This window comes from Lepidochelys kempii, chromosome 1 (genome assembly GCF_965140285.1).
Source record: "Lepidochelys kempii isolate rLepKem1 chromosome 1, rLepKem1.hap1, whole genome shotgun sequence".
In the NCBI taxonomy this organism is placed as follows: Eukaryota; Metazoa; Chordata; order Testudines; family Cheloniidae; genus Lepidochelys; species Lepidochelys kempii.
This window is the reverse complement of record NC_136380.1, coordinates 322,179,772-322,305,777: the sequence shown is the minus strand read 5'-3', so window position 1 is coordinate 322,305,777 and position 126,006 is coordinate 322,179,772. Positions and strand designations below refer to the sequence as shown.

At 42.6% G+C, this 126,006-nt stretch overlaps 1 protein-coding gene across 7 annotated transcripts; it reads right to left on the bottom strand.

Moving 5' to 3' along the window:
* Nucleotides 1-42,965: 42,965 nt before the first annotated feature.
* On the bottom strand, nt 42,966-117,634 carry CERK (ceramide kinase). Of its 7 annotated transcripts, none has more exons than XM_073328361.1 (14): nt 117,007-117,468; nt 99,615-99,656; nt 93,947-94,060; nt 92,685-92,807; nt 88,782-88,907; nt 87,819-87,882; nt 75,863-76,008; nt 62,580-62,654; nt 61,473-61,625; nt 55,033-55,138; nt 53,215-53,285; nt 48,905-49,113; nt 46,280-46,488; nt 42,966-44,849 (listed from the first exon to the last, which is right to left on the bottom strand). In XM_073328361.1, the coding sequence occupies exons 1-14, from the start codon at nt 117,146-117,148 to the stop codon at nt 44,750-44,752; spliced, it is 1,680 nt and encodes a 559-aa protein (XP_073184462.1). In that variant the 5' UTR covers nt 117,149-117,468; the 3' UTR covers nt 42,966-44,749. The 7 variants fall into 7 exon arrangements, with proteins under 7 accessions (XP_073184462.1, XP_073184460.1, XP_073184467.1 ...); XM_073328359.2 differs by having other exon boundaries at nt 48,905-49,116; nt 117,007-117,467; XM_073328366.2 differs by lacking the exons at nt 99,615-99,656; nt 117,007-117,468 and adding an exon at nt 117,569-117,634 and having other exon boundaries at nt 48,905-49,116.
* Nucleotides 117,635-126,006: the final 8,372 nt, after the last annotated feature.

Here is a 126,006-nt window from a genome sequence, read left to right as displayed (position 1 = left end):
AGACATGCCCTTAGACAACCCCTTTCCCTCAACTATCTATACTTCATTGAGATCTGCTCTAGTCCCAGGAGCAGCCTGAGAGTGGAAGACTGCAAAGAGACCTTCTAGGCACCCTAGTCTATAGTTTGCTGGGTTGTGTGTTCTGGGCTGTGCTTTGCAATATAGACTCTCACCCTTTGTGTCTTTGAGAATTTTGGTGGAAAACAGTTTGTTTGTTTTTTACCAGCCCTCATTTCTGCTTAATAAAAAAGGTGAATTTTAAATATACATTCCTAACATTGATAAATATTTTCCTGCAAATGTACTGAAAACCACCCCAAGAAAAGGCTGTGTAACTTAAAGTTGGTGGTAATGTGACATTTGCAGAGTGCTGAGTTTCATGTTTGCCATAGTAACTAGGTGAGCTGGATTTAATAGATGTGTATAAAAAGTATTATGTAGCATAAACCAGATGTTCTAGCCAAAATACATGTTTCATCTAAGAAAGTTAAAATAATAATGGTTACAGAACTGCGCACACCAAATTTGACTATGGGCGGCTGTCCCTGAAGGTTTGTCAGATTTAAGTCATCTGGGAAACCCGCTAGGCTTTGTTTATTTCCAGCCTCTGTAAACAAAATCCCATTGCAATCCAAGCTATGTAGGTTTCATACAGTCTGTCTCATCTATGCAGGTGAAGTAGACACATAAACTTTCTTTAAGTGGTCATGGAAATTATGTGTGTACATCATCCACATGTCTGTGGGAGAAAAGACACTGTGATCTTAGTTGCTGCAATCTGATTGTCAATGCCTCCGATGAGTGATTGTTCATTACAACTATCCTCTTATTAAAGCTTCCCTAACGTGTGCAAAGTGGAAATGGGCACCACCCTCCAAACAGGCCCAGGAGATCCAATACTTCCTGTGTACTACAGATAAGAGCACAGCTGCAGCATGTAGCTGGCATGGTCAGCTGGGCAGTTACGCTCAACAACGCAGAGCTGTTAGGTTTGCTCACCAAGCCAGGCAATCAGGACCAGGAATTTCAATTTCAATCCATTATGCTACTAATTTTCCAAGAGGGCAGAAAAAATCTGTAGCTTTTTCTTGCTACAGAAATGGAAACTGCCATAACCCAAATCCACTCTTTTGACAAAGGACATGTAACCGACACACGATATGAGGCAACACCTGGACCTGTCCTGTTTTTTTTTGTTACAGAGCTGAATCATGTTGCAGAGGCTGTAAAAGCCAGTCCCACAGATTGGAGATTATGGAAATGAAAGATTAGCTCACCAATTTGAGCACATAATTTTGTTGTTCTGAGCAGGAGTCTACATTGGGGGGATGGGCAGAAGAGAAGAGAGAACCAGTGTGTCACAATCTGGGGTGCAGTCCAGACCAGTGAGAGCTTGTGTCACTACTTGGGTTATAACTGAGTGCCCCACAAATGCTTCCGCTATGCGTGGCTCCCTGCCTGAGGGACACACACACACGCAGTCAGCATGCACTTTGTGTTGTGTATGCTGTACAACTCTGATCCAACCACTTTGAATCCAATAGCAATTAATCCTAAGCCTAACCCTAACCAGTCTTGGTTAATGTTTGCAAGTGATCCCAACACCCTTGTCCCCAGTCCTGAACCTTTCCAAACCCATGTGCTCTGCAATGTCCAGCCCTCTCCTGCAGCATTCAGAGAAATAATATGGTCCATTTGCTCCTTTAAAGTGACAAAACCCAACTGGCATTAACATTCACTTTAATTCAAACACAGGGCTCTGGGTTTAGATCAGTGGTAAAACAAGTTTATTAATACAAGAAGATAAAGATAGAAATGGTTACAAGCAAATTAACATGAAAACACAGCTCTAAAAGTCTAAAACTTAATCTAGCCACATACAGACTTTGATCAAGACAGCTTTTCTCACCCACAGTCTTCTAGCAAGATAGTGGCTGACCCCTCCCCCTTGTCAGGATCTCAGCCCAAAGTGCTGGTTCCTTTGTTTGCTTAGGTGAAAGAGAGAACTTGGAGCTTTCTTCCTCTTTCTTTTATAGTCCTTTGCAGTGGATTCTTCTGAAGGTTACCCCTCAAAGTAAAGTTTATTCAAGTTGGGAGGAAGGTGACATGGAGTCTCATGTGGACGGAAGCTCCATGCTCTTTCTCCCACCTCTGGTGTTTGCTGAAATGAACTGAACTGAAATGAAAATTGTTCTGTTTCCTGCAGTCTCCCCTATTGTTAGTTTACTGCTTCTATGTATATTGAGGTAAACCCACATTCCTTTGTTTAGGCTAGACCTGCTTAACAACCCCGACATGCTTGGTTTAAACATACTTTAGTCATAAGTCCAACACATATCCAAAACTCTTAATACACATCATGTACATACATCCTGCGAGAGTATTAATGAGCAATGAGTTGTTAGTTTTCAAAGGATACCTTCCAAGGCATATTCTGTACAAAGATAATTACAATGGTGTGTAGGGTGTGAATACAGGGTGCCTCGGGACACACAGTGAACAAGTGATCTATAGCGCAGTCACTTTGGAATGTGCCTGCTGACACTCCAGTATAGTTTTGAGGCAGAGCAGCCTTAGTTTAAGGAAAGAGCAAGTTAAACTCCCCCTCAAGGTGTGGACTGGAGGTGTTCATCTTTTAAATGGCAGAGCTTATTTGACAAGCAATTGTAATCTATCTACACTATCAACGAATCAGATTTACAATGTTGCTGCTAAAAACTTTCAGGTTGAGTTTAAAGCTATTTTACAAGTGCTTGTGTCCTTGTACACATAAAGACATATGATGGTAATAGCATGGACCTTTGAGACAGCATCGTTTATGTCAATAATGAAAGCCAGTGCAGGAATCACTGGTTTGTAAGGCACATTAACTATCCTCCAGGGCAACAGGTGGCAGAAGTCCTGTTAAATACACAAAGGATTAACATTTAGGAGGGACGCCCTGGGCACAAAAGCTGTACAATAGGGGGAAATAAGCCCATATGTGATTAGGGTGATTATATTTGTAGGAACAAAAGCAGAGTTACTTTTATGCAATGTACTGTTACCAGGTACAGCATAATTAGATCTTTAAATAAGCTCCTGAATTTTGCGTATCAGGGGGTGGTCCTGTTTGTTAGGGGGCTTATTCCTTCACCCGCTTACTTCCCTGGTCCTTCTCACATGAACAGAGAGTAACAATACCCGAAGTCCAAAGGTGCAAACAATTTGATGTTTATTGGGGTGAACTTCCAGCAAGCATGATTCCAGTTTCCTTCCTTAGTGTCCCCCTTCCCAGCTCTGACACCACAGAGCCTTACCTGTGTCCCTGTTCCAATTCTCCCCCTTAGCAAAACATGATTCCAATTTCCCCACCCCCGTTCCCTGTTCCCATTTCCCCCTCCTTCTGATTGATTGCAGACTATATAGTAAAACTTGAGTTCTGCTTAGCTATACCTTAACCAATCATTTTACTGAAATGTAACTAACCAGTCCTAACATATTGTAACATGATTATTTAACCAATTATATCCACCACCTTAATTAGTTTACACCCAGCAAAATTAATTATACAGCAGACAGAAACAATCACAGAACCAGACAGAGATTATACAGACAAACAATAGGGAAATGGGGACTACAAAGATAGAAAAACACAGAAATGAGGATTTCATATCCCAGCTATTGATAAGTGAGTTCTTGCCAGACAGGGTGCTATCAGGCTAAGTTTCCTTTTATATTTTCTAGTCACTTCCCTTTCTCTGGAGGTGATAGGCATTATCAGGACAGGACTATATTCCTAACAGCCCAATAGCTCCTTATCAGTGTGACTAGTTTGGAATGTGAGGATGTGACCATTCACTTCCCAGCTTATTGCTGCCTGTGCTGCTTAGCCAAAGGCCTTAGCCTAAGAACACGGCTTCACACTGTCACAGTAAGAGAAGGCCCTTACATTGTCAGGCAGGGATTTTGATTCTCTCTTTTATACCTCTATAACTAGCTAAGTGATAAGAATACACCTCAATTCTTAGAGTATAGGCCTTTACAGACAGGTCTGAATATCTATATCCTAACACTGTTGCCTTTGAAATTAGCAGAAAAACTCCCAATGACTTCACAGGCCTTGGCTCAGCAAAGTTTAAGCATATGAATAATTCCATTGTAGTTAACAGGATACCTGTGTGCTTGAAGTCAAGTTTGTTCTTAAGTGCTTTGCTGGGCCAGAGCCATATGGAGCAGGAGTTTGCCCAAAGAGTTGTAGGGTTTTTGTTAGCTCTTAGCTTTACAGCTCTACTGACTTTAATGGGTGTCACAGAGGGTCAGCCTTGTTTAACACTGTGGTCGATCAATATGTAACTGGTTCTAGGGGTGACATTATGAGTTGTTTGTGCAGCCTTTTCTATAGTTTTATGAAAGAGCTTTCATCTACAGCAGCTTCTTTCCTGGAGTAGAGAGGTTACATTCAGAAGACAGTAAGTTATTAATAAAGCACAGCCTGAAATATCCAGGCTTTATTTCAGGCTACTTGATTTCCAGGAGGTTACTGGCTTTAATGTCTTGCTATTTCAGTTCAGCGCATCCCTCCTTTTTAGATGACCACATTATCTGTCAAGTACTTTTGTATCCCTAATTGCTGTACTGTGAAGTTTGTGTTCTTCAATAACTGGTTTCTAAGGCTGATGGTCATTGTCCCTGTATAGGCAAATCTACTTCCAAAAGGACCACTTGTTTAAATTTGTGATAGATATTTAAAGCATGCAATGGCTGCTTTGAGGATCAACCAGCAAGCTAGTTGTAGTCTGGCTACTCATTTCCCTTGAATCTATTGAGGAAATAAGTGGGTAAATGTAGTTTAAATAAATGGCATCTACCATAGAAGTTACCTTTTGCCTAGAAATTTAGTGTGCTGTTTATTGTCTGTCTGATTTAGGGCTAGTTCCTTCACCCATTAGTATTGTTAAACTCGCAATAACTACAATGGAAGTAGCATCAGACCATTTCCTTACACTGTGAATGCTTATGAACACTGACGGAGAAACATATCATATCAAATTAATAATGATACTATTTCTATTCACATATGTGTAAGCATGGTTATTACTAGCATAGTTTCTCTGCGGTGTCAACAAGGCAGAACAGAACTTTCTACATCAAAGGTAAAGTAAAGTGCCTTGTCTAAAATAAACTGAAAGCAACACATGTGTAAATAAAGATAATTAAAAAAGTCCCAAACAAAACACTCTCACTGCACACACTTTTCCACTGTGTCCACACTTTTCCGTCCAAACAGATGTTAGTCTCATAGCTTAATGTGCTGCTGGAAGACATGCAGATATTAGTGTGATGAGCACAGTACAAGAACCTGTATAGAATAGCATAGACATTGAAATTTGCTATCTGTAAACATTCACATTGGTCAGGTTTGCTATGAAACCCCTTAACCCCATTGCCATAAGGGGAGGGTGGGGCTGTAAAATTTTCCTTGGCCCAGCCAGGGCTAAAGATTTGTTGTTGTCCTGTTGTCAGGCTACTCTCCCTTAAGCAGAGAGGAGGCTGGAAGGATGGAACTAAAGCAGCAGCCCCAGATGTCTCAAAAGAGGGAATCTCTGGTTGGTTCGGTATCCCAGAGACTGGATGCCTGGGCAAGAGGAGATAGCTGAATGGGAAGAGAGTGGGAGGGCAGCAAACAGAACCAGAGAGCGGGGAGCTCCAGCTTCCCTCACAGAGTGACTGTTTTTTTCAATTTTCTCAGGTGGTAGCGTTAGGTTCCCACAGAACCTACCACACCACTGTGAAGGGAGTGACTGTCCGATGGATAGGTTTCAGAGTAGCAGCCGTGTTAGTCTGTATTCGCAAAAAGAAAAGGAGTACTAGTGGCACCTTAGAGACTAAGCTCAAATAAATTGGTTAGTCTTTAAGGTGCCACTAGTACTCCTTTTCTCTTTGTCCGACGGACAGTTCAGCTGACTCCCTCAGCTGCCTCAGCCTGCAACCTGATCAAACAGTTACCTCAGCCAGGAGGAAAAGCAGAAAGCTTATATCTAAACTGGTTACCCTAGTGTGGGAGCATTCAGACCATCCTTTGGAGCTGGAAATCTATGTCTAAAACCCAGACTGCTCTGCGAATCATTCGACCCCTCAGAAAAGACTGGCACTGGACCACAATGTCTGCAACATCTAAGTGCACCACCAACAGGGGCTGGACTTGGGACTAACATGTTAGAAGGTTAACTTAGCAACTAGAGTCAGGGAGACTTTGAGTGGGTGTGTTAAGTGACTGGAAAAAGAAAAAAGAAATGTATGGCATCCGCTATGGATGGCTGTGTGTATATATATATTTTAAAAATCTAGAAATATTGACATATTATTATTTAGTATAACTTGTTCTTTGCATTTTTTTGTTTATAATTTCTATTGGTTATATAAAGTTTATTGGAGTTGTTCAGTAATTTGAGAATTGTGTCCTTATGTATGATGTGACTACAGTATCCACTGTTAAGGTAGATTACCCATTATTTCCCTGGAGGCACTGCCATTAGTGTAGCAGTTCAAATAATCCAGTCAGCAGAATCATGAGTTCAGCAGGGAAACCCACCTGGGCAGAATGACCAGGACCTCAGGAGGTAAAGCATACCCTGCGCATCCTGAGTTTGTATCCTGGAAGGCAGCAAGGGGGAAAGAGAGATCTGAAAGGTTTGTGGAAAGCAAGCGAAAAGGGGCTGGAATTTTGCAAAAGGAAATTCATTCAAAAATTACAAAAAGTATTTGTGGGAAATGGTTTGCTGAGTATACCATCTGTAGTCACTACTGGATCTTCTAGATACAAGTCATTGGTCTCAAACGGTAAGGATCTCAAGGGTCCTGTATTAATCCTAGCTATGAGATACTCTAGGAGGGAGAGGCCTATTGCTTCACATTATAATCATCTAATCTTCTGTTGCTTCACTCATTACAGCAGGGGACATCTGTAATCTTTTCAGATAAGAAAATTTCAGTCAAGAACATAGCTGTCCAGTGAACTTCTTTTGGTTACCCAAAAATCAAAAGAAACGCACCCAAGAAAATTCCATTCAAAAGAGACAAATAATATAGGATCATTCATTTGGTTATTCTTGTCAGTTCTTAACCATTAGGGTAACCATATTTCCTAAAGTAAAAATGGGATGGCCTGCGGCTGACCCTCCCTCCCTGAACTCCGCAACTTGACCCCCTCATTGAGCACCACAGTCACCTGGGGCTGACCACCTCCCGCAAGGTCCGCACCCTGACGCACACACCCTTTAAGCTCCACAGACACCTGGGGCTGGGGCTGACCCTTCCACCCTCACCTCTGTGCCCCATGCTGCCTGCAGCTGGGGCTGAGCCCCTGTGCCCCATGCTGCCTGGGGCTGGGGCTGATTTCCTCTACTGAGCCCTGCGCTGCCCGGCGCTAGGGCTGACCCTCTAACCAGCCCCACACTGCCCAGGGATGGGGCTGACCCCCTCCTTCCAAGCCCCACACCGCCTGGAGCTGGGACTGGGGTTGAGTGCCCAAGCTCCATGTTTCCTGTGGCTGGGACTGATCCCTGGGTTTCATGGTGCCTGGGGCTGGGGTGGACCCCCGAACCCTGCTGCCTGGCACCTCACATCACACTCCAGCCCATTCCAACTTTTATGGTAAACTGGGCATTTGTTCGTTTGCTCTTCCCAACTTATTAGTTGGGAAGATCAAATGGGACAAATGTCAGTTTTTGTCAAAAAAGTCGGGATGGGGATGACAGAGCTTAAAAAGGGGAATGTCTCAGCCAGAATGGGATGTATGGTCACCCTATTACCCATTTGTATGGAGTGGTGCTCGCCTTTCAGAGAAGTGGCTAGTCTGGCCTCCCTGTTAACATAGAACTTGAAGCCGTGGACTCTGTGAATCTCATTCCTATGTTTACAAGATAGCTGATGAGTGGTGTCAATATCCTGCTGTAACTGAATGCACCCCTGTACTCACACCTGACATGCTTTAATAGGCAGCAGGTTTAAAACAAACAAAAGGAAGTTTTTTTCACACAACGCACAGTCAACCTGTTGAACTCCTTGCCAGAGCATGTTGTGAAGGCCAAGACTATAACAGGGTTAAAAAAAGAACTAGATAAATTCAGGGAGGATAGGTCCATCAATGGCTATTTGCCAGGATGGGCAGGGATGGTGTCCCTAGCCTCTGTTTGCCAGAAGCTGGGAATGGGTGACAGGGGATAGATCATTTGATGATTACCTGTTCTGTTCATTCCCTCTGGGGCACCTGGCATTGGTCACTGCCGGAAGACAGGATCCTGGGCTAGATGGACCTTTGGTCTGATCCAGTATGGCCGTTCTTATTGTAATAATCTTTGTACAAAATATCCCTTGTGAGGTATCATTTGAAAAGTAAAAACTCACTGGTCAATAATATCATGATGAAATTTGTGTAGCAAGTTATGAATTCCCTCTAAATGATGTTGGTAGCCCATGTTCAAGTCCACATAGCCCCGACTAGGCAGGACTGGTCAAGCAGGCCTTAGACAAAGGAATATATGTTTATCTCAGTTTACATATACATTGTAAACTGTTTACAATATGTATATATGTCATGTATATGACAACGAGAAAGGGAAGACAGGAGACAAAGGAAATCAGCAAACAGGTGAGAAGAAACAGCATACAACCTCTTCCACTACCAGATCCCCTGCCTCCATCCTCACAGCTAGAAGGAACTTTATCTAGGGGTAACCCTGAGGAAAATACATTTCAAGGGGTAACTGAACAATAAAAGCGAGGGGCAAAAATGCCCCAACTGTTCTCTCCCTATCCATCTCTCTCTAGTCGCCGAAGAGACAAAAGAAACTTTCACTGGACTTTGGGAGCAGATCTTGGCCTCAGTGTTTGGTCAGCAATGCTAGAGGTAACGTGGTAAAGAACTTCACCTTGAACCAAGTCTAGTTTGTTAAGTTCAGAAAGCATTTTGTCTTTATTACTCTTATAACTATTTCTGATCTTAATGCCTTATACTTATACTCACTTAAAATCTGTCTCTTTTTCATTAAATAAACTTATTTTATTTAATTAAAATTAATCCAGTGTTGTGGATTGTCTGAATAACTTCATAGCAGGCAGCAGACTGTTTTATATTGATCCCCTTAGTGGGGCAACGGACCTAATATATCTGGACTGTCCAGGAGAGGGCTGGACAGTGCAGAACACATGTTTTGAGGGGAAAATCAGGGACTAGGAGTGCACTGGAGTCATCCTGCAGGTAGTAACCAAGGCTGCTGGAAGCCAGAGTGTGGCTGATGTTTGCTAACTGGCTGCTGGGGTCAGGGTTGCTGGACAAGGGCAGTAGCTGTACACAGACACTAAGGATGTACCTTGTTGGGAACTACAGTAGCAGAGCATTGTGAGATACTCCAGGTAGCAGAGCAGGGGTGACAGCCCTCATTGGTCTGGCTTGTACCCCAGAATGTCATACCTGCCCAAAGGATAGGAAGGAAAAAGCTCCCATTTCAAAAATAAGCTTTGGCTTTAAAAGTAATTCCCACCTCCCGTCCTCAGGTGCCCTGGTGTCAAGAGGCCTTCCTTGGCAGCCTGGTGTACCATGTTCTAAGAGAAGTCAGCAGAATGAAGACGAAAGACTTGTCTGTGCTTTAATCAGATTGTCTCCTGAAATCATGGTCTTTATTCATCTTTTTATAGGAGCAGCTTTTACCGTCTACCCTTGACTAGACTGGTGATAAATCACAATGTGGGCTGTAGTCGGCTCCCGTTGTGTAACACATGGTTAATTCAAGAAGCAGCTGAAGAAATCTTCGTTCTTGAGTCTGGCTTGTGTTCCTCTGTGACCTACCTTATTTGGAAGAAAAAGGGCTTGGGTGAAAGGGGGAAGGTGCACTAAATTAAGACAGATCAGTAACTCTGAGTGGGCTGGAATTTTCAGAGAGGATTTTAGATTCTGAATGTCAGTCATTAGCAGCACCTCAACAAGACAGAATCCAGACAGCAGAAAATGAATATTGAGGAGACTGAAATTGTGTTGAAAAGGTCAGCGGTTCAAACATTCTCAAGTTAAAGTACAGTAGAAAGAGGTAATAAAGAGATGGCTTTTCAAAAGTTTGATTCTATCATGCTATTCATAAAAGATCTCATCTGGGGGTTTCATATTTTTTTTTCTTGCAAGCTTGTTCATCTTTTTTTAACTCAAAGTACTGAATGGGGGGAGCAGATGGATGTGATGCCTGCTGTGCTTGAAGCAGTTCAAAAATACTGCTTGTCCAAAGGAACAAAAATAGCTATGCTAGTTCCTGATAGAAATTTAATATGAGAATCACATTGGTAACAATGATCCTGTGAGATGTGGGTGATAATAATATGTGTTTGTACTGCCCAATGGGGCCGCAGACTAATGCATGAGTATTAGTATTTATTTATATTAGTATTATATTTATATTAGTAGTAACTATTATTAATAAAATGAAAGAGGGGCTCAATCTGCAAACTCTGCAATCGGATCCTGATTTGGAATTTTTGAGTTCAAGAATGTTTGGTCCTAGAGAAAGAATCCATTTGTAAAATTTGCATCTGGATCTACATGCAGATTTGGAACACATCCTCCATATTTCAAGGGTATTTGCATTAAGTATTATGGCCCAGACCCATCTCAAATCCATATTAATAACTGGTATCCGTGCAGATATATATATTTTCAGAGAAACAGCACCATTTACAGTTTCTTCACCAGACAAACACTGCTACCAAAATGTCATAACCAACAACATCTATAAACCCCTCATGCAGCCTGTTACAAGGAAATGCCTTCTACCATGCAGTGACACCTAATGTCAAGGACATTAGCAGATAGCATTCTGTTTGTGACATCTGACTGACATGTTGTCACAAGGAATCTCTGGTTGGCAATATGAATTTGTGGATGAGGTTTATTTTAGGAAGTGGGATGACAATTTTATATTTCTGTCTGGTTTTGTAAAATGAACAGCACTGTGCTTTTTATTTTATTTTTTTAATATCCCACCTAAAATGTCTTTAGTTGTTTTAAGCAAAAGAAAAAAATTTCCCATGATATGCTGTAGACACCAGGAAACTCTTTTAACCTTGCAAATCTTACAGTGCTGTACACTAAAGTATCAGAAACTAAACTAATTAAACTGGAATGCTGCTTTCTCTCTCTCTTATAGAAGAGGGGAAAAGATATAATTACTGGAGAGGGAAAATAGCACTGAACATAACTGAAAATTATGTGCAACCCAGGAGCATTATGAATATGAAATCTTTGTTGTACAAATTATAGACTACATATAGTTCTGGACATCTACCTTTTAGAACAATGAAGACAAATTACAGGGAATTCAGAGAACAATGAAAAATAACTGAGGGACTGGAGAGATTGATTTATGGAGCAAGATTAAAAAAAAACTAAATATTTAAACTGCCCCGAACAGTGCTAAGGAACTATAACTGTCTACAAGTATTTGAAAGCTGTAAACAGCAAGGAGGCAAAGGGGTTGTTTAGAGTGGTTCTAAGGGGTATAATTAAGAATACTAGGATGAAATTGAGCAAAGGGAGATTTATGTTGCCAAAATATCTAACAGTGAGGTCTAACAGATTGTGAAATAGCTTCCCAAGTAAAGTGGTGGAAGCCCCATCTCTTGGATGATTTAAAAACAGGCTGGACATAGTACTTTCAAATATACTGTCAGGAGTATAGAAAAAATAACCCAGTATGTCTTTTCTATCTCCAGTTTATATGATCCCTCAATTTTTTTGATAGTGTGGCCCACCTCCCCTTCCATCTGTGATTATGTGGACCACGTAACCCCCCATTGGCAATTGAATAACATCCCTGTGCAACTAACATGAACAATTAGAATAAGGAAAGAATTTAATGCATTATTAGCATGTGGAAACAAGGAGGAAGAGTCAGCAGTATGTGACAAACCAGCTACCACAGTTCAGAACTACTGCTGAAGCTTATATTTAGTTTCTCCTTATGAATCTTGCAACCATAAAATGACTGCAAAAATTCTGAAGAAGGAAAAATAAAACTACCAACCCATCAATGTTCATTTGAAATGTCTAATGAATTCACTGTGTTTGCTCCCTTTTCAAGTTCTGCTTCTGCATGCATTCTGATAGATGGAGTCACTGGCATGCGTGCTTGCCAAAGCAGCACATTTTAAGTACATATTGCAGAAAGTAACTTTTGTTCCTTTCATTGCCCCCAAGTCCTGGCTTTATTAAGCCTGATCTGGCAGGCTTAATATAACCAGGCACTTTCCACTGATATCAGTATGATGACTTGCAGCAGTAAGGACTGCACCTGGGGTCCTTCAGGAAGGAAGGTGCTCTACGCATGAAGGCAGTAGTAGTCAGTAGTAGTAGTAGTATGTATTGAAAGCAGTGGGAAATGATAGTTTTGTAGCTAAGATACAAAACCAGGAGTCAGGAGACTAGCTTCTATTCCTGGCTCGGCCACAGACTTTCCTTTGTGGCCTTAAAGAACTTGATAAATCTCTCTCTGGGCCTGAGTGCTTTCATCTGTAAAATGGGCATAATAATGTTTATCTACCACAGAGATCTGTTGTGAGGCTCAGTTCATTAGTGCTTTTCCTGAATTTAGACCCAAGTAGTTAGAGTTAGATGGGATAACTGTTATTACATTTCAAAGGTCTTTAAGAGCCTCAGGTGAGAAATGCTATGGAAGTGGAAAGGATTATTTAATGTCTTTGACTGCCTATTAGGCCAGCTGCTATGTGGAGAGATTCCTTTTGGTGTCTATCAAGCCATGAATCACCTTGCTTGTTATTAGTCGTGCAATGTTAGACCTGACAAATCTTGCTGGGAAGCAAATCTTGGTCTTTGGTAGCAGCGGGATGCTCTAGGCAAGTGATGTCCAGGACTATAGCAACAAGAGCTGGCTGAACGTTAGATGGTGTGCATCTGAAAGCAAAAAGAAAAAAGTGAAAAATGTTATTAGCCTTCAGGGCCGTCCCACAAGATTTTGGCACCTGAGGCGAGGAGCTCAAATGATGCCCCATGGTCCCCTTGCTTGGGCCAAAACTTTGAAAGGTCTCAATTCTGCTTTCTTCCTGTTCTACTCCTCTCATGGTACTGCTCTGCTTCCTATCCCAATAAAGGAGAACTAATAACTTAAAATGCCTTGTTCAAAATTTTTAAGTAACGCTTAACTTTCAGGTTTCAGAGTAGCAGCCGTGTTAGTCTGTATTCGCAAAAAGAAAAGGAGTACTTGTGGCACCTTAGAGACTAACCAATTTATTTGAGCATGAGCTTTCGTGAGCTACAGCTCACTTCATCGGATGCATGCCGTGGAAACTGCCTGCATCCGATGAAGTGAGCTGTAGCTCACGAAAGCTCATGCTCAAATAAATTGGTTAGTCTCTAAGGTGCCACAAGTACTCCTTCACTTAACTTTCAAATGCCTGAACAGCAAATGTAACTTTTCTTGTCTTCATAGTAAACACTGGCATTTTATCTGTTTGAATAATCAAAGTGGTGCTTTCCATGCCTTCTTGGTTGCAAAGATTTGAACTGCTTTCTGAAGGTCCACAGTCTGGGCCAGCTCATGCTTTATTGAGACGGCTGAAAGGCCAACCAGCCTCTCCTGTGTCATTGTGGAGCGTAGATGTGTTTTTATTAACTTCAGCTTGGAGAAGCTGCGTTCTCCACTGGCAGCTGTTACAGGAAGTGTTAGAAGTATGCGCAGAGCAACAAAAGCATTTGGAAAGAGGATGGTCATCTGGAATATATGTGCATAAATAAGAACAGCCTTTGTAGTTGATCCTGCTGAAATGTAACTTGAAAGGGCTTTCAGTTCATCACCTAAATCACTCGCATCAATATAGTACATGTTATCATATGTCAACACTGTCTCTAGTGCCCTGCATTGGTGGTGTAGGTCTTCTTCAGGTAAAGTGAGGAGTTTTGGAATATCATACAACATCCCAAATATACTGCTGTGTTCCTTGAGCTGCATGAAACGTTCTTCAGCTGACTGTATTGCACAATCTAGTATCTGGTTAAAGAATTCAACTTTGAATTGTTGTTTGCGGTCTCTTATGGGATTATCCCATGCCTCGTAAACAAAATGTCGTCGTCTTCTTCATGACGCTTGTATTCTTGAATGGGTGGGAAAATAGCTTCAGTGTGAAGTTCCTCTGCCAACTTTTGTGCACTCTTCAGAACATTTTGAAATCCCTCATCTGACCAGCCAGACTGTAGGTATGACTTTGCTTTGTCCAGTTGTTCCATTGCTCCAGATATATCAAGGTCAACGCCTTGGAGTCTCTTGCTTACAACATTTATTTCAAACAGTTTGTCATGCCACAATACTAAGCCACACAGAAATTTGAAGTTATGTATGTTTCTGGTGATTCCATTTCCCTCTGCCGCTGTCCTCCCACAAACAGTTCCTGTCATAGCATTATTCTCCATAATGGCAACTATGGCATCATCTATCTTCCCAATTTGGTGTTTGATAGGCTTTATTGCCTCCACTTGACTTTCCCATCGTGTGGCACTCAGTGGTTTCAGTGTCAGAGAGGATGTTGCTTCAAAATTTGCCATCGATGAGTTGATGCAGAGAAAAATACATAGATGCTTTGAATTACATTAAAAAATTCAGCAGCCTCACTAGAAGCTGATGCTGCATCACTGACCACCAAGTTCAATGAATGAGAACTGCATGGGACAAAAAAAGCTCCAGGGTTTAATTTTCGGATCTGTGTCTGCACTCCTCTGTTCTTTCCTCTCATGTTGGCACCATTATCATAGCCCTGATCTCTCATGTCAGCTATCGTAATTCCCATATCTTCCAGCTTTTTAAGAAGCACATTTGTCATATCAACTCCTCTGGTATCATCAATGTCAATAAATTCTAGAAAATGCTCTCTGACAGTCACCATTGCAGGGACATTTTCACTACGTTCTGTTGTTAAAAAATGCACCATTAAAGTAATTTGTTCCATATGGCTGATGTGAGGTGTGCAGTCCAGAATAACAGAGTAATATCTTGCTGACTTCAGATCTGCCACAATCTTCTGTTTGACTTTTGTTGCCAGTAACTATATGATCTCATTTTGAATTGTTTTTCCAAGGTAGTGGTGTGTGTACATTTCTTGGGTGGTGACTCTTCTTACATGCACCTGGAGTACAGCATCAAACTGAGCCATCAGCTCCACAATTTTAAGGAAGTTTCCATTGTTTGGCACATACAGCTGATCTGAAGTGCCACACAGTGCTAGGTTTTGGGTAGCAAGCATTCTCACAATGGCAATGAGCCTTTTCAGAACATTTTGCCAGTAAAGAGACTCTGATGTAATCTTCTCTTCATGCTGATCATCTATGGTGGCCTTTAATCTTAGTCTCATCTCAAGCTCTTTCTACCTATGGAATGCTCTCTGGTGATTTCCTGCCTTCTCATGGCATGCCATATTTCTAGCCAGAGTTTTCCAGTCCTTTGTTCCTGTAGAACCCAATGTGGCTGGAACATTAGACTGGAAGAGTTTGCAAGAAAAACAGTATGCAGCATTCTGGGTTTTTGAGTACATAAGCCATGGCTTCTCCACTTTGTCACTATTGGGGATTTCACACCAGTAATGTGTTGGATGGAAACTTCTACTTTCATTGTCTTTGGGAAACCCAAAGTTTTTCACTTGCTGTGGCCCATGCAGTACAAGGAAGTTCCTCAGGCTACTGCTCAAGTGGGTCCACAGTCCTGGATCATACAGATTTAAGGAACTAAACTCAGCAGCAGCTGTTTCTAGTGCCTCCACTACACTCTTCTCTGATCTACACTTTTCTTCAGGAATGTGCACAGTTACATCCATTTGAGATGGAGATATGGATGCTGCAGTAGCTGCCAGGTCACCTGCACTCTGACTGGAAGATCAGGCATCTCCTCACCACTCAGATCCTCACTGCGGTTGGAAGGCTCACCGTGAACATTTGTGTCTATGTCTGTCAGGAGAGCTCCTTCCTGCTAAGATAGAAAAGCTTCCTTTGCTGCTTCTTTCTTTTTCTGAATGCTGCCCCAGAGGGGCGTTTTCTTCTTTCACTCATGACTGCCGTTCTGTGCCAGCTATAGTGGCTCTCAGCATTCAGTGGAAGGGGACAAATCAGCAGGCTGGTAGCAGGGCCTGAGTGAGGGAAGATACCAGCGTCTTAGGGGCCTAACTGGCTCCTACTACTTCAGTTGACTGCCTGGTCTCCTCAGTGGGCTTCAGGGAAGCAGCAGGAAACAGGAAGTTCCCTGAGAGGCTGGTGTTAATCAGTCCAGGCTCCTGGGGGTGCTAGAGAGGTACATAAGAGGCTCCTCCTCCTCTCTCTCCCTGCAGCTCCTGCTGCTTTCTGTTATTCCTTCTCACCTTTTCTCCTGCCTGCCTGTTATGTCTCTTGTGCCCTCCTTCCTCCAGTACAGCACTCCACCATCTCTGTGCATCTAGAACAGAGAGAATACAGATGCACCAGCAGCAGACACAATTTTCTACACTCTGGGTCCTAGTGGCACTCGCCACACACAGTCTGGCACCTGAAGCAGCTGCCTCAGTTCGCCTCATGGTAAGGCCAGCCCTGTTAGCCCTACAGCCTTAAAACAATCTTTGCAAAGGAATAACAGTTATCTCCTCTGACACTAACTACTTGGATCAGGCTGTCCTGATTTTAAAAAAGAGAACAGTCAAGTAAACCAAGGGCAGCCATTCTGAAAAGTAGGCAATATCGTTACAAAACTGAAACCCAGAAAATTATGCATTGTGTTGAAAAACAGAAATACAGAACAAGGCATCAGGCTTCAATATACAAAATTACCAACCTTCTACAAGCCAAAAATGGTACTGACTGCTCAGGCAATCTCTACAAGTGATCAATACTTGGACTCTGTTTAATAAATATTCCATAACATTGGAAATACATGTCTAAGCTGTAATGTGCTGCTAGCCACTTGAAAAATTAGCAATGGGAAATGTAGATCTGTCAAAGAGCAAATTAGGGAGGTTCTTGCAATTATGTGAGTTTATTTTTTTTTAAAAGTAATGTCAGGAAAGGCTGACTGGGAATTATATGTGGGAAGAAAGTCAGACAAGAGGAGATGTCCAAGAAAGGTTCTGATGATGGATTAATGTTATTTTGCTACCTTCATTCCATCATTACTACCATCAGCATATGACAGATTGATGGCTGCTGAAGTCCAAGTGTCTTAGAGAGCTTCTTTCTTCTCTAATATTTCCAACTGGCGGACTGCATTGCTCAGTGAACCACAAAGGGTTTTTCTGGTTGAGATAGCATGTAAGCATCGTCTTGGAGGCTGTGCTGGGGAGAACACACGCTACATGTATTTAAAAGGTTAATAAGAGACCTTCTAAATCAAATACCCTCACACACCAGCCTGCTTCAAGCTCTAGGAAACATAGAGGCTGCTTTTATGTTTTGTTAAACTCACTTTGCAGCCCTGAGATGCAGGTAGATTGCTGGGGCAAAGAGAAGGAGCACAGTGGTTGGGGACTGTAGACAGCTGGCACAAGGTAGAGAAGCACCCAAGCTGTTTTAAACTAGGCCAGAGCCATGGCTGGGGCAAAGAGCCAGGAACCTGTGACCAGATCTCTGGGATTCTCCTTCCTGCTATCACCCTACTATGCTGCACTGTGCTGAGATTGCTTTGAGGAACGGTTCTGTGTATTAGGTCTTGCCTGCATGAACAGCATAGTTTGCAGCAATGTGGGGGTGGCAATCGACTGTTCCTGTTTCAAAGAGGGGTAAATGAAAGTGCATTACAGAACTTCTAGTGTGTGGTACAGGGTCCATGTGGACATTTAGTGCTCAGCAGGCTAATGCATGGTAGATTTATGCTCCAGCTTGCCGTATTTATCTAGACCAACCCTTAGCCTTTAATGTGTCTTATGGTGCAATAAACACCCTGGTTTTAAGAAAATCTCTCCATCTCAGGCCTTCTATATCCCACTACTTCTGTGGTGGGCAGGGTCATTCTGATACCCAACCGGGGACTGTACTGCAAAGGGAGTATATTTAAAAGGCAAAGGTGATTTACCAAGCCCTTGTCTAAGGGAACTCGCCCATCGGTCTCAGAATGCTCCATCTGAGGAGCCAAAAGCAAGAGCAGCCCTGATACTGTGGTTATGTGGGGCACATAAGAAGTATGTAGACTGAAGACCCGGCAGCCCTTCTGCCCTGCTAAAGGTCAGTCCTTGATTGCTTCAGGATCTTGTCTCTGGCAAGGACCCAGGTGCATCTGAGGTGATCAGGTTCAGCTAATCATCTGTCCTGAAATGTTCCTGAGGTCACCACAGACAGACCCACTCAGAAAGGCGCTTGCAGAGTGTTTTTGTAAGGACTCCTCGTGAGACCTCAGTTTCCCTCCAGATCTGCTGTTTGTGACTACCTAACACAGGGCTGCCTCTCCTTGACTTTCCTCCAGGACTCTTCACTCTTTCCCCTCAGGTAAGAGTCCTTGGTTTTTGATTAGTTCAAAAAGTGACCATTCCAATTCTTCAGAGCAGAGCGGGTGCTAGGCATAAGAAGGAGATATTTGGGAGATATTGTTTCAAGCTTCAAAATATTGTGTCTTCGTAACTTTCTAGTTCTTTACAGTAGAAACTCCATATCGATATTTAGCTATTCCTTATCCTCAAGATACTATTTTCTGCACCAGGAAGACACTTCCGGTAACACCACAAAACTTTCTTTCCACGGTACTGAATGTGACGAAGCCAATAGAATACCTCTACCTTCCTTGCACATGACTGAGAGGAAAAAATTAGGTCATTCCTTTGAAACATTGAAGGTAAATTAATGCAAACTTTAAAAAAAACCTTAAATCAAACAAACATAAAAATGTGTACTTGCATTTTGACAGATTGTTATGTTGTGATTTATTGAAAACAGAAGAAGTTGAACCAGTGTACCTTGAAGGATCATATCACAGCAGTCATTAGATCATCTTGTCTGCTTCAGCTACTTAATCAAGCATGAGTCCATGAAACCACCCGGGTGGTTAAGAAACGTAAGTGACGATGTGAAGATTAAAGGAGCATATCAACACTAAAACAGTTGGACAGTGATGCATCCTGATACTTTTCAAATGTGACCCTCAACGACCACAGCTGCAGAACCCGTCATGTTGCCTTAGTGACAAGTATCTACTTAATGTAATTTTTCACTTTTGAAGATAGGCTGCAGTGACAGGCAGTGGCTGCTTATTGTGGCACTTCTGCTGCACATTGTTACACTTACATGTCTTGCTGCATATTTGTGCTGTCCCAACTGACAGGTGCATATCTTAATAAGCTCTACCAGGGGTAGAAATTAACAGACAAGAGAGCCCGAAGCAGTGGAAGCATCTGGTAGAAAGAAAAAATGTCCTGTATTCCATATGCTGTCAAGTGTAATTAGAGTTGCCAGTTGTCATTGCTGCCAGAACTTAGCTAAATAAGTTACTCGGACGTTATCTAGCTGACAAAAGTCATAGCCAGTCTATAAACTCAAAAGGTAAGATAATAACAAAATGTTAATAGTTAGTCTAATTATTTACTACCTCACAAGCTAATGGGTGAATAGCTAAGAAGTTTAGTGAGTTGCAAAACAGTTTTAATAAGTGTGCTTTTAAAAACATTTACTGTCAGCAATAGATATGTTAGTGGTAAGAGGATGTGTTCTTTGGCCCAGAGAAGAAGTATACAATATGATGTCATATGTTTCATTTCATTTCTCTTAGAATGTAATACACAGCCCCAGAATTTACTGCAGATCTGTCATAAAGGGAAGGTAACAACCTTCCTGTATACAGTACTATAAAATCCCTCCTGGCCAGAGGCACAATATCCTTTTACCTGTAAAGGGTTAAGAAGCTCAGGTAACCTGGCTGGCATCTGACTAAAAGGACCAATAAGGGGACAAGATATTTTCAAATCTGGGGTGGGGGTGGAAAGGTTTTGGTCTGTCTGTTCTGTGTGCTTGGGGACACAGATCAAGGAAGCAAGCAATCCAACTCCATTAGAATTAGTAAGTACTAGCAAGGGAATGCGTTAAGCTTATTTTTGTTTTGGCTTGTGATTTTCTCTGTGCTGAGAGGAAGGTGTATTCCTGGTTTTCTTTTTGTAACTTTAAAGTTTGGCCCAGAGGGAAATCCTCTGTGTTTTTTTTAATCTGATTGCCCTGTAAGATTATCTTCCATTCTAATTTTACAGAGGTGCTACTTTTACCTTTTTTCTTTATAATAAAGTTCTGTTTCTTTTAGAATCTGATTGGGGTTTTTTTTAGTGTCGTGAAAAAACCCAAGGTTGGTCTGTGCTCATCTTGTTTGTTCTCAAGCCTCCCCAAGGAAGGCGGTGCGGGGGCTTGAGGGGAGTAGGAACTCCAAGTGGTCCTTTCCCTGAGTTTGTATAAATCACTTGGTGGTGGCAGCGTTACCTAACCCAAGGTACAAGGGAGAATTTGTGCCTTGGGGAGTTTTTAACCTAAGCTGGTAGAAATAAGCTTAGGGGGTCTTTCATGAGGGTCCCCATGTCTGTACCCCAGAGTTCAGAGTGGGGAGGGACCCCTGACATCCCCCTTTACCACAGAACTGTGCTTCAGGCACTAAAGCTTTCATTTCAAACCATGTTATGATTGGTTATGAAGAAAGCCCTCCATATGTGAACCAAGCACAAAACCAGTGCAGTTCTATGCAATGCAGTCTTTCAGACTCTGCAGACAGTCCCATACAAGAGCTCTGACAGGGGAGAGCTGCCCACACAGCTTCATGGGATGCTGAACCCTCATGATGACAATATAAGAGTCAATACTGTTACTGCTGATCAGCTTGACAGTCGCACCAAGTTTTCTGGAACCGGAGGCGTGACGGAATGCTGCATGCTGGGGCACTCTCATGGTGGAGAGCTGGCTGGAACGACTTCATGTCACTCAAAAGGAATATTTGTTGGAACAGTGATGTTTGCTAGATACACCTTGCTTGACAAAGCTGGTTAGAGTCAGTAGTTTCACTCTGTAATGGAATCACAGGAACCAACACTTCTTAAATGGTGCAAAAGAGGCTCACTCTGTAATATGGTGACACAGAGCTAATAGAATGATTATGTTACCGCACAATGTTTCTCTCAATAAAAAGATTATAAACTATGTTGTAATGAGTATTGTTTTGTTTCTGAAATTTACACGGTAATGATTTGTAAACTTGTTAAAACTTTCTAAACAAATAAATAGTGAGAAGAAAAAGAAAGAGAAAGAAAGAAAGATAGTTAGTAGTGTGTGTGCTGAGCCCCTGTTCTGAGCACAAGGGCATTCAGCACATATTGTTGCAGTAAAAAGGAATTTGGTTTTTGTTTTATTTTTCACCTTTAACACAATCATCACTTTGTCTTATGACCTGTCCTTTTGAAACATGGATGAATTTTTAGAATAATTCATGAGCAGAGATCTCACACAAAAGTTGAGCGGGGTGGAAGCAGGCACAGCTCCTCTTGAGGTCAATGGGCATTGCACCTGATTCTGATAGGGTCGAATTAGGCCCTCCATCCATCCTGTTGCACTGGGCTTGTTCTTGTCAGTAGTTTTTCCATCATTCCTAATTGGCTGTTAATGAGCTGTCAGCAACGGCTGCTCATTAGGTGGCAGCAGATATTGAAAGTTTGCTGTGACTAGACTTGAAGTTTATCTGAAATATTACAGAATAAATGTCAAGCTGATAACTGTCATTACCCTTTTGTCCTGATGTACAGTACACATATAATGTGATCTACCCTACAGATGAGGTGACTTTAAGTGCCTTTAAAAATATTTAACAAGGTGAACAGAGGATTTATAAGTTCATATAAAGGCTGATGTAAAGCTCTGCTTTGATATTACATTACAGTACAGTTTAGTATAGTCCTGCATTGACAAGATGATATCAAATATCTCTTGTGGCCACTTATTATTTAATAACAAGAAATTGGCCAAATGATAGTGGATCAGTTGAGAGGCAACAAAATGTGTATTTCTTAAAAAGGATTAGAGAGAGAGAGAGAATTCATATTTGGATACTCCACCCTTCATCCGTTCCTTGTCTTCTTAGACTGTGAGTTCTTCAGAGTATGGGCCAAGTCTCCCTAAGGTTTTGTACAATGGGAGCCTGCTCCTAGTTGGTGCCTTTGAGGCTACTGTAATATATTAATGAACAATTAATAATTACCAAGCACCATAACTGTCAAAGGGAAGATGTGGAATCAGGATTAAAAGCCAGGAAGGGGATGGGCCCCAACAGGTTCACTCTCAAGAAAGAAGTTTAATGTCAAACATGCAATAAGGCAAGACAGCAATCATTTACCAAGGACCATTTCTGCATGACACAGGAATAATGTGACTGTTTTCAGATGACAAGAAAAAATCCTATTGGATGAGACCCCAAAGTGAGGTGCTGAACCTCTTGTGGTCATTAAAGGTTCCATGTCACTTTCGTTGTGGACATGCAGGAAGAAAACAAGATATGAGGAACAGGACTTAATTAGCCCTCATCTTTAACTTAATTCAGTTGGGAGGGCTCCATCTGGAGGGATAGGGTTTATATACCCTTCCTCAGAGGCCCGGGGCCATTAGCTTACCTGAGCACCTTCAGCCAGCCCACCAGCTCAGTTGATGCCTCTCCCCTTCACCCAACCACCCTCCCTCTGCCCACCCAAGGGCAGTGGGGAACCCTTAAAGGAGCCACAACCCACCTCTTCCTGCTGATCAGAAAAAGAGCAACCCCTCCTCCACCAACACACACGCCTATACTTTTGAGGTAGCAGGGAATCCATTTTTTAAGAGTAAGGATGTTGGGCGGGTGACCTCACAAGATTTCAGGTCAGATAATAATGTTCTGACCTGCCTACATTTTCCCTGTGTGTTCAGTTGGCTATTAGCATTCACTTTCTATCCTAACCTGATGTTTAGTGTTGCTGGAGAGGCAGAGGAAAGGGTTTGTGGAAATACTGATGTATGCTCAACGGTTGCGTGAGACGGTAATAAATAAAGTAGGGATAAAAGAGGCTTATGGGGATAAGCAAGGAGATTCATGGTATGATGTTTGAGGACATGATTGGCACAGAGATCAAGGCAGGAACATGATGGAAAAGAACCCAGATAAAAAATATTAAAGAAGCATAAAAATGAATAAAGAAGGGTAAAGTAGCAAATACAATGCAACTAGCAAAAAGAAAGTGAAGAGAAACACTAGCTTCTTTAAATACACTCTAGCTGGCCCAGTGCCTGCACATAGGAGTCTTGGGCTCTGAAACAACTTCAGCATTTTTGCTAGGGCTTGGAAAGTCTTTAGAGAGCGCAAGAGGAAAGACACAGTGATTAGCACTTTTCACCAACCGCCAACTACTGGATACCAGTGCCAGGTTGTGGACATTTCTTACCTTCCCAGTTACAGAGTAAAGTGAAGCCATCACAGCATAACATGGTAGCTACTATTTAAGGACATGATTTAAAAAATAATTATATGGGGAAATTTTTAGAATGGCTAAAGAGCTGGGGTGACAGGCTTTGGTTTTACAATGCAACTGGCAAAAATGTAGCAGTATCTAGTCACTCCTCTGGTAAAATGGTGGTTCCCTCAGCAGTTATCCCTTGCCGTGGTCAGTAGGAGTGGGATTCGCAGTACACTCAGACGTGAGCCTCAGGAACAGTTTAAAATAGTTATTTTAGCACATGCATAAAGGCAGTAGGGCAAGAGCTGAAAGTTAATGAGAGCTGAATGATACTGTTGCAGGCTGAAGAGGGGACAGGGGGGTCAGTGCGTAGAATATGGGCCTGGAAACTGGGAGGTCTGAGTTGTAAGTGGCTGTGGGGTTTGTTACAATATTTAAAGTCTTTATTATCATTTCACAGGATTCCACCCAAGAGATCATAGACTGCAGCAGAGAGAGAAAAAATTCAATGTTTCAATATGAATATGTTTTAAAACTTGCCAAAGACACGCAAGGTACCTGATGTTTGTAAGAAGACACGCTCCTCTTAAGGAACCTCTGTGTTCATACTGTTTTGAGTTGAAGCTGTCTGGGGTTAAACATTTGGAATGGGATAGTATTCTTATTTGTAAAGGGTATTTTTTAAATGTTGCACCCACACATTTTGGGTGCACAAACATAGATTTAGTTAGACATCTAACTGCCTTTGTGCTTTAATTTTAGGATATTATGTTCATTCATCTTTAACAAACGCTGCATGAAGTTTAATAACTTACACTGGTTCATCACCCCAAGTGATCTGTTTGGTCTAGCTTTCTTTTTTTATGAGGATAAAGCAATAAATCTGGCAAAATAGCCATTTCCAGAACAAAAGCACAATGTGTGTAAAAATCTCACAATCTAATAAGCTTGGACTTAACATTTCTTGCAAAGAAAACCCATCTTTTTTCTAAAAAAGTGTTTCTGAAAAGTAATTGAAGCGCTTAAAAAAAAAAAAAAAGACAGCAAGCACTTGTGCAGTTGTGAAGATGAAGAAAGGCAGCTTGGGGAAAGTATCCACTCAATCCCTCTGGATTTTTTTTCTTCTGCAAGCGTACATGGTAACAAGCTAATGTAGGATTTTGACTGACCGCACCAAAGCTCTTGGCATTCAGTGGCAAGATGGAATGAACTGATTAAACTGTCTAAAAAGTGGAGCAGCTGTGTGAAAGCTTATTCAGAGAGACTATAGCACCAAGGCTAATTGGCAGTTAAATTTATGTTGCTGTGTTGAATGAAAGTTTAAGAACTGAAATTTCCCAGCAGGTATTTCCCCCTGTTGGCCTTTTAATTAAAACTCTGGTCTGCACTGACTTGGATATAGAAAATAAAGGTAAGACCTGTTATTGAAGGGTGCTGTGGAGGACATTGGTTATTTTTGTTTCACAACAGCTGGGCTTCCACTTACATTGTGTAGCCATGGGAGATAATTTCTGGGAGAAATGAGGAAAGAACAGGGCTAGAAGGCAGGAAACCTCATACCTGGCCTTGGCAAAGAATTCCTTTCGGTCCTTGACCAAGTCACATAGGCCAATTTCTTTTATCAGTTTTGGGTAGCTAATGTTAGGTATCTAAATCCACATTAGACAATTACACTGAGTGGCCTCGTTTTCCAGCTGTGGATTTCACAGCTGCCACTGAAATCAAGTTTGAAAGAATTAGCCTTAATTTCACAAGGAAATTTGGGCTTTAATAAAGAAGTCCCATGCACTCTAAGCACAACATAAGCCCCAAACATGGGTCTTTGAATTCTGATCTGCACCTTCTGAAACATGTCCTCCTTGCTCCTCCTCAGTCGCTTCCTTAGCTGGCAGAGGCACTCTGCCATTGTGTAGGGAGTTCCCCAGAAGGCCACATCTGCAGAAGTACAAGAAACAATAAGCAGAAGCATGATTGTTAGTGCACTCACAGCATCGAATTATAATAGTAAAATACACCTCTTTATCATTGTTCCTTGGCAAGCACACAGCTCAGCAAGTGCCCTAAACATGGTAAATTCGGCCCGGCGGAGGAGGTGGATTCAATAGGGGGCAAAGGGTCTTGATGTTTTTTAAGGGGATCACTGCAAGTGACTAGGGACAATATTGTAAATTCTGCCACCATTTTCACAGGCCGGGGGGGGGGGTCATCAAAACCAATATCTCACTCCTGAGGGTAAGCAAGGATGCAAATGTGCATCTCCTGCATGTGTGTCACTTCAGACTGGGTACTTATGCTGCTCACCTGTGTGTTGCTTTGGTCCCAGCACAAGTGATTGCCGATTGGTGGAGGAAAGTTTCCTGCAATGGGGGAAGGAACAAAGCAGCTCTGCCTTGGAACCTTAGGCAGAGGATTTGGCAAGTATTTCCATGAAAGTTTTCTAGCAATCTCTCTAGATGATTTCCATGAAATCTCAGTGTGTATTAACACTATATGTGTGTACAGTGAGACCCTGATCTGTCTTGGGGCCCCTAAGCACTACTAGAATACAAACAATAATAATATGTTCAAAAATCATGACTCAGGACCCAAAAATCATAAGATTAAAACTTATGAGATTTTAAAATAATAATAAATTTGGGCTGCTTTTTATTTGATGTCTGGTTTTGGGACCTTTGAGGGTCACTCAGGTCACATTTTCAAGCTTTGCTCCACAGCCATGAGGACTAAAAATAACTTACACTTGTCTAAAGTGAAAGCTGAGATTCTCACCTAATCACATAAATAAAATACCACCTATGGCGAGAGTTGGCAACAGTACTGCAGCAACTGCCCCCTCCCAGCTCTTCACCTGATTGAGACTTCATGGCTTCTGATGACATATCCATGTTACACAGGAGTGGTGCTCAAGGCTAGGAAGGCAAAGGTTAGTCTCTATCATGGTCCACTGCCTCTGAAGTCAGACTGGGAATTAAGACAGCGCTCTGCTTGTTGGAGTTGTGTGTGTGTGTGCGCACACATGTGACTATGCAGCTACATAGGCTTAAGAATGACCCTTTTTTTCCTTTATAATTTTTCCCCAGGTCTACCTTTATTTAAATGTAGGGTTTGGGGCGTTGTGAATAGCATGGTATGATGCATTTAATTCCACTTCTGTCTTGTAATATACATCCTGTACATTATTTACCCCTTACCTATCACAAATTATTCAGTAAAGCATCATTTGGGTGTCAAAAAGCTTCCACTAAGTATGAACTATATAGTTATTATTATTATTTATTATTTTCTGTTTTTATGAGTTGAACTTTTATATTTTCTCTCAGTGGATTGTGCAGTCAGTACAACTTCTGATTTATGTGGTAAGAAACAAACACAAGCTAATAGCAAAGGTGCACATTGTTGATAGGGTGTTGTGCCTTCAGTGCTGTGTGTACTACAGTTCTTGTTTTTCTTGGTCACAAGAGATGACAATATTAAGGAAATTACTTTTGCTGCACTGTAGTTGTGTCTATGTGCAGAGTTGCTGCTGGCATTCTTAGCACCCTCCCATCTATGCTGGCTCAGAGAAGGCCTAGATGTAGGGTGACCAGATAGCAATTGGGACAGGGTGTGGCGGGGGGGCAGGGGGTGTGGGGGTGATGGTGGTGGTAATTGGCGCTTACATAAGAAAAAGCCCCACATATCAGGACTATCCCTATAAAATTGGGACATCTGGTCACCCTACCTAGAAGACACAGTGGTACAAATGCTGCTGGCTAATCTGCATACACAGAACTTGTGGTGTATGTGTGTGGTGGTGGGGAGTTAGGGGACATATTCCCCATCTCCAACTTTTTTACTACTTCATTGATGTCTCTCTCAATGGAGCTGTACTTCCAAAAATACCAGGCCACTTAATTTGGGTGATGACTAGGGACTTAAGTGCATAACTTTAGGCACCCAAGTTTGAAAACATTGATTTCCCTCTCAGTGCAGTTGCTGGTCTCCTGCTTTTTATCTCCCCTTCCTCCAAAATTAATAATGATATGGGGGTGCTTGCTCTCTATATTCATAAGTATCAGGAAAATGAATTTGTATATGTATAGATAGATACATCTGCATGGGATCTACATTTGATTTTATGGCTGTCCCTACCATCCCACCCTACCCCTTTGTATGTCACTTGTTTTCTTAGAGGCAAATGTCTTCTAAGCATAGACTTGCTAAGTGTTTATACAAATCCTAGTCCAAAGGATCCCTGATTCTGATTAGGGTTGTGCCACTGGTATTATCACAGTGTCAGTATTACATAAGACTACTAGCCCTACTTCAGTTTCAACCTTGCAACAGAAAATTGCAAACACAATAAGTGTTGCACCAGACCAAGCCCACAAGGAGGGAGACCAGGATTTTGAAAACATAGCTCACAATAGCTATAAAAATTGCCATGCTGGTGAAGGGTCATCCTTATGCATGAGCACATTCAACGAGGCAAAACCAAGGCTAAATTCGTCTTCCATACTAATTCTGAGCTCAGGTTGTTAGTACGCACATAAACTTGTTAGGGGTCTGTACAGTTAATTCATTTCTCATAAACAGTGAATGGGTAGTGGAACACTGGATAGCTATTGGACCATGAAATTCTTTAACTCTGAAATTGTGCCAGTGGGCTGGGGAGGTGCGGAAGAGCTAGGGAAGGAGTCCCTAATAGAAAGGCCATTCTTGGACTCATGAAGTCATGCAGAATTTTAAACACCAGGTGCTTGTTACACCTGTGAGTAATTGCTGTGCTGTTGAAAAACCAGATTGTTCTCTAGGGATGCAAGTGTTCTTTACTCTGTACCTGGGGAAAATAAATGGCTTCTTTCTCTAAAAAACCAAAAATGTCATTTAGAGCTCAGCAATCAGTCTTAAAAGGTGGTACTTGTCTGACACAGCTATAGCTTCGGGAATGCATCCAATGAAGTGAGCTGTAGCTCACGAAAGCTTATGATCATTATTATGATCATAACTGATGATTATGTTAGTCTCTAGGGTGCCACAAGTCCTCCTTTTCTTTTTGCGGAAACAGACTAACACAGCTGCTACTCTGAAACCAGTTACAGAAGTGGCATTCTCCTCAGGAAGGAGTTTGCATTGTTATTATCATAATTCCTGCAGGTCTGGCTGGCTGGCAGAATGCAGAGCAGCTTTAATCACACTTTTAAACAAAAGTGGCAGAAATTTATGCTAGGAACAACAGTGGTGTCAGCTGTGTTGGATGCTGTTACAAACTAACAATCAGCTGTCAGATATGCAGACAAAATAAAAAGAAGCAGGCCCCTCTTCAAATGGTGAGGTAATGTTATAAAAATATAAAGAACACAATTAAATTTAAACAAACATTTGCACTTATAAACGGCTGCCACAGAGGCCTCCTGGGGCTTTGATAAACACGTTCAGATTGTCAAGTGTGACTGCAGGAAGATTAGATAGAAAGGTATTTTAATGATAGGGGACTGGAGAGAAAGGTACCATCTCCTGCAGGCATACTCCCCAGTTCTCTAATATATAAATTATGTCCCTTGGTTGCTCGCTGCTACCTCTCTACCTCGTACTTGTGCTGATGATAATCAAGGATGCTCACTACTGTAGAAGGGATAAAACCAGACAGAATCAGTGAGCAGTCCTCTAACATTTTGCTCTAATGAGTCAGGTCCTTAAAATAACAGACCTCTGTGTAATTATGCAACAGCAGCTGATATTGAACAGCCTTCTCCAGTATCACAAGCTGGTGGCAATGCCGATTGTAGCTTGTTCGCATTTTCTTACTGTTCCTGCTCTCTCTCCATTGTCCTGATTCTGCTGGACTGAGACCCGTGGTAGCAGAGTTTCTTGTCAAACACTGACAGGAACAACTGTCTCCTGAAGGGCAAGTTTCACATGGCAAAGTAGTTCAAGAGTTCACAGGGAAATTGATTGCAATTCCAATATAATATTTCTTCTTACGTAAATAAGAATATGTATCAATAGCAGGTTGGACTTGAAGTCTCTTTTCCTAAGTAAACAAGCAGAGTGGCTTATACTGGATAAGCAATAGCCATGTAATTTAAAACCCACAGCAACTTTTGGAGGCCAGAAAACGAATGGCAAATGAAGAAAGAATTTTCGAAGCACTGAAAGCATGCTGCCGGTGGGATGGAATTTAATACCTCGGTGTTTCTTACAGGCATTTGGAGGACTCCTTGAATCATCCACACAGGTTGTATTTTCAAAGTTTATGAATTGTCACAAACCCTTTCCCCTCATGGTTTGTTTTTTTCCATCTTGGTGTCCACGTCTACTCCATGCTGATTAGGCCTCAGCTGGAGCACCGTGTCCAGTTCTGGGTGTCACGTTTCAGGAAAGATGTGGACAAATTGGACAAAGTCCAGAGAAGAACAACAAAAATGATGAAAGGTCTAGAAAACATGACCTATGAGGGAAGATTGAAAACATTGGGTTTGTTTAGTCTGGCGAAGACAAGACTGAGAGGGGACATGATAACAGTTTTCAAGTACATAAAAGGTTGTTACAAGGAGGAGGGAGAAAAATTGTTGTTCTTAACCTCTGAGGATAGGACAAGAAACTATGGGTTTAATTTGCAGCTAAGGCGGTTTAGGTTGGACATTAGAAAAAACTTCCTAACTGTCAGGGTGGTTAACCACTAGAATAAATTGTCCAGGGAGGTTGTGGAATCTCCATCATTGGAGATTTTTAAGAGTAGGTTAGACAAACACCTGTCAGGGATGGTCTAGATCAGTGGTCCCCAATGTGGTGCCCGCAGGCGCCATGGCATCCGCCGGGGCATTTATGTGCGCCCACCATCAGGGCCGGCACCAAGGAATGGAGAGGAGAGGAGCATATCCACCAGAGAAGCTGTGGCTGAAATGGTGCCAAGGCATCACTGCCTGCCACGCTCTTCTGAAGGCATGAATGTGCTCTTGGCCACAGAAAGGTTAGGGACCACTAGTCTACATAACACTTAGTCCTGCCATGAGTGCAGGGGACTGGACTAAATGACCTCTTGAGGTCTCTTCTAGTTCTACGGTTCCATACCATCAGATCTCCCCTGAAATAGTGGGCCCATAGTCTCACCTCTCAACCTAAGACCAATAAAGAGGCTATTACTTCATTGCAGATGTACTCCTTTATTGGCAAATCCTGCCCTGTGCCAAGGCCAGGTATAGAGGAGTGAGGCAAGGGAACAATCCTGGAGCTGGAGAGAAGAAATCCTCGCCCCAAGGCTCCACAGAGCAGAAAGAGAACTGTCTACAACTGAACTCTTAGGGCTTCACTGGCTTCCACACTGCTTGCTCCATCCAACCAAGATGGGAAATGTCTGGTAGATCTGCACAGTCATGGGTCCAGTGGTCCTACCCATACTTCACCTCACCCCCATTCCCAGTTCAGCAGTGCAGGAGAAGTCTCAAGTTGAGTTCAACAGGCAGACTCCCAGAATCCTCTTACCCCTTTCCTGAATCCTCCCTCACTCTCCCACCCTCATGCAGCAGCACCATAGGGTATGTCTGGGAGCACCATAGGGTATGTCTGTTTTATCTGGGAGTGAGCATAATGCCTGCATAGACACACTCACACTCGCTGATAAAACAACTAGCGGGGCTCAAGCTAGCATGCTAAATATAGCAGCTTTGGCAGAGACTCAGGCTAGCCACCTGATCTCAAACCCAGGTAGGCCTGAGAGCCTGATCTGCCGCCTCGACTACAACATCCACACTGCTATTTTTAGCACACTAGCTGGAGCCTTGCTAGTGCCTGGCTCTTTACCTGGGCTGGGAAGCTCGCTCCCAGCTGCATTGCAGCCATTCCTCCAATACATCCTCCATAGCAGTGGTGTGGGCCTGGATTTGGAGCAGGGAGTTCCTTTGTCCTGTGTTTGTACATCGCATAGCACCATGGGGATATCATAATAGTATCCAACCAAAATAACATTGAGAACAAGTTGTAGGGAGATAATCGGATCAATTTCAAAGATGACCACACTTTTCACTGCTTCTGTATATTTTTTTTAAATAGTAAAATTACTACACAGAAAGCAGCCAGTGAAGTGGGCTGGCTCTCTGCTTCCACACGTGTTACTCGAGAGAGTGCAATATGTGGAAGCTGGCAAATATTGTCATTTCAACTAGAAAGAATCAATGCAGCAGAATAAAACTCCTTAGAAAATCATTTGTACCTCACTGCTGATAAAACAACTAAAGCTGTCGTAGTTCATGTCCCTCTGAGCTGGCAAGTCTGTACTTTTTCTGTCTCAGACCTGTTAACTCCTTGTAGTGGCCTGCAGTCATCCCTCCCCGTCAAGCTCAGAGGGAGGCCACTCTGCCTCACTCCATCACACAGCAGATAGTCAATTATTAGGCTAGGGCTTTGGCTCTCTGCGTGGGGCTGAGCACCACTCAATGTATAGCCTGAGCCTTCTAGTGGGACAGGGTACTACAGAACTCAGTAGCAAGGCTGGAGTCTTGCAGCTGGCTAAAGACATCTGCTTCCTTCACCGGTTCACTCCCAACTGAGCTGAAGGGCCCGTGTCTTATACTTCCTGTCCCATACCTCTGCTTCCAGTGCGTATGTGTGGGATGAGGGGGTGCTGGCTTGGCTCCATCCACCAGGGGAAGTGTAGTTCAGAGGCCACTCTGCCTTACCTCGCTCCTCAACTGAACCCTAGCGTTAGGAGTTCAGAAATACATGCCCCTCATCTTTTGATCTTGGTTAAGTACCAATGCCATAATTCCATGCTTCCTAGCTCTTTCACACGTGCATCTTTCATGCATCTTTTTTCCCTCAGCATTTAAAGACTTCATCCTTTATTTCTTCCTATTGGTGATACTATTAAGTACACACACTTAATTGAGTTACAAGCAAATACATAGAATAATGTCAGGGAGTTTATCTTTGTCAATCCTAGATAGGTAATTAAATAGTATCCTTCACACTCTCTTCTGAGCAACCGGGACCCTTTAAACAGATATGCTGTTTTAACATAATGTCAATACATTTTCTTGTCCTTTCCTCTGTTGAGATGAGATTGTGTATTCCCTAGAAAATGGAGCTATGCCTAGCCCAAGACAGTGCCTGGAGATTAAAGTAACACTTCCATCAGATTTAATAACTGGGGGGTCACAGAACATCAAGAGAGAAGTGAAAAATTAGTTCTCAGGTAAAATTAACAGAAAACTATTCTATGTGTAATATAATAGCTACAAATGACTGTTACACAAAACAAATCTGGTGAAAAGAAGTTTGAAAAAGCACTTGGGTAGGATGTATATTGGCCAAAACAGATTGGGCCAAATTCTTAGCTGGTGTAAATGAGTGTCACTTGATTAAATCAACAGAGATATGCTGATTTACATCTGCTGAGTATGTGGCCCTTAACACTCAATTGTTTTTGTCCATGGTATCTGTAAAAGAAGAGAAAACCAGGTTGGTTTCAGTACCACCAACATTTAAGTGGACTGAAGAGGCTGTGTTAAGATTTGCTTGGATTTCAAACTTTTATGTAAGATTGTTAAAGTAGAGTGGTCATGTGCCAAAGGCTTCAAAGCACAGTCAGTTTGGATTTTATAATCAGCATGCTACTGGCCAAACCTTCAAGGCAAATCTGAGTAAACTCAGAGAAGCCTTGCCTTTGACTGGCAGCTTTTTTCTGTTGCATATCTTTATTCTAGTGCTTCCTCCAGGGCAGAAGGAAAAGTAATCCTCCCTACCTTTTTGACAGCCACCCTCAGCATTCCCACTATAGATCCAAATGTAATAATGTCCACGCTCACAAAGTCCTTCTGGCAGTATAAACAGCCATTTTCCTATTGATAGCTTATGATCGCTGACAAAATCCCATTACAACCATTGGGATGCTCTTCAGTCAAGTATTGTGTAGATTCGGGATCCCATTGTAAGCAAGCCACCTCATGGCAATAAATATTAGGAATATTTGCATTGTAATCACTCTATACTATTTTCTGCAAAATTGTTTTTATGTATATATCATTGCTTTGCTATACAGGAAACAAGATATAGAGCATGAATATTGACATTCATATTATCCATACACTTAGACATCATAAAGAAACTGTGGTTTGTAAAGGCTTTCAATAAAGACTGGCTGTGGGAAGGTTAAGTAGAGTGGGAACAAGCATCTTAGCAGTACCCTGTGATACTTCTGTTTCCTTGGAGACTTTCTTAGATCTAGAAACAAGTAAGAAAACATTATTGTTCACAGTATAAGAACCAGAAGTTTCTGTTAACCCTCTCTTAGTGCACATTAGGTAGATGCAATGCAAGTATGAATATGCCAATGCTTTACTAAAAAGGCAATTGCCCTGTGCTTCTGTACCAGCTATGGACTGGCTACAGAGCTGGGTTCTGTAAAGACACATAGTAAGAGCTCCCGCTCTAAAGAACTTACACTCTGAAGAGACAAGATATGCTCATCATAAAGTCCTTTAATGTTCCGCCAGTCTGGCTCCAAATTACCTTAAGTAAGGTATTTTACACACAGCGCCACCTTGTGGCTGAACAGCATAATATAGTATAACATTCCACTAAGCCTACAGTAATGTTCTGTAATCTTAGACCACCTAGGGACAGTTCAATATTCAGGTATTTAAATATTCTCAAAGGTAGCATCTACCACCTTGTCTATTGAATTCCTTACACCCAATATTGTTTTCATATTACTATGTTAACTCAGATGCTGTACCCTCAATATTTCTACCTGACAAAGGGGTTTCAACAGGTAAATTGTACTGATTTATATACATAGCTATACATGTCATAGTTACAGATAAAAGCTTGGTCTCTGTGACATTTGTGTTATGTTGTCTATTTTAATTATTGTTTGGATCAGACAACGTACCATTATAAAAAAAAGATACCGTTGTCACATGGACACTTCCAGAGGCCAAACAATTATAATACCCCTTCACTGGATTATAAGAGTATACCCCTTGTACCAAATTCAGGTCCATCAGCACTTGGAATATCTTTATCTTCAGAAAGTTGAGAAGAAACTATACAGAACAGAGGGAGCATAGAGAAGGACTAGAAAGACTGTCTGCTAGAGTGAGTGGCAGAGAACTGTGCCACAGGAATATCAAAGAAGGGCCAAAAAAGCATAAAGGAGTACAGAGTAAGGGTGGTGAGGACAGGACTATGGGACCCAGGGACTACTGGAAGAGGGCAAGGGAAGAAATAAAAGGTAAGGATAGCATGAAGTAAAGCAAGAAGAGAAACCTGCACAGAAAAGCCAGACAGAAAAGAAGGGGGCCAGATGTAGGCTGGATAAGCTCTCAGAAAGGCTGGGTAGAACAGTAGCACTCAGAAATGATCTGCGGCATGAATGAGCACATAGGGCAGGGCATAGCCAGGAATTTACAGAGAGAAGAAAGCAGGAGTTGGACTTTCTGGAATTCCTGTACTTAAAGTGGCAGATTTCAGACAAGTTTGCCAAAGTGACTTCAAATGATGCAAAAGCGAGGGAGTGATTTTTACAGTGGGTTTCCTGAAAGGTGCTGGAGTGAGGGAACTAGAAACTTATCACCACTATTTACCTACATTCTGCCAATGTGCCTCAGGAGGAACCACCATCAAGGATGAAATGGTAGCCCCGCTTCAGACTCTGTTTATTTCTTGTCCTCTCTATTGCAACTGCCAACAAAAGCGCTAATTAGTAGGAGTGATGGGGGGGCGCTAGTGGGTGGACACTTGGCAAATACAAATTAGACTGAGCTCACAGGCTCATTTCACATAAGTCATCATATAGCAGTCTGATGAAAATGGCCTTCATTAACAAACCGCCAGCACTACATATGACCTGGTGAGAGAGAAGACATTACATCCCATTACCAGTCACCAAGCCAGACTAAATCTACAGGAGCCATATAAAGAGCCCATGGATTCCAGACACAAAAGAGCTGCAAAATTGTTTTCATCTAGTGGCAAAAAACTATTTTTTTCTCATGTCTGTATGACATTTTTAAACATCTCTAATGAAGCCAGAAATCAGAAACCTTGTCCAACTCGTTCATCTAAAAAAAGTAAGTAATTGGAAAGGAAACAACTATAGATCAACATAGTTTTATATGAGCTTTCCAGAATTATTTGCACTCAATTGTCACTGCAAGGAAAATTAAAAACCAGAAAGTATCAGTTTGTAATAAAAGTGCATTTTTTTCTGAAGCTTATGAATTGACAGCTCTTTTCTTGGTCATTTCTTAACAATTAATTGGCTTGGCTTTTCCAGCCCACTTTCAGAAACGAAACCCCACATTGGAATATACAATATTTTAAGAAGAAAAGGAGTACTTGTGGCACCTTAGAGACTAACCAATTTATTAGAGCATAAGCTTTCGTGAGCTACAGCTCACTTCATCAGATGCATATCGTGGAAACTGCAGCAGACTTTATATATACACAGAGAATATGAAACAATACCTCCTCCCACCCCACTGTCCTGCTGGTAATAGCTTATCTAAAGTGATCATCAGGTGGGCCATTTCCAGCACAAATCCAGGTTTTCTCACCCTCCACCCCCCCACACAAATTCACTCTCCTGCTGGTGATAGCCCATCCAAAGTGACAACTCTTTACACAATGTGCATGACAATCAAGTTGGGCCATTTCCTGCACAAATCCAGGTTTTCTCACATCCCCCCCACCCCCATACACACACAAACTCACTCTCCTGCTGGTAATAGCTCATCCAAACTGACCACTCTTCAAGTTTAAATCCAAGTTAAACCAGAACATCTGGGGGGGGGGGTAGGGAAAAACAAGAGGAAACAGGCTACCTTGCATAAAGACTTAGCCACTCCCAGTCTCTATTTAAGCCTAAATTAATAGTATCCAATTTGCAAATGAATTCCAATTCAGCAGTTTCTCGCTGGAGTCTGGATTTGAAGTTTTTTTGTTTTAAGATAGCGACCTTCATGTCTGTGATTGCGTGACCAGAGAGATTGAAGTGTTCTCCGACTGGTTTATGAATGTTATAATTCTTGACATCTGATTTGTGTCCATTTATTCTTTTACGTAGAGACTGTCCAGTTTGACCAATGTACATGGCAGAGGGGCATTGCTGGCACATGATGGCATATATCACATTGGTGGATGTGCAGGTGAACGAGCCTCTGATAGTGTGGCTGATGTTATTAGGCCCTGTGATGGTGTCCCCTGAATAGATATGTGGGCACAATATGCAGTTTCCAAGATATGCATCTGTCAAGGTTCCTCCCCCACTCTGAACTCTAGGGTACCGATGTGGGGACCTGCATGAAAAACCTCCTAAGCTTATCTTTACCAGCTTAGGTCAAAACTTCCCCAAGGTACAAAATATTACACCCGTTATCCTTGGACTGGCCGCTACCACCACCAAACTAATACTGGTTACTGGGGAAGAGCTGTTTGGACGCGTCCTTCCCCCCAAAATACTTCCCAAAACCTTGCACCCCACTTCCTGGACAAGGTTTGGTAAAAAGCCTCACCAATTTGCTTAGGTGACTACAGATCCAGACCCTTGGATCTTAAGAACAATGAACAATCCTCCCAACACTTGCACCCCCCCTTTCCTGGGAAATGTTGGAAAAAAGCCTCACCAATTTGCATAGGTGACCACAGACCCAAACCCTTGGATCTGAGAACAATGAAAAAGCATTCAGTGTTTTACAAGAAGACTTTTAATAAAAAATAGAAGTAAATAGAAATAAAGAAATCCCCCCTGTAAAATCAGGATGGTAGATATCTTACAGGGTAATTAGATTCAAAAACATAGAGAACCCCTCTAGGCAAAACCTTAAGTTACAAAAAAGATACACAGACAGAAATAGTTATTCTATTCAGCACAATTCTTTTCTCAGCCATTTAAAGAAATCATAATCTAACACATACCTAGCTAGATTACTTACTAAAAGTTCTAAGGCTCCATTCCTGGTCTGTCCCTGGCCAAGACGACTACAGACAGACACAGACCCTTTGTTTCTCTCCCTCCTCCCAGCTTTTGAAAGTATCTTGTCTCCTCATTGGTCATTTTGGTCAGGTGCCAGCGAGGTTACCTTTAGCTTCTTAACCCTTTACAGGTGAGAGGAGCTTTCCCCTGGCCAGGAGGGATTTCAAAGGGGTTTACCCTTCCCTTTATATTTATGACAGCATCTGATGAAGTGAGCTGTAGCTCACGAAAGCTTATGCTCTAATAAATTGGTTAGTCGCTAAGGTGCCACAAGTACTCCTTTTCTTTTTGTGAATACAGACTAACACGGCTGTTACTCTGAAACCTGACAGTATTTTAAGATAATTTACTTTCAGTAGAGGGCTCTATAGGACCACAAAATCTGCTGGTATTCCAGGGCACAGATTTTGTAGGTGCAATTTCCTATAAATGGCTACTTTTCAAATGCAGGCTACATTTCCGATTTTTTTTTGGTCATATTCTCCCGCTGTTGCTACTAGCACAGCTCCACCACGGCTAGCAATATGCCAGCCAGCCAGCTAGTATAGACCAACTGCCAACATTTCCCCATTTTGCAGCCAGTCCTAATGTTAGGCAGCCTTATCTGCCAAAGTGCTTTAGGGAATATCAAAAGCCAAGGGGGTGGCACGTGCTCGTTCAGAGGAAGAGCAGGTTAAAGCAAAATATCCAGTTTCCCACAGATAGCAGAACACATCCAAGCGCATGTTCAGTCTAGTTATCTGCTTGGAGATTTATCTGTTTGGCCTTTTCTCCTTTGCAGCTGCATAAAGAGACTTTAAAGACTTATCTCAAATGAGCTTTGTGGCAAATTACGTGGCTTCCCTATTGTCAAATTAGTGAACACAATAATGAAGGAGTGGGCTATTCCACCCATATCTCCCTTCTGGGGTTCTCAAAAAAAGTGTGTGCCGTGTGTGTGAGTGAAATATGAACAAATGGAGCTGTGTGAAAGAGAGTGAAGGCGAAGGAGCAAGCGTTCCCATCACAGCTGCTACCTGCACTGTCTCTTGCGACCTTGGACCTTCTTCATCCTAATCCTGGAGATGTCACAACCAGACTGAGGGAGCCAGATGACACCTCCACCAGCTACAACTAAATCCTGACCGGGGATATAACGTTTTGTCCCACAAATACCCTATTTCTTCTTTTTCCTATCCCTCTTCTTTTCCCTTCTCTCTAATAAGAGTCTGTCTTAGCTGGCAAAGACTGTACATTTTGCAACACTGCGGTCAGCCTGCGACCAGAATGCTAAATGCAATGCCCTAAACAGCCCCAACACCGGTACAAATTGGCCAGATCTTGAAGTGGCTGGTAAGTCTGTGTACCATGCCTGTAGTTTTTCCAGCAGAGAGGCTGCAAGTGAGAGTCAACACCAGAGACAGGAGCTGGGGATCGTTCTATTTTTAATGTTCTTTTCCTTTCCACTTTTGTGTACTTTTGGCTTGTTTTGTTTTCTAGGAAACGGGACTGGACCTTAACAGCGACACCAACAACAGCTCCATCCCATCCCAACTAACTTCTCTTTTCACCAAAGGCCAGTTAGTACCATCTTTAATTCCAACTAAGTGACACCCAACCAGGGGGGTTTATTTCTAAAAATGCTCTCTGGCTACTGGGCAATGGAACAAGGGACATTGTTAAAATGAAAGCCTTAATACTTTACATTGTAATTGCTTTAACTGCTTTTCCTTCTTTTCTATATCTTTGATAAAAAGTTAATGGTGTACTATGTACTATGTAGATTGAGGTCTCTGTACACCAAACCCCAAACCTTGTTTAAAAACTCTTTAGTACTAAACAATTTCAGGTTCACGTTGACACCCTTAACTCTTTGGTCCCATATGTTCCTCTAAATTAACACAGCAGGACCCTGGGAGACATTCAGCCAAGGAACAGAAAGGAATGAAAGGTCAAACCTGAGAAGGGAAGCAGGGGGTTTACATTGATACTTTCAGTTTGGGATTTTGTTGGGAGATTCCAGGGGAGCACCCTTGAGTCCTGGCCTGAGAGAAGGGTGTAAGGACTGCAGGGCCCAGTGTCAGGGCTAAAGATTTGTTATAAGGACATTGGACTGTTTATATGTTGTGTTGGGTTTTCTGTTGCTCTGGAAGAGGAGAGACTTTCAAGTTATTGGGCCAGAGGGCTAAATTTCAGGACGGGAGACCACCACAGGGCAGAAGCGGCTGTGGATAGAGAGTGCCAGAAAGGGGCAGGGCCTGCTATGCCATGCCCAACCACGAGGGGGCACCCCACCAGTGAGTTCACATTTCTACACCCTGGGCTTGAACTCAACCTGCTAATCCAAGATAAAAGCCAAGTTGCCATGTCTTTACTGCTATTTAACCCAGGTTACTTGACATGGGTTAGCTAACCCAAGTTAAGAACACACTTCTTCTTTACAGCATAGACCTACTCGGAGACTAAATATGGAGGGGCCCCTAGTGGAGGCTGGAAGGCAGATAGTCACCACCATCTGGTCTAGACCAGCTCTGGTGTTTCAGCAATATGTTGTCAGAGGGGTAGCCATGTTAGTCTGGATCTGTAGTGCCACAGGACTCTTTGCCTCAATTATGATGTTAGGCTAGATTAAATGTTCAACCACCTTGTTGCTCCTTACAGCACTTCCTGGCACTGAGGGGATATGGAAGTGTTGACCTGTTGGGAGCTCTGGCAGGCATCCTGTCTGAGGAAGGCCTAGAGCTCCACGGAGAGTCCAGCCTTTTTGAAGGATGCAGCATCCCCTCCCTCGGCACCCAGCTAGATCCAGTAAGGAAGGGGCCTGGAACCATGGCTCTGCATTCTCACCAGCCTCACGTAGGCCCTTTGGAGAAGTGAGCCCCAGCCGGACTAGCATCACACAGACCTTGTACTTGAAGTGCAAGGACTGCTGTGGTGCCTGATCCCTGTGCAGCTACAGAGTGGGGGATGGGGGAGCTTCCTTGCCTCCTTACCAGCTCCCAATCCCTCCTAGAGTGCCTATGCACAGGCTAGCACAATCTAGTCCTAGAGAAGTTACTGGTGTTTACCTGGAGCAGGTGCCATTCACCAGTGATTGCACAAAGGTCCAGTGACTGGTTAATCTTTGAGCATCAGGCTGTCTGCAGCAAATTGAACAGGGGCAGGGTGTAAGGGAGTTGCCCCCAAACTCATGGGCAAATGGCAGGGCTGCAACTCAACCACTCTTTGACTGCTACAGGTTGGAACAACTACTCTGTGAAGGGAGTTTGGACCACAGGATCTGCACAGTTGCAGATTCTTTATCCCCTCAGCCCAGCCCAACCCCTCTTGTGCATGGGCCTATGCAGAACTGGCAACGAATTCCCTTTTCAATGCACTGGGGAAGTGCAGGACTATAGCCCAGCCACTCTGCCTATGGGTCCCCCTTATACAGTCTCATGCTGGAGTTGTCATAGTGCACACCATCTTGTGATAACCCTCAGCCAGAGGATCAGTTTCATCCATTGAGACCGAAAAATCTTTGCCTGGGGAAAAGTAAACTAACAGAACAGTTACAGCCAAGTTATCGAAGAGGCCCCAACTCCACTTCCATTTGTTGGCATGCAGCTTTGCACACACGTACATATGGAGACCTTGAGCAAGGAGCACATCTTGGCCGACGGTGGGGGTTAAAAGCTCTTTATAGGCCCCTGATCCCACTACTACTGTGCATAGGGCATTGGGTAGGGAAAGTGATTGCATCTCACACCCGAGGTTCTGACCCCAAGTTTTGAAAATATGGCACAGTGTATGATCTATTTGAAGACCCTATGCAAATGTGCACTGCCATTTCTGCAACAGCCAGGTAAATTGTGAATCGAGTTATGGATCACTTCTTTGGTGGCATAATACTGCTTAGCTTCAAGCTGTTTTCACTTACTACTGATTCTGCTCTAGCACTTTTTTCTTTTTGTTTGAGCAGGTTGACCTTTGTTTATATAAACTACACAGATAAATACCATGTAGATATTGCAGCGATAGGCACCTTGGAAATACAGCAGATAGTAGAGAGAAATAAGGAAATACCAAGAGAACAGATGGTGTCTCTCTCAAAAAGAATTCTGAGACACCTATTCTCATTCTAGGCTTAATGTGTTTCCATATGGGATATACTGAAAACATGTTTCATTTCCTAGTATTAAACAGAGATAGAGTTACTTATTACATTGACATTTTAAAAATCCATGTTTTTGCTTAAGGCAGATGTCTAGAAGATATTTTGTGTGTTCACTAGTTTTGTGGTTCACTTTGGTTTTATAAATTAGAGTACAATACAGTTAGTGCACCCAAATACTGAATTGCACTGTATCTAAAGCTTTGTTTGCTATTTTACAGTCTGTATCTTATAAATCAGTTATTTAAACAGACATCTAATTATTTTCAGTCGCAGACTAAGTTCTGGAAAGATAATTGCTAGAAGTTGCTATTGGTGTTATGGCAACAGTGTGTGCAAACTCAAAGAATTGGTAGATATCTGTACATTGTCTTAGTAATGGAATTTATACCAGATTGTGCACATTTTCCTTATATTTGGGTTTTGGAAAGAGTTACTGTTATTCACATGTATTACTTTCATATTAGAGAGACTAGGCGAGTGCGTTAACATCTTTTATTGGACAAATTCATATCGTCATTTGTAATCTAGGCATCCTGTAAACTCAAACTTTATGAATTTGTTATACTCATTTCTTTCTCCAATGTGAATCAATATTGTTACTCGGCACCAAATAAGTCCTGTAGTCAGTTTTTCATGAGATGCATCACTGACCAACAAATGATCTGAGAACTGTATTAGCTAAAATTCAACCATGTTTCTTCCGGATGATTAATCCAGGGTGAATCATCAGTACAATTACTTAGTTTAAATGTAGAACATCCTTTTTATTTCCTATACAAACATAGTTCAGCTCCCAAACTATGACTTAGAGATCTTGATGGCTATGGCGAAGGACAGATGTCAGGATTGTACGGAATGAGCCATGATCAAATTACTTTTTCAGCAATATCACAAGACTGCAAAATATGCTGTGACCTTCAGAGTCACCACCCATAAAAATAAAATCCACTGACTAATTTGCCAGTTCCTTGTTCCTTTACTTCTGCAAACAACTGTATCTCACACTGGCTTGCTCACATGCATAAAGGATGATGCATATTCTTCTGTATTTGTTGCTCTGCATCAAACTGGCTGTATAGTAACATAGTTCTACTCACTATTTTGAATGTAGATCTCCCAGATGGAAGCCTGTTAATTAATTCTGTGTTTGGCTAAATCTGCTTATGTTGGTGCCAGCTAGCTCTTGCTATCACAAACCGACAGGACAGAGATCTGGTGATGAGCACATTTTGGAGGATGAAAGAATGTGGGTAGGTGAACAGGTCAGCTACAGGTCAGAACTAAGTATTTTATAGTTCACTTAACACAACTTGTTCTGAATTTTGAAGATCTGCTGTGCAGATCAGAGCAGCTAAAAAGTAGGGGAATTAGCATTGATAAAATAGCTCAGACTCAAATCTGTGGAAAAAGAACAGAATTGCTGGAGCAGAAACTTATGACAAAAGAAAATCAGCCATATTGTGTACAACATAACTTTATTTTTCAGAAGAGTTCACCTCAATGTGTCAGAACAAAATGTACTTTTCTAATCTTGAAGCCAGCAAGATTTTAAAAGTTAATCTTTTAGTTTTCCCATCTGTAATTTTCATATTGAGATGGATTTTAGAAAAGTATTTTAAAGGAAAATTATTTGCATATGTTTGATCAGAACACTGCAGTACGAATATCATTATAGCAATGATACAGCACACCATTTAGTAATTACACTTAAACGTAATTGCCTCTATTGCAAAAAAACCCAGCCATCTATGATAACTGTACTTCAAGTGCTTCAGCAGTACAATGAAAAATTATCAGAGTTTAAACAATACAAACAGGTGGGAAAAACAAAACTACTGCAGCTAAACAACAGAAGTTTCAATAAGTTATTTAAATATGGTACTGTTAGTCGTTCAGACACAAAACAAACACAAACAAAACCTTTTATAGCAAAGCATATGCTCATCAAAAGGCAACATAGAGAGAGGGTGCTAAACTCTGATCTTCATTATGTAGGTGTGAGACTGGATAAAAGAGAATTCAGGCCAAAATCTATATTGACTTCAGATTTCAGCATAAAAGTATTAATACGCCAATTAATATACACATGTAAATAATCACTCCATATCTGTACAGGATCATCAATTTTCCCTGCTAAAATAGCAAGCTATTGACACAGTGAATTTGTGATTTATCAAAGGTCAGTTTTTCCCCATACAAAACACAGCAAATTAAGTTTTATTTTATTATTTTCCACATTTCACTAATTAAAAGTACCTAAAATCTTTCAGTCAATTAAATCACATTTAAGATGAACTTGTGGCCCCATGTTCACCTTGTATAATGGACTCTCCAAAGGACTGTGCCATTGTCAAGGAGGGAACCTTTTTGTGTATTAACTTAAAATACTTAGAAAATGTAGAATTTGCTGGTGCTTTATAATGTATTTATAATTTTTCTCTTGCCTATGCCTTTCTGGTATTATAAAATGCCCCTATGAGCTGCTTGAGAGATACTTCAGCTTGTGGTAATTGGTATCATCCAAACAGTTCACGAAAGCCTTTTATAATCCCACAGAGTTCCACAAACACTTTATAAGTGTTTATAAACACAAGATCAGGTATGCTTTATAGACAGATGTGCCTTTTATTTACTAAAATATTTCTAAACTCTTAAAATTATTACTTAAAGCCAGGAATGTATATTTGAATTGCATTGATAAGTTGCAAGATACAGTCAGAATCAAGTAATGAAAGATTAACCAAAAATAGAGATGAAGATGAAGTAAATGAAGATATATCACTACTTTCCAGTATTTAATCACAGGCAGCTATAGAATAATTCTAGCAAAGCAGATCGTTTCAAACTGACATTGCAAATATCTCATTTTGATCTACTCCAATGGTGTAATTTCAAAGGAAAGTACTCACACTACTTTAACACATCTATAATTATTACTGCAACACAGCTAGTCAATTAGTTATTTAAAAATGGAATGAACATCAGTCATTATGAAAATGTAAGCCAATTAATCCTCCTCCTGCCACACACATAATTTTGGTTGTTTCTCTGAAATATCTCCTGATGACTCAGAGAAGGTTTAAAATCCTTTAAAATGTATACAGAGGAAATAAAATATTTATAAAATTATATTTTAACCGTCAAAATGCTTTCCAATTTTAAAATATTTGTTAACTTGAATGAAATTCATATTTACTCAAGTAATTTTCTTTAACTTTTTTTTAAACAGCCTGGAAGGATATCTATAGTAATTGCTCAGCTGTACTCTGGTTGTAGATAGCTTCATCATTAGAGTTCTCCTCTATTCCTCTTGCAAAAAGTTTCATTAACTGACAGTGAACTCTGCAAAATAAAAAAATTATGTACTGAAGATTTTTTTAATTTTTCTTTTACTAAGAAGTAATCACATTTGCTATGGGCCTAATTTGGAATCACTGTGCATTCCACGTAGCTGGGCTAAACATTTTATTCCGCAGCACAAAGCTATGGCCCCCTCCTGCTGGGACACTCCCCTTCTGCAGAGGATGTTGGACGGTGGAGTGCATATTCACAAGTTCACCAGCCCTGCGACCACCACTCCTCACAGAGAGCGTTCAATGGGAGTTTTGCATGAGCACACTACATCTGATTGATCACATCTGCTTATTCAAGTCTCTATGAAATAATATTTGATTCATAGATTCCAAGGCCAGAAGAGACATGGTGATTATCTAATCATTTGATTACTGTTTAATGGAACTCTGTTCTATGGACAGACTTCTGTAGTGTATTTCTGGTTCCTTTTACCAATTAAAAAAACAAACTCCAGCCTTCCACAGTCCCTCTCCCATCTGACTTGAACATTTACCTAGTTGTAAACATACTTCTGTACTTGCCAAGGCCTGAAAGTCACAAAGACCCAAAATCAGGGTACAAAGTGTCTTCATGGAGGTTAAGTAAAATGATATGGGCTTCACTCCTTTAGAGAATGTAGTTTCTATCATCTTAGTTTTATGATCCTTTATTTCTGATGCAAGTAATTTTTAACAATAAAAGTTAAGGGATAATGAATTTGTGTGGAATGTTGGTAACTTTGAGATGTATATGAATGATAACCCTCAAAATGAAGAATAACTGAAGGGTATTTTAAGATAATTTCTATGCCTGAAAATGTGGCATAAAATAATGAAAACTATAAAACACCAATATTTTGAGGATATTCTCAACCCTTATATAACCTAACCGGAAGTTTGGCAAACTTGTGATGTTGCATGGAACTAGTTCCTCACTAGCCAAAACGAGCACTCTGTATCTTCACTGTGGAATCCTGGGAATTGTGGAAGCAACTAATAGCTATATAAGCTTTTAGATGAAGCAGGAAGAAGGGGAGTGAACCATCTTCCTTTCCAACCTTTGCTATACAGGATATTTACAGTTAGTTTTACTTGGCAAACAAGAAGGCACATGAAGAAAAGCAAATGATCCCTGATGAAGCCAACCAATCATCGAAATTCCTGTCAGGATGTGATTTGAAACTGCTTTCAGATACATTTTAGTGTATTCTAGTGAAAGAGAAAGGATGCATTTAATATTTTCCTGGAAAGTATATGGTAAAAAGCAAAGGCTAGCATTCAAAGGAACTCTTCACAAAGATTCTAAAAAGCATCACGGAATTCTTTAGGAATATAATGTTATCTACTACCTATTAACTTCTTAAAACGGACTGACTTAAAAGCAGATATCTTAAAAGGATCACCTTGCTACAAATAATATACACCTTGACAGTTACTCACCTAACTTCAATTGTGGAGCTATCCAAAGTTTCTCCATCACAGTTCCAGATGCTGTTACTAAGATTGCAGCAACAAGCTGGATGGTCTCTGCAGAACTGACCAAAGCGTTTCTTTCCTACATCCTTGACATCAATGACACTGTCTTCTAAATGCTTTGATGTAAATTGAAACTTCTTTACCCGATACACCTCTACAAATGTGAAGTCAAACTACAAAGAGAAATTAAAACAGGCATTCTACTAAGTATTTTATTTAAATTAATCAGTAAAGCTCAACACAGAAAGCGGCATTTAATTTTCACTGGGCTCTCCAATTTTCCAGAGGGCTGATTGTGGCATGAAGTACAAGTGATATTTTCCTAATGTTACACAACAAGTCAATAGTTCTTTTCACATAAAACACATGGTCCTCCTGGCTTTCAGGCCTTTGCTTTCATCACCAGGAGATGGGTCCTCAAGGGCCTTTTTTCCAAAACCCTGCCCTTCTTTATGGCTAAATGGGGTAGGATCCTGAAACTATCCATAGGAGGGGGGTCCCAAAATTATTTTATGTTGTGTCATAGGGTTGCAATATGAAAAAGATTGAGGCCCACTGCCATACCAGCCTATGATTCTCAACTTCCAACTTCCCTATACAACTGCACTGACTTTTCTGCAACCCTCTCCCTCTGTGCTGTGTAACCTTCCCCTGAGGGCGGGGTCCAGTGATTGCCATATCTAGAGAAGTCCATGGCAGTAGAGGCACTGTGAGGGAGCTGAGAATGTCAAGGGTGTGGGAGGAACAGTAATATTTATTTTCCAGTGAAGTAAAATCTTCTTAACTAGCTAACCTAATTGAAAACAAATGTGGTAATTAAGAGATTGTCTTAATTATCAGAGGATTAGAGGATTACTATGTGATGGTATACAACCACTTATTTCACAAAGTTGTTTAAAATAAGCTTTGTATAAAACATTAAGGGACCAATCAAGCTGCTGAGTGTCCTCCACTCCCAGGAGGCAACTTACAGGATCTGGTCTGAAATGTTTAAAAGTCAGGCTAATGTAAGGTACTCAGTTTAGCAACTGCAACACACGGGGGAAACAATAAAAGTGAGCAAAGGGACACCCAATAAAATGCATGCTAGCAAATATCAACTCATACCTGTTAACTAGTCTATATTAATGCAGAGACATCTCAATGTATCTAGGTTTCGGTATCATCTAAGCACCTAAATCAGAGTTTCTCAACAGAGGAATGCTAGACTAATCCAGGGACTGCCCAGGACAGAGAAGATGAGCAGACAGTGATATGGAGCATATCACTCTAGGTAGGCAGAGGAAAGAACAGAGCAGGTGGTGGGGGTGGGAAGGGATAGCTGCATGACCCTGGATCCATTCTGACTTCCCACTGCAAACATGTTCCTGTGGGGAAAGCTGTGGGAAGCTTCTCAAAGCCTATTTTCTCTCCCTGCTCATGCTGCGTTCCTTAATATAGCAAGCCACAGCAGCAGCCCACAAGTACAGTGAGCAGCTTGTATTCATGGCCAGAGAGCCACCAATGGATGCCCACCCACCCACCCTGAGCAGCACATAGCCTTGTGATAAATGATGGAATAGATAGGGGGAGCAACCGGGGACAAGGAGCAAGGGGACAGGGAGGCAGGAACAAGCAAAAATGATTGAGAATAGAAAAGAAAAATAAAGAACAAGCAAGATCTGGGTGTGGACAAATGGAGGTGGGAAAGGAAGAGAGGGAGAATGGTATGAAGGAGTACAGGGCAAGAAGTTTTAGCCACTTACGTTGGGGAGAGGAGTGGGAATAGAAATAAAAAGGTGGGCCTAAATAAGCATTTTACAATGAGGTGCACCATTAATCAACTGTTTAGTCAATCATCCACACATGGCATTAAAGTCATTTGTCTGGCAATCATTCCAGGTAAGTCGGCATGCTGGCAGCCATAGATATGATCTCAGCACCCGAGCTAAGATTTCACCTGATAGTACATTCTAAACAAGACAGGCACACTTCCCTTGGAATTAATCCTGTAAAAATGTAACAGCATAATGCGAGAGAAATTTTGATGTAGGACAGGAAAAGCTCATATTCTAATCATGTCTGGTCATTGAAGATCTTTCAGAAGCCTGTGTCATGCGCAAATTACAGTTTTGCTAACTACATTCTGACAATTTACATACATTATGCAGTTTCCAATGAGTAAATTCTTCCTCTTCATTTCAGGTTCTGAACAGTTGTGTGATACTGCTGTGGGGCAGAAGTTCCTGCATTTCAGTGTTTGGTGAAACAAACAAACAAACAGGTATGTGCCTACAAGCATTTGGGGATGAAAGGATTTCAAGTACTAACTGTATTCAACAGAAATTACAAGGGAAATTTTACAAAGGCCTAATGTAATTACCAAAATTGGAATTTGGCTTAGGACACCCTGGGTGAAGTCCTTTCTCTTATGTAAAATGTCACAAGATCTTCGATGGTCACGTGGACAAAATATTTCATCTAAAATGCATAAATGCTCTTGTTTATCAGTTCCACCACTAATGATTTTTGTGCCAGATAGTTTTACCAGCATTTAGATCCCCTTCACACCCTGAACAGTACATGGTGTTAGAAAGAGAGAATACATACCTGATCATCTTGGTTTGTATGTCTGACGAGATATCTCAGAAAATTGAATCTGGAGCATTTGCGAACTAGAATGAGGTCAATAGAGCCATCTGCCAAGTGAGCTGCTGGTGAAAGGCCTTTAGGACTCCGTGGACAGGCACAGCTCATATTGACTGCATTGATGGCCAGAAACTTTCCTTTAATAACCTTCCAATCTTCTCCTCCTTCATCTTCTGAAACACAAAGTCAAGCATGTCGTTAAGACTATTACCAATATACTTACAGGAGGAGTGAGATACAACCATGCTTAGCAAGTTTCAGCTATTTAATACAAATTTTAATGCATTAGGGATATGTATCTAACGTAAGTAATACAATGTATTTTGTATATTTTACCATGAATTCATACACAAAGTTGATATTGTAATATTTAATACTTCTTCCTACTAAGCATTCTTTTATGAGTCTGTAGCACCAGAATGGTACACGCTCTTCTCCCTTATATCATAAATGTTTGACACTTCTACCACATGAACGTCAAATTCAGATTCCATATACTCCACATTCATGGTCATGGGATTAACCCACATCAAAGCAAAAAAAAAAAAACCAAAAAGAAGTGGTGCCAACTGAAAAAAGGGAGCAAGGGGAGAGACAGCAATTTTTTTCAGTTTTAATTTCAATTTATTAATATATTTATTTATTAAGATGCTGATCCAGGAAAATTAAGGATGTGTGCATGTGGTGGTTTGCTTGTTCCCTTCTGTTTTGATTTTTCCCATGCCACAAAATGTATTCAAATCAATTTAAAAAATGTGGGAGGGAGGATAAATGATTCAGGGGTCAGTGACGGCTGAAGTTTTGAGGAGGGAAAGAAGGAAATCTGAACGTTTTTCTGGCATCGGCAGTTACATGGGATTAACTGAGGGCAGAATTGGTCCCTGTGTGGTATAATAAACCTGCCCAGGTAACTGAAAGACAAAAATAGTAGAGAAGCTTGTTTTCATCCAGACCAAGCTCTGGGTATTAACAGATTATAACCAGACTCAGTTTAAATGTCTGGATGCATCAATTTCACTACCAGGTAGCAGTATTTTTTTCCCCCGACACAGTGGACTGTTACGCTGGAAACGCTGCATAAAAATGGCATTTAAAAAAAATGTAAGGAAAAAGAGTCAGACATGAGAAAAATAAGTTAAATTGCATGTTTTAGTTTTAAGATTACATCTTTTCTGCCTTATCCCCTCAATTAATTAAAAAGGCCATAAAAGCATTTTTAAACATCCCTTCCAAATATAAGTCGATTCAAATATTTAAGAGAGACTCCTCTATACAACCATCTACCCAGTCAAAAGATGCTTGGAGACTACGGTAATGAGCACTGTTTTAAGAGCCTACCTAGACAGAAAAGCAGCACTACAGATGATTAGGGTACAGTATATTAAAGGAAATATTAAGGAACCAACAAAGAAGATAAACTTGGATGATCAAGCTCAGTAATATTCTGTATCAATGAAAAGGGGGGAGATGGAAGCCATGCGACATATCTACTTGTAGGGATTCTGCAATACAATATTCTTCCCCTCTACCCATTTTGGTAAATCAATAGCTAATGGTTTTCTTTCTGAGTTGGTTTTCTGTGCCTCAAATGTAGTATTTTAGGACCTTCATTTGTACTATAATTCTGATATTCTTTGAACAATTTGATCAAATGGTGCCACGCTTGTTTTAGAGAAGAATTAGCCTGATCATGCAGCGTGAATAGCTTGTAAGCAAAAGCAGTATCTGTTGCGTGTGTTGGATTAATTCTGAACTGATCTTCCTCCAATCTAAACAGCAACAGAGAGACAGCGAGAGCCTGAGGGAGATATTTCTTGAAAGCAAATGAATTTTTCTAACTTCACTTGAATTTTCCACTTTTTGAATCTTCCACTCACCAGATTCGTTGGCAACTGAACTAAGGGAGACATAGCTACAGGATGACTGAGTGTTAAACATGGAGATGTTTCAGAGTATTTGATTGCAATATTCATTTGGGCCTTCCACAGGTTGCTGGAAGCTGCTGAAATTACTTGTGCAGACACAAAGAAGTGCTAGTACTCAATATTTGCTCAGCACCTGCACAGATACTTCTACATAGAACTGAGAAATGCATTCAGTGCTCAGCAGTATGAGCAAATTTCTAAACCTGTGCTGAACTGAGCAGGGAGGAAGCGAGCATGACGGAGGGTAGGGAGAGCAATCCAGTGAATACAAAGCATGTGTGCAGTGGCCACGAAAGCTTATGCTCTAATAAATTGGTTAGTCTCTAAGGTGCCACAAGTACTCCTTTTCTTTTTGTAAATCTTTTTAGTTATTTTTACTGCAAACCAAGACTAGCAGATGATTCTACTTTGCTTATTAGTTTCGCTTAGAGAAGAGCTGGGACAGCCATGAGGACCAGCTGCTGACAGTATCTGTGTTCTAAGAAAATAGTAATCTGCACAACCAGAAGCTTAATGCCTCATGACACGTGCTGGCCACAGTATTCCTGGCTCACTAGCTAGCAGGTCCCACTCTCTTGAGCCAGTGTTTATTGGATCATAACTAACATAGCACCATGCTTAGCAGCCTTCATGATGACCCTGAACTGCTCTTTCACAACTGTCTTCTAAACCCTTGCAGGGTTGAGTCTTTGATCAACACATCAGATAATTTTCTTCTAGTGTGACATGACACATTACCATCATCTTCCCACTTCTTTCTGCACATAAAGATGCTGAGTTAATGTAGATTTATAAGGAAAAACAGAAATTTGAAACAACCACTGAACTTTAATAAAGTATGATAAGCTCCTAAAACTGATGAAAATAAAACACTTCCTCAATATCATGACACATTTTTTGCAATTCCATCTTACCAGGGACTAGGCAATGTTACAATAAGTTACATAACCATAAAGAGAAACAAGAAAACCTGTGCCCTTGGTTTCAGCTGTATGTGGGGTGCATGTCCATAGGAAGAGCAGTGGTACGAGATACTGAATGAAAAACTGCTAAAAATGCTTCTTCGCTCCTGATCATGGGGATTCTGGGCCTGATCCAGTGCCCAGAAAAGACTCCTATTGCCTTCAACAAGCACTGGCTCAGGTACTCTGAGCAGGGTTGGTTCCTAGGCATAAGTCAAAGCAACCTGAGAGTTCTTCTAATTTACTACAGCTGCTAACTATCTTAAGGGGTTGAAATAGCAGTTGGGGATCAGTGCAGCCTGAAAACATCCCAACTCTTACACTGGCAGCAGGAGGTGGGCCTGTCATATAAGTTGACACTCTTGGTGCTAAATATGCTAGTTTTATGACCAGAATCTACCAGCGATGTTGCACAAAATGACTGCAATATACTGGATGCTCTGGTCTACTATGTTTAAGGCCTTGATCCACTGAAGTCAGGCTTTGGATCAGGCTCTAAGGAAACAAAGAAGAACAGGAGTAGAGGTCTGCACTGGAAGTCTGTCCAAAAGACGAGAACACTGAAGAAGGATTTCCATGAGGAGATTGAGGCGGGGCTAGTTTCCAGTCAAATGGAATGCACCCATTTACATTAGTCTGAATTTGGCTCTGCTAGAGGCTCGAGGTTTGCCAAGATGGTAGAGCACAAGTGAGGGAATAACAGGCTCCAGGAGAAGTGATGCAGCCAGGAGCAGAGCTGCACAGAGCCTTGAAGGGAAGGAGCAGTAGTCTGAAGGTACTGAGAAAGAAGACTGAAAGTCAATGCAGGAATTCAAGGAGTTGTGTATGTGTGTAGAGGGGGTTGACATGATTGGAGCACCAGATGAGGAACACCACGTAATCTGTACAGAGAACTGGTAGGGTGTCACTGAGAAAGATGTTAAGTAGTTGTTAACAGTCCATGTTCACAGCATGATACTTACAATTTTTAACTGTTTATTTAGGATGAAGTTTAGCTCTGACAAAGTACAAAACCTTAACTGCTATCTGCCGAGAAATCTATCTAGGAGGCAATTCAGCTTCCACACTAGCTCAGGGCTTGCCAATTAATTGTTATTTTGTGATTAAGAGTTCAGATGATTTAGGATTTAGTTGAGCCCACAAAATAAACTCTTCTTCTCAGGCAGGAGAAGCCTGATCCACTAAACTATTCAAGGAATTAGTATATTTATTAGGAGGATTGTTGGAGGGTGATCGTTTCTTATGGTTTTTCTTTAAATTCTTCTTTTCAACTTGAATCCTAGTTTATAATAATTAAAACAAAGTGAAATTGATCTAGGTGTTCAAGAATTTTTTTGAAATGAAACATTACACATTCTTCACATTTATCACTTCAATATGTTACCGTTATGTTCTAATCCATAATTCTTCTGTTGCTCCTCTGGTTGTTGCTTACTTTGCCTGCAAATGTAACACCTGAAAAACAAGAATATTGTTCAGTTTAATTTTAGTATGTTTTTCTCAACTATTGAAATAAGTTACTTAAATTATTTTACATTTGGAAAATGTTATTTTTACCACAGCCTACATTCATTGTTCTTTAGCATATAAAGATTCCACGTGCTTCAAACAGAGTTCAGTGCTTGGATTTACACTAAAGAAATCTGTGTAAGAAATACCCAATCCCTAAAAGGGATACATACACAGTAATGGATTATTTTAGTACTAAACTATGCAAAAGTCACACTAAAACTTTTATTTTCTGCTAGTGATCAGAATCAAACGGAGCTGCCATTCCAAGAGACCTGTAATGCACACCCAAGAGTCTACAACAGAGTACAGATAACAGAATAGGATTGTGAGCACAAGTGCAGTATGATTCTCTTCCCCACATCCACACCATGGTCCCATTCCTCCAACTGGATCCACGCAGATGGATTCTTGTGCCCATGTAGACCATCACTGATTTCAATGATGATCTGTCCTCTTGGATTGGACTGCAGGACCAGGGCTGTTGAGAGGGGCACATTAACAGCAGTACCAAGGGCTGAGGAAAGTCTGATCCCCAATTCAGATGACTTGTTTTTTTAAATATTTGTTTGGAAACTCTTGTTTAGCTTTTACAAGGTTTTTTAATTTCATAATTATTTTTAGGTTCAACATTTTTAAATAGAAAAAAGTGAAACACCTTTAAAATGTAAGTAGAAAGAAAAATATCTGTACAAAATTATGGAATTTCATAAGGTCCCGACATGACATTAGTAGAGTGGGGATGGGACTCTCCCAGTGTAGGTCTTCAGCAGCAGGGACTGGACCCAGGATGCCTGGATCTGAAGCCATGAGCCTCTACTGTCTGAAATCAAAGACCCAGGTCCATTATCTCAAAGCAAGGAACAGATTCTTACACCTCAATGACTACTGACAAAGACAGTTCTACCTTAGAGCAAAATTATTAATAGAATTGGAAAAAAGGAAACTAGTGATTAATTAAAATATATTTGGCTGTATTAGGGGGCCCTGCCTCCAGTTAATGTGGGGTTTGAGTTTTGCAATTTACTTCAATGGGAAAAGAACAAGTCCCCAGACCTGAAACGACTGAACCATGTATGTAGTCACATTAACCTCAAGAGTCATATTGTGATAACTGAAAAGATTTTACCTCAATGGACTACTCACATGCTTACATCTTTCCAGGATCTGAAGCCTCATAGTGTAATTACTTCCTTGTTTGTAGAAGCTAGAAGGCTTTTGGATTGGTCTTTTGCTCGTGTTTACATGACATGTGTACTTGAGTGTCTCTTTGGTAACTGAGCACTACATTATTGCTTTATTTTGCTTCCTTTAGTAATGGAGGATGAAACACATCAGCTGGTCAATAGACACATTTTTGTAATGCAAACCAGTTCTAGTGTTTCTTTTTTGTTTTGAAGAGTTAACTTTGTCTACTGATTTAGGAAAATTAAGTGGTCCATTTGATAATCAAGGAACTGCACTTCTTTTTACAAAATTCATCTCTTCCATAGTATGTTTCTGGATATGGAAAAAACAAAATTGCCCTTATCTGTTCCCAAAATAAATAAATACATAAGTGTTCTGTATTACTTTTCTTTGTTAGATCATGCAGAAAATGGAAGTGAATAGTTTATCAAAATAAAGGGATCTTAGTTCTGATCCCTTTTTAAACAGTTTGTGTGTAATTACCAATAGAGATATATTAACTTACCCTGTTCTGCATTTTTTTTTATCTCTTGGAGATCCCAGTGTCTGTTTTGCTGGTAGAAAGGAAACTGTTCCCTCATAGTAATGATGAGAAAGAAACGTCTTGAAACCTTAAAAAAACAAAACAAAACAAAAAAACAACAGCAGAATTACATAGCTTTTAGTTGTTTTAATCGTGCATTTCATCCATCCCCTTGTTGTTCCATTTCCTCCACCAGGAATTGCAAGAGAACAGTTGCTCTTCTCAATTCCACATCTCTTTGCTATACTGGAACTTTTAGAATAGGTGGAAGGTGAAAAATACCTCTCCTTCATTTTCCTTAATTATTACTTGAATAAAAAAAATTGTGGCCCAGATTTTTAAAGCGTATGGCACTTAGCTATACAACTCCCGTGAATTTCAATGGCCTAGATGGGGCAAAAACATTAGTTTTTCTTTTTAAAGGAGAGGGGACATAAACAATACTTCCCAGGAGCATAATAACTGGATTTATAGGGTTCAAGAATGGAGAGTACAACCAAAATTAAAATTCAGTATTAATTTCCAAAACTCTCTGTGGAAGTGAGAAGCACAATATGAAGGTCAAATACAAAATTGAATGAGTCTATTCCTGGATTTACAAGCACTTTGGCAAACAGTCTTAAGAAAGGGGGAGGAGTAAGAAATACATGGATAGAAATATTTGAAGATCACTAGTTCACCCACCTTAAAAAAAAATCAAACCAAAACTTATTTTTTCTGGCCAATATGATTTACAGAATTTAGGAAAATAATGTTTTGGAGGTATGGATGCTTCCTGCACATCACTGTAGTTCCACTGCTCTTTCAAGCGCAACAGCCTCATTCTCTACAGTTAATCCAATACCTGGCTCCATTTTTTTTTCTCCTTGAAACTCTAATATATTTTCTATAAGAGGAACACTTGGGTTCATTGGTTCCTTTTCTACCCTCAAATATTGCATCTTGCCCTTACTCCTTGTAGCACTAACATTACTTGTTCTCAGACAAAAAACATTCCCAAGCTCTCCCATTAAAATTGGTTACTGAATGTTAAGGTTGATATGTGATATCACTCTTACAAAGAGCACATTAACAATAACAGTGCTATTAGTAAAACCTGGACAATAACTATCATGGAAACTATCAGATGTTGACATTTAACAAATTTTGCTTAATCTGTCAGCTTCCATAGTGTGAATGGAAACAGTTGTGATGAATAATACTAGGAACTTTGTTCACTTTACTCACTGAGTTAGCTTATCAATGAAATTTTAGTTATAGATGAGGAGGTTACCTACTTGTAACTGGAGGTTTTTTGAGATGTGTGGTCCCTATCTGTATTCTGCTATGGGTTACGCATGTGCACCATGGGCCCACAATCAGAGAATTTGAAAGTAGTGTTGGTTGTTGCGCGCATGGGCCCTGACTCACATCATGCCTCTGACTGAGGTGATAAAGAGTGGGGTGGACTGACTGCATATCCAGTTCCTTCTCCACCATGAATCTGACAGATCTGAAGTGGAAGGGAAGGAGGGCAGGAAGTTGAATACAGATAGGTATCACACATCTCAGAGAACTTCTAGTTACAGGTAAATAAATTCCTCTTCTCTTCTTCTTTGAGTGATGGTTCCTATTGTATTCCACTGTGGGTGACTGACAAGCATTCCAAGTGGGAGGAGGGTGCGAGGATGAGGATAGAAGGGTTGTGTGGAGGGCCGCCATTCCAAAGGAGGCAGCTGCCACTGCAACTTGCACCAAGGCATAGTGTGTTGCGAACATGTAGGCAGAACTCCACATGGGAGATTCTCTGGGTGGAGAAGGCCTGTCTCCTAATTCTCTTCTACCACAATAAACAGTCTAGGGCAGGGGTCCCCAACACGGTGCCCGTGGGCACAATGGTGCCCACCAAGGCAGTTGTGTGCCCCCACAGGACAATGCACTGCCAAAATGCTGCCGCAGAGCGCGGCCACCCTAAAGCCGCCCGCCAAAATGCTGCCGAGAAGCATTGCCGTTTCTCAGCAGCATTTTGGCGGTGACGCTTCTTGCTGCTGCCGCTTCTCAGCAGCATTTCGGCGGTGGTGTGTCCAGCACCTGCCACAGTCTTCTGGGAATAGGAATATGCTATTCCCACAGAAAGGCTGGGGACCACTGGTCTAGGGGACAACCTAATTGTTTTTGTTCTCTGCAGGTAAAGGGCCAAAGCTTGTTGGACATCGAGGGAATGGAGTCTACATTCTTTTGCAGATGTGTGTGGTTATGGAAAGAAAAACAGCTAAGTGAATGGACTGGTTAATATGAAACGGGGAGACCACTTTTGGTAAAAATTTCAGGCGTCGGCATAAGGAGACCGTATCCTTGTGGAATACTGTGAATGGCGTTGTGACACTATGCCCCATATTCTTCATAGAGATATTATTAGGATATCATTATGACGTAACTATGATGTATTTTATGCAAGATAGGTCATGTAAGATATCGTTGAAAAGGTTATGATTCACTGAATATGATTATCCTATTTGTATGCATGTATCATTTTGGTATCTGAAATTAGGAATATTGTCTATGCAGCTATTACAAATGAGTTTACACCAGGGGAATGCCCACTAGGCAGAATGTAGTCAGTCTAGATGGCAGGCTGGAAAGAGAGAACAATAGGACTTAGAAAATGCTAATCTCCCACTGGGAAGCCTTCCTGAGGACGCTACAAACAGTCTCTGAGTTATGGCTGCTATGACCCTACAGGGACATATGACCAAGTCACCTAGTACTGGATTCCATCTTGAAATACCATTGTTTTTCAAATGAAAGGCGTGGGAACTAAGCCTGGAGACAAAGGGTTACCGCCATATGCAAAAGCTATTTATGGCAGGGGAATGACATCATCGTGGTTCATCACTGACTCCCCGCCCAAGAACTCCTAAAAACACCTGAGAAACAAGGACTGAATTGGGAAGAAGGGCTGAACCCAGGCTAGAGGTATTTCTAGCCTGTGAAAAGAATACCTGGGGTTTTAAGCTAAAAGCAAGTGCAGTTTGCCCTCTAGAATCTCTGCAAATTGCCTAAATCAACATTTAGGGTGAGAATTTACTCCTCATATCCCATCTCTTTAGTATATTAAACTTAGATTGTGTTTTTGTATATTTGCAAGGCAATCTGCTTTGATCTGTTTGCTATCCCTTATAATAACTTAAAATCTATCTTTTCTAGTTAATAAACTTGCTTTTGTTTTGTCTAAAATCAGTGTGTGGAAATATAACTCAGAGCAGAAAGCTGCTGCATATCCCTCTCCAGATTGAGGGACAGGGCGAATTTTAAGAGCTTACGCTGTACAGCTCTCTGTGCAGTGCAACGCGGTACAATTTTGGGTTTACCCTCAAGAGAGGGTATGCACCTGAGAAGCTGGTAAGTGCCCAAGCTGTATAGCTTTCCCATGCAGGGGCTGGTCAGAAAGCCTGTCTGCATGTTACTACAGCTGGGTGTGTCCCTACCTGTGTGCTGGTGAAAGTGGGAGTGTGTCTGAAGCTTATCACAGCATTACAGGGTGGGAGCCCAGGCTGATGGGTCAGGGGGCTCAATGGTACCCCAGTTCCAGGCAGCACCCCAAGGGGAACCCATCACAGGTGTGTCTGCCATGATTGCTCCAAGTTCACCGATACTTCTCCCTGAAGTGATTAGATAGGATGGAGACCTTCATGGAGAGAAGGGATATGGAGCAAGACACCATTAGTTCAAAGGATGAGGGTTTCATAATACGGAGAGTACCAGATTCAGGTCCCATTGAGGCGTGATCATTTCGAGAGGGGAAAAGGTTCTTAGGAGGCCTTTCCAAAATCAAGCGTTAGCATAAAAAAGAGTAACCCTCCACAGAAGGATGGGACATGCTAATCGCCATCAGGTGGACTCACAAGATGCTGAGGGAGAGACCCAATGTCTTTAAAGATCGAATGTAGTCCAGGATTAGGGAAACTAAGCAGTTTCTGGTATAACACCTTTATGTTGTACCCAAGACGAAAAGCATTTCCATTTAAGTCCAATAACATTGTCTAGTGGAGTCTTTCCTACCTTTAAAGTCAATGTCCTCTGCTGCTGAGGAACATATGTATTCTAAGGTCGATGCCCATCAAATACCAGGCCCTGAGGTGGAGAGATTGTGGATTGGGATGCTTAATCCTGATGGTGTACTGGGTGAGAAGATGAGGGAAGTTCAGGATGGTAATCGGTGGACAGGATGACATATGCAGGAGATTGGGGAACCAGAATTATCTGGGCCAGAAGGGGGCAATCCGAGTGACCATCTCCTTGTCTCACTGGATATTATGTATAACCCGAAATAGAAGGAGCAGTGGACGGAAGGTGTAGTTTATTTGGTCTGACCAGGAGAGAAGGAGAGAATTGCCCCAGGAGCAGTAACTGAGGGCACCTTTGAGCAATATATTGCTGTTTGTCTGAGAAGTGAATAGGTCTCTGTTTGGGGTCCCCCACTGCGTGAAGATGCATATAGCACTTCTTCGTGAAGTTCCCACTCATGGTCGATTGAAAAGTGTCCGCTGAGTGAATCTGTGATCACATTCTCTGTCCCCAGAAGATAGGCTATGGATAGAGTGATCTGATTGCTGATGCACCCGTTCCACAGACTGACTGCATCTGTGCATAGAGCGGTAGATTTCGCTCCCGCTTGTTTGTTGATGTAGAAAACAGTGGTGATGCTGTCTGAAATGATCAGGATGAGAGTGAAAGAGTGGAAGAAAGAGTTCACATACCTTCCTTACTGTTCGAAGTTCCAGGATATTGATGTGCATCCTGGATTCTCAAGATATCCACGTCCCTTGTGTTGTGCGGTTGTCCAAATGGCCTTTCCAGCCTAGCAGGCATGCATCGGTGATGATAGTTTTGTTTGGGGAAGAGGGAAGAAAGGGGACTCCCAAGCGTATGTGATGTGAGTCTGTCCACCACAGGAGGCAGGACAGTACCTTGGAGAGGACTGTCAGCATGAGGTTCATGGAATGGCGACTCACTGAGTACACAAACTGCAGCCCTGTCTGAAGGCAATGAAGGTGAAGTCTTCCAAATGGGGTCACATAAGTGCACAAGACCATATGGCCAAGTAGAGATAAGACAAGTCTTGGCTGGTACACAAGGGTTGTTCATGATGCAAACTATGATGTTGTTCATTGCCTGAAATTTGTCTGTGGGCAAATATGCCCATGCCACGATAGAGTTTAGGGAATCCTGAGGTGGGTGGAGGGGAGGAGGAAGGGAGCTGGAGAAGAAGCTGGAAGCGGTGGTGAAGATGATTACTGGGAGGGCTATGCCCCTGCTTGTCCCCCCTTATACATGCCCCTGCACGGACCAATGCACACTAATTTCAATTTCTCTGACTCCAGGCACATTGGGTTACACATGTGTAACCCAGAGTGGAATACAACAGAGACTACCACTTGAAGAACTATATCTATATACAACTTCAAGAGTTAAAACAAAGCCACTTGTTAATCACAATAGTCTGAAAAACAGATTAGACACCAGTTGTAACATTTCAAAAACCAAGTCCTTTTAAACTCCTTCCAGCTCCCAAAATCTTGAAAATATTAATTTATAACTTTCCAGGAAATTAATTTGGTATAATCAGAGTAAGTTGTCCACAATTTTGGTTATTTGAAACACTTATTTTTATCACAGATAAAATGTTAAGAAATAAAGAGACTGAAGCCCAGAGTTAAACCAGAAACTCAGTGTAACCTTCATTTTGGAGCTATTTAGGCTGCCTCTGTGTTATGATGCGCTACGTGTGCATGAAGATTCACAACAGGCTAGACTATTAATGACAGGTTTCAGAGTAGCAGCCGTGTTAGTCTGTATCCGCAAAAAGAAAAGGAGGACTTGTAGCACCTTAGAGACTAACCAATTTATTTGAGCATAAGCTTTCGTGGGCTACAGCTAATTTCATCGGTTGCATCAAGTGGAAAATACAGTGGGGAGATTTTATATACACAGAGAACATGAAACACTGTAAGGAGAGTGATCAGGTATTACCAGCAGGAGAGAAAAAAAAAAGACTTTTGTAGTGATAACCAAGGTAGGCCACTTCCAGCAGTTGACAAAAACGTGTGAGGATCAGTGGGGGGAGGGGGGGAATAAACATGGGGAAATAGTTTTACTTTGTCTCCCCACTGTATTTTCCACTGCATGCATCCGATGAAGTGAGCTGTAGCTCACGAAAGCTTATGCTCAAATAAATTTGTTAGTCTCTAAGGTGCCACAAATACTCCTAGTCTATTAATGAGATCCAATGTGCTTGGTGGTGCCTTAGGGAATTTCCATCTGATGCAGTCTGGCTGCTATTTTTGAAAAGCTTCACAGAAGTTTACTTAGAGAGAAGTTATCCAGCGCTCCATTATCTTTAGATTTTCTACATAAAGATATAGTAATTACACAAAAGTTACCTGAAAAGTCATATCTGATCGTACCCATCCACCGCTTCTTTTCACTGTCTTTTAGTATATCGCCATAAAAACCATAGCCCAACAGTGACACAAAGTATTTAAGAAATGTATTGTTGTGATGTATGGAGGAGACATCCAGAGGCTGAGAATCACCTGTTAACAGAAATTCCAGGCTTTATCTCAGTTAAAAGTTTCTTTGTTTCAAACCTGATACTAATTTTTAACATTAAACATTTTTTTTTTATTGAGAACAACCTTATAAAATATGCAACAGAGAAAAAGAGAAACATTCTGCAACGCTAATGATGCCATATATTGTTAAATGAGGAAAAATAATGAAGACACAAGGAGGCCAGTGTACTAATGTACTGGCCAGTGTACTGGGGGGGGCGGGCAGAGACAATAGCGGCATCTTGCTGAATCCTACCATTTTTGAAGTTGCTTAATGTAATGTATTTGAGCTAATTCTATATTTTAGCATAAGCAAAAAAAAGCAATACTTAAAAAAATACAAATATACACCTACATTTAATATCCTAGGCCAAACACTATGTCCAGAGCACATGAGGGCCCCAATTCTGCAAAGGTGTCCACAGGTGCTTAACTTTATGCTCACTTCAGTGGGACTACTCACAGTGCATGAAGTTAAGTATTTGCATAGATCTTTGCAAGATCAGGTTTTAGGATTACAACAGTTAAGCTTTCGAAAGCCGAGAAATGCTGAAATTAAGGTTGCATGCAAAATCTTAACACTGCTCTTTATACTTCTGCATTACAATAATTTTAAAGTACATAATCATTTATTTCTTGTTTACAATATTACCAAAAGTTAAAGTTTCAGAAAGTTCTGCTCATCCGAAAACAGTCGGTTAAAACAGAAATGCTCATCCAATCTTAATGCAGCTCTCTTTATTTATCTATCTATCTGATGCTAAAGTATGAGCTGTTTGCTAGTGAGATACACACACACACACTTCACTAGCAAACAGCTCATACTTTATTTATCTATTATAATCAAACTATATTCTTACACAACAGAAATGATGATCATTCTGGATATGTTAAGGTCTTGAAAAGAAGTTAATGACCTGTAAGCTGAAAACCTACCCACAATAATATGTAGTGCTGATGTTACTGGATCAGTGACACCAACTGTTGCATAACATATGCAGTCTGTTGAACCTGTAAAAAATAAATGCTTTTCATTTTTTATCTTTTAATAATAGAGAGAATACTGCTCTATACATGTAGTCGTTCAGCTAAAAACATTCTATTCTCTCATCACTTTTTATTCCCTTTTCCTAAATGCGGAAATAGAATAAAACCAAGCAATAATATGGATAGGAAAATTATAACAAATAAATTAGAATACTGATTTCCTCCTTGAGTGAAATTTACTCCTCTCTGAACAAAGTCCACATACTTCCATTTTATGCACTGAAGAATGCTGGTTTTGGGGAGGTAGAAGCCGATTCTACCTCAGCGAAAGGACAATGGCACAGTCTTTATCTCAGCCTATGGACAGGAGTGGCAGCTTCTGCCACTTTGCACCCCAAGTTCAGAAATTCCTGCTCACTGGAACCTCATTTAAAAAAAAAAAAGATAAAGCAATCCACTCCATACCAGTCAATTCACAGCATTAGGGCACAATTCCTTAGGACATAGGGATGCACCTTTAGGTATTGCTTTTTCATCACTGAGGCCTGATCTATACTACAGAGTTAGGTCGATGTAAGGCAGCTTACCTTGACCAAATTATGTCAGTGTCTACACTACAGCCTTGTCCTGCCAATGTAAGTGCGCTACTATACCGACATAATAATTCCGCTTCCGCAAGAGTTGTAGGGTTTATGTCAGTGTAGTTAGGGCGACGCAGTGTCTGTGTAGATACTGTGTTACTTACATCACTGTTAGCTCTCTTGCCCAGTGGAGCTGTGAAATTGAAAAGAAAGCTGGGCAGCTAGGCTGTAGCTGCCCTCCCTCTTCCCTGGAGAGCTGGGTGACTGGACCCTGCTTCCAGCTGGGAGCCAGGGCAAGAATGGATCCTGCTCCCGGCTGAGCGATGGGGAAGGAATCCCAAGCAGCTGGACCACGCTCTCAGCTGGGACCGAGGTGAGAAGCCCAATTGGCTGGACCCCACTCCCAGCTGGGAACCGGGTGAGAATGGACCCTGCTCCCAGCTGGGAGCCAGGGTGTGAAGTCCAGGCACCTTGGCCCTGCTCTCAGGGGCCAAGAAGCCCTGGCGGCTGGACCCCACTCCCAGGGGGCAAGAAGCCCTGGCAGCTGGACCCCCGTCTTGGCAGGGAATGGGGAGGCGAGAAGCCCCGGGCGGCTTCCCCTGCTCCCAGTGGGGAACAGGGAGCAAGAAGCCCCAGTTGGCTTCCCTCACTCCCAGTGGAGAACAGGAAGACGAGAAGCCCCGAGCAGCTTTCCACACTGATGGCGGGGAACAGAGAGGCGAGAAGCCCTGGGTGGCTTACCCCCACTCCCAGGGGGAACGGGGAGATGAAGTGGGAGGCGGCAGCTCGCCGAAAGCCAAGGAGCCTGTGGGGCATCCAGGCTTCCAGCTGGGAGACCAGGCTCTCAGCTCCCCACACTGCCCCTCTTAGGTCAGTGGAAGCACTCCTGGTGATGACGCACACCACCGACCCAAAGAGCATAGTGTGTACATGCACCACTATAGTAATCGCTGCCGTGGCTGTAAGTCAATCTAATATAGGTCAACTTAAGTTTTTAGTGCAGACATACCCTAACACATGAACGACTATTGCATGCATCATCCTCCTAGTCCACCAATCCTCACTCTTTTTTGAAAGGGCAAATTGATTTGGGGCAAATAGACTGTGTAAAGACCTTGAATATGTATTAAATATATTTAAGTTACTTATATTTTCACCCATTAATTTGATTGGGTCCTTACAGAAAATACTTGCAATCTTATTTTTTTCTGTACAAAAATCCCTTCTTTCCCACTTAAAAAAAATTTGTTACCACAGTACAAAATTACTGGTTTCTAGACTTTGTATAATTAGTCAGTAACTTTATCTAAGCATCTGGATTGCACAAATGTTTGTCTGGAGTAAAGATACAACAAAAACTGCAAAAACTAGTAGATATACCTGTGCCTTTGTATTAAAGTAGCATATTTATTATTAATACATACTTTTGTTTGGAAGAGGAACAGCTTGTGATAAATCCAATATACTGGAAAAGAGTTGGTATGAGACAGAGGTTCGTGGTCAAAAGGTCCCCCCTGTTCTTTGCAAACAACTCTCACCTCAGATCTGACAAACTCACTACACCAAACATGTCTTACAGGATATTAACCTATGTAAGGTACCTACAGAAAACTAATAACTTGTCAAGATTCATAATCGTGAGGTTTATGTACAAGTAATATTTAATGAATAATTTACTTATATTGAAAGCATGCTTTATGGACTTGGAGTAAAAATTAGTCACCAGGGGATAATGTGTGTTGATGATGGCCCATTCAAGCAGGAGGGAGTTACCACTCTGCCTATTTTGCTGGTGATACAATACAAAGCTCAATTGTTTGGGCTTGTTCAACCCCAAGATTTTCAATGGAAAACCATCAGAGGCAACAGCAATCAATCTAAACCTCTTGAGGGTAAAAAAGAAATGTTACAGCAAGACAGGGGTTCACCCTATCTATGAACAGAAATAAAACACTGTTTCAGTAGAACACTAAGGAGGGGAAGGTACCCTGAATCCTTTCGCTGTGGAGACACCTAGAGAAGCAAGGTGTTCTCATGAAAAATTAGATCCTGGTTCACGTGAAGCCAGCCACAGACTGAACTTGGGGGGTGGGTGCAGAAATCTACTTTTTAGATAACGAAGGTAACTATTAATAAGTGTAGGCTCAGGTTCACGTTTTATTATTTTGTATTGTAATCATTTGTTTTCATCACTCTCTCTTGCTTCCAGCAGAATCTTTATTCTTAAATAAACCATACAAGTGCTGTGTGTTAATCAGGGGCAGTAGATTAAGATAAAACTGGTAAACTGCTCCTGGAATTTCTGTTAGTAGCCAGTGGCAGGGGCTGGATATCACAGGGAAACAACTCAAAAGGACAAGGGGTGCACCTCATGTTAGTCTGTAAAGTGAAGTCACAAGCTAGAGGAAAGTGCTTGAGTGGCTGAAAAGCTGGTGGCATTGGGGAGCTGACACCCAACTAAATACAGGCAAGACTCTCTCATGCTCGAGGCAGTGGGTAACACGGTGACTCTCAATTCTGGATACCCTGAGAACCATTACAGTTGTTAAAACTAAATTTTGCTCTTTATAGCAGAGCAAATAATTCATATTCTATTTTTGTCCCTACATAGGCTGGAGGGTTGGGGGGGGGGGAATAATTTTAGCTTTGTGTAAATAGGTTTTGCTATTTTGAAAGGATATAGTGAATTTTTGCTAAATATTTAGGTTTTATAAAAACAAATGTTTACAAAATCTAAGCCCAAGAGATTTGTTTCCATGCATTTTTAAGATTCCAATAGGACCGGTTGTTTTTTTTTAAAGTAAGCCCCTGTTGTGTTTAAAACTCAAATAGTTCAGTATTGTACAAACACCTGTAAGCCTGCAAGTGAAGTTGACTAGAAAAGCAAAGTGTAAAGAAATGAAATTGACTCTAGTTTATTTTCAGTCTCCTCATTAATGCAAAGAAACCCAGCACACACAGTGAGTAGTACGCCTGATTTTTTCATCTTTAATAACCAAAGGTGTTTGCTGCAGCACAGATATGGAGGTTTTATTCAAAATGATTTTTTTATGTGACAGCATCCCTTTAATTTTCAGCCTCTCTTATGTACATGTATAGATATTTAACATACAAAACACATTTAGCATTAGAAGATAAAAGCATAAGAAGATCTATTCAATAAAGGAAAGCTATTTTATGCTGTTTGAAGTATTTCACAGGATTAATTTAAAACCATAACATAAAGGATGTATAAGATACATCCAATTTTAGCTTATAAAATACTGTGATTATTTCCCTTCAGGTGAAGAACCAGCTTTTAATGCAGACTGAGCAGGAGGAAACTTGCCTATGGGAGCCCAAACAAGGGTTAGGAATGTGCGTTGAGAAAGATCAAGGAAGATTAAATTAGCCAAGTCAAAGATAAGATCTTGCGAGGAACCAACACCTAGGTGAGACTTGCTAAGGGTCTGTAGGCCCTTCTCCTCCCCAAACTCCTCCAAAATTGATAGCATAAGCCTTGAAAAACACCTTTGTCCACCTGCCCGTTTTCAGACACAGCACAGACAAACTGGACAAAGGCCAAGTCAGACTACTCCATTTTCACAAGGCCAATTCAGATGCTGAGAAACATGCCAAAGGATGAATGATTCATGGATTTCAAATCTACTCTCCATTCTTTTTTTTAATCACTTCAGAGGAAACCAGGGAATACATGCTGGTAGACAGGGGCAGGGAAAATCCTTCCCTATCTCTCACTGTCCAGGAGACTGTCATCACCACTTCCACTTAAGGACACAAGAGAGGAGGCTGCTCCATCTCATATGAACATTTTGCAGAAGCTGGCCACAGTGATCAAGAGGTTTTAATGAGTAAGGCCCTGACAGCTAAAGGAGGCAAACACACATAATGGAATCACACTCCAAAGGAAACAGTAAGTGTGATGGAGGGACTTTTCTGTGAGACCAGCGCATAGTTCAGGACACATTGTCATGGGCAAGTGGTTTGGCACAGCACACAGAACTCCAATTTCTCTTTTAAGGTGGTGACAAACATGATGGATGGCAGATGGTAAGGAGCCAAATTTGGGGCTTCGTAGTAGCAATAGCTGTTCAGAGATTTGGCATGTAGAAATGCTATACCAAATCTTTCCATTTAATTTTGCCTGCAGTTTGTGGAAGACCCTGATGCATGCATGAACTCTATCATATCTTGGTTCAGTTAGGGAAGAAAGCAGATGACCCTCTAGTTATCCTCTTAGTTAATATCATAACTGCTTGAAGATCTGAATAGGATCTGAGCGTTCAGGTGTGAATTCCTTGTTTGTCACTTAGCCTTTCTGCCTTCATCTAGGTCAGGGATTTTGCAGTAGCTGAACAGAAACTTTAGTTCCATATTCAGACCTGGTCTAAGCAGATGGAACTCCAACAGTCAGTTAGCCACACAAGGTCTGAACAGTAAACAGCAGTGTGAAGCATTACTAATTTGATGCTCTCAGGTACTAGAGTATAGCCATCACAGAGAAACAAAACACTGATACAGCACATGGATGGCCCACTCCTTTAATAATTCTTCACATCATTCCAAGAGGGTATTGTGATGCTGACAAACCAGCTCAGATTAGAATCAATAGGCCAGTTCACCTGTCTGTAACCTTTAAAGGCATGTCAAGACGCACTGCAATTCAATCGTGTGTAAGTATCAAAGGGATGTTAAATGGGCTAGCAGACACCAGCTCCTTCACTTGTTTGGACAAGAAATCAAGGAAAATGGTGTTTGTATGCTTAGATCTGTCTATATCCTGTACTTAATTAGCCTTACGATCAAAGTTGTGTATATATCGCAAGGAACTAATGAATATTTCCTGTATTGTCCTCATTTATCTGTCCATGTTTTAATGAATGGCCAGTCATTGCCTAATGTAAATCAGTGTAATTGAATTATTTGTGTATGCATGGGAAGTAGGTAGTTAACTTCAAACCAAGGGTCTTTGGCTTAACACTAGAGACACTCTAACTGTCTGCATTACCTATACTGTGCCAATAACCTTTACCAAGCTGCTTCCAACTACAAATACTGGACCATGGGAATGATCCTGCTCTCTGATTCATTTCTGGACTGCCTGAACTCTGGGCGAGCAGCGAGAGATCTACGCATACAGACAGAGATCCTCAGAATTCATTTTTGGGAAGCCCTGTGGACTTATGAAAAGATTGTAACAGCTTCTACATCTATGCTATCATTTGGACTACAACCTCTAATTCACCTGTAATGTATATTATTTGCTTTAATTTCTTAACTCTCATTTCAATTTTTAAATTAATAAATCTTTAGTTAGCCAATCCTTAGTAAACTAACACCATTGTTTTGGGTAAAATACTGAAGTATCCAGTAACCAGCGGTGACTGATTGGTATTTGGAACTGGAATAACCTAATATGAAGTGGTTTTGGTTTTAATAACCTTACATCATAAAGTCCAGTTTGCCTGGGTGATAAACAGGGGCCTGTATTCCATGGTAAAACTAGTGTAGTGATCCAGGAATACTCTTATTACTGGCTTGGTGAATTTGGGGGTATTTGACCTATGTTCTGACAATCTATCCTGAGTCAAATAGCTGCAGAGGGTGTTATTTAGTGGTTTGCTCACAATGTATGTAAACTGTCTTGAGAGAGAATGACTGCTCACCACATGTTCCTAGCCCCGAACAGTTACTTGTGGTCATGGTTCGATCAGGGTACTACAATTGGCCACCTGTATGAAAAGGTGCTCCATAGCAATTTTATAGGTGTATGGCTTCAGTATCCAAGGCTCATGTGGTACAGTATACCACTGCTTAACCAAATAGTATGTGCAACACAGATTTTATCTGGATAATTAGGAGTTCAGATAATTGAGGGGGCAGAATCCATTCAGCAGCAGGGTAGCCTCCCATGTAACCAGGGGCTTGCTCTCTCTCTCTCTCTTCTCCTGGCAGCCTCCGACGCAGAGGTCTGCTCTGCCCCATTCACTTATTCCTATGACAGCAGGGCTGCAGAACGCTTGCTGTACTGCTCCCGGTAGGGGCAAGGTATGGGGCAGAAAAGAGACACCCTCCCCCCAGGACCCTGCTCTGCCCCCTCAACACCACAGTCTTGCTCCTGCACCTTGCACCTGTAGGGATCGGGGAGGGAGGGGGACAAAGGGGGCAGCAGCCCTATGGCAACACAGCGAGTCCTCTCTAGTTCATGAGAAAAAGATTTACCACTCTGAGGTGAAGAGAAGCCACAGGATAACACTGCATTAAACAGAATACAATACAACTAAAGTAAGAAGCTTACCATTTTCCCTTTCATGCACCTACACAAGTGTTTTAAGACAGATAGTGCACAGGCACCACACACCTTTTTAAATTACTCTTCAATCTAGTGAGTTGACAAGGGAGATTGGATACATTCTTGGAAACCGTTCTCTGTTGGCATAGAAGAACTCATACTACTTCTCTCTGAACATAGTAAGACACCAAAGTAGTGTTATATTTGCTTTCTTACAGTCCATTTGATGACACTGACAGAAAGCAATCCAGTGTTTCAAGAGACGTTTTACAGACAGGTGGATCCATTGTTACTGCATTGCAATATAAAAGTCTTTTGTCAAGTTGTTACTAGTGCTGGAACACTCCTAAGACAGTGAAATAGGGTATGTCTAACAGAAGGAGGGAAGGTATTCTGAGCCAGAAGGATTCTCTGGATTTGTAAGAGGTAGTTGAATGGAGAAGAAAATGGAAGAAAGTGCATTGGCAGAAGCAGGATACCCCAAAAGGAGAAAGTCAGTAAGGAAAATGTAATAGGAAGCATGCTGAGGTGTACAATAAAGCTGGGGATAGTGTAAGAGAGGAAACCAACAAAGCAAGAGAGAAGAGTAGTCCAAGAAGCCTGTCTGAAAAAAAGTGCTTACCCTGGTAGTACTAAGGTCAAAGGTACAGCTACCATCGCCAAATAGGGCTCTCCCTATTTTACTTCTAATGAATCTGAACTGGTCTCAAACTATCTTTATCTAGAACTATTATTCAGTTTTATATATTGATTTAAAACATGAAATACGACCCACATAAGAAGCATAATTCTACCTTAGTTGACCTTCATACTAGCAGAGTCATCACTTTTTTTTCCCTCCAGGGAGGTTATCAAATAGCTTTTTCCTTCCTTGCTTCATTGGTTCTCACTTACACTATCCCCAGTTTTCTTGAACATTTTACCCTGCTTCCTATTACATTTTCCCTACTGACTTCCTTCTTAAGGGTATCCTGCTATCACCACAGCACTTTCTTCAGTTTTCTGTGCACACACAGGGGCATGTTCTGTCTAGATGAAAAAAAAAAGTGTGGTCACAAGGCAGAAGAAAGATGAGTGATGGGCAAAGATATAGGTGAATGAAGTTATGAGGAGTTTTGATGACAAGAAACTTGAATTTGATGTGAAAGAAAAAACTGTTTCAAAAGCAACACACGTTTAAGTTGGAATGGGACATTTTAAATGTAAGCTGTGTGAAGGAAGGAAGGGAAAATGAAAGGTTTGTAAGTAGTGTGAACACTTAGTTTAACGCTGTGTTTGCTGGAAACTAAGAACAAAAGCTTCAACTAGAATAATGGTTCCTGCTACAAACGCATCATCTTACTTTTATCTGCTCTTAAATGGTTTGTTTAAACTCTGGGGTATATTCTGAATTTCCAACAAAACTTTAATTGCACACTCTCTCTTACTATTAGGGGGTGTCAAGCGATTAAAAAATTAATTGGGATTAATCGCGCTGTTAAACAATAATAGAATACAATTTATTTAAATATTTTTGGCTGTTTTCTACATTTTCAAATATATTGATTTCAATTACAGCACACAATACAAAGTGTATAGTGCTCACTTTATATTTATTTTTATTAAATATTGGCACTGTAAAAACAAAATAGTATTTTTCAAGTCACCTAATACAAGTACTCTACTGCAATCTCTTTATCATGAAAGTTGAACTTACAAATGTAGAATTATGTGCAAAAAAAAAACTGCGTTCAAAAATAAAATAAACGTAAAACTTTACAGCATACAAGTCCACTCAGTCCTACTTCTTGTTCAGCCAATCGTTCAGACAAACAAGTTTGTTTACATTTGCAGGAGATAAAGCTGCCCACTTCTTGTTTACGTCACCTAAAAGTGAGAACAGGTGTTTGCATGGCATTGTTGTAACTGGTGTCACAAGATATTTATGTGCCAAATGCACTGAAGATTCATATGTCCCTTCATGCTTCAACCACCATTCTAGGGGACGTGTCCATGCTGATGACGGGTTCCGTTCGATAATGATCCAAAGCAGCATGGACCGAAGCATGTTCATTTTCATCATCTAAGTCAGATGCCACCAGCAGAAGGTTGATTTTCTTTTTTGGTGGTTCGGTTCTATAGTTTCCGCATCGGAGTGTTGCTTTTTTAGACTTCTGAAATCATGCTCCACACCTCATCCTTCTCAGATTTTGGAAGGCACTTCAGATTCTTAAACCTTGAGTCGAATGCTGTAGCGAAATCTCACATTGGTACCTTCTTTGGGTTTTGTCAAATCTGCAGTGAAAGTGTTCTTAAAAACAAACACGTGCTGGGTCATCATCAGAGACTGCTATAACATGAAATATATGGCAGAATGTGGGTAAAATAGAGCAGGAGACATACAATTTCCCCCCAATGAGTTCAGTCTCAAATTTAGTTAACGCACTATTTTTTTAACGAGCGCCATCAGCATGGAAGCACGTCCCTCTGGCGTGGTGGCCAAAGCATGAAGGAGCATACAAATGTTTACCATATCTGGTACATAAATACCTTGCAATGCTGGCTACAAAAGTGCCATGCAAACATCTGTTCTCAATTTCAGGTGACATTGTAAATAAGAAGTGGGCAGCATTATCTCCTGTAAATGTAAACAAACTTGTTTGTCTTAGCTGAAGGAGGAGGACTGAATGGACTCATAAGCTCTAAAGTTTTACATTGTTTTGTTTTTGAGTGCAGTCATGTAACAAAAAAAAAATCTACATTTGTAAATTGCACTTTCACAATAAAGAGATTGCACTGCAGTACTTATATGAGGTGAGCTGAAAAATACCATTTCTTGTTTATCATCCTTACAGTACAAGTATTAGTAATAAAAAATATAAAGTGAGCACTGTACACTTCGTATTCTGTGTTGTAAGTGAAATCAATATATTTGAAAATGTAGAAAACCATCAAAAATGTAATAAATTTCAATTGGTATTCTCTATTAACAGTGCAATTAAAACTGTGATTAATAGCTACTAATTTTTTAATTGCAATTAATTTTTTTGAGTTAATTGCGTGAGTTAACGGCGATTAATCGACAGCCCTACTTACTATTAATTGGAAAGTTGGCATAGCATGACAGACTATATTGTAAAATTTCCCTTTTGTCCCACAATACAATACACTATACACAAGTTAATACACTAACACAACAGTTTCCAAACTTTTTCATGCCGCAGTCCCCTTGGGGCTCACCTCCAAACACAACCTTCCTGGAACGGAGTATTCAGGTTGGCTTTTCACAGATGAATGCTCCATCTTAGCAGTCTACTTTGAAAACTATGGGGGGTGACCAGGCCCAGATTAATCAATGTGCACTCAGTGCACTTGCACAGTGCCTCCATATCAGCCCCCCGCTGTGCAACAACCAGATCCAAAATAAAGGAATGGCCAACTGTGGTCTACAGGCCACATCCAGCCCACCAGAATATTTCATTTGGCCTGCTGCCCAATGTACAGGAAGGGGGTGGGGAGTGGAAATTTCCTCTTTTCCCCGATCTCGCCACATCACTCCTGCATCCTCCACGTGGAGCTTGTGACATGCTGCAGGCCACAGAAGGCATGTTGCTGCAGAGACAAAGCTCTATTCCTCCAATTGTAGATGGCGTTGAATAGCTGCCCCCAAACCTATTTGCTTAGAACTTCGTTGCATTTTTTCCCACCCTTCCCAGTCTTATGATCCCTCAAAAAGTATCAGATGCTAGACAGTATGCCTTTGCCTGCCACTTTTAAGATTTTAATTCTCCCCTCACTTGCCCCCAAAACACCCACTAAGATAATTAAATTGAGAACTGTTGAGTATAAAAATTCAATACTTGTCTACTAATATGTAAAAGGAAAAATGAATAGCTATATGCACTCTGTAAATGACAGATTACAGAAACAGATTTCCATTTGCAATATGACAATGTATAATATTTTTGTAGCCATAGTTCTGTCCCATCAGTGAAAGACAGCACTACAGAAACTCTAACCTAACAGACATTGCACTCAGGTGAGCACCAGGACTACCGCTGTGAGTGGGTTCACCAGGAATTAGGGGAGAATTCTTGCAACTTTTCCTCAAGTATGTCACTGACTGATTCACATGTGGCCATCTGGTGCCTATGATTTAAGAGGACCTGAAACCGAGCCTTAAGATTTGTACAGTGCACAGATCTATATAAATTACTGAAAATATTAATGTATACACTATACGTATGTATCCCTTTACCAATTTCCCATCTTTATTTAGGAATAAAACATTAAGAAAAGACTCCCTGCCTTTCCCCCTATTTCCAACATTAAAAAACCAAAACAAAAAAACCACATACTTTACCAATACTTATTATATATAAAGGATTTATATTTTAAATTTGTTCTCCAGAAGAGTGTGTAACATAATTTAGAGGTTAACTTCCTTAAACATGTTCATTAAATATATTTTTCAAAATCACTATTCAGATCCAAAAGTAAAATTATGACTATATTAAGAGAATGTGTTTAATATAAAACCTTGCAAAATACAGGACAAGGATACAATGTAAATTCACATACAGCAAATGGCTGTACAGTGGACAAAATGAAAGCAAAAAGCAAACAACTCACATTTATAACAAATAGACTATAAAGGATTGTACAAGAAAAGAACTTAAGTTTAATACTGTTTTAACATCAGCGAAGATTGTTTTAAAAACAGACAGGAAAAACGATAACCCCAAATATGTACATTTAACAAATGTCAGATGGTGACAAATTGGTACGCTACAAAAGCAAAAGCATTTCAACTCCATTTTAACCTATTCCTCCCCACAAAAGTATAATTATGCCATAACCTAAACATTAGAGTTATGCTTTTTACCAGTACCTTCTTTAGATCACTAACACCATAAACAGACGAATGTTTTCAGATGAGCATGTGTCAAACCCAGAATACTTTACTCAGACAAAAAAAATCTTTACTGAAGTCAATGGAAATTTTGCCCAAGCAAAGAGTTAAGGCATGAGAAAGCAATTCAGATTTTGTTCCCATAAGTTTAATTGAGTTGCAAATGGATACAAGTGTGTCTCTTCATTAGTATTAATAGGAGGAACACATGAAAATCTCTCCACAGAGTGATTTATATAAAGCTCCTCAGATATACAGTACCTTTGTTTTACTCACTACACTATAAGACTAAATGAACAGGCGTGAGAGTTGGGTAAATAACAATTAAAATAGTAAATGAGGAAATTTAATATTTATGTTCACTAAAAATACTAAATTTCAGAATTTTTCATTATTTACCATCAGCACACTCAGTGTTTTGTTGCTTATCACGACTAACTTCAAATTTTAGTAATTTACTCAAAGGCAGTCATGTGATTGTCAACACAGGATAATTCTGTGCCTTACCTGAACAATTGTATGCCCACACTCATCTGTAGTTCTGGAGATACCCCTGAGTATTATTAATTCCAGTATTGGAAGAGGAAGCCCTCCCTCCAGCCCAGAGCACATTTTGAATGGAACCTTAGGGATCTCTTTTTTTGGCTCTATGGGTCATTAATTTTCAAGTGCCAAAGATGCTCTTTGGATTAGTTTTGGCAGTTAAATCTACTTTGTCAAAGGACTTCACTTAGGGAAAAGTTTTGAACAATGATGCTCACTAGCAGTGGTCATAATTAGCCTGAAAAGGGTGGCTATCATAGTGAATTGGAATGGACCAGCACCTCACTGAGATATTGAAGGAAGCTAGCAGCAGGGCTTCTGCAGGCATTATGACTACAGAGCAAGAAGAAGAACATAATATGCACCCCTATCTGGATCCTGTGGACTGGCTCTCCGATGGTTCTACGCTTCTTGTGACAGAAGCATTGAGATAGAAGGAGAGGCTGTGGTTTCTATCCCACAAAACGGATTTCAACACTTGCATAGTTAGCCAGTGATGAAAACAGATAGAATATTGGGCTCCTTTCGCTGTACAGAATAAAGTGTTTAGCCTCTATTCAGTGGGTTTCAACTGATAATGCTTTCAGTGAGTGTTTGTTAGTGCGAATTTATAATTTTCCCTCACCATTCCTTTTTTTATAACATTTGTATTAGCATATGTAAGCCCCAGAACACTAAACAAGAAAGCAGTTCTTAGGCGCTACAATAATAATTTTATCAGATACTTTAATTTTTGCTTCCTCCCCCTCATGTAAATTCCCTCTCCCACAAACAAGACATTGCAGCCATCACTATTTATGCTGGCTCACCAATAGCTTTATGGAGCATTACTGTTCATATTTAATTCTACAGGCAGGCCTGACTACAGAAAGTTACTACATTAATAAATAACGTAAACTGAAAGTTAACCCTTTTTCATTCTTACCAGCAGGGATTATGCCAATCCTTATATTGCACTGGACTAATGGTGCTTTGGGATTATTTTGATCTATGCCAGAATCCTTCTGTATTCTTCCAATTAGACCATGCATCACTTCACTGAACATTCCGTCCCCACCAACACAAACAATACTGCCAGAAAACACAAGTTAGAATGCATGCTAACAGTCAAAAAACACATTAAATGTTCCAATTAGCACAAACGCCACTTACAGTCATCACTTTGTTCTCCCTATTCACCTTTATGATTTATAAAAAAGGGACACAGTCAACTTAAAACATTATATTTAAAACAAACAAACAAATAAAACAAGATAGCTGCAGGAACTACAGGAGTCCCCCTGCCTCATTTTGTAACTTTACAACAATTTTCTCCTGTGTTTTTAAAATGTGCTTTTTCTTTCCCCTGTTGCTTTGTGAACAGACACAAACATTAGTGGAAACTAACTATACAAGTAAAACACTGAAACAGACTGTACACAAAAAGCCCTCAAATACAAAATTAAACAAAGTAAAAATTCCTCCCCTCTTTTTTAATTGGTATGTTTATAAATAAATTTGTAAGTTAACATATGTAGTTTCAGAAAGAAGTACGATATTTGTATTCCTTTAATATGCAATTCCATTTAATCTGTTTTTTCTATTAATTTTAAATCAACTGCTACATCACACACAATTACTATCAAAAGACATACTTTGAATCCTGAACTGAACATTTATACATTTAAAAACCATGTAAGTTTATAAAATGGTAGACAATTGGAGCCTCAAGTCTCAAAAGTACAAAGGCTTACATATTAGCTAAAGTGACTTATCCTTCTTAACGTGGCTGAATCCTGAAATCTTAAATTGTCTTGTTACACAAAAGCATAAAAGAGTTGGATAGATCAAGATGACAATTCTACAATCTGACAACAAATAGTTTTAAATGTCTTCAGAAGCAAGAGTTTGTTTTGCAAAATTAATCCAGTTTAGCTAAAGTAGCAACTATAGTTAAAGCTCAGGACGGACAGACTCAAAGTCTGTAGCCAAGAGTAACACCAGAAACAAAGTATTACATGATGGTAAATAATATCTGGTCTGTGCATAAATATTAACAAAATGCACCCCCTTAAAAATCTTAAAGGGGCACAGAGCTATAATTAAAAAAAAAATCTTCCAATGAGATGCACTATGAGAATGAGCCTAGTCAAACCTTCAGAAAATTGCATATTAAATCCCTAACATACACATACAAGCAGTAGAAAGTTATATATGAAAACAATTGGATTAGTACAATTACTCTCTAATTTGTTCAGTGTGTACTCTAACTTGCAGAACCTATTTCTATTTTGCACCCATTTCTCATGCAGAATACTCCTATTGCATATTCTGCACCATCTGTATGAAACAGACCAGTATGGGGAATAGGCACTCACAGTACAGATCAGAATAGAATTTGTTCTCACCATCATTCTCAACATACAGACCATTATGCTAATACACTTTTTCATGCTATTTGTTGATCATTTAAGCATTTAAATTCTGTCATCACTGAACTGCTGCACTTTCAAAACTGATCGAACTCTTGGCACAGAGTAGAAAAATAAGCAGTTAAGGGAAACTCCTGCATATAGACAATCCACAAGTGATATTTATCCTTTGAGAGAACCCTATTTTTGCTCCAGTACTGGAGTCACAGTCCTATAAATATATGTTAGCTTCTGCTCAATACTTGCTCTCTATGCCAAATACCTTGTTTTAAAAGAAAGATACAGTTTCTCAGTTGTATATTATTGAGCTACATTCTACCTCAAAAGAAAAAGCAGCTGCCAGTTTCTCACCTCCTTAAGTATATTCTATACCCAATCAGACCCTTGACATATTCCTGCCTCAACTCTAGATTGGATCTATGGCACTGTGAAGGCAAGGAATTGGTTTGGAAATAATGTAGGACTGAAATAACGATAATCTTATCCCGCTCTCAACTAACAGTAAGTACAAATTCAATATTGCCAGGACAAAACAGATGCCTCTCTCTTCTGAGGATAATCCCCATTGCCAATAACAGAGACCAAGAAATTCATGGTATATTACTTTGACTCAAACTGGAAGTGAATACCAGAATATCAACATGCAAAAAATGGTGCTTTAGTGAAGAGTTTTCATACCTCCAGAGCTATTGCTCATTTTAATTAAATTCTTATGAACTGTCATCCTGGGGCCTGGCTATTATGGAGATATCTGGTAGCAGTGACAATTTTTATGCTGAAGTATCTAATGAGTAGGTAATAGACATAGACAGGTTTGAAAGGTTTTTTCTAACTGGAGAAAATGTGAAATAGCTAAACAAATATTTGTGGCAGTCATGTATGCAGTGGGAACCAGAAAGGGTCAGAGGTGCAGTCAGCTTGATAACTGTCACTATTTCTTCTAAAGATCAGACCTTCACTGTACCTGAATTATCTACTGAATTACTGTAAGACAACTATTTTTGCCTTTTTTTTTGGTGTTGTTTCTTTTAGACAGTTCAGATTTTTCTCTCAGCCAGATCAAAGAAGTTCCAATTAAAAATCTAATGTTCTATCAACTTAGAGAGATCAAATGAGATATTCAGGAATAATAAAGACTACACACAGGGATATCTGGCTTTTTCTTAAGGAAGACTTTGAACAAAATACTGGGAGTGATTTTCTAGGAGGATAGGTCTTGCGCTGCATTAAGAGCTACTATATTTGGTCACTGCCACACCCTCCCAGAAAACATGAGGGAGAAAACTCATTGTGAGGATTGTTGGGTACAACATATACTAGACTACATTTTCAGAGGGTCAGTTTCCCTTTCTACAGGTGTGTAGATTTATCCCCACAACTGGCTTACAAACATGAAAACAGCACTTCAACCCACCTGTAAATTCACCCCTTTATTTTGGAGGTAAGGTAGCCATTCAGTCCATAGCTAAGGCTGAAGCTAGTTTTAAGGTACAAAACCTATTTTCAAATATCCACTCCATAACTTCTCCAAAACACACAATTTCCCTAAACTTAACATTCCTCATTTTATTGTAGAGTAGAATTTTTCTGGGAAGTCAGAAAAGGAGTTTAAAAATTTGTGGTGTTGAAATTTTTTTCCTGTTGCCATCGTAAAAATTATTCAGTATTTTGGTTCATCTCTCCAAAATGGCTTTTCCGAGAAATCACGGGTTTTGTTTTATTTTTCTGGGCTTCCTCAAGAGAAATATATTAGTATTCTGATGGAGTGATGACTGGTGGTAGTAGTAGTAGAAGAGTTTAAAAATATACAGTGCTTGTGATAGGATGCATATAGTTCACACTAACATTGAAGTGGAAGAGAGGGACAGGAGAAGCAGAGTCTTTTATCCATGTTAAACTTTACAGGGGAAATTTTCAAAAGAGCCTAAGGGATTGAGGATTTGTATTCTAAACTATCCTCCTTAATGCTTTCCTTTTCTAGATATAGAACTTAAATACTAAAAATTTGTGACATAACTACTTTTGGCTAAAAGATATGTTCTTTAGTACTGGAAATCAAAATCCAGTCCAATGATTGGCATACCAATATGGCAGTGATGGAAAGGATCTCCAATCATAATAAAAATGATAAGTTCATTGATATATGGGTAGACTCTATAGAAACAGTGGAATACGTTGGTAGGCCATGTTATGACTCCTCCTTCCCTCTCCCTTTCTTCTCTAGATTGTTTCTTTCCCTCAGTCACCTCTATTTTTATTACCTTTACCAATCTAACTTTTACACACAAAATTAAATACAAACGATAGAAGTCTGATCCTCTGTATGCTAACTTTCACCATAGTGTTTGGGTCATTTTAAATTATAATGCTTTACATAAATATTCAATTAAAATGGGGGGAAAAAAGACCAGAAATGGTTACTTACTGTAACTGTGGTTCTCTGAGATGTGATGCAGACATATATTCCACTTAGGTGTGTGCGCACCCAGTGTGTCAGAGCCCGAGCCTTTTGCCTAGCAGTACCTGTAAAGGGGCGGTGCTCGTGCCTCGGAGCTGTGGCCCCTCCTCTGGCTATGTGAGGCAGCGCTGCCCCGATTCCCCCCTCCACCCGCTCAATTCCTTTCCACTGACAACCCATGAGAGGAGATTCCAAGGTAGAGGGGATGGAGAGTGGGTCAGGAAATACATGTCAAAGAACCAGTTACAGTAAGTAACCAACCATTTCTTCTTCTTCAAGTAGATGCAGATGAATATTCCACTTAGGTCACTCGCGAATAGTACACCAAACCGGAGGCGGGACTCGAAGTCTGCTGCAATAGGGATTACGGAACTGCCCTTCCAAGACCTGCATCCAGTCTGGAAGCTGCAGTAATAGCATAATGATCCATAAATGTATGTATCGACAACCACGTGGCTTCCCTGCAAACGTCCAGTACGGAAATGTCACGATCAACATCACTTGTGGCTTCGTAGAGTGAGCCCGTATCTGCTGAAGACGTGCAGTGAAAAGTATTTCATATGCAGCCTTGATACAGGATGTTATCCATCTAGAGATGGTCTGTGCAGAGATTGCTTGTCCCTTCATGTGGTCCGAACAGGCAAGGTAAAACATGCAACAGTTTAGTCCCGTCTATACATAGGGATTGGATATATTGGAATTAGAAAAGGTTCAGAAAAGGGCAACTAAAATAATTAGGGGTATGGAACAGCTTCCGTATGAGGAGAGATTGAAAAGACTGGGACTTTTCAGCTTGGAAAAGAGACGGCTAAGGGGAGATACGATTGAGGTCTATAAAATCATGACCGGTGTACAGAAGGAAGTGTTGTTTACTACTTCTCATAACACAAGAACTAGGGGTCACCAAATGAAATTAATAGTCAGCAGGTTTAAAACAAATAAAGGAAGTATTTCTTCAAACAACACACAGTCAACCTGTGAAACTCCTTGCCAGAGGATGTTGTGAAGGCCAAGACCATAACAGGGTTCAAAAAAGAACTAGATAAATTCATGGAGGATAGGCCCATCAATGACTATGAAACAGGATGCGCAGGAATGGTGTCCCTAGCCTCTATTTCCCAGAAGCTGGGAATGAGTGACCAGAAATGGATCACTTGATGATTACCTGTTCTGTTCATTCCCTCTGGGGCACCTGGCACTGGCCACTGTTGGAAGACAGGATACTGGGCTAGATGGACCTTTGGTCTGACCCAGTAGGGCCATTCTTATGTCTATATAAAAGGCTAGACATTGCCTGTTATCAAGTATGGAGGTGTTGATCTTCTGGGGGAAGAGTGCAGCTTAGGGAAAAACACTGGTAAATACGCAGCCTAATTCAGATAAAACAGAAACCACCTTGGATAAAAACATTGGGTGTGGGTCACAGCGTTACCTTGTTCTTGGAGAACTGTGTGAAAAGCAACTCAGCCACCACAGCCTGCAACTCGCACACTCTTCTTGCCAAAAGGATGGTTATCAGGAACGTGGTTTTCTGAGACAGGATAGGATACAATGGACTTGAACAGAGGGCCCATCAGAGCAACCAGAACCATGTTTAGATCCCACAATGGACGGGTTCTCAGACCAGAGGATGCAAGTGGACAAGCCCCTTCAGAAATCTTGTCACTATGGTATTAGAAAAAAACCTGACTTCCCTTGAATTGGGGGATAGAATACTGATATTGCTGCCAAACGCGCTCTCAGTGAACTGAGCACAAGTCCAGATTTCTGAAGATGTAACAAATATCACAAGATGTACTGGGTGGAGGCCTCTGTCAGGTGGGTCCCATGGGCCACACTGAGAACCTGTTCCATTTCACTAAGTAGGCCATCCTAGTGGAGGACTTCCCATTGTTGAGTAGCACTTGTTGGACAGGTTCCAAGCACTATTCTTCCTCATTTACCCATGCAACAGCCATACCATGAGGTGCAGGGAGCTGACTGCAGGATGGAGGGTGTGGCTCTGGTTCTAAGTGAACAGGTCAGGATGGAGAGGAAACAATATGAGACATTTTCTTGGAGGAACTCTACATGGATGCGCAGTGAAAAAGGTTCTTGTACACCTTAAAAATCCTTTGGAGCAGAAGAAGATGAACCAAGCAGCTCAGCATCATCCAGCAATGAGGACTAAGGGAGGAAGGACTCAACCTCCATGGGGAGGAAGACCTCTAATGCCCAGGCTTGCGGTTGATCCAAAGCCATCACTGTCAACCTGGTGGGTGACTGGCTTTGAATGGGATGAAGAATGGGATCTCCATGAACAAGTAGCATCCCACTGAGTTCAAGGCCACTGAAACGGGTAGGGCATTGGTGGCCAATAGGGGGCTGAGACAGGGACCTCCACCATGGCCAGAGCACACACGCCAACCCTGGAAGCTGTACTGGTCCACTGGCAGCCCCCAGAGTTAATCAGGTGACAGGGAGTGGGAGGATGATGACTCCGACTCTGAATCGGAGCCTCAGGATCTCAGCAACATTGGTGGAGTGACACCAAAGGGAGCCAATCGGCAGTCTGATTCATCCATCACCTAGAAAGTGGCAGAAATTAGCACTCCTGATGTGGCAGTACCAAGCATGCTGATGGCACAGGTAGTGTTGGTCCAAACATAGGTGACAACTCCATGGGTGCTCCGGGGCTCAAGCACCCACAGAAAAAACAATAGTGGGTGCTCAGCACCCAGGAGCCAGAGTTTGAGTGTGGAATGTGATGAGTTCTCTGCTGCTACAACTTCTGCTCTTGGGGAAGGGAGTTTATAAACAGAGGCAGGGTGATTAAGATAACAAAAGGCTTGTTATTAAATTAAATAAAGGATCTTTAGATGACCCTGAAAGCATGATCAGGCACTCCAGTTAAAAGAGAGGAAACAAAGGGCAGGAATAAATGGTCCATTTTCAGAATGGAGAAAAAGTAAATAGTGGTGTCCTACAGGAGCTTGTACTGAGCCCAGTGCTATTCAACATATTCATAAATAATCTGCAAAAAGGGGTAAACAGTGAGGTGGCAAAGTTTGCAGATGATACAAAATAACTCAAGATCGTTAAGTCCAAAGCAGACTGCAAAGCGTTACAAAGGAGTCACATAAAACTGGGTGACTTGGCAACAAAATGGCAGATGAAATTCCATGTTAAATGCAAAGTAATGCACATGGCAAAACATAATCCCAACTATACATACAAAATGATGGTGCCTAAATTAGCTGTTATCCATCAAGAGAAAGATCTTGGAGCCATTTGCAGTACTCTGGAAACATTATGTTTCCAGAGTACTGCAAATTTATAAGAATCCTTCTCACCATGTCTGTATCATCCTGAACTCATTCTCCAACTTCAGAAGATTTAAAAATTATCTCCAGTCATCAATGGGAGAGCCACAACTGAATAATGTAGCTGTCCTTAACGTGCATCAAGACAATACCAGGGAATTAGATGTAAATAAGATTGCTGACAGTTTCATCCAGAAAGCTACAATGAGACATAATGTCTTTAAACTGGGACATTAGTGAAGACAGCTTGTAAGTGATTGCAATGATTTTAATATACTGTAATTTATGATAATGTATTTATGTAATTCATAAGAATTGAATTATTAAAATAGTAAAGATATCAATGACACATTCAATAACTAGAATATGGAAGAAGTGTATAAATATGGAGAAAATAACCTCTCCCCAAAACTGGCAGAGTGCCCCCTTCCACTCCCCCCGCCCCACACTCCTCTTCAAAAGCACACACTGGCAAAAACAAAAGTCAGTGCCTATAGGTCCAAGTGCAAACAGCAGTACCAGAGCGAATCGACATCAAGGATGGTGAAAGCCACCAGTGGAGAATCTGCAGTGTCAAATGCAGCAGGGCTGAAGACAGTCCTGTTGCAGAGGTCCCCTGTACCAATTCTGGTACCAGCTCCATCCTCACCACGGGGAGGGGAACGTCTGGATGCCTGCCAACAGACACGAGGGTTCAGCAGTTCACTCCATCGGAGGGGCTATACGTGGCACAGCCCTGGGAAAGTCCTGGACTAACAGGGAGGTCTAGACCAAAAGGCAGAGGTCGTCTGCGGCTGCCTCGTATGCTGATGACATGGACATGGTACCAGCATCTCCCTCATCAGTACTGGACTCAACAGATACCCGGAGTCTGAACCAGAGTTGATGGTACAGGGTTTCTACCCTTCGCATTTGGTACCAGGGAAGGGTCAGAAGTATCCATGCCATTCTGTGCGCCAGAACCAGTGCATGCTTTTCCTGGGGGAGGCAGAGGAGCTGCCCCACGATCTGGGGCAGTCATGATTGGTCTTATAAGACCTCTTCCTCAGTGCTGGCAACAGAACAGCTCCTCTGACTCTTTGGAGATGCGCCTGTCCTGGAATGAGAAGCGGCAATGCTCTCCAAGCCCAAGGGTGATTTTTGGCCTGAGGAGGGCCTCAGTACCGGATCAGGCTGCCTGGCCTGTACTAGTAGGTGCTGCATGAGGCGGAGGTCCCATGTCACCTGAGTCCACTTCTTGAATGACCTACAGATCGAACAACACTTTTCAAGTTGGGCCTTGCCAAGGCAAAGCAAGCACTATGTGTGGGAGTAACTATTGGGGATCACTCCTCCACATAAAGGACAATGTTTAAACCCCGGTGAGGGAATCACTGGGACCACTATCCACTGACTACTAACTAAAGACATACAATCAACTAGACAAAGACTAAATGTGAGACTACAACCACACAGAGCTCAGACTCCAGCCACAGGTGGTGAGAAGGAACTGAGGGGCGTCAGGGTGGTGCTGCCGCAGCACATAGCCAAGGAAGTGGCCACAACCACAAGCCGTTAGCACCTCCTCTCTACAGATACTGCTAAGCAAAAGTCTCTGGCTCCAGCGCGCTGGATACACACACATCTAAGTGGAATACACATCTGCATCTACTTGAAGCGGAATTTTTAGTACCCATTTAAAAAGCCAAACTGGGCAATTCAAAAACAGCAGCACTTTGTTAAAGAGCAACGTAAGGACAAGTTTTGGTGGAGTGCTGCCAATATTCAATATTAATGTTCTTTACAATGTTCTTGCATGGTCTGAATACATTTCCATTAAACCATAATACCAAATAATCCACGTATTTCATACCACCAAACAGATCGATCATTCCAATTCTATTTAAAAATATATTTTCATTTCCCCAACACACCACACTGTAAGAAAACAGAATTCTGATATAATTGAATATCACCCCTTTTGAATTCTATACATTTAATACAAAGTCAACAGCAGTGTTCCCTCTAATTTTTCCCACCCATGTGCGGAATGAATTTTGTTATGTGCACCAATATGGAGGTGATATATGACACATCACCTTCATATTGGTGCACATAAAATTCATGTGGTTGCGTGGGGCTGAGGGCTCTGGCTGGGGGTTCAGGCCCTGGGGTGTGGCAGAAGGTTGCAGTGTGGGGGGATGAGGGCTCTGACTGAGGGTGCAGGCTCTGGGGTGGGGCTGGGGATGAGGGGCTCAGGGCTGGGGCAGAGGATTGGGGTGCAGGAGGGTGAGGGCTGAGGATGAGGGATTTCAGGTGCAGTGGGGCTCCCTGGGGCTACGGTGGGAAGAGAGGACTCCCCCCAGCTCTCGCTCTCCCCACACAGTAGCACCTGGGCTGAGTGGGAGAGGTGCCTCTCCCCGGGCCAGGTCACCTGGCCCACTCAGGTCTGGGGCTGGGCTGGGTTGGGGCTGTGGGAGAGGTTCCGCAGCAGGTCTGGGGCTTGGGGAGAAGCATCTCTTCCTACTGCAGCCCTGAGCACCTGCACGGTGTTTAATAGGCAGCTGCGTGGCTGTGCAGCTTAGAGGGAATTTAGGACACCAGTATACATCCAAAAGCATAATCCCCAACTACAGAACAAGTCAGGAGCAAAATTAAAATGGAGTGGTGGCTAAATCAGGTGAGGTGTACCTACTGGTAAAGGATTACTTGGCAATGGGGAAAAAGTGACTGGATCCTGTAATTATTCATTGCCAGACTTTTTAAAGTTTTAGCTTTTAAAACAAAGTACAGAAATTTGGAATGAAGTGTAATATTGAGTGGTGGTTGAACTCTGCTGAAACGTGCTTATGACTGTATCTGGTTTTAGGCCCTGATTCACAAAAAACTTAAGCATGTGCTAATTGAATTGGGGCCTTAATTTAAGTGTTTTAGTGTGTTTATTTGGTACATAAAACTATAGACTAACTTAGCATATAAAGTTCACGTAAGTGTAAGAGGAGGTTATTTACCTGTAACTGGAGGTTCTTCGAGATAGGAACCACACATCTGTACTCCACTGCGGATTTATGCATGTGCACCATGTGTCCGGAGCCAGAGAATTTGAAAGTAGCATCCGTTGGTCTGCACATGCACCCTGGCTCACACCTCATGCCTCCGATTGAGTTGATAAAGAGCAAGGCGGACTGACCACCTTTCCAGTTCCTTTTACACCACAAATAATAGAAGACCTGAAGCAGAGGGGAAGGAGGGCTGGTTGTGGAATACAGCTAGGGACCATACATCTCGAAGAATCTTCAGTTACATGTAACTAACCACTTCTTCTTCTTCGAGTGATGGAATACAATAGGGACCACTCTAGTTGACTGACAAGCATTACCTAAGGAAGAGGACGGTGTGGACAGTAGGGTTGAGCAGAGATCCACCATCCCAAAGGAGGCATCAGCAGCAGAGGCTTGCATCAGGGCATAATGCCTTGCAAACGTGTAAATGGAACTCCACATGGCCACTTTACAGGTGTCCAGGAAGGGTATGTCCTGAAGAGACTTTAGTTGTAGCTTGCGCTCTAGTGGAATGAGCTCTTACCCCTGGGAGGCCCCGGTGTTCAAGAGTTGATGGAGAGTAGAATGTAGCCAGATATCTATTTGGAGATTCTCTTGGTGGAGATGGCATGGCATGCTCTCTAACCCTCTCTGCAACGGTGACAAACAGTCTTGGGGATTTTCTGATTAGTTTTGTTCTCTGCAGATAAAAGGCCAAGGCTTGTCAAACAGCAAGGAAGTGGAGTCTTCGTTCTTCTACAGAAGTGTGAAGTTTTAGGATAAAAACAGGTAAGTGAATGGTCTGGTTAAAGTGAAATTCCAAAACTACTTCGGGGTGAATTTGGGGTGTAGATGTAAAGAAACCTGATGTTTATGGAACACTGTGCATGGAGGGTCTGCCATCATTGCTCCCAGTTCACCAACCCTTCTCACTCACATGACAGCTATCAGAAAGGCAACCTTCATGGAAAGGAGGGACATGGAACAAGTAGCTAAAAGCTCAAAGTGGGGCCTTGTCAGTACTAAAGGAACAAGATTCAGGTCTCACTGGGGTGGAATCTTCTGAGTAGGCAGAAAGGTCCTTATTAAGTCTTTCCAGAATCTATTGATTAGAGGATGTACGATAATCAAGTAGCCTGAAGCAGGTAGATGGTATGGACTGACCACTGCTAAGTAAACTCCTAAGGAGCTGATGGATAGACCCGACATTTTCAAAGACAAGATATAGTCTAAGATGAGAGGCTGTGGACACGAAGGATTCCAACCTGGACCATACGACTGTGAGAAGGAAGTGGAGAGGAAGTCAGTCCACCCCGCCTTTAACACCTCGGTTGGAGGCATGAGGTGAGCCAGTGCACATGCACAGACCAACGGACACTACTTCCAAATTCTCTGGCTCTGGGTGCATGGTGCACATGCGTAATCCCACCATGGAATACAACAGGGACCACCATTCAAAGAAGAATATTAATTCAGGGGGTTAACTGGACTCCCCTGAAACAGTCTATTTTTGCCTTTGAGAATAAATCCATATTCAGGTGCAGGAAACGGACGCCTGTTTTGAAATGCTGTTTATTACAATGATCTCATCATCAAAGTTATCACATTACCATAAACTATCTTGTTACAATAGTCTCTTCTCCAGAAATTAAGCTACATATGCCAGGAAAAATCAAATCAAATCACTTACCCATCATACTTGTAGATATTAACTTCTAATAAGTTATCCTTAGCATGGTTAGCATGTTCAGTTACTATGGAGAACAAACAAACACACTTATTCACTCAAGCCTTCCTATTAAGCTAAGTTTCATAAACTTATCAAGTAATGTTTCATAAGTTCCATAAACAAAACCAAATGAATGTGGCTGTCAAGCAGAAAACAAGAGACAAGGTAGTGAGGCAATATCTTTTATTGGACCAACTTCTGTTGGTGAGAGGTCCAATAAAAGATAGAGAGACAGGGTGGGTGAGAGAATATCTTTTACTGGACCTTTCACCAACAAAAGTTGGTCCAATAAAAGATATTCCCTCACTCACCCTGTCTCTCTAACATCCTGAGACCAACACACCTACAACTACATTACATACAAGCAGAAAACAAAACCATTACAATGTCTCGGTTTACCAAAATGTTTCATTTTAATGGATTTTACAACAAGGAAACAAATGAGAAATGCATGTACTACATACGAGGAAAATTCTTTGTTGAGAAAACAAAAAAATTAAATGTAAATGTAAGTGTCACATACATGTATTTTTCACTGTGAGTCGCTGTAACATTTAAAGTAATTATTTCATCAGGGTAACTACCTATGCAGTTTTAAATGGCAAGTTTTATTTATTTATTTATTTTAAGTGGAAAAAGAAGGATATATGTTTTATAAATTAAGAGCTTAAATAGCTTGGATGCATCACTACCTACAAAATGGTCACTGAAATAAAATGGTACATTGCTACATCACCCTCATTTGTGAATTGCAGGGCTATAGCTAAATTAGCTAGAAATCAGTTACTGTTCCATTTCATGCACTTATTAATGCAGAAAGCAGAATTCTAAAAAGACATTTTCTTAAGCTGTAAGGAAGAGTTGCTTTAAAGATTTCATTTTATATTTAATGAGAGATTGAAGTAAAATATTAACATTACTCACTAATAACATCTGTAGAGATGGAAGCTAGACTAAACAATGGAGCCACTTTTTGTTCATAGATCCTCTTCCCTTGCCGTTTTCCTCCATATGGATTAATATATACTAGCAGTTGCTTTGGTCTAGATTCTGGGGGAGGAGAGGGGAAACAAACACACCACATTGTTAGGCACTTGAGTATAAAAACAAGCCAGTTTTGATAAATGTATTTTTTAATTCTAAGTTATTACATTTAAATACATACTCTTATAAAATATTTTGTTAGTGAACAGAGGCAATTTGAATAAAAGATTTTATTAAAACTCCTTAGTGTGAGGATTAAATGGGTTCCTTATTATATGGAAAGAGCAGCAGAAAGTTCATATTACTTTCAGGCAGTTCTGCATTCACCTTGCCTTTCCACTAAATGAAATGACAATGGCATCAGAGCTACCAATAAGATACAAGCTAAGGTGGCAACTGGAAAGAGGCATATTATCTTCTTCTTGGAAAAAATGAGCATAGTAACTGTATGCATCCTGTGGGTGAGATGAATACAGAAATATGTCTGTACAGAAGGTATTTTATGAATAGAATTCTAGAAAATAGCTTTTGTAACAGGCAATTGAATGATCCTTCATGTGATAGAAAAGTGGTAAGTATATTTTGTAAAAGCATATTCTGAACTGCGGGAAACTGCTCTGAAGATCTGAACTCAATATAATGTAAGAATATCTACCATTACTGTCTGAAGTCTGGCTGAAAGGACTTCAGTTTGACCCCAAAGTCAGTCGAGTCAAGGAACCAAAAACACCTATCACAACAGGGCTATTCAACTAGACACCTTAAATGAGAATGCTTTCCACTGCTAGAGGGTCTTAGGATATATCTGTGCTTTGATAACATTAATTAATTAAGATTCAAAGTTTTTCTATGGAGGTACTGATTATTATCCCTATTTAAAAAGGTAAGATTAACGAAAAGAGACATTAGTAAACTGGCCAAGAGCTAAGTGGAAATCTGCGATTGAAACAGAAATAGAATCTAGATCTCATGACAGACCTTCAACCACATTGTCCCTTTCTAAAACCGTTGGTAACCTAAGGCCAGTTAGCCCAAATTTTGAGACTCAAGGTGAGATGCTTTTCACAGCTTCGTATGTTTCAAACAAACAACCAACCAACCAACACAGGACTGACTGAAAATTCCAAAATTTAAATCTTTGAGGAAAACACAAACAAATTTTTGAAAAAAAAAATTCACAGAAAATTCCTATATTTTGACCAGCTTCATCACAAATATCATCTGCACTGGAACATGGTGAAAAGCACCAGGTTGGCTGAATTAAGACAACTTTGAAAGGAATATAAGATAAATACTGAATGTATCACCTAGGTCTTTGCAAAGAATCAAGGCTATCCGTATTATAGTAACATGGTTTCATATATAGCCAAATTGGACATTGCATAGACAAGACTTTTTTCCAGCACTGGCTGTATATTGCAACTCATTCACTAGTCCCTGGAATCAGTCCTGCAAACCTAATGTTCAATTCATTCTTCAGCATCACAGAATAGTGTTACAGGCTGTACCAGAGAGATATTTATGCAAACACCTTTTTACACAAAGATATGTCCTGTGTGATTATTCAGAGACAAAACTAAAAAAAAAAAAAAAAGAGAGAGAAAGAAAGAAACTGGATTATACTCCTTTTTCTGCATCACCATGGTTTACTAAATTTCAGACACTTACACATGAGCAAATCCATTGTAACTGTTGGAGTTGCACATACGTTGCTGAAGGCACAATCTAAACACAAAGCTGCAGAAATAATTTTGAGCCCAGTCTGCCCAGCAGAGCTTTTATTAATGGTGATATTGCATGAGAAGAAAAGCACCCAGCTTGACATTCAGAGCTGGCTGACCATAGCATTTATTTTTAAACTGAGTACATTTAATACAGAAATTATTTAGACAAACGAGGAAATCCTAAAGTGCAATTTTTACAAAAGACATTCTGATAAAATTATGATTTCAGATGTGCTTGTCCTCAATACCAGAAAAGGCACACTAGCTTCTCTCTCAGACACCTATTCCAGAAGTGCAGATTTAAAACTGTATAATTCACTCTCTTGGTCCAACCACAAAAAGGGCAAGTTCACCTTTCTCAACGTCTCTAGCATAGTATTGAATGTAATCTGATAAATTAGTATTTTATTAGAGCAATGTCCATTGGCCCTGATCAAGATTGGGGCCCTGATTTCATGTCTTAGATGCAAAATTTCACCACTGTGTAGATGTGGCAAGATAGAGGAAGATATCCTGAAGAGCTTATCAGTATGTGTTATACCTGAGAGGAAAGTTGCACCTCTTAACTCAGTAAGGAAATTTTCCAGACGATATCAAATCATACATATTCATATGTGTGGCCATACACAGAGATCCCATAAGCCTTAAGCAAACTATTGGGCTCAACACTGGGGTAACTAGGTGAAATTCTCTGTCCTGTGTCATAGGAGGTCAGACTAGATGAGCCAATGGTCCCTTCTGACCTCAAAATCGATGAAACCAAAGGGTTCACATAATCAAGCTTCTGGACAGCTCACTGATAAGGACCAGAATAACATTAAAACCATTGAACAATAATTCCCTCTAGCTTATTTTTAAAAGTAGTTTTAAGCAACATTAAGATTCTGAACAAATACCCAAGGCAAGCAATTCCCAGTTAAGGCAAACGCCTAGTCACAATAGGTGCAGAATAGGAAAACTGAGTGAGGATTGTGTCTCTTTGGTCTCCTCCTTTCATAAGTAATGCATACAAAGTACTTCAAAAACAAAGCAATACTGGTATAACAGGAACTATGCAGCCAGCAACTACCAAGCACTCTGAAGTAGCTGACACTGGTGTGAGCACTGTAACTTGTTTTATTGGAAGAAACATTAACAAAGTTATTAGCAGATGTTTGTTCCCAGTGCTTAAGGCTCTGGGAAGTTTACTATTACTAAATAGTTATACCGGGCTTGTAGTTAGAGGCCCATAATTCTAGGTGTTTTACAAACACATAGATCTGGTCTACACTAGGAAATAAAGTTGGCAAGGCTACGCTGGTCAGGGGTGTGAAAAATCCACACCCCTGAGCGATGCAATAAACTGATCTAACCCCTCTCCAGATCAACTAGATCACTAGATCAACAGGAGAATTTTCCCATCAACCTAGCTACCGCCTCTCGGGCAAGTGGATTAGCTACACCAACAGGAGAACACCTCCTGCTGGCATAGGAAGCATCTTTAGTGAACCACTGAAGCTGTGCCACTGCAGCATTTTAAGCGTAGACAGGCCCATAGTCCATGCTCCAGAGGATTTTCAATCAATACAAGTGATATGTGGGGTGCGGGGAAGAAGAGCTTAAGCAGCAGTGTGTTTTTGAATCTAATGAAGTTTCGGAAGGTGCAGGAGATACTATGGATGGAATGGCTATTCTGTAGCAGCATTACCCCGGCTAACATACAAATGTTTATGCAGTGGTCTGGGATTCCTTGTCAGCATGAATGTATCCAAAAACTCCTCTCATTCATTCAAATCACAATACTATGGAAAGTCTGCAGGCCCCACATTCTCCAGTGCTCTTCACAGTCATTTACACTTGGACAAATGAATAAGAACCCTACTATTCTGATCTGTTAGGGTTTGACATTCACTTTCCACAGGTATTAATGACTATGCTGCCTTGCACCTTGTGACAGTGGAGAATCAGATACTTGCTAGTTCAAATGCAGCACACCTCCTATCCCCAACTGCTCTCCCTTAGGAGGGCATGAGCTGAGCTTAAGGGCTGAGTTAGCCACATTAATAGAAACTTAACTAAACTGCTGTAGGTGCCATGAAAATAATGTTGTATATTTCAGTAATTTAGTCGAACAACTTACTCTGTAACTCAAGTAGTTCTTTAAGTGCCTGTATCCACTGGTTACACAGTTGCTCATCAACGCACGAAAATGTTACTTCGCTGCACCGCCAGCGGTGTTTTTGTGCTCTTTTCATGTAATATACTATATAAAAAAAGAAAAAGAAAGACATTTATGTATTCTACATTTATTGCAACAATGAAATATACTTAATTGTGTGCTGAAGCCTAGTTTTAAAAATCTGTGCAACATATTTAAAAGACAATATATTAATGAACCAAAAGACACTACTACCCCCTTCTGGAATGTTTCTATTTCTCATAATTCTAATAGGAAAACTTTGTGTGTGTGTTTGTAAGAGGGCAACATTCCAAGTATTTTTCACAATTTAAAAAACAGTAATTCCTCCCTGACACATTTCAGCTTACAGTAACTGCTCAAATGTGAATGATTTTTTAAAGATACTTCTCAGCATGCCCAGAGGAAAGGACAATAGGTTATTACATGGTTGCTTACAAGAGTTGCAGCATTCATACTGCCTGAATTTCTTTTGTTTTGAAAAATTTATATGCCATATAAAGCTTGCAAAGTTCATGTCAGAAAAAACACCCAGTCCTCAGTACCCCCTTTTAAATATCACATCAGCTTGCAGGAAGCTGAAAGGAAGAGGGAGAATCTGAAAGCCAATTTCAGTCTCTTGAGAAGCATGTGTGTGGGTGGAAGAGAACCACCAAATCATTACAGACTATTTTCTCACATTTAGTCCTTCCATAAAGCCTTGGACAAGTACATTCAAGTCCCCTTTCCACAGTTAGCAGTACAGAGGATTGCCATTATATCACTAAGCAGGTTAGAGTACCATTGTATCTCACTTGATTGTACATAAGTGCTTACATAAAAGAAAGTCTTCACACGTCGAAAAATGTGTGAAAGATCTTTTCTCACACAGTCTGATCATTAATAATGATTGGAGTTTTCGTGAGGACAGCATCTCTTATTTGATTTTCTAGTGGAGTAATACAGAATCTATGATGCCACAATATTTACTTCGCAACAGTGAGATGTAGTAAGTAAGGGTTATGACTCCATTGTGGGACCAAAGAGAAGGAGATGAGCCATGAAGGAAAGATTTGATTAAAACATCTTTAACAATAATAAAAAGCCAGGCTCTTGACCAATAGTTCTGTTTATAAAAAACTCTTTGTACAGCTCTTAGATTCAAGTCCCCCTTACAATATCTACAGATTACTACAGCATTCTGAAAATAGGAGTAGTTTCCCTACCTGTGAAAGCATGCGGCTTTCCCATTTTTTGCCATTTTCCACTACTACATTGCTTCTCGTCAATTTCAGTTTCTTCTACAACAATAATCTCTGAGGCGGGCACAAAATAATTTCCTGTACAAACACAACATCCATACATGAAAACTGAACATTAACAATACAAAACACATTAAAATAGCCTCAAAACATAGAAGTGTAAAATGTGTATTTCATATCAAATGTAAAGACTATGTAGGTAAATATCAGACAAACAGCTTTGAACTAAGCCATGCACAACCAAGGACATAAATCAGGAATACAGGGTCACAACACCACTCACTCAAAATTGGCCCAACCATGAGCCCATCACTCTCCCCGACCCTCCCCCAGTCATGACAGAAGGGCAAATAAATCTTCAAATAAAGTGTTTTGTAATTCTAATTGTTGTTGTTGTTTCAATCCTATTCCTGGTACTGAAGAAAAGCTTACTGGTATCTAATTTCTACATCACCCTTACACCGTGATGATCTTGTTATTTCAGAAGCCTGACTATATTAAAAAAGTGGGAAGTACATGAAAAAAAAAATGAGATTTCACCGTACAAATAATTGTTAAATTTATCAAGGCTAAAAAGAGTAGGAGTGTGTGGCAAGCCAACCATAGCTATTTCTGTTTCTAAACAGACTCTAGAGCATAAATGTAACTTAATTTATTGAATATTGCTAGCTGCAGTTTAACCATGATTAAGACTATAATAATGGTCAGCTCTCTTGATAATCAAAGAATAGAACCTTTTATGTAAGAAGAAAAGGAGTACCTGTGGCACCTTAGAGACTAACAAATTTATTTGAGTGGTGCCACAAGTACTCCTTTTCTTTTTGCGAATACAGACTAACACGGCTGCTACTCTGAAACCTGTCATTTATGTAAGGGGATTTCAAAATGTAGTTGCCTGACCTGGCTAGACATGAAGCAGTCAAGAGCAGGAGGACAAGAAACAAAAGGGAGAAAGATATAATTTCTGCTCTGTTTGTGTTTTTAATTCTATTACTGAACTGTATAAGTTACTCAGATATTCTTCAATATTAAGGGCAATTCTGTGTTGCATTAACAAAAAACAAACTTTTAATGATTGTTCATTTTGCTATCTCCTGGACATGTTAAAATTAAAATGAGAGATTCCAATTAGATAAAATATAAACGAAGATTCTGGATAGGATACTCATTGGCATGTTTGCTAGGAGAAGTAACAGAAGGCACATTGCTTTATTACACATTTTCTATACACTAGAAAGAAAAGAAAGCGGTCTAACCCCGTAGGTAACAATAATTTCATACAAACTTTTAAATACATATTATTGCAAGCATTTATAAGTATCCGGGCTCCTTTTACATGGTTTAGATTAAAGGTAATCCTACATCACAACCAACACCATTTTAAAGACACATCAAGAAAATTTCACTAATCAAAAAATGAGAGAAAATTGAGCCAGCAGCAGGTAGAAAGTTAGCCCGACAAGTTTCACGATTCCTTCTGAATCGTGGCCAGGCTAAGGTTCAGATGTATTCCTGGCAAGAGAAAATTCCAGAGACACACCTGCTACTAAAAATACTCTGTCCAACAATCCCCTTAGTTCTTAATCTTGGGAGTTTAGTTTAAGCATTCTAGAGAAAGGTAAGCAGGCAGCATGGCAGGTCAGAGAAGTATCCAAGCCCTAGGACCTGTATATAGATTTAACTGGAAACACTGACTCAACCAGAAGTTGACTGGCAGCCAGTACCAAGTGTGGTGCAAAAAACACAATATGTTTGTCACAGCCTAGACCAGTACCACTCTCTGGACAAACGTCATTCTGTTGTGATGGGCTCCAACTGCTGAATCACACATGTAGTTAAGCTCTTTGGTTCTGGGTAGCGACTGATCACTGTTCCTAAATCTGGGTCTCAGGAAATCTCTCCTGGTGCAGCAGATTGTGTGTGTCAGACACCCTTCCTGGGCAGTGAGATGTTACTTAGATCCTGGAAGCAGTGCCTCAGTCCTCCTGAGCCTCCAGATGTTAGACTCATTCTCCCTACAGTCTAAATGGCTGTGGGAGTTCTGGTTCCCTAGTTAACCCCTTAATTGCTCTATCACAACTTTCCAGACAGTCTCTGTGCTAATAAATCAAACTCCTGGTACACAAAGAATGCTCAAAGCTACACTTAAGATTACATTCAAAACAGAGGTTCTAATACAACTGGCATTCTCAAAAGAAAAATGGAGTTCATAAGCTGACACAAAAATTGCTCAAACTGTCACATAGTTCTCTCTAGTTAACCCTGCCCTAAAGCAAGAGACATATTCTGAATTAGGAAAAGCTTTCAAGCAGCCTACACACAAGCCTATATATTGTTATACAAGATTTTGGGTGAGTTAAATAACATTTAAGGGGCCTACTAGAGTGTATGATGGGCACTAATCTGCCTAATCTTTCTAAAAAGTTAACTTTTATTTAAAAGAGTATAAGGATAGCATCTTGACTCCACCGCTGCTGTAGAGTGTTTCTAGCAGCTGAGGGCTAGATCTGTCTCTGCTTACAGCCTTCCCCAGACAGGAGTAACCTTAATTCACAATACAGTCATGGGTTTCACATCTGACTTCGACTGGGCAGCACCAATGACAGTGATGAAAAGAGAAAAGGAGTACTTGTGGCACCTTAGAGACTAACCAATTTATTTGAGCATAAGCTTTTGCGAGCTACAGCTCACTTCATCGGATGCATACTGTGGAAACTGCAGAAGACATTATATACACAGAGACCATGAAACAATACCTCCTCCCACCCCACTCTCCTGCTGGTAATAGCTTATCTAAAGTGAACACTCTCTTTACAATGTGTATGATAATCAAGTTGGGCCATTTCCAGCACAAATCCTCAATTTGATCTCCTTACAATGTGTGTGATGAGTGATCACTTTAGATAAGCTATTACCAGCAGGAGAGTGGGGTGGGAGGAGGTATTGTTTCATGGTCTCTGTGTATATAATGTCTTCTGCAGTTTCCACAGTATGCATCCGATGAAGTGAGCTGTAGCTCGCAAAAGCTTATGCTCAAATAAATTGGTTAGTCTCTAAGGTGCCACAAGTACTCCTTTTCTTTTTGCGAATACAGACTAACACGGCTGTTACTCTGAAACCAGTGATGAAAAGGATCTTGCACATTCTTCAGAGAAACTACTTACTCATTAGTGGTGAGTACTAGTTCAAACCATGGTTTGAGAAATCTCAGTTCCATCTAGGATGACTACACTAACTTACAAAGCCCTACTGTACTAGTGCTAGACACTGTACAGACACCAGACAAGTCTACTGTCTTCACAGGAGAAGACTGCCCCAACCTTAAGCAAGTTAAGAAAAATGTACTCCATGATAGGGGTAAATTTTCCAGCTCTCCCTCCTCCAATCTCAGTCCAAATACTAGCTCAAGAGTGAGACTAATACCGAGAACATTCCCACATGGTTCTGAAAAGTTGTCACGTTACATACAGATGGACAAATGTCATCGAGATGAATGTAGGGCCTCACTTCACTCTGCCAATAGAACATTGTGTGAAAATGTAGGGTCAACGAACAGTAGCCTAGGATCCTTATCCACCGCAGTCTATTCCTTCCCCGATAGAGCGGGTAGTTTCCACAAGTAGGTGCTCAAATACAAATGCATAGAGCAAGCTACAAAAGGCACCCTACTAAAATCATCCCCAAACAGGATGGCTTTATCTGCAACAGCCTGAAATATCATAACCACCCACAGAAGTAAATAGTAGGACAACTCTCTCAGAGAATTTGTGGAGCAATTATTCCCCTTGAAAATAATCCACACACCCAAACTACTAACCCCATAATAGTTTTACACTATACTGCAATGTGTTAGTGGAGTTCATTGCTATTTACACCGGTGTAATGGGATGATTTAGTTGGTGTTGGTCCTGCTTTGAGCAGGGGATTGGACTAGATGACATCCTGAGGTCCCTTCCAACCCTAATATTTGAGGATTCTATGTGTGAGATCAGTATCAGACCCTATATGTACAGTGTAGCTCATTATGGGCCTGTCTACACTACCGCTTAAATCGATGTAACTTACTTTGCTCAGGTGTATGAAAAAATCACCCCCCTGACCAACCCAAGTCACATCAACTTAAAGCATGTCCTCCCCATGCTATGTAAGCAGGACACGCTCTCCTGTCAGCGAAGCGTGTCTTCACCAGACGTGGTGCAGCTGCACCGATGTAGCGCGGTACTGTAGACTAGCCCTACGAGTTTGTCCTGGCTGAAATAATACACACATATACACACACACAGTATAAGTTTTAAACAAACAATTTAATATTGTACACAGCAATGATGATTGTGAAGCTTGGTTGAGGTGGTGAAGTTAGAGGGTGGAAGAGGGTGGGATATTTCCCAGGGAATGCCTTACTGCTAAATGATGAACTAGCATTCAGCTGAGCCCTCAAGGGTTAACACATTGTTAATGTAGCCTCACACTCTACAAGGCAGCACAAATGGTGGGAGGGGAGACAGCATGGCAGACAGAGACACAAACCCTGTGTGTGTGGGCGGGAGGGGAGAGAGAGAGATACACATTGCCCCTTTAAGTACACTGACATCACTCTAAGTACATTGCCTTTTTAAATAGATCAGGAAGTTGAGACAGCAGCTGCGGCCAGCAAGCTCTCTCTGTCCTGAGCCCTGTTGTGTCCCCACCCTGCTCTATATGGAGAAGGTTTAAGTGGGGGGCAGGCATAGGGGGGAGGGGGACACCTTGACATTAGCCCCCTTCTTCCCCCCTCCCCTGCACAGCAAGCAGGACGCTCCAGGGAGCAGCTCCAAGGCAGAGGGCAGGAGCAGCACATGGCAGTGGGGGGAGGGACATCTGAACTGCCGGCAATTGGTAGCCTGCTAGGCAGCTGCCGCACAGGGAACTTAGGGGAGCAGGGAGCTGATGGGGGGCTGCCGCTTCACCCTGGTTTCAAGCCCCCACCAGCTAGCTGCAATGGGCTGCTCTTCCTGCAAGCAGTGGACAAAGCAGGCAGCTGCCAAACTACGTTATAAGGGAGCATTGCACAACTTTAAACAAGCATGTTCCCTAATTGATCAGCAATGTAACAACGTTAACCGGGACGACTTTAAGTGAGGAGTTACTGTAAATTGGAGTTGAGGGATGACTTCTGGTAAGCTCTGAAACATGTGTGTAGGTTCCTTTAAATGTGTTTTCTCTTTAATTCTTTTACCTTAAGAATAAATGTACTTGCTCAGAAGGAACTCAGTGGTAACTTATAACTTGGGGCAATACATTGCTCAGAGCCCTTGGAGTGAAAGCAAAGTGCAGGCACTGGCCTCTTCGGCAATTTGGCTTGCTGGGGATATCACAATGTCAGGCAGGGAGCCACGCTGCCTTAAAATCCCTGGTAAGGAGGAAGAGAGACACCAGTCTCTCCCAAGAGAGGTGATGGCTGGGAGCTGGAAACCTGAAGTGGGAGCCCTTGCTGGGCCACAGAGGGGGAATATGAACATAGCTGGCTGAAAACTGTGACACATATACATTTAAATACACAAGTACCAGAAAAATGCTACAAACACTGGCTAATATTGTGTTTCTAACTGTTTAGTTCCTCATCAGCTCTTCAGAATGATGTTAGGATAATTACCTGATGTAACTGAAGTTGAGATTGTTCTTGAAATGGATATATCTATAAAGAAATAAAGTCTCAGCATACAGTATGCTACTTGTTGCTTTGCTAATATACATTTTATGTGACATTGGCAAGTGACAATACTTAGGATTCTCTCTTTCCTTTATATATAAATTAAAAATGAACACCGATGTTTTATTGTAACACACAAGAAAAGCAAGCACAGGGAAGGTCAGTGTGGTATTCTAATCACAAGAAGTGCAATTTTAAAGACTATAAAGACACAAAAATGTAGGGCTGGAAGGGACCTCAAGAAGTCCTCAAGCCCAGCCCCCTGTGCTAAGATAGGACCAAATAAATCCAGAACATCCCTGACAAGTGTTTGTCCAAACTGTTGTTAATAAACCTCAAATGATGGTGATTGAAAGTCTGTATAATTACCCTTAACTACCCTTAGAATTAGGAAAATGAGGAAACATTTTCTAATATCTAACCTTATGCTCCCATGGTGCAGATGAAGGTAGGATTTGTAGTAATGGGCTTAAAGGGACATAGCAAACAATTGATCACTATCCTCTTTATAACACCCCATAACATATTTGAAGACTTATCAAGTGTCCCCTCAGGTTTCTTTTCTAAAGACTAAACATGCCCAGTTTTTTTAAACCTTTCCTTTAGGGCTGTTGATTCATCGCAGTTAACTCACGCGCTTAACTAAAAAAAATTAATAGCAATTATTCGCAATTTTAATTGCACTGTTAAACAGTAGAATACCAATTGAAATTTATTAAATATTTTGGATGTTTTTCTACATTTTCATATATATTGTATTCTGTGTAAATTTAAATCAAAGTGTTATTTTTATTACAAATATTTGCACTGTAAAAATCACAAACAAAAGAAATAGTATTTTTCAATCCATCTCATTCAAGAACTGTAGTAGCAAACTCTTTGCCATGAAAGTTGGCTAGATTGTCGGGCTCAATGGGTAGTGATCAATGGCTTCATGTCTACTTGGCAGCCGGTACCAAGTGGAGTGCCCCAAGGGTCGGTCCTGGGGCCGGTTTTGTTCAATATCTTCCTAAATGATCTGGAGGATGGTGTGGATTGCACCCTCAGCAAGTTTGCAGATGACACTAAACGCTGGAGGGTAGGGATAGGAAACAGAGGGACCTAGACAAATTAGAGGATTGGGCCAAAAGAAATCTGATGAGGTTCAACAAGGACAAGTGCAGAGTCCTGCACTTAGGATGGAAGAACCCCATGCACCGCTACAGACTAGGGACCGACTGGCTAAGCAGCAATTCTGCAGAAAAGGACTTAGGGGTGACAGTGGACGAGAAGCTGGATATGAGTCAACAGTGTGCCCTTGTTGCCAAGAAGGCCAATGGCATTTTGGGGTGTATAAGTAGGGGCATTGCCAGCAGATCGAGGGACGTGATCGTTCCCCTCTATTCAACATTGGTGAGGCCTCATCTGGAGTACGGTGTCCAGTTTTGGGCCCCACACTACAAGAAGGATGTGGAAAAATTGGAAAGAGTCCAGCGGAGGGCAACAAAAATGATTAGGGGACTGGAACACATGATTGATGAGGAGAGGCTGAGGGAACTGGGGATGTTTAGTCTGCAGAAGAGAAGAATGAGGGGGGATTTGATAGCTGCTTTCAACTACCTGAAAGGAGGTTCCAAAGAGGATGGATCTAGACTGTTCTCAGTGGTAGCAGATGACAGAACAAGGAGTAATGGTCTCAAGTTGCAGTGGGGGAGGTTTAGGTTGGATATTAGGAAAAACTTTTTCACATGGAGGGTGGTGAAACACTGGAATGCATTACCTAGGGAGGTGGTGGAATCTCCTTCCTTAGACGTTTTTAAGGTGAGGCTTGACAAAGGCCTGGCTGGGATGATTTAATTGGGGATTGGTCTTGCTTTGAGCACGGGGTTGGACTAGATGACCTCCTGAGGTCCCTTCCAACCCTGATATTCTATGATTGACATACATTTGTTTTCATTATCTGAGTAAGATGCCACCAGGAGAAGGTTGATTTTCTTTTTTTCGTGGTTCGGGTTCTGTAGTTTCCGCATCGGTGTATTGCTCTTTTAAGACTTCTAAAAGCATGCTCCACACCTCATCCCTCTCAGATTTTGGAAGCCACTTTAGATTCTTAAAACTTGGGTCAAGTGCTGTAGCTGTCTTTAGAAATCTCCCATTGGTACCTAGATAGAAAGTTGGCTAGATTGTCGGGCTCAATGGGTAGTGATCAATGGTTTCATGTCTAGTTGGCAGCCGGTACCAAGTGGAGTGCCCCAAGGGTCGGTCCTGGGGCCGGTTTTGTTCAATATCTTCCTAAATGATCTGGAGGATGGTGTGGATTTCACCCTCAGCAAGTTTGCAGATGACACTAAACTGGGAGGAGAGGTAGACTTTCTATCCACCTTATAGTCCATTCATCCAGCCCATACCACTTTAACTTGCTGGCAAGAATACTGTGGGAGACTGTGTCAAAAGCTTTGCTAAAGTCAAGGAACAGCACATCCACGGCTTTCCCTTCATCCACAGAGCCAGTTACCTCATCATAGAAGGCAATTAGATTAGTCAGGCATGACTTGCCCTTGGTGAATCCATGCTGACTGTTCCTGATCACTTTCCTCTCCCTTAAGTGCTTCAAAATTGATTCCTTGAGGACCTGCTCCATGATTTTTCCAGGGACTGAGGTCAGGCTGACTGGCCTGTAGTTCCCAGGATCCTCCTTCTTCCCTTTTTTAAAGATGGGCACTATATTAGCCTTTTTCCAGTCGTCCGGGACTTCCCTGGATCGCCATGAGTTTTCAAAGATAATGGCCAATGGCTCTGCAATCACATCTGCCAACTCCTTAGCACTCTCAGATTGAACGCATCCGGCCCCATGGACTTGTACACGTCCAGCTTTTCTAAATAGTCCCGAACCACTTATTTCTCCACAGAGGGCTGGTCACCTCCTCCCCATGCTGTGTTGCCCAGTGCAGCAGTCTGGGAGCTGACCTTGTTTGTGAAGACAGAGGCAAAAAAAGCATTGAGTACATTAGCTTTGGATTGTTATTGAGCAGAACCCATCATCTGCATGGACTCGGGTGACCAGACAGCAAGGGTGAAAAATTGGGACATGGGGTGGGGGGATAACAGGCACCCATATAAAACAAAGCCCCAAATATCAGGACTGTCCCTGTAAAAATCGGGACTCTGGGCACCCTAGTATGGACACATGTCCCCTGGAATGGTGGTTGAAGCAGGAAGGGACATATGAATCTTTAGCGCCTCTGGTACGTAAATATCTTGCGATGTCAGCTACAACAGTGCCATGAGAATGCCTGTTCTCACTTTCAGGTGACATTTTAAACAAGAAGCAGGCAGCATTACATCCTTCAAATGTAAACAAACTTGTTTGTCTGAGCAACTGGCTGAACAAGAAGTAGGACTGAGTGGACTTGTAGGCTCTGAAGTTTTACATTGTTCTGTTTTTGAGTGCAGCTTTTTTTTGGGTACATAATTCAACATTTGTACATTCAGCTTTCATGATAAAGAGATTGCAGTACAGTACTTATATTAGGTGAACTGAAAAATATTATTTCTTTTGTTTTTTTTTACAGTGCAAATACTTGTAATAAAAATAAATATAAAGTGAGCACGGTACACTTTGTATTCTGTGTTATAACTGAAATCAATATATTTGAAAACGTAGAAAATATCCAAAAGTATTTAAATAAATGGTATTCTATTATTAACAGCGTAATTAATCGTGCGATCACAATTTTTTTTAATCGCTTGGCAGCCCTACTTTCCTTATAAATCAGGCTTTCTAAACCTTATATCATTTTTGTTGCTCTCCCTTGGATTCTCTCCAGTTTGTCTACATCTTTCCTAAAGTGTTGTGCACAAAAGTGGATGCTATACTCTAGCTGAGGCCTCACCAGTGCCAAGCAGAACAAAACAATTACCTCCCACATCTTACATGACAGTCCTGTTAATATATCGTAAAATATTAGCCTTTCACAGCTGCATCACATTGTTGACACACATTCAGTTAATGATCCTTTCAGGAATGATCTAGTTATTACTTAGCCTTGCCTTGACTGCAGGGGACTGGACTAGATGACCTGTTAAGGTCCCTTCCAGTTCTACACTTCTATGATTCTATAACCCGCAGATCCTTTTCAGCATTTAACTTGATATTACCCATTTTGTAGCTGTGTCAGGATCACATTACCATGTGGAAGAATCAGTGTATTGTGTCTGAAAAAGAAGGTCTCATCAGCATTTGAGAGAGAAAGGGAGAAGGAGAGCAAGACTTCATGTTCTGGATAAGAAACCACACACAGGCAGATGGCGGGAGAGACAGTGGACTCCTTAGAGGGCTCTGGTCTACAGCCAAACATGCTCTGGAGTGGTAAGGAAATGGAGGTAGGGTATTCTGTCTACATCTGTATCTCTCTTTTGGTATCTAAATAAAGATTAATGTTTAGAATCTTGTGAAAAGTCTTTGTGTCTGTTGGCTTCACTATCACATGCCCCTAAGAGTGAAACCCAACCCAGAGAACCCACACAGCTGGAATTCTGGGATAGGGTGTGCTTCAGCTACAGGGGAGCCTGACAGGGTGTGGTGGGGGGGGGGCAAGCACTTGTCCCAAAGGCTAGGCAGTTGAACTGTGAGGTTACAGCTCTCAGAAATGGGTGCTAGACAGAGCACCTGTACCATAAAAGTGTGCCTAGAGACCCCAGCCAGGGGCAATGCCTGGACTCTGTTCAGATTCACCAGCTTAAAGCACCCAAATCCCAGTGAAGTGGGACCCAAACACAACAGACCGGTGAATATCAACCTAGGAGCTCTACCAGGGCTATAAATGTGCGACAGCAAGAGTGGAACTGTTTTCATTCAAACTGAGTACTGTACTCTGAAAATATTTCTTTATACTTCACATGTACTCACATTAAGAAAAATACAAGAGATGAAAGTAATAGGAAAGAATATTCACTTCAGTCCCCAGAAAAATCACAGTGCAAGTCCTCAAAGCAATCCATTTTGAAGCACTTGGAGGAGAGAAAGGATTCACCAAGGGCAAGTCATCCTGACCAACCTCATTGCTTTTATCATGAGATAACTGGCTCGGTTGATGTGGGGAAGGCGGTGGATGTGATATACCTTCACTGTAGTGAAGCTTTTGATATGCTCTCCCACTGTAAGGTGGACAGAAAGCTTGCTACATTGTTGGACTCACTAGGTAGCGATCAACGGCTCGATGTCTAGTTGGCAGCCGGTATCAAGTGGAGTGCCCCAGGGGTCTGTCCTGGGGCCAGTTTTGTTCACCATCTTCATTAATGACCAGGATGATGTGATGGATAACACCCTCAGCAAGTTTGCAGATGACACTCAACTGGAGGGAGAGGTAAAGATATGCTGGAGGGTAGGGATAGGGTCCAGAGTGACCTAGACAAATTAGAGGATTGGACCAAAAGAAATCTGATGAGGTTCAACAAGGACAAGTGAAGAGTCCTGCACTTAGGACGGAAGAATCCCATGTACTGCTACAGGCTGGGGACTGACTGGCTAAGCAGTTGTTCTGCAGAAAAGGACCTAGGGATTGCAGTGGGTGAGAAGCTGAATATGGGATCAACAGTGTGCCCTTGTTGCTAAGAAGGCTAACGGCATATTGGGCTGCATTAGTAGGAGCACTGCCAGCAGATAGAGGAATTTTTTATTATTCCCCTCTATTCAGCACTAGTGAGGCCACATCTGGAGTACTGTGTCCAGTTTTGGGGCCCCCACTACAGAAAGGATGTGGACAAATTGGAGAGACTCCAGCAGATGGCAACAAAAAAGATTAGGGGGCTGGGGCACATGATTTATGAGGAGAGGCTGACCTGCGGTTATTTAGTCTGCAGAAGAGTGAGGGGCCTTCAACTACCAAAACGGGGGTTCAAAACAGGATGGCACTAGGCTGTTCTCAGTGGTGACAGATGACAGAACAAGGAGCAATGATCTCAAGCTGCAATGAGGGAGGTGTAGGTTGGGTATTAGGAAAAACTATTTCACTAGGAGGATGGTGAAGCACTGGAATGCCATACCTAGGGAGATGATGGAATCTCCATCCTTAGAGGTTTTGAAGGCCTGGCTTGACGAAGGCCTGGCAGGGATGATTTAGTTGGGGTTAGTCCTGCTTTGAGCAAGGGATTGGATTAGATGACCTCCTGAGCTCTCTTCCAACCCTAATCTTCTAGGATTCTATGAATATATATGCATATTGCACTGAGTACGTAGTATGACAATTTCTCCGATTGACAGAAACATCAGCTTGTAGAACTTCTCATTACACACTTCCTACAAGTTTTATTTTAGATTATTCAATTATGTAAGTGATGGGCAACAATACAGGGGCTGCTGCCACATTTCCCCATAATTTTCACTTACCCCATAGGAACATTAGCAATTCATTTGAATTTTATTGGCTGACCTAATCTTTGTCTAAAGACCTACTGTCCCATACACTTTGAAAGTGTCACAATGGAAGTGAAATCAGACCAGACAGCAAATTGAATATCTGTATTACTTTGTATCTTAGAGGCTCCCACCAAATATGGCACCATAAAAGGTGAGATATCAGAGTTTACAATCTAAGGCCATGTCTACAGTACCCACCAGATCGGCGGGTAGTGATCGATCTATCGGGGATTGATTTATCACATCTAGTGTAGACGCGATAAATTGATCCCCGATTGCTCTGTCGTCGGCTCCGGAACTCCACCATGGCGAGAGGCGGAAGCGGAGTCGACAGTGGAGAGGTGGCCGTCGATCCCGGGCCGCGAGGATGCAAAGTAAGTGATTCTAAGTCGATCTAAGATACAGCGACTTCACCTACGCTATTCTCGTAGCTGAAGTTGCGTATCTTAGATCGATTCCCCCCCATCCCCTGCAGTGTAGACTGGGCCTAAAACACAGTTAGAAACAAGGAGCGGGAAGGAAAGGTGAAGAAATGTGCCCAAGGTCACATAGCAGAGGTCATTGGCACGGCCAGAAATAGAACCCAGACGCTTGGTCTGATACCGTGTTTGCTACAAGATGCTCTCTATTATGAAAGTGCAGTCAAAAAGCTCTACACATTTATATTGGTAAGCCAAACTCAAATGTTTCATATTAGATATCAGGTTTCAGCAAAAAGAAAAGGAGTACTTGTGGCACCTTAGAGACTAACCAATTTATTTGAGCATAAGCTTTCGTGAGCTACAGCTCACTTCATTGGCTGCATACTGTGGAAAGTAATAAATTGGTTAGTCTCTAAGGTGCCACAAGTACTCCTTTTCTTTTTGCGAATACAGACTAACACGGCTGTTACTCTGAAAAAAGATCTTTTTATACACACAAGCCATGAAAAAATGGGTATTTACCACTACAAAAGGTTTTCTCTCCCCCCACCCCACTCTCCTGCTTGTAATAGCTTATCATAGAATCTCAGGGCTGGAAGGGACCTCAGGAGGTCATCTAGTCCAACCCCCTGCTCAAAGCAGGACCAGTGTCCAATTTTTGCCCCAGATCCCTAAATGGCCCCCTCAAGGATTGAACTCACAATCCTGGGTTTAGCAGGCCAATGCTCAAACCACTGAGCTATACCCCCCCCCCCTCAGGGATTATCTAAAGCAATCACCCTCCTTACAATGTGGATGATAATCAAGGTGGGCCATTTCCAGCACAAATCCAGGGTTTAACAAGAAAGTCTGGGGTGGGGGGGTAGGAAAAAACATACTACACATCAGGGAAATTATAGCATCTCTACAATTGACTGGCAAAGCCACACCTAAATGCTGAATTGATTCCAGACATTTAAACCAGGAAGAGATCAACAAGTTGTAGCGATTTTTTTTCAAAATACAATGATTGAAGACCTGGAGGAACTGATAAAATATTAAATGTGAAGCTTGGCTACTCAATAACCAAATGTAATTAATGACTAAGGACTATGTATGTGATTTTGAGGTGTGGTTGTGGGGCAAGAAACCTTATATATTTGAAGAGTATTAATACACCAAGGAAGAAGTAGTGTAATGAAGTAACGGAGGAGCAAAGAGATATTTAAGGTAAACTTGAGGGAATTTTTGTCCTAAACACTGAACTCTATTAGACCATAGTAGTCTCCCAAAGAAAGTGGAAGCCTCATTGTGTTGCTTATTTAAACTAAACTGAAGAAAACTCTTGAAAATATATTCTAGTTAATAACCCTGCACTGGCAGGGGTAGGAGAAACTAATAGGCTTTTTCATTTGTAATGCCTATGATTTAAATCCTACATACGACGGTATGAATATAGATGAGCTTTATATCTAACAGTTCATTAGAGGTCTTTATAAATACCATATATAACTGAAGGTCAAAACATTTTTCCTGACAAAAGGAATTTTTCACAGAGTGAGCATACAAGCCTCAAGACTTTCCACAAATCCTCCTAATTTGAAAACTTTTAAATTGTTAGTTTTTCAGATTAAGCTTTATTTTTAATCTCTGCATGTAGGATGAATTCTCCTCTCCTCCCTTGCGAACTGTTCCCTTTTGGGAAGTTTGAGCGAATTCTCTTTAGCAGTTTCTGTATTTGGGTAGGAAGGAGACAAGTGGGCATTTGAACACTCTTTATGAGCAGTCCTTTCCTGTTTCCTGCCCACCAGTGTTTTCCTGTTTTATAGAAGTACCAAATAACTTTCACAAAAGATAAGCCCAAGTCCAAAAGGTCAGATAATAGTTGGAAGGTCAACAGCCCTCAAGAAAGTGCTACCTTTGCTAAGTTTGAGACAATGATTGTTTTAATTTAATGATCACATGATAACTGCAAACCACTCATAAAAATACATAATTTTATAAGCTGTGCACAGGTAAATTTATAGTTAGATATACTGCACAGTAACGCCCTGATCATGAAGGATCAACTTTTAAAAGGCAATCAATCTTTACCAAATTACTGCCTCTTCACTCAGGTACTTTTGGGTTGCTTGCCAATCCTCCTCATAAAAGTGTTCATTTATATTTTAGCAGCACACATTTCTTTCATATTCCCAAGTCCTTATAAAGACTGTACTGAGGCCTCCAGAGCACAGAGAACCTAAAAGCCAACAGGAGTCACCTGTGAAGCTCTAGTAAATATTGCCTTAGTAGCTAACCGCACATTCCACAAATCACACATCAAGCAGTTAAAAGGAGGATGCACTTCAGATACTGAATTATTTTCTTCATAAAGTGTAGCTGTGCCTCCAGAAGCGCACTTCCATATTTCCTTGTTTTTACTCTTTATTTACCAGTGTGTCTTAAATAGACTTTTGCAGGACTGCAGCCAAATTTGATAACAGGGACTGCCATGATTCTCCAACCTACCTAGTGCTTCGGCAGACATACCAAGAAAAGTCAAGTTCATTGTGCTTTTTCACAGCTCTTAGCCAACCTCAATTTTTTGCATGTACAATGACCAGACAACATTCTATTTGCAAAGGATTATGGGGGATACCATCTGCTTTGCAGCAGCCATCTTACCCAGTCCACATCCCATCTCAGCAGAAAATAGTCAACAGCAGATACAAGCATATAAGCAGCCACTGGTTCCGAACGAAACTAGCGTGCTGGGAGCACATCCAGTAGGTTCTGTGGTTCTTTCATGGTCTGGAGCAGGGGTTCTCAACCTTTTTCTTTCTGAGGCCCCTCCAACATGCAATACAAACTCCTCGGCACAAGCTGTGCCACAAGTGTTTTTCTGCATATAAAAACCAGGGTGGCATTAGGGGGTAGCAAGCAGGGAAATTTGGGGCCCCATTCCACAGGGGGCGCTGCGAAGCTAAGTTGCTCAGGCTTCAGCACTGGGTGGTGGGGCTTGGGGCGGTGGGGCTTCAGCTTTCTGCTCTGGGCCCCAGTGAATCTAATGCTGGCCATGCTTGGTGGCCCCCCGGAGGCCTCAGACCCCTGTCTGAAAAGTGCTGGTCTGAAGGAAGTATATCATCCGCACAGAAGCCGCCAGTTCAAAAGCAGCCCCACTCTAACCTATGCATCAGCTAACTACTAAGGGTATATCTACACAGCAATATGAGCCCAGGCTCAAGCCTACCTCCCCTTTTAGCCACACACCAATTGTACTAACCTAGGGCTCGGACCTAGGGTCCAAGATCCTGCAGGGCTGGAGAGTCCAAGCCTGTGTTAAGCTAGGACCAAAGGTCCAAGCCCTACTGCTTTCCTGTGTGCGTGCAGCACTGGCAGTCTTCTGCATATATCCCAGAATTCCTGGTGGAAGAAGAGCAATGCCACTGGTAGCAAGCACAGAGGCCAGACCTACCGTTATTGCCTGGCTGAGTGCACTCCCCCTTCCTACTCCTGCTGCTCCTCACTGCTGCATGGAGCTTGCCTGGAGCAGGGAGCAAAGTTGACAGGCAGGAGGCAGCTGCCAGGATGTTGGGAGGTTGCAGAGCTGAGCCTGGAGCTCTGCCCCTCCCCCGCCCTGCAGGGCAGCCCTTTAGTCCCTGCTCCACTCTCTGTCCCTTGGTCCCCACTATGCCCGCCCGCTCCTCCCAGGGCTGCATGTGCAGATTCACCCAGGCAGCATGCACTGTGAGGGCAGTGAGTGGGAGCCAGCCCTAAAACTTCCCCACTGCCTCCCGAGGATTCCTTATTTCTGCCTCCAGGGGTGCAGCAAGGGTAGGGATAAGAGATCCTGGGGGGTGCTGAAGCACACTGCACCACAAGCCTCGAGGATGCACTTCACTGGCTCTGCAGCTGGCAGCAGCCAGGCTGGGGTGTGTGTCTGTTTTTACTCTGAAACCTACATTTTATGTTAAGCTTCAACAAAAACAAAAAGCCAGACAACAATAAAATGAAAACCAACCAACCAAAGACACCTTCATTGATCATCCCATTTTAAAAATTAAGAATTGCAAAATTCCATTTTAATAGTCTGACAGCCCTGGAGATTGATGGCCTAATTATCCTCAGAATAGGTGCATATGCGCATGTTCCTGCCCATGTGACTCAGCCTAGAGATGGAGAGCCCAATTCTCAAATTAGATGGTAGTTCATTATAAAGACTTCCCAAACTTACTCCTGAGGGAATTCTGTGCCAAAAAATAAAAATTCTGCAAACTTATTTGTCAATAAATAAATGTAGAGGCTCCAGCATGGCAGTGGGGAGCACAGGCCACTGGCTCTATGGAAGTGGGAGAAAATGCATGGAAGTGGAAGGGGGAGGGGCAGAACGCAGCACACTCGGGGAAGAGGCGGGGGAGGAGCTTGACTGATGGCGGAGCCTGCCTTGCTTCTGCCCCCACAGAAGAGATCAGGGGAGGCGGTGGGGTGAAGAAGAGCAGGCCAGGTTGGACCCCTTTGGACCGTGGACCTGGTGCCATGGTAAATCCGGTACTGATTAAGTCTGATACACTTTGCCGGACACCTTCTTTGAAACTGATTCTTTTCCTAAGAATTTATAATAAATCCTCAGTCCTGCAATTAAAGCCAAGTTTACATTAGAAATTTGTTAAATGTTGACATGTCGGACGTTTACATGAGCAAACATGGAACTGGTAACAATAAAATTCTTAGTGTGCAACAGACTGATTATGCAGATAGTTCTTAATTAGGACATTTAAAGGGACACTTACAAAACAAAAAATGTATCTTAGATACACAGCTGATACCCGAAAAATATTACTCACCATTTAAACCTATTTCAAGGGTAAAGTTTACATTGAGTGCAGCCTGGTTTGTACTGAGGCATACCATTTTTGCAGAGGATTAGTTTGTATTCCATAATCTGTCATTGCATCTACACAAAAACTAATTAAAATTCAAATCAAAATATTTATATTAACACAAGAGTTAAGAGTAAACATAGTTAAGTAAGAGTAAATGTAAAGTTAGCCAATACTATGAGTGCACAAAATAGTGGGAAATGTATGTACAGCAGGAGTGGGCAACATGAAGCCCACAGGCCTAATGCGGCCCATCAGAGTAATCTGCTGGCGGGCCGCGAGACAATATTTACATTGACAGTCCACAAGCATGGCAACCCGCAGTTCTCAGTAGCTGTGGTTGACATACAGTGTATAATTTGAAAGAACGAGGAGTACTTGTGGCTCCTTAGAGACTAACAAATTTATTTGAGCATAAGCTTTCATGGGCTAAAGCCCACTTCACCAGATGCATGCAGTAAAAAATACATACGAAGATAGATAGATAGATATACAGAGAGAGAGAACATGAAAAAATGGGGGTTGCCATACCAACTCTTAACAAGACCAATCAATTAAGGAGGGTTATCATCAGCAGGAGAAAAAAACTTTTGTAGTGATAATCAGGATGGCCCATTTCAAACAGTTGACAAGAAGGTGTGAGTAACAGTAGGGGGAAAATTAGCATGGGGAAATAGTTTTTAGTTAGTGTAATGACTCATCCACTCCCAGTCTTTATTCAAGACTAATTTAATGGTGTCCAGTTTGCAGATTCATTCCAGTTTTCCTGTTTCTCATTGGAGTCTGTTTTTGAAGAGTTTTTGTTGAATAATTGCGACTTTTAGGTCTGAAATTGAGTGTCCAGGGCGGTCGAAGTGATCCCTAACTGGTTTTTGAATGTTATAATTCTTGACGTCTGATTTGTGTCCATTTCTTCTTTTAGGTAGAGACTGACCAGTTGGACCAATGTACATGGCAGAGGGGCATTGTTGGCACATGATGGCATATATTACATTAGTAGATGTGCAGGTGAATGAGTCTCTGATAGTGTGGCTGATGTGATTAGGTCCTATGACGGTGTCCCCTGAATAGATATGTGGACACAGTTGGCAACGGGCTTTGTTGCAAGGATGGGTTCCTGTGTTCATGTTTTTGTTGTGTGGCATGTGGTTGCTGGTGAGTATTTGCTTCAGGATGGGGGGGCTGTCTGTAAGCAAGGACTGGCCTGTCTCCCAAGATCTGAGAGAGTGAGAGGTTGTCCTTCAGGATAGGTTGTAGATCCTCGATGATGCGTTGGAGAGGTTTTAGTTGGGGGCTGAAGGTGACAGCTAGTGGCGTTCTGTTACTTTCTTTGTTGGGCCTGTCCTGTAGTAGGTGACTTCTGGGTAGTCTTCTGGCTCTGTCAATCTGTTTCTTCACCTCAGCAAGTGGGTATTGTAGTTGTAAGAATGCTTGATAGAGATCTTGTAGGTGTTTGTCTCTGTCTGAGGGGTTGGAGCAAATGCGGTTGTATCTTAGAGCTTGGCTGTAGACAATGGATCGTGCAGTGTGGTCTGGATGGAAGCTGGAGGCATGTAAGCGAGTATAGGGTGGCGTTTATGTGACCATGGCTTATCAGCACCGTTGTGTCCAGGAAGTGGATCTCTTGTGTGGACTGATCCAGGCTGAGGTTGATGGTGGAATGGAAATTGTTGAAATCATGGTGGAATTCCTCAAGGGCTTCTTGTCCATGGGTCCAGATGATGAAGATGTCATCAAAGTAGAGTTGGGGTATTAGGGGACGAGAGCTAAGGAAGCGTTGTTCTAAGTCAGACATAAAAATGTTGGCATACTGTGGGGCCATGGGGGTACCCATAGCAGTGCTGCTGACTTGAAGGTATACACTGTCCCCAAATGTGAAATAGTTGTGGGTGAGGACAAAGTCACAAAGGTCAGCCACTAGGTTTGCCATGACATTATCAGGGATACTGTCATAAATATAAAGGGAAGGGTAAACCCCTTTGAAATCCCTCCTGGCCAGGGGAAAGCTCCTCTCACCTGTAAAGGGTTAAGAAGCTAAAGGTAACCTCGCTGGCACCTGACCAAAATGACCAATGAGGAGACAAGATACTTTCAAAAGCTGGGAGGAGGGAGAGAAACAAAGGGTCTGTGTCTGTCTGTAGTCGTCTTGGCCGGGGATAGACCAGGAATGGAGTCTTAAGACTTTTAGTAAGTAATCTAGCTAGGTATGTGTTAGATTATGATTTCTTTAAATGGCTGAGAAAAGAATTGTGCTGAATAGAATAACTATTTCTGTCTGTGTATCTTTTTTGTAACTTAAGGTTTTGCCTAGAGGGGTTCTCTATGTTTTTGAATCTAATTACCCTGTAAGATATCTACCATCCTGATTTTACAGGGGGGATTTCTTTATTTCTATTTACTTCTATTTTTTATTAAAAGTCTTCTTGTAAAACACTGACTGCTTTTTCATTGTTCTCAGATCCAAGGGTTTGGGTCTGTGGTCACCTATGCAAATTGGTGAGGCTTTTTATCCAACATTTCCCAGGAAAGGGGGGGTGCAAGTGTTGGGAGGATTGTTCATTGTTCTTAAGATCCAAGGGTTTGGGTCTGTGGTCACCTATGCAAATTGGTGAGGCTTTTTACCAAACCTTGTCCAGGAAGTGGGGTGCAGGGTTTTGGGAAGTATTTTGGGGGGAAAGACGCGTCCAAACAGCTCTTCCCCAGTAACCAGTATTAGTTTGGTGGTGGTAGCGGCCAGTCCAAGGACAACGGGGGGAATATTTTGTACCTTGGGGAAGTTTTGACCTAAGCTGGTAAAGATAAGCTTAGGAGGTTTTTTCATGCAGGTCCCCACATCTGTACCCTAGAGTTCAGAGTGGGGGAGGAACCTTGACAGATACTGTTTCTGATGGCTTGTAATCCATCTTTGCGTGGCATGTTGGTGGAGAGGGCTTCTACATCCATAGTGGCCAGGATGATGTTCCCTAGAAGATCTCCACCTCCCAGAGGAGCGGCGCTCCCACGGTGCCCCAGTAAAGGTCACGGACTGTGAATTTTTGTTTATTGCCCATGACTTGTTCTAAAAATACCCATGACTAAATTGTAGCCTTACTATTTAAGTAAGCACACTATTTAAAATTTAATAGAAAATTTGATATCATTCATATGCAGGAAGTTTCCAAAAGATAAACTCCATTATTTCTAATACCAAATTTCCTCAAATTTGTCAGACATTTCTCTTCCAGTGAGTTGAATACGTATCCCAAGTTTGAAGTTAAGCTTTTTTACATACAAATAGATACACTATCAATTTTCTAACTATGTTAATAACTTCCCTTATCTCACAGTGATATCTCATATGACCTAGGAGACTTCACAAGACTTGGCAAAAGAAGTTTCACTTTTCAGCTGAGGGATCATGCAACAGCTCAAAGGATAAACTTATCTGGAAGGCAATAAGTGCCCAAAGCTATAGTGGCTTAACATTAAAGTGCTTCCTCGACCATAATGAAATCAGCTAACAAACAAAAAGGAAAGGAATGTTTTCATCACTGTTTTGAAGCAACAGTTATTCTACTATATCCAGGTGCAATTAATTTGAATATGAAACAGAAAAACAACTATTTACTAAAACAATACTTAAGGCTTTGATGTTTTCAGAAAATAGTGTAAACATATTAGCCTGTGTTTTTGTACTCCAGCTAGACTGGCATGTGTTCTTGTGGTAGACAGAAAGAGTCAACATTCATACAAAGGATGCTCAAATCATATGGTCTGAAAAGTGTACTTACTTGCAGTTACAAGCCCTAGGATTACTTTAACTGACTAATTTAAGACCCATTTCTTTCCATGTCAAGGAGTATACATTGGCTAAGCAGTTGGTGTGTTGTGACTGCTGATTATACTAAACACGATAGTTCCACTTGTTATCTTGTCCTTCCTCATTTTCTCCTTCTCACACTTACCCGTTACCATGAAGCCAAAGAATATTTGTATAGGCACAGTGGTATCTGCACTGATATACGAGCAAGATTTAGTCCCAAGACTTAAAGTAGCACCGGCATAACAAGGCCTTGACCCTCAGTTATCCTGTGGTAGTAATTTAGAGGCCTCCTAACACCATGCAACTACAACCTTTACTCTTAAGAGGAACGCTGAGAAATGCTGGAATTATTAAGCAGTCAGTTCTGCAAACACACTGCAAGTTTCAATTTCAATTGCAAACACACTATTTCACAGATGCAGTTTTTCTGGAATCTCAAATGGCACATCCATTACATGATAAAAGTACTAAATTACATTGTGGCTTGAATATTTTAATAAATATTCTTGTTTTAGATCTGCTCATTGCTGTAACATATTCCAGCTAAAACCCCTAACTCCAATGGCTCTCCAAGTGACTAAAAGCCACCTGCAAGATCCTCAAAATGAGTACTTTTTCTAGCTATTACTAATTTATGTTTAGTGCGCAGAAAGAGGACTATGCACACTTGGCTTTATATCTGCTGACAAGCTCTTCGGGCTGGGGGGGGGAGAAACCACTTCTTAGTGTCTTGTCAAATCATTATGAGCTTGTCAATGTGGTCCAAAGTCTATGCATGCAGCCTTTCCCATACTTATGAAGAAACTTAGTGAATGAACCCAGGAGCAGAAGTTTGCAAAGCTGTTTTCCTACTATTAATTCTCACCAGCTGTTTAATTTATTTTAAACGCTGGACCCCACAGTCCTGCCCTAAATATATGGCTTTAAGAAAAAGTTGCTGATGGTGTGTAAACTAATCTGTATTGCACACATTTTTAAAATTTATTTTGCAGCAACACTCGAGAAGCCTCTAGTAAATACTACACCAAATATACTACAGTAGGCTAAACACCACCACAAAGAATCAGAACCCTCTGGGACAAGAGGAACATTTCTCAACCCCATTCTGGACCCAAAACGAGAGAAGAAAGAGCAGGAACCTTTGGAACTTTACGCCCTTTAGGAGAAGGCAGACCTGTGCGCAACAGCTTGCACTATTAACTGGTCTGTCCCTTTTCGTAAGAGCTGGTTGGACATAGGAAGGTGGTGCCTTATCTTTACAGTATGTGTGTTACCTCCCACACACATTTCAGTGATACACGTGCCAAGGGCACAAGCAGACAAGAACAGGAACAGGTGCACTCTATGACAACCTCCAGAGCCGCTCCAACCTCCCCCACACACTGTACAACCCCTCACATCTCAAAGCCCCTCCAAACCTGCACTACTGCCAGAGCCCCTCCAGTGTCCCCCACTATAACCCCAATCCCAGAGCCCCTCCAACCCCACATTATCCAACCCCCCACTACTGCCAGAGCCCCTCCAGTGTCCCCCACTATAACCCCAATCCCAGAGCCCCTCCAACCCCACATTATCCAACCCCCCACTACTGCCAGAGCCCCTCCAGTGTCCCCCACTATAACCCCACTCCCAGAGCCCCTCAAAACCCCACACTATACAACGCTGCACCTGCCAGAGCCTCTCCAGGGTCCCCCACTATACCCTCACCCCCTCCATTCTCCCCCCCAAGGACACCACCCCCCATGGCCGTTCAGTCCCCCGCACCTGCCAGAGCCCCTGCAGTCTGCCCCGCACTATACCCTACCCCCAGAACCCCTCCAAGCCCGCCCTGTACAACCCCCAGCCCCTCCTCCCGCCAGGCCCCATCACTCACCGCCGTCCCGGCCCCGGGGCGGCTGCGGATCCCGCCAGGACAGCAGCCCCGGCTCCCACTCTAACGTGACCTCCCAGGCGCGCTGCCCGAAGGCCAACGAGGAGACGAGCCGGGGCCGCCGGCCGCCCGCGGGCTGCTCCATGGGCGCTCAGGGCCGGAGCACGCCTGCCCCGCGACGCATAGCCCGGGCCTAAGGGGCCGCCCAGCTCCTGGGCACCGGGATGGCGGCAGCCGGCAGCTAACGGGGCCCGGCCTCGCCGCTATCCGGCTATTGTCTAGCGTAGGGGGACGAGAGCGTCAGCACGTATGGAAATCACCGCCGAGGGTGGAGCCTCGCCGTCTCTCTGCTGGCGGCGGCGAAGATACGGGCCCGGGTGCAAAGCTGCTAAGCGGCGCTGGGGCCAAGGGCCGCGACGCGCGATCCCCGTTGTGGCCAAGCGTCAGGCCGAGCCCGTGAGCCCTCCACCCCCTGCAGCCCAGCGCCGCCCGGGGCTCTCACAGCGTCGGGCCGAGCCCGGGTGTCCTCCGCCCCCTTCCTTCCATCGCCGCCCGGGGCTCTCACAGCGTCGGGCCGAGCCCGTGTGTCCTCCGCCCCCTTCCTTCCATCGCCGCCCGGGGCTCTCACAGCGTCGGGCCGAGCCCGTGAGCCCTCCACCCCCTTCCTTCCATCGCCGCCCGGGGCTCTCACAGCGTCGGGCCGAGCCCGTGTGTCCTCCGCCCCCTTCCTTCCATTGCCGCCCGGGGCTCTCACAGCGTCGGGCCGAGCCCGTGTGTCCTCCGCCCCCTTCCTTCCATCGCCGCCCGGGGCTCTCACAGCGTCGGGCCGAGCCCGTGTGTCCTCCACCCCCTGCAGCCCAGCGCCGCCCGGGGCTCTCACAGCGTCGGGCAGTCCCCGTGTGCCCTCCGCCCCCTGCAGCCCAGCGCCGCCCGGGGCTCTCACAGCGTCGGGCAGTCCCCGTGTGCCCTCCGCCCCCTGCAGCCCAGCGCCGCCCGGGGCTCTCACAGCGTCAGGCCGAGCCCGTGAGCCCTCCACCCCCTGCAGCCCAGCGCCGCCCGGGGCTCTCACAGCGTCGGGCCGAGCCCGGGTGTCCTCCGCCCCCTTCCTTCCATCGCCGCCCGGGGCTCTCACAGCGTCAGGCCGAGCCCGTGAGCCCTCCACCCCCTGCAGCCCAGCGCCGCCCGGGGCTCTCACAGCGTCGGGCCGAGCCCGGGTGTCCTCCGCCCCCTTCCTTCCATTGCCGCCCGGGGCTCTCACAGCGTCGGGCCGAGCCCGTGTGTCCTCCGCCCCCTTCCTTCCATCGCCGCCCGGGGCTCTCACAGCGTCGGGCCGAGCCCGTGAGCCCTCCACCCCCTGCAGCCCAGCGCCGCCCGGGGCTCTCACAGCGTCGGGCCGAGCCCGTGTGTCCTCCGCCCCCTTCCTTCCATTGCCGCCCGGGGCTCTCACAGCGTCGGGCCGAGCCCGTGAGCCCTCCACCCCCTGCAGCCCAGCGCCGCCCGGGGCTCTCACAGCGTCGGGCCGAGCCCGTGTGTCCTCCGCCCCCTTCCTTCCATTGCCGCCCGGGGCTCTCACAGCGTCGGGCCGAGCCCGTGTGTCCTCCGCCCCCTTCCTTCCATCGCCGCCCGGGGCTCTCACAGCGTCAGGCCGAGCCCGTGAGCCCTCCACCCCCTGCAGCCCAGCGCCGCCCGGGGCTCTCACAGCGTCGGGCCGAGCCCGGGTGTCCTCCGCCCCCTTCCTTCCATCGCCGCCCGGGGCTCTCACAGCGTCGGGCCGAGCCCGTGAGCCCTCCACCCCCTGCAGCCCAGCGCCGCCCGGGGCTCTCACAGCGTCGGGCCGAACCCGTGTGTCCTCCGCCCCCTTCCTTCCATCGCCGCCCGGGGCTCTCACAGCGTCAGGCTGTGCCCGTGAGCCCTCCACCCCCTGCAGCCCAGCGCCGCCCGGGGCTCTCACAGCGTCGGGCCGTCCCCGTGAGCCCTCCGCCCTCTGCAGCCCAGCGCCGCCCGGGGCTCTCACAGCGTCGGGCAGTCCCCGTGTGCCCTCCGCCCTCTGCAGCCCAGCGCCGCCCGGGGCTCTCACAGCGTCGGGCCGAGCCCGGGTGTCCTCCGCCCCCTTCCTTCCATTGCCGCCCGGGGCTCTCACAGCGTCGGGCCGAGCCCGTGTGTCCTCCGCCCCCTTCCTTCCATCGCCGCCCGGGGCTCTCACAGCGTCAGGCTGTGCCCGTGAGCCCTCCACCCCCTGCAGCCCAGCGCCGCCCGGGGCTCTCACAGCGTCGGGCAGTCCCCGTGTGCCCTCCACCCCTTGCAGCCCAGCGCCGCCCGGGGCTCTCACAGCGTCGGGCAGTCCCCGTGTGCCCTCCGCCCCCTGCAGCCCAGCGCCGCCCGGGGCTCTCACAGCGTCGGGCCGTCCCCGTGAGCCCTCCGCCCTCTGCAGCCCAGCGCCGCCCGGGGCTCTCACAGCGTCGGGCAGTCCCCGTGTGCCCTCCGCCCCCTGCAGCCCAGCGCCGCCCGGGGCTCTCACAGCGTCGGGCCGAGCCCGTGTGTCCTCCGCCCCCTTCCTTCCATCGCCGCCCGGGGCTCTCACAGCGTCAGGCTGTGCCCGTGAGCCCTCCACCCCCTGCAGCCCAGCGCCGCCCGGGGCTCTCAGAGCGTCGGGCAGTCCCCGTGTGCCCTCCGCCCCCTGCAGCCCAGCGCCGCCCGGGGCTCTCACAGCGTCGGGCCGTCCCCGTGAGCCCTCCGCCCTCTGCAGCCCAGCGCCGCCCGGGGCTCTCACAGCGTCGGGCAGTCCCCGTGTGCCCTCCGCCCCCTGCAGCCCAGCGCCGCCCGGGGCTCTCACAGCGTCGGGCCGTCCCCGTGAGCCCTCCGCCCTCTGCAGCCCAGCGCCGCCCGGGGCTCTCACAGCGTCGGGCAGTCCCCGTGTGCCCTCCGCCCTCTGCAGCCCAGCGCCGCCCGGGGCTCTCACAGCGTCGGGCCGAGCCCGTGTGTCCTCCGCCCCCTTCCTTCCATCGCCGCCCGGGGCTCTCACAGCGTCGGGCCGAGCCCGTGAGCCCTCCACCCCCTGCAGCCCAGCGCCGCCCGGGGCTCTCACAGCGTCGGGCCGAGCCCGTGTGTCCTCCGCCCCCTTCCTTCCATCGCCGCCCGGGGCTCTCACAGCGTCGGGCAGTCCCCGTGTGCCCTCCGCCCCCTGCAGCCCAGCGCCGCCCGGGGCTCTCACAGCGTCGGGCCGAGCCCGTGTGTCCTCCGCCCCCTTCCTTCCATCGCCGCCCGGGGCTCTCACAGCGTCAGGCTGTGCCCGTGAGCCCTCCACCCCCTTCCTTCCATCGCCGCCCGGGGCTCTCACAGCGTCGGGCAGTCCCCGTGTGCCCTCCGCCCCCTGCAGCCCAGCGCCGCCCGGGGCTCTCACAGCGTCGGGCCGTCCCCGTGAGCCCTCCGCCCTCTGCAGCCCAGCGCCGCCCGGGGCTCTCACAGCGTCGGGCAGTCCCCGTGTGCCCTCCGCCCTCTGCAGCCCAGCGCCGCCCGGGGCTCTCACAGCGTCGGGCAGTCCCCGTGAGCCCTCCGCCCTCTGCAGCCCAGCGCCGCCCGGGGCTCTCACAGCGTCGGGCAGTCCCCGTGTGCCCTCCGCCCTCTGCAGCCCAGCGCCGCCCGGGGCTCTCACAGCGTCGGGCCGAGCCCGTGTGTCCTCCGCCCCCTTCCTTCCATCGCCGCCCGGGGCTCTCACAGCGTCAGGCTGTGCCCGTGAGCCCTCCGCCCTCTGCAGCCCAGCGCCGCCCGGGGCTCTCACAGCGTCGGGCCGTCCCCGTGAGCCCTCCACCCCCTGCAGCCCAGCGCCGCCCGGGGCTCTCACAGCGTCGGGCCGTCCCCGTGAGCCCTCCACCCCCTGCAGCCCAGCGCCGCCCGGGGCTCTCACAGCGTCGGGCCGTCCCCGTGTGCCCTCCGCCCTCTGCAGCCCAGCGCCGCCCGGGGCTCTCACAGCGTCAGGCTGTGCCCGTGTGACCCCTGCTGCCCAGCGCCGTCCTGGTCTCTGACAGCATCGGGCCTTGCCCGTGAGTCCTCTGCCCCCTGCCGCCCAGCGCCACCCTGGTCTCTCACAGCGTCAGGCCGTGTCCATGTGCCCTCTGCCCCCCAGCGCTGCCCGGGGCTCTCACAGCATCAGGCTGTGCCCATGTGACCCCTGCCGCCCAGTGCCGCCCTGGTCTCTCACAGCATCAGGCCGTTCCCGTGAGCCCGCTGACCCCTTCCGCCCAGTGCCACCCGGGGCTCTCACAGCGTCAGGCCGTGCCCATATGTCCTCTGCCCCTCTGCAGCCTAGTGCCGCCTCAGACTCTCATGGTGTTAGGTCTTGCTCAGGGGCCCAGGGATTTCCCTACACCCCGTTAATTTCCCCAACACCGCCACAGCGGTCAACCAGTTGTACTCAGTGTTGTCAATTTAGTCATTGGTTGGAAATTTCAACTGAAATGAAAGAAAAGGAGTACTTGTGGCACCTTAGAGACTAACCAATTTATTTGAGCATAAGCTTTCATGAGCTACAGCTCACTTCATTGGATGCATCTGATGAAGTGAGCTGTAGCTCACGAAAGCTTATGCTCAAATAAATTGGTTAGTCTCTAAGGTGCCACAAGTATTCATTTTCTTTTTGTGAATACAGACTAACACGGCTGTTACTCTGAAACTGAAATGAAAACATTAATACACACTTTAAAAGCACCCTCTACACCATTGCAGCACAATACCTCTGAGGTCCCTCATAGCATCAAATCATGCCCAGTGTACTATGCCCATGTGCTCTCTGCACCATTGCAATCTAGTATTTGTTAGGTCTCTTCAACTAGCTCTCCTATCTTGTACCCTTAAATGCTCATGCATAGTATCACCTAGTGCCAAACTGGGTCCAACTCTGCATGTGAGGGGAAGAGCCAATGAAGTAATTGTTGGGAGAAAGATGCAGTAAATGAGCCTCGCACAGTGCTGTGAGCAGATGCCTTTCCCAATCTCTCGTAAAACACAGTCCACTCACTGTCCAGAGTTAGAGATTCTACCCCTTCTGGCTTCATAAACAAAGTAATAAACCCTTAAGTTCTCCCCCGGCTTGTATGCTCTTAGGGCTCCTACTTCAGAGCAACCAACAGTCTTCCCTAACCCCCAAGCCGGTGAGGCTTATTTAAACAGCAGAACCAGTGGATCCTGCTGGGAGAGGGTTAACATCTGCTGACAGGACCAGGTGTGTTACGCAAACATTGCTTGCCTTTTAAACTGTGTAAAGATTAACTAGAACAACTGAGGGTGCCAGTTTGCCTCTGTATATAGGTCAGTGTTCACAGCTGAATTAGTTTATTAACTGTTTCACATCTGAATACTATCTCTTCTAAATCAATTTGCATTTGAAGAGAGCAATAGAAGTGGCTAAACAAGAAAGTGTCTAGTACTTGGGTGCAGACAAGATTATGTAGGCCTTACCGAGCAGTTTGTAAAACTGTGACCTGTGGTCTACAGCAAAGTTGCTGCTCAGGGTGCCTAAGTCCCTGTTTTGCCTCCACTGTGGTTCACAAAACTTCTGCTGAACCCTGTAGGTGCCTAAACTCACCTAGCCCCTATGTTTTTCCAGAGTAAAAGTTCCCTGGGTGCCTGTGTTTCTGCCTCTGGGCACTGCAGCCTCCCCCTAAGCATCCAGGTACCTACCTCCCACCTAAGCCCCAGAGCAATTCACAAATCAGGGGAAGACAGGTATTTGGCTGCCTCATTTATGAGTAGGCCTGCTCAGAGGGAATCTAGCAGGTTAACTCCCATGCAAAATGCAGCTGGAGCTGATGCCCACCTTCTGACTCAGTGGTTAACCTGGTATGTGGGAGATGCAGGTTCAATTCCTTCCCCCTCTGCCAGTAGGGGAAAGAGGATCTGAACAGGGATCTCACATTGCTTAGGACAGTGCTTTAATCCTGGAGAGCTATGGGATATTTTCAGGGCAAAAGAGGAGGAGGAACTCCCTCAATCTCTCCTGTTGAAGCTGTTCTGTTGTGGATCACTACTAAGGAAAGTGTGGTTGAAGCAGGGGGACTATACCTAAGGTATCCCACCTCCCAGCTAGGTGCCCTAATCTCTGGACTACATAGTCATTCCCCCAGTCTGGCCCAATGCTTGTTCCACTGTGGATAAATACTAGGGCTATCAATTAAATCACAATTAACTCAAAAAAATAGTAGTTTTAATTACACTGTTAAACAATAATAGAATACCAATTTAAATTTATTATAAATATTTTGGATGTTTTCCTACATTTTCAAATATATTGATTTCAGTTACAACACAGAATGTACAGTGCTCATTTTATATTATTTTTATTTCAAATATTTGCACTGTAAAAGATAAACAAAAGAAAAAGTATTTTTCAATTCACCTTATACAAGAACTGTAATGCAATCATGAAAGTGCAACTTACAAATCTAGAATTTTTTTACATAACTGCACTCAAAAACAAAGCAAAACTTTAGAGCCTACAAGTCCAATCAGTCCTAGTTCTTATTCAGCCAATTGTTAAGTCAAACAAGTTTGTTTACATTTAGTGAAGATAATGCTGCCCACTTCTTGGTCACAATGTCACCTGAGAACAGGGGTTTGCATAGCATTGTTGTAGCTGGTGTTACAAGGAGGGACCCCATTTCTGGATTGCTAAGCAGAGCTAACCATTTCCCTGTAACCTGGATTTAGGCACATCTCTCTGAGAGGATACCATCCCTCTGATCAGCATCTCCCATTGGGTAGCTTAGGTAACTTCTTGCCTAGGGTGCTGACTTTGGTGAATTGTATTTTGAGGTACCTATTCATTGTATAAGGAGCCTTGGCACCTAATTGGCTTTGTGGATCCCAGTGTTGCTCTTCGACTGTGTAGGCACCTACAAGTTAGGTGCTATGATGTTCAGCACTGCAACATCTTAGTCCCTTCCTGGTTCCACCCTGGTGCTGGCTTTCATTGTTTGTACCTGCTAAGTCACACTCAAAGACATCTAAAACACATACATCTTGTTAATTATCCCCGTAGGCAGAGTGGGAGGGAAACTGCCTACGCACTCATTTTTTTTTAAGGAGTCACATTATGTGCATATTGAGAACTCCTGGCTTAAAAAGAAACGTTCACCATATTTAAAAGCCTGATTCAATAGAGACGATTTTCACTGTCTTGCTTTAACAACACAAGAATAATAAATAGTTGAAAGCTGTTGCATATGCAAGTCAGTAGAGTTACATCAGTAATGAATATGGCCCACATGTTTATCAAATCATTATCCCTCATGTCAAGGTTCCTTCCCCACTCTGAACACTAGGGTTCAGATGTGGGGACCTGCATGAAAACCTCCTAAGCTTACTTTTACCAGCTTAGGTTAAAACTTCCCCAAGGTACAAACTATTTTACCCTTGGACTTCCACTGTCACCACCAAACATCTGACCGGGTTTATTTTATTAGGAAAGAGCCCGTTTGGAAACATCTTTCCCCCCTCAAAAGCCTCCCAACCCTTGCACCCCACTTCCTGGGAAAGGTTTGATAAAAATCCTCACCAATTTGCATAGGTGACCACAGACCCAAACTCTTGGAGCTTAAGAACAATAAAAAATGTATTCAGTTCTTGAAAAGAAGAATTTTAATTGAAGTAACAATAAAAAGAATCACCTCTATAAAATCAGGATGTTAAATAACTTACAAGGGAATTAGATTCAAAACATAGAGAATCCCTCTAGGCAAAACCTTAAGTTACAAAAAGACACACAGACAGGAATATCCATCCTATTCAGCACAGTTTATTTTCTCAGCCATTTAAAGAAATCATAATCTAACGTGTATCTAGCTAGATTACTTACTAAATTCTAAGACTCCATTCCTGTTATGTCCCCAGCAAAAGCCTCACAGAGACAGAGAGAGAGAGAGATTTGTTTTCTCCCTCCCCCCAGCTTTTGAAAGTATCTTGTCTCTTCATTTTGGTCAGGTGCCAGCGAGGTTATCCTAGCTTCTTAACCCTTTACAGGTGAAAGGGTTTTTCCTCTGGCCAGGAGGGATTTTAAAGGTGTTTACCCTTCCCTTTATATTTATGACACCTCATTATCTGGGTTTGAGTTGTACAGTCCCCAAAGCATGGTTCCTCATCAGGATGTAAGAGCAGATCAGGGTAAACCAGTTTAATGTAACTATCCCAGAGATCCTAGTTAAGTCCTGACAAAGAAGGGGGACTTCACATTTAGCTGCTGTCAGTGTCTATTTGCTCAAGGCTAGCCACTCTCCTTATATGCTACTGTTAGGCTTCCTTAAATTAGCACACCTTTTAAGAGTATCTTTTAGGTTAATTATCCCTCAGCACTATAAAGCAACAGTGTTTTCACTGGTAACAAACAGATATAAGGTTGGTTTACTTATATAACATAATATCAAACTTACAAGAAATAGATTCAAAATAAAGTGACTGCTCTTCTTCCTCATAGAAATGACAGAGTGAATTTTTGAATATTTGTCAGTAACATACATTGATCTGTAGCTACTCAGAGCTTACAATATAGCAATGAGATGCATAATACAGAGGGAACCCTTTCCCCATGAGCAGCTTACTTGGGTTTATTTTCCCTACTAATTCCCTTTTGGACAGAGTTGCCCTATTATCTAGTCTCTCTCACATGCTTTTCTGAGGCTGGCTCTTTCAATATGGCAGAACCAAAATGCTGCAGCTCTAAAGTGGATATTTTGTAAGTGACAGCTGCATCTTTCTCTCTTCCAGTAGTAAGTATTTGTATGTTTCCCCCTCGCTGCCTCTCTACTTTCCCTTTCTTATTCCTGAGGTGACAGCATATTCTTACAGTGACTTAACAGACTTGCCTCCAAAGATAAGATTCTTCTGACTGAACTGTTAAGAGAGTGCTCTACAAAAGAAATGTCTATATTTGCAGATGTCCAGTTAATAGAAAATTTGCCAGTAGCTGGCATTCAAGAAATTGTTGGCATTCACCATTGTTCATAGGTTTTCTAG

Bases quoted from the DNA above. Each gene is read 5' to 3' on its own strand.
- CERK (XM_073328359.2), bottom strand. From the start codon at position 117,148: ATGGAGCAGCCCGCGGGCGGCCGGCGGCCCCGGCTCGTCTCCTCGTTG. The intron at 94,061-99,614 runs GTAATTATCCTA...GTGTTTGTACAG, and splicing joins CTCAACTTCAGTTACATCAG to GAAATTATTTTGTGCCCGCC. The intron at 62,655-75,862 runs GTAAGAATGAAA...TATTTTTTACAG, and splicing joins GATTGGCATAATCCCTGCTG to GTTCAACAGACTGCATATGT.